Genomic DNA, 132,620 nt, shown 5'->3' on the forward strand with positions numbered 1-132,620 from the left:
AATCATGTTGCATTCATTTCCCTTAAGAGCCTTATGCACAGGTGCACCATTTCTCTCCACTAATACTAGCAGCAAATATTTTAGCAGCTGATTGCCACATAGTCTTGGACTAACTTGTTTGGTGTGCACAACAGGCAATATTTCGCTTTTGGAGAACAAGAAAAATAGGTTTATTTGCATTACGCTTATTAATCTGTGCAGTTATTCAGTGTCTGGTAAGTTAATGTTCAAGAAAAAAATATTTTTATTAAAATGTTCTATTATTTTATGTTAATGATTACTCATTTATTTCAGCCCTTTGTATTCAGCATGTCTCTTTCGAAATAAACCTATGTTTCTATGAAAATTGAAGCTTTTGCTTTTTTGCAGCCCACATAAACTTAAACCTTGTTTATTTGGCCTGTGTTAGCCTTTGAGTTTGACATGCTTGCTCTAAAACTTCACAGGGGCTCTGATTGACACCCAAGATTGAGAACTACTGCTCTGAGCCAGCATATTTCAACAAGATGACTGTGTGCTTAAGAAAAGGAATACCTCCCTCCACCCCCAGTTCCAAAATTTTCTAATTGCTTTTATTTTAAAATTATTTCTTATAATGATGATGAATTCCAGTTCTTTAAATTATCTAGTTGGAGGTATTAGTATGTCCATTTCATGAAAGAATATGACTCTAATTCATCACAAATTTGACAGGAGGCCCTGGATGGGTAGTTTAGTTGGTTAGAGCATCATCTCAATATGCTAAGGTTGTAAGGTCAATCCCTGGTCAGGATACATACAAGAATTAACCAATAAGGCCCTGGCCAGGTAGCTCATGTTGCAGTCGCCAACCTTTCGGACCTCACGGACCACCAATGATCCACGGACCACCAGTTGGCAACCACTGGTAGAGCATCATCCTGATAGCGGAGGTTGTAGGTTCGATTCCCAGTCAGGGCACATATAAGGAGAAACCAATGAATGCATAAATAAAGTGGAACAACAAATCAATGTTTCTCTCTCTCAAAAAAAAATCCATTAAAACTTTAAAAGAAAACAAATATTATACACCATTGCCAGAATACTTCACTTGTGATAAAAAGAAAAAAAAAAAGGTTGAATCGGCCCCGGTGAGGTCAAGACGGCCCCGGTGAGGTTGAAACAGCCCTTGTGAAGTTGAGGCGGCCCCTGTGAGGCTGAGACAGGCCCTGTGAGGCTGAGATGGCCCCTGTGAGACTGAGACGGCCCTTGGGAAGCTGAGAAAAATACCACATGAACTCACTCATTTATGGATAATAAGGACCATTATAGACTGATGAACAAAAATGGATACAGAGGCAGAGCAGCATTGAGCAGACTGTCAAACTAGTGTGGGAACCCTGGGGAGGGTTGGGGGGGCGGGTAGGAGATCAACCAAAGGACTTATATGCAGGCATATGAGAATAACTAATGGACACAAGACACTGGGGGGTGGGGGAAGCCGGGGAATGTCAAGGGGCGGGGGGGGGAGGAGACATGTGTAATACTCTTGGTAATACTTTAAGAAATTAAAAAAAAGAAATAAAAAAAATCTCACTAATGCCAGCATCTTCTAACTTATCTAGCATTGATGAAATAAAAAACTATCCTCAGCTAAGCTTCCACTGCTCCCACCCCAGGCCTGACAAACTCCCTTGGACCACCAGCAATTCTACCCCAAATGCTGTCATTATCTATACTAATAATAGCCTAGGTGGTGTCACGCCCACATGTCATCACAAGAGGGCTGTCACAAGATGGCTGTGCGCACAGTGGAGGTGAGGCCCAGCGGCTGCTCCACGTGTTGAGGCCTGGGGGGTCCTGCTGCTCTGTGTGGCATGGAGGAGGCCGGTCCCAGTGTCTCTGCCACCTCACGCAGAGGAGGCAGGTCACAGCAGGGGAGGGCAGTTATGGGTGATCAGGCCAGCAGGGAGGGCAGTTGTGGGCAATCAGGCCGACAAGGGAATAGTTAGGCCTAAATCCGGCCAGCAGGGGAGCAGTTAGAGGGCGATCAGCCTGGCAGGCAGGCAAGCGGTTAGGAGCCAGCAGTCCCGGATTGTGAGAGGTATGTCCGACTGCCCATCTAGGCCCGATACCGGCAGTCGGACACCCCCGAGGGGTCCCAGATTGGAGAGGGTGCAGGCCGTGCTGAGGGACACTGCCCCCTCCCTGCACAAATTTCATGCACCAGGCCTCTAGCTTGTGTATATCAGAACTTTGCCTCTAAAGACAATGTAAGGGTTTGGAGTCATCTCTGCTACTAGGAATATCAATGCATTTTTTAATTAAGAGCCTGTCTGAATATGGAGCAATTACATGCTATAGCAATAAAATTAAACATTGTCACTGTCTATTCTCTAATAAGTTACAAGCATTTATATTCAGAGTCTCCAATCTAGAATGCTAAGAAATATCCCTTTAGTCTTTGTGAAATAATCTCTACACAATTTTTCTCACTGTCTTCACTTAATAGACTATTTATAATGTGCTTAAAGTGTTAAACTAAAAATGGACATAAACATTAAAAAAGTGCAAGCCAAAAGGTTAGTCTGTATCACACACTGTTGAATAAAGTTGTCTTCCCAACAACTTAGAAGAGATGAAGCCTACAGGAATTTATCAAGGGGGTTCATGGAAGGTCTCATGGGGAAAAGTGTTCATTCCAGGAAGAGGGTACATTTTAAGATGTGGATTATCAGATACAATAGAGGAAATAAATAGAGGAGACATAATAAACAGATGGAGGCATCTCCCTTATGTGCCAAATACCCCAGTCTCAAATGATTAACACTGAAGTGTAAAGTGTGGCCCCCAGACCAGGAGCACATCACCTGGAGACATGTTAGAAATGCCTCCCTCCAGATCTATTCAATCAGAAACTCTGGGGTGCGGCCCAGCTTAACAAGCCCTCCCAGTGGATCTGGAGCACCCAAGTGTAAGAACCACCCTACTACAAGAAATTGGAATGTGGCCAGATATTTTCCCCTCAGGCTATAAGAATCAAAACTTCTCTTCCTATCCCACCCAGTATAGTCTCTTCTGGCTACCTCTCATTGTCCTCTTAACAGTCTTCTCCTCTTCCTTTCCCTCCCATCCACCTCTCACACAGGTACACACACACACACACACACACACACACACACACACTTGCAACCAATGAAAACCTATATAGCATTAAAAAAAAACGGGAAACCAGCCCTTATTTTTCCTTTTCTTGGAGAATTTATTTCATGAAGCGTGCACAGTGCTGAGGCAAGAGGTAGAATTTAACTAATCCCTAATTAAGGAGGGCAGCACCACCTATTTATCACATTATACTGTTGTGTATTTACCCCTTACCGCTTTTGATACATTTGCATATAATCTTTCATAATTCAATCCATTTGTTTAAATCATTTCTTTTATTTTCACTTATATATTCAGAAGGAAAAGTTTATTTTACAGATCACAGGGGCCCCCCAGTGGCAATAATGGGTAATTTCAGACTCAGATTTTATTCCAGGAGCTTTGGGGGAAGGGTATATCCAAATCCTCAGCTTTTCTCACCTAGATGGTAGAAGCATATGACAGAATCAAAGCAAGCTTTTTATCTGAGGTAGATTATATCGGCAACCAAGCTGAATTTTCCTCAGATGTTGGCTTCCACTTCGGCCCTTATCACACTCCATATTCAGTCACTTGCTTAGCAGAGATATCAGGCAGCAGGCTTCACATACTGCTAGTGAATGTAACATCGACCAGTAATATATACAATAAAAAGACTATTAGAGAAACTTATCTTGTGATTTCTCTTTCTCAATAACCTTGTGGTTTTCTCCCTAGAATTTCCATTCCTACCCTCCTGCCTTTGAACTTGTGACTGCCCAGGGTAGCCGTGTCCCACCGGTAATTTTAGATACATCATTTTTCCCCTTCTCTCGATTCTGGAACATTCCGTGGCTACTCTTGGCTCACATCGCTCTTCAGAGGCAAATGGCATAGTCAGTCCTCTGAGCTTGGCCCTCACATGACAGCTCTGACAGCCTGTCCTCCTCTGACATCATGGAAGCAGGCTGAGCCGCCCACACTGGCATTGGCTTACATCCTGTCACCTGTCCAGGCCTCCGGCCAAGGTTTGAGGGCTTAATCAGCAATATCAACCTCCCAGAATCGAGGTGTCAGTCATCTGAAGAACCTCAGGCTAACAGAGGCTGAAGGCCATTTGCACTTCGCCAAGCACTTTGCTGCAGACATGCTAGTGTTCCTCCAATCTCCTGGTCGGAGAGCCATGGCGCTCCTCTTTGGCTTCGGAAGGCTGCGCTGCCTGAGTCAACACTGCCCTCTCCTTGAAAGGTTGCTGAAAGGTGGTTTCCGGGAACTGGTGTGCTCACATCACCCCAGGGCTTACCTTTGTGCTGATGCAGTGAGCTTGCCACCTAGTAACAAGCTTATAAACACTAGCATCATTGACTGATCGGATGATGTTTTAAAGTTCAACCCCACCCCTTGGCCTTTTTTGCTGAAAAGTCACCTGAGGACATCCTACACTTCCTTTGCTTCATTCTGCCTGAGCCATCTTGCAAGAAAAAGATCAACTTTTCCTTCCACCTCAGTACCCTTTGCACAAGAAAACCTTTTTTTACCCCCACACTGGCTATTTTAAGATCACTACATATCTTTAAACTAATTAACCTAATAATTACCCAATATTTCTTGCAAAGAAAAATGTATTTAAGTATTTGCTGGATATATACATACATTCATAAAATCATACTCTTCATGATATATTGTGAAAAGGAGTTCATGCAGGTTCATCTCGACAGTATCCCACTTACACAAGTTTGTGCTCAGGAGGCAAATAAAGACAATATTCACTAAATTGGATTGCTCCAAATTAGCTAGAACAAATATAACATTTAGGATTTTTTGCAGGGCTCAGAGAGGAAAATGGACACAAGGCAGTACCCTGAAAAGAGCACAATTTTCATACCTTAGAGACTGAGGTTCCCATCTCACTCTACACGCCATGTACGTAAACTTGTGAAATCACTTACTCCTACTGAGCCTCAGTTACTTCATATGTAAGTTATGCTAATACCTCTAGGATGGCCAACAGAATTCAGAGCTACTATATGTGAAATGTCTAAAACAGTGCTGAGAGCAGTGAGTATTCCATAATGGAGTTATTATTTCAGCAAGGGTTAATAAAAGCTATGTGAGTAGTTTATAAAACGTCACTCTTGGCCGTCTCTAAAGTGTCTTACACGTTGTCCCTTCTGCCCAGAATATGTTCCTGTCTCTCCCCTCTTTATCTCTTTCACCCAGTTACAGGTTACTTCTCCAGGAAGCTCTCACTGAATCCCTGGTTGTAGTTTAGGTTCCTTCCTATCATTCACCCAACACACAGTAAAAGTATCCATGCATTGACTTCCCTGCATCTGACCATTTGCACTAAGCTTTGTCTCCAGGAGGACTGGCCCATCTACTTTATTCACTGTGTGTCTGTAGCCCCTGTTGGGCATATTGTGGATTTTCAATAAATGTTGGATGGATGGATGGATGGATGGATGGGTGGATGACAACCATGAAATGGTTTCCTGAAGAAGAAAACTATAATCCAAGGAAAGTAAAAGGTAGTTAAATTAGTTCTTTTGCATTTTAATAATTGCCTTTAAGCCTCTCTGAATTGCCTTCATATGACACCCGCACCCGACAGCTCTCGTACTTTGGGGGCTCCCTCACCCCAAGACTGCTACACATTCTTATGATCTGCCATATTTATTATAAGAATTATAGCATAAATTATAATCTTATAGTTATTCCTCAATTCCTGTTTTTAATATATGATTATAAAATGTTTATCATGTTTGACACCCTTCTAATTCTTAAATTGACTACCTACTAGTCACAGAGATCCTAAGGAAGGAGGAAATCCTTGGTAGAAAAGTGTTAATAATTTACTAGTTGCAATCTGCACTTTTACCTCTGAACACCAGGTAAGTAAAAAACATTACTCATAGTTTTTAATCTAAGAATTTCTTACATTTTTATGGCTTGTTCTTTGGGCTTATTTATGATGGTTTGTGACAAAGAGACAACCTTTGCCATTATGATTTATACTGTTCCAACAAAGGAAATACAGAAAGCGATAAGAAACCCAAATTAAATCATGGCACTAGATAAGAAAACCCAAATTAAATCACGACACAAAAAATAAATTTTAAAAGCCAGTAAAGGTAAGAGGCTGACTCATAATTTTAAATTAAAACAAAGAAGTGTATAAATATATGGACTGTAGACAATGAAAATACAAAATTTTTCAAAACCTAAACTACAAAATCTAGCATTTACCAAGTAAGTAATTTTCAGAAGCCTTATGCCCTGAATTTATGGCATTATTAAATAATGCCTGGCTACTATAATATATTTTAAATGCCTTGTTTAAATCATACTTAGTTTGTACTTTTGTTTGGAAAACCAAATGATATTTTTTGGTATGGTAAAGTGTTAGCAGTTAGCAGCAGATATCCAATATTTTTCTATTTTTTTATTAATTCCATTTATAACAAATTAACCTGGACATCTGTTTTCATTTTTAGTGATACTTTTAAATTCCTTGATGGTTGAGTGCCAACTAAAACTTGAACAGATTTCAAGGAAAGACAATTGCCTTAGAAACAAAGAAATTAAGAGAAAAAAAACTCAAGCCTTTGAGCTTTGCCAATAAAAGCACTGTTCATGATAGAGGCCAAAGGTTAACTCAGTAGAATAGGCAGTCAATGGTGTGTGCTCAGAAATCTAAATACTACATAGCTATCCACAATCTGAGTAAACACGAATGTCCAGCTCAGGAACTCTTAATAAAAGGAGTTAATATGACTACAGAATTAATTGATGCTAACTAAGCCACCAAAAACATAACTGTCCCATTAATATGACCACATAATTATGCAGAACACTGTCATTGATCTTGTGTGGATCTTGTGTGGAAGCAGAGCAAATGTTGAAATTGAGCTTGCAAGTCAATATTCTAGACTTAATTTCACATGAGAAACTCAAAAACACCAAAACCTGGATGGGGAAATCATTTGTGAACTATTTCCTGGCTTCACAAAGAAGATATAAAGAATGAGTTCCAGAAGGGGCCAATGGGGGGGGGGGGGGGGGCGGGGAGGACATATGTAATATTTTCAATAATAAGGATTTTTTTTAAATGAGTTCCACACACACTCACAAATGCCTATGGTTTTTAAATTTTTGCTTTGCCATATCCCCCTACATTTTGTAAAAGTATTTTCCTGCTCCATTCTCAATTTTGTTTCTTATTATCATTACTAGAGGCCTGGTGCATGAAATTCGTGCATTTGAGGGGGGGTCCCTCACCCCAGCCTGCGCCCTCTTGCAGTCCCAGAGTCCCCAGGGGATGTCCGACTGACGGCTCATGGGGAGCAGGCCTAAGCCATCAGTCAGACATCCTTAGTACTGCTGTGGAGTACTGCATTGAGCGTCTGCCCCCTGGTGGTCAGTATGCACATAGTGACCAGTTGTTCCACTGTTTGGTTGATTTGCATATTAGCCTTTTATAATATAGGATAATAATACGGTGTGGAAAATGCAATATTTGACAATTTTTACTTTCTCCACATGCAGATTTCCATGAAAACTAAGCTAAAACAGTTGAATGAAGAGGTACAGAATATTAATTTTCTCCTAAGCTTATCAATTTTATTGCCTAGCTGATCTACTTGTGGTTGACTTTGTCTTTTATTTCTAGAACCCAGGGTTCCAGCTTGTTTTTAAAATTAGTACATCAAAATCCTATCCAGGGGACATGTTCTATTTCCAAAAGTATTCAGAAATCATGTATCAGCTCACATGCCAATGGCACTGCTTAAAACAAATTGGGCATATCCTCTGTCTATAAAGACCAGGCATTCACAGAAAGAACCAAGCTCCTGGAATGTAAGGATTTAAAGGGAGGTGGAGGAGATTCCATTCTATTGTTTTTCCTCATTTTTTTCTTTCAAAATAGTGAGTGTACACAGTTGGCTCAAAATCTGTTAGGAAGTCACCCAATGCCACAATTCTTTATCCAAAAAGAGAACTGAATACAAATAAAGAATAGAAACCAATTTTTTTAAATTATAGTAGATAAAATATTGGTACAAATAAAATAGGATATGTCAGAAAATTCTAAGACAGAAGAATTTCATTCTAAGATAGCACTTAGTTTCCTAAAGTCAGTTGATGCACTCTGGAGCACAACACTGGGTATTACATGTACATAACATGTAAATTTTAAACAATAACTATACCATGATAACCTCTATTTAAACCTTGATAATTGGTATATTTATTTTTTTAGAAACCCAGAAAGTTACTGTGAAAATTGAATGAGGTTTTCAGTAATATAGTTTAATTTCTCAAAAGAAGTCAGGTAAAGACAAAGTTCACAGCATAATTCTCTTGGGTTAAAGTTGACAAATTTAATTCCTAGCTATAAAAGAAAAACTATGCGTTAGAAAAAAATCCATTCAAATTATATTTTTAAAATTAAATTATTATAAAATTGAATATAGAAAAGTGTGGAGAAACTACAGCAAAAAGGTAAAAGTAGACAAGCACACAGAATGAAGTGGAACAGGAGGGGCACAATGTGTGTGGGTGGGCGTTAAACTTTGCAAATGAAGGCTATAAACAGAATAGAACAATGGATATTGAACACCATGTCTGACAGATTGACACTTAGAGAAAAAGGAGCTGTTATGAACCATATGGCCCTAACACAGTCTTTGAAGTAAGGACACTTTATCCTACCTAAAAATAGCTTAGTAGAGATATTCAAGCATTTTTAGGAAAGGAGCCATTTTTTCTCTTGTTATCCCTAGATTCCTGCTGCTGCACTTAAAATACTCCTAGAGACACTTGAGGCAACTTTGAGGGATCTTGGACCTCTAGGAACCAGTTCAAAATCACCATGGTAGAAAATACATATCTCAGAGTTAACAGATACTAATGTAACTTTTTTGGGGTCCGGGCAAAATCTTGAAAAAAAAATCTTGAATACAGTTATGTCTAATTTTTTAATGTTGCTCAATCTCAGGAATCAGTCCTTGCTTTCTTCACTCTTGCTCCCTGAATGGGCTTTACACACCATTTCTAAGTTGATGCCTCCAATTTCATGCCCAGTAGCTTGGACCAAACACTTCAGATTCATCCTTGATTCCTCTCTCTTCTCACACACATATTCAATATGATGGGAAGTTCGATTGGCTCTAGCTTCCAAACACATCTAAACCTGACCATTTTCAGCTCTAACTGGTTTGGCTCAGTAGATAGAGCGTCGGCCTTCGGACTAAAGGATCCCAGGTTCGATTCCGGTCAAGGGCATGTACCTTGGTTGTGGGCACATCCCCAGTTGGCAGTGTGCAGGAGGCAGCTGATCGATGTTTCTAACTCTCTATCCCTATCCCTTCCTCTCTGTAAAAAATCAATAAAATATATTTTTTTTAAATAGATAAAAATAAAATAATAAACCTGACCATTTTCACCGCTTCCATGGCACATTCCCTGCTGCAGACTGCCATCCCCTCTTGCCTGGATGGCTGCCACAGCCTCCTAACAGGTCTCTTTGCCCCTTCCTAAATGTTCTTGAAATGTTCTTGAAATGGTCCTTACATACAATGATATGCTTTCACTCCTCTACTCCAAAGCATTCAGTGTTCCTTTGGCACCAGAAGAAAAGCCAAAGTTCTTTCAATGACCTTAAAGGCTGTGGTGAACACTGTGATGTACTGCCCAGATACCCTGCAGAATGACTTATCACCTTGCTGCTGGAAGTGCTGATGGCAGATGGTCTGCAGCTGTCAAGGTCTGCTGAAGAGAGTCACCTTACCCAAGTTCACAGAGCCTTCTCAGGGCAGCAGTGACTGAATGACAAGGGGCTATCAAGGCCCAGCCATTTCAACCCAATCTGGAGCACCTCTGAAAGGCCACTCTAGGTCCAGCATTCCATGTGGGGGTCAGCTGTGGCTATAGTTGGGCCAGCAGCGTAGCTTGACCTCTGCTTTTGTCCTACATGCTTCTGCTCCTTTCCACAGGTCTTGATCCCAAAGGCAGTCTCTAATAAATGACCTGCACATCAAATTCTACCTCTGGGTCTTCGTCCAGAGAACCCAGACTGCAGCAGAGATCTGACACAATCCAGCCCCCTCTACACACTTCTACAGATATCTACACTGCTACTTTTCCCACCAATTTCCAGCTTTGCTTAAGTGTCACCTTCCAAACGGAACTACCCTGGCCATCCACTTAAAGCAAGAAAAGAGATAAAGATTTAAGGAGGAACAGTTCTCGTCCTCCTTAATGTATTTGCTTACCTTTCTGGGTATTTCATTTTGAAGAAATTACTCATTTAAAAAAAGAGTAAAAATTACTGGTTTTTATACACAAAGGCAGTAAGTAAGAACACAGGCTCTGTGCTCAAACAGGCCAGGGCGTGAGAGCCCCATCACTGCCACTGCCACTGCAGCTGCATAGCCTGGGGCAAGTGGCTTCACAGCTCTCAGCCTCAGTTTCTTTATCTGTGAAGTGGGGATAATGACATTACTTACACTTCTTAGAATGGTTGTGAGGATTAAAGGATTATGTATGCAACAGGCTGTGAAAACTATGTAAATATTGGGAGTTACTGAGAAAGGACCCTATGAACTGCACATATCAAAGAATCCACTGGCAACATACTTGCACCTGGCTTACAGATCAGGGTCCTAGGAAATAACCCTTTTAGCTCTACTCACCCTGAGTGAACTGAGAACTTCCAGCAAAGCAAAAAGAGCTGGGTTGAGGAGAGCAAGTATCACCCAAGGGCACTGTGGTAGCCTAGCAAACGTTCCTGGGGACACTGAAGAGTAGTTACCAACCAATGCACTCTTGTCACATGGAACAAAATTCTAATTTTTTGCTCTCCTTTCACTAACTTTAATTACCTCAGACTTCTAATCTCTTAAGGCCCATGTGAAAAAAAAAAAAATCACATAGGATTTCAAATATGTAGATCTATATGTTCACCAGAAGAGCTTTAAACTTTAAACAGCCACTTGTCTGGTTATTTGAGATTGGAGCCTATATCTTTTTATGTGTATTTTCAATCCAAAGTTTTTATATTTATTTCTGTTTTTGTGATAAAAGAAAAATAACTGTACTTGGCTTAAAAATAAAGCAATAACTCCTCCAAAATCCCAACTGTTTTATGTTTGCTTCCATTCATTTTTCATTTACCAGAGTGAAATGTCCTTGCCTATAACCTCAAATCCACAAGCTTGATTGATTTCAGAGGTTGTGCTGAAGGCCCACCCTGCCAACCAGAGATGATAGACTGCCTATAGGCTGGCACTAACGAAAACCACAATAATCTAACATTTACCATTATATTATGGTAATGGTATATTTATTACCATTCAGATTTATTTGCATATCCCACTATAGTTTATTTCTTTACTTCTAACGAGAGAATAATGTAAGTTTTTTTGAGATATCATTATTGAAAACCACCATTCTACAGTTATCCATTAAAAATAATAATAATTGCCCTTAGCCTGTTTGGCTCAGTGGATAGAGTGTTGGTCTGGGGACTGAAGAGCCCCGGGTTCGATTCCGGTCAAGGGCATGTACCTTGGTTGCAGGCACATCCCCAGTAGGGGGTGTGCAGGAGGCAGCTGATTGATGATTCTCATCAATGTTTCTAACTCTCTATCCCGCTCACTTCCTCTCTGTAAAAAATCAATAAAATATATTTCAACAAAATAATTGCACTATTTATTACAATGATCATAATAATAAGGGTTCTATGGAAATAAGAATTTAAAAAAGCAGACACTGTCCTAACCAATGTCCTAACCACATAGTATAGCTTTGCCATCCTCCAAACCCATGTGCTATAAATTGGAAAATTGCTATCTTGGATATAGCAAGTGTGTAAGTGTGTGTGTGTCTGTGCGCGTGTGTGTGTGCATGCGCCCATGTGTTCCCCCTTGAGAAAGTCAGTGCTGCATCATCTTATCCAGGGTCTTCTTTAAAGTCATCATCTACTAGAAATGGCCTTTGCTTTCCAAGTCCTCCTTTGAGGATATCATGCACTCCTTCGATTTTTCTTCATAGCTTTATACAGCTTAATATTCAAGCTAGGGAAACTAGAAATCTCCTCTAGGTCAAACAACTCCTTAAATCTATCTACAAATTTATTTTCTTTCTCTAACCTAAATTTCATGACCCAGAGAATGATGGTAGCTTCTTTGCACAGATGGTCAAAGGTAATGAGGAGTTCTTCCAGGAAAGGATGAGCATAGACAACATCAGCCGCCAGGATATAATCAAAATTGTTGGAAGACCTGGGGAAGTTCTTGTCTAAAGCTATGCCCCAGGAGAGTTCTTTAACCTGAGGCAAATGCTTACATTTCATTTTGGTGTTTCGGGATATATTATATTGCAGGTTTCCAAGTAATTCAGGTAAATCTGTGGCAGTCACATGTGCACCTGTGAAGCAAAGGGCAGTAGAAAAGTAACCCTCATGGGATAAAGTAAACAATCCAGCTTCAAGCCTACATGCATATTGCAATTCTGCACAACTGCTAGACCCAAGGAAAAAAACTGGTCAGTACACACAGCAGAGAAATCCCTTTCAAAATGATGATAGGGCAGTTTTATTCCTCCCCTTAAAAAAATTCGATTCCCAGGGTACTTTTGTACTCCATTTTTCTGTTCCAATGTTTTTTTCTTTGTTTTGTTGTTGCTGTTGTTATTTTTTATTTATCTACTAAATACTAGGAAAAACTAATCAAGAGAAAAGGAAATTAAAAAGATTTGGTATCCTTGCTGGAACAATCAAAAGTCATTGTTAAAAGATGACCAGTTTCTTCCCTAAAAGAATTCCGAGCCCCAGTCCTGTGAGACTGAACAAGTATACACAACATTGGGCATCCTATCATTGAACAGCAAGTACTAAAATATGAGAAATGGGGGGAGGAAAGACTTTTCAATGGCATTACATTGACAGTATCATGACATCCATGTTTATGCACAAATTTTCTGCTTGACCTAATTTTAAGTCAAGCTGCATATAGTGTTCTTGCAGCCAAAGATCACAGATGCAGAACAGAATGCTCAGATGAAGAAAACATAAACCATTTCCTTGTTAAAAGTGAATACTGGTGGTCATTTTCAGGAGGAAATTGGAAGGTCCAATAATCAATAAAATTTGGCCCTTAAAGTAAACCTAGAGCAGCAGCAGAGCCTGAAAATAATGTGTAAATAAATCTAGGATTGGTCAATTCCACATCATCAGACAAGAACAGACTCAGTAAACAATGGGAAAGCAGAACTGGAAGAGAAGTCTAGTTCAGCCCAGACCAGTTTAGAATCCATTCTTTAGTCCCAATGGCAAGTTCCTCTGGTCATTAATTGTATTTTGTAGAAAATATTAAAATGGGAGGGAAATATGCACATCATTGATAGAATCACAGAAATATAAATCTTCAGCTCTAATGTGGGTGCTCTGTCATTTTCTACAAATATTTTTTAAACCCCAAGAAAAGGAATTCACCCTTACTTACAGTGAGTGTAAAATATCTAACTATTAATATCATTATGTCTAGAGAAGTGAACACCACCATTTTTTGAATACTGACTAAAGAAAGCTTCAAATCTTTTGATACTTTTGTCTAGATAAACAAGCATACTGAAAGGATAATTCTTTTTAATGAAACAAATGACTTCCCAAACACAAATTCTGCTCCTAGATAGGGAAGCCTTCAATAGTGCCTTAGACTCTACCCATACAAAATGGAATGATGACTCTATCAGGACAGAGAAATTATATATATTTGAGGAGGACTTCAAGGGTCCTATATTTTCCCAGTTTTTAGAAAGTTACACATTGCTAAATCTTGAATTCTTCTCAAGATTTTAGAGTGGCGGGTGTGCACTTCTCCTGGAAGATCAAGGAAATCAAGATTTGGGTAGCACATATCAGAAAAGGCAGCTAAATCAAAACAATCAATCTGTAACAACAACAACAAAAAGATTTAACTAGAACAGGCTGAAGCATGCATAGAGACCATCACACATTTAACTGGAAAATAAGATTCTGGTGAGAGAACAAGAGGTTGCAAAAGAAGAATGAAACTGACTGCGAAAATAAAGCCAAGGGCAAATACATAAAATTAAAAGCAGACATGATTTCTAATATTCCTTCTCTATTCTAACAGGGGCTTTTTCATAAAAGCAGAGGACTTCAAAACCCAAAAGAAATATATGGCTACATGGAAATTTTAAAATGGGCTAAAATTTAGATAAAGAATATGAGAGTCAGCAGGAGTCGAATTTGCCTATACTTAGTATTTCACCCATCTCCTCTAGCAGCCAGCCAGGATGCTTAAGTGCACCTCAAAATTAGAATACATTTGTGACTTAGCATTCCCTGAGAAGAATTAATACAACTTCACAGAAAATTCTAAAAGAAACTAGTAAGGTGACTTTAAAATTTATAGTGTCTTGATGAAGCTCATTCAAACAATTAAGGAATTAAAAATAGGCCAAGGTTATAGTACATTCGCTAGTTAAAGCAGATAATGATATTTGATCATTAAATTCTTTAAACACTATTCAACCAAAAATACCTAGGCAGTGCCCTCAGCAGTCCCGGATCTGTCTCTTGCTTCAATGGTTTTCTGACAGAACAGAACCAGGGATGCCCCTTCTCCAGCCTCCGGCCACTCTCCTGCATCTTATCCAGTCACCACCCTCAGAACCACCTCCGGGACCAGCCAACACACCAGTTCTTTTTTCTGTGTGTTTTTCTACCTTAACTCCTTATTGCTGAACAACTGTGAGCTGCCAAATTTGTTAGAATTATTCCACCGAGGTGGAGGCTGCAGTCAACCGCCTGGCCAACCTGTATCTGCGGGCCTCCTACACCTACCTCTCTCTGGGCTTCTATTTCAACCTGGAAGAGGTGGCTCTTGAGGCAGAGGGCACAAGTTGGCAGAGAAGAAGTGCCAGGGCGCTGAGCATCTCTTAAAGTTGCAAAACAAGCATGGCGGCCGCATTCTCTTCCAGGATGTGCTAAAGCTTTCTCAAGATGAGTGGGCAAAACTCAGGATGCCATGGAAGCTGCCCTGACCTTGGAGAGGAACCTGAACCAGGCCCTTTTAGAGCTGCATGCCTTGGGTTCTACCCATGCAGACCCTCAGCTCTGTGACTTCCTGGAGAACCACTTCCTGGATGAGAAGGTGAAACTCATCAAGAAGATGGGCGACACATGACTAACAGCCGGCCCAAAGACTGGGCTGGGCGTGTATCCCTTAGAAAGGCTCACTCTCAAGCACAACTAGGAGCCTTTGGAGCCCAGAGGTCTTTGAGGGGCTGCCGGAGGCCAGTCCATCCTTGCTGCTTGACGCAGTCGCTGCAGGAAAGAGGCATCTGCACAGCATGTGTTTCAGTGGACCTGGCGTATGTAGCATACTGTTTTTAATATGTTTGCTCCCTTTAGCGCCATGTGTTTTAACCAAGGTCACCTCTCCGAGAAAGGTTGTTTCCCCAGGTGGGGATCTTTCCCTGAGGTTAGGGAGGGGATACAACCCCTTAATTAAGTGCCAGGCGGGTAATTAAGCTACATGGTCTTTACTCCCTGGAATGGAAATGAGAAACACCTTAACCCTTGTAATAGAAATTGACGGGATTGGAATCGGCTGGTATAAATACGGATGTAATAAGACAATAAACGTCAGATTCTCATCAGTTCCTGACCAGAACTCCGACCAGAACTTTGGCTGGAGATCCTGGCTATAGATCCTGACTAGGCTGCTGACCAACTGAAGGCTGTCTTCGTGTCATTCCTTCTTCGCCGACTCCGTCCACACCTTTGGGGACCCCTGGACCCGCTGGGATTGGACCCCAGCAAGGGGCCCCTCTGCATTCCCCTGGTGTCTGGCTTTTACCTGAGCCTCTCCGTGAAATTACTATCCATTCTTTTGACCACCCTGAAGCCCTCTCCCATGCATCGGACCAAATGAAACAATAAAGCTTTTTGCAGCAAAATAAATAAATAAATAATAAAAAATACCTACTCACCTAGTAAACTTGCCACAATGGAAATAAGTCCTGTTCCAGCTCCAATTTCAATCACATTTTTGTCAACCATATTATACTGCTTTACATTCGTCTCCAGAAAATAGCATAGAACAAGGGCCTATGAAAGTTAAAAAGAAAAAAATACATAGTACTTGGCCAGTGATAACTGATGTATAATTAAACCCTATTAAATTAATATCCCACTAATGCTTTGATATGTATGTGTGTGTATCTACATAGATAGAACTACAGAAAATTATCAACAGAAGTACATCCTTCAAAGACTCAACATTTAGGCTAGAAAGAGTCTTTGGGGATTGTTGAAGAGAAAAGAGACAACTAAAAATATGGAGTTCAGTTTCTTAGGTTGATTATCTTTAAAGCAAGCAATTACTACTAATAATCATTTCAAAGAATGTGTGAGATTGGAGCAAATAGCAGCGAGGGGTCTGAACCCTTCATGGGACAATTAGTAAAGGAGAATATTTTAGACTATTCTCCATGTTGACATTGATAAACATTTCATTATAATTGGTTAACTCAAATGCGCCATTTAAATGAGAAATAAAATGTTCACAATTCTAAACCCTTAGGGTCACAAAACTCTCAAGATGCAAACAACATTTTATTAATCCTACATGTCAGAAGTAGAATTAATTGGTGGAAGCATTTTCCCAATTTCATGATTTCTAAATTTTACTGTTGTTTGAGGTCAAAAAATAGAACTATGAAACCTATTTTCTTTTTCCAAATAGTACATAATAATGAACAAAACTGACTGAAAATAATTGAAATGTAAGAAATTTTGTATGAAATTATACCGATGGCCAAACAACAGCACCATAACAATCCATGGCTTCGGTAATTCGAATCTCATGACCAACAAAATGAAATCCTTCCCAGGGGACAGTTGTTACTAGAGCTGGAAAAAAACACCTTGCCATGATCTCTGCAACCACTTCCTTGTCATCATTGTCTTCTCTGTCTCCTGAAAGGAAAAGAAAAAGGCAATTGTTCCAGTTGTGTTAGTAAGATAATGAAAAAGGAAAGCCTGATGGAAATGCAATGTTTCTACTTATTCTAAGTTACTTTTGAATATTCACTGACTTTAGGTGCAATGTACTAGCAAGGTAAATAAACTATTTGAAAATAACTCATGATGTAAGCTAACATTCCATACATCAGGATGACAACATCTTTCTGATTTCACTGAAGTTGAAATCACCACTGTCCATTTCTGCAATGCTATGTGAAACAAATGTTAATATAGTTTTTGAAAGCAATATATTTTAAGGCGACTCAATGTGTTCAACTAGGACAAAAGAAATACTGGTGATGGGATATAAGAACCCACCTATTCACATTGGCTATATAATGCATTTTCAGTTATTTCAGTAATGCATATCCTTTATGACTTGCCTTTATTTAGATAAAAAATATTTAACACCATCCAACAATATACTCTTGTACTATTTTATTATTACTTATGTTTATGTTATTTTGGGGGGGCATAACTCATGGTACTATAACATCAACAACATTACACAAAGTTAATTAGCAACATTAACTACCAATTACTGAGCACTTTTTTCACATGTCAGCCCATGTTAAATACATTGTATATTATATTTCATGTAATTTTTGCAACAAACCTTATAAGATATGCATTATTCTTTGCACTTTTACAGATAAAAAACTAGGACTCAGAGAGTCATACAACCTGTAAATAAAGGAGCCAAAAAGGAGCTCCTTTTTTGGTTGTTCCAAACTAAACTACTAAAAAGATGTAATTTAAAAAGAACTTAATAGTCCCAAAGAATTTACAAACTATTTATGGACCAAGATATACACCTCTCTCTAAGCCTCCAATTTCTTATTTGTAAAATGGGAAATATAGAAAAACATACATCAAAAAGTGTTGGGAGATTGGAAATAAGATGATGCATGCAAAGCACTTAGCACCTTGTCTACAATTGCATGTGGCTCAACATATTATTGTTATTATTGTTGTTGTTATAGCTTTTATGATATTTTGGTTATAAAACTAAATGATAAAATAAGATCAGCATGTAATAAAAAATAATTGATTGCGCGATATTGAAGTGTACAACTGAAAATTCCATAGTCACTCATAGAAGCAGAGAGTAGAATGGGAGGGACTGGGAGGTGGGAAAAATGAGGAGATGCTGATCAAAGGGTACAAAATTTTGGTTACACAAGATGAATAAGTTCTGGATATCTAATGTATAGCATGGTAACTATAGTTAATAATAAGGTATTAAATACTTAAAATTTACTGAGAGTAGACCTTTAGTATTCTCACCACACACACACACACACACACACACACACACACACACAAGAAAATGTTAACTGTGAGGTGATGGATATGCTAGTTTGATTATGGTATTCATTTCACAATGTGCAAAACAAGTTGTACCTCTTAAATATATACAATTATACTGCAATAATGCTTGGGGGGGTGGATTCTACAGTTAAATAAAAAAGGGGAAATCACTGTGGTGGAGGTTACTCAGGGATGGCTTCATAAAGAAAGTGTGTCTTAGGTTTAACCTATCTAACATAAGATTTGAATTAATAGAGAAACTATTTCTTTCTTACACCAATCCCTGGTCCTTCAAGTCTTGTCTTTGTTCTTTGCCACTTCCCTGACCTCAATACTAATGAATCCAGGCTTAATTCTCCTCAGAAGAGAAGGTGGCAAATAAAGACTAAGGAAACCAAGGAAAGGAACAAGTTTGTAATTCTTTAAAAGAGAAAGAGATAGGCAGAAAAGATTCATTTTAAAAACTTAAGCCACAACAAACAAACAAACAAACAAAACCTTAAGCCAGAACATTTGTTCCTCGGTTGTTCCATTTACTCTTTCAACAAAACCATATGTATTAAAGGCCTGCTATGTGCCAGGCACTGAGCTAGATGATGGAAGACAGCTGTTAGCCAGACAGACTTGGTTCTGCCCTCGGGAAAAAGTACAGATTCATAGACACAACTGTCTGAACTTCAGTAATACATGAGGTACCTCATGCCAACCCCATGAAGAATTGGATGTAAGTTCGTTTTTCCACAATACCCCCTTACGTACTTGGCTTTGGCTCCCACCTTTTTAATAAATGGGTGTTTGCAGCTTTGCTCTGATTAACATTTTTGTTACTGGTTTGACTGATGATAACAGTGTGATCAAATATTCAAATGATATGTGTAATGGGGAATTATAGTAGAAAACTGAATGTGAAACAAAATCTTGATGGGCTATAGCAGTGGATTGGACTTCATATGAAATTTGATAAAGACAAATATAAAGTCCACATTCAGGATGACTTATTTGTGGAGGGGAAAAGATATATACATTTAACTGACCACAAGCTCAATATGAGACAAAAATAAAAATACAACTATCAACAAAGCTAAATAACCAGACCTTATTAACAACATAATTTTAAAACAAGGGATGTATAGAACTCTGTTCTATTTGAAAGTGCTCGGGTCATATTTGTAGCCCCATATTCAGTTTGGAAAGCCCCAGTTTAGTAGGCCTCTGAAAACTGCAGCAACTGGGAGGTGAGGACTGTTGACCCTCAGCCCTCTGAAGGCAGTTTTGGAAGATCAGCATTTTCATCAGAAAGAAGAAACAATCGAGGGAACACAAGAGTTATCACAAATTTGAGGCGCAGTAAATAGAAGAGATTGGAGTGTGTGTGTGTGTGTGTGTGTGTGTGTGTGTGTTTGATGTTCTGAGAGAGCAGAATATGAACCCAAGGGAAATAATTACAATAAAGCAGATTTTTAACATTTTTCTAACAATCACACCTTTTCTAAAATAAAAGGGCTCGTCTCAAAAGGTAGTAAGTAATTAGTCCCCAGAAGCTATCGAACAGAAACCAGAAGACTGTTCTTTCTAGATATTAGGGATACACCAGGTTGATGTTTGGTCTAGCTGGACTAGGCCACTGTACAACTAAATTTCTCTGACTCCATAAAAGAACTACATGACATCATGTGGAGAAGTGCTATCATAGAGATACAAGGTGCTATGGCAGTGGTCGGCAAACTGCAGCTCGCAAGCCACATGCGGCTCTTTGGCCCCTTGAGTGTGGCTCTTCCACAAAATACCACATGCAGGCGCGCATGTACAGTGTGATTGAAACTTCGTGGCCCATGCGCAGAAGTCGGTATTTTGTGGAAGAGCCACACTCAAGGGGCCAAAGAGCCACATGTGGCTCGCGAGCCGCAGTTTGCCAACCACTGTGCTAAGGAAATGTAGGAGAGAAAGTAAATAAAAGTAGACAAAAGGAAGCCAGTAGTGGAGAGAGAGAAATATCAGACTTTGGAAGGGAAGGGAAGGAATGGGGAGTAAGATTCCTCAGTAGGCTGGAGAGAAGTGTTTCAAATGACAAGCTAAGATATGCATTCATTTATTCATTCAACAAGTATTCACTTCGTACTTACTAATTCCTACACACTATCTAGTGACTGAAAATGAAAAAATTCAAGGATACAGTCCGTGTGCTGGTGAACCTGACAGATGTGCAGAGAGAGACAGACAAATGGACAATGCAATGTTATATGGCAACTGTTAAAATGGAGGTAAAAGGAAAGCACAATGAAACACAAAAGAAGGAACACCATGTCAACCTGTGAAAGACATAGATGATTTCCTGCCCTAAGTTATGTAAGCCCTTAATAGAGTCCTGCTTAGGATCCATACAAAATCAAATATTCCCCAAAAGAATTCCAACTTCACTACATGCCACAGGAAGGGCCCAATCTACCATCCCACTCCACCAGGACCACAAACGTCGATGGACTCTTGGCAGAGAGCAGAGAAAACAAAGAGATGAAAAATTGATATTCTTCAGCAAGAGCCCCTCTTCTAATATATTTCGCATTCACATTCACATTCAGGAAGAGCTATAAGAACCAAATAATATTAGTAATATGTTTTATTTAACTTTAACTTTCATTTCACTGTATTCACTTGCCTTGCTAAGATGAGGTGGGGGGTGGGTGCAATGTTTGCTGTGGAAGTTCTTTAGGGAAAAGCAGAGAACATTAATTGCTTCCTTGACCTTTAGCTGAATATACCCTCTTGGGCCTCCTTGCAAACTCCTTGTAAATGCAGCACTTCTTTGACAAGTCACCTAAGGTATCAGGGTTTAATAGATTTTTGAGTACACTAAATCCCAGGAGCATCTCCTAAAGTTCCAATCTTTGATATAAAAACTTTGCCAGTGAATATTTACTGCAACGAAGTGACATCTCTGACTTTGCACTTTCTTTTAAAGGTTGGTTCACCAGATTAGTGTTTTTGTTCTAAAAAGTACAGTGTGTCAACAAATAATTCCTATTTTTTTACTGTCTTCCTAAAATAGTTATTTCTTTTTAAGAATGACCACATCTTTATCTTTATAAGGAAGTGAGACTTGAAATATATATGTGAGTATATTATAAACGAAAATTACTTATACCCCAAAATAAAGGTTCTTCAAAGAGATTTCATTAAACAACAATAACCACTAATAATTGCATATCCATTCTAAAAGATCACAATTCTACCTACTAGAAATGGTAATTCAAAATTAGTTACATGCCTATAATGACCACATATAATATATAAAACATTATCATGTTGAATAAAATTAAATTGACAATGTTTTATATCAATATTCTCTTTTGTACTTAAATGCTATTTGAATACTACAGTCATTCCACAAGAAGTAACAGGTAAAAATTAGCATAATTTATACAAAGAAACCAAAATATACTAAACTTGGCTACTTAACATAATTTGTCTAGATATTTGAGATTTTAAAAGAAAATATAGACACACATACAATTATTTCCACCTTAAAACTTTGACTGCTGTTTTTAAGCATTAACTTCTATTTAAAGATTTTGAGGTCAAAATTTTAATATTAGTTATTTATTTAAACCAAAAGACACGCTTGATATTAAATTTTAACAATATCATCACCCATTTAAGGCTGAGGATAAGAACCTATGAACTGGAATCTAATAAAAAGAGCTGCACGTTATGACGATATCCCTAAAGTAGCCTTGTTGTAGTAAAAGGGAGAAATCTATGCTCCCAATATAATACACAAAAATCATGTCTCTCAAAGTGCATATGTAGTTATTTGTTGAATATGGGATTGGATCTTGAGATAATTAATAAATGAGTAGATTTGAAGAGGAATTGTCTCAAAAAAAGTAATAGCATTATCATGCAATGAAATTTAATTTACAATTCTGAATAATAATTTTTACATACATATTCTCTCCTTGTTACCTAGCACTCAGGCCCCAGGACAAATAACTAAAACTGGATAATATTACACAAAATGATGAATCTTGGCTTTCTTCTGTGAAAAGCAGAAAACTCTTCATATTTGTACCTCTAGATAAACACTATCTACTATAATCTTAGTGTATTATTTTATTAATGAATTTAATATTGAAACATAAATATTAAAACAGATTGTAAATAAAACATAATCAAGATAGTATTACTATGTTGCTATCTTGAGCTTATCTATTTTAATGCTTTTTGATATAAAAAAAATCTTATCACCATTTCCTGCAACAAAATCTTTGCTGATAGTGAATAAAATCTACCAGGTGCTCTTGTTCTCCTGAGAATTAATTATGAAGTGAAAATTAGCAAGATTTTGCCACATTATGATGATGATTTTCTTAAGAGGAACATCCTACAGAGATTTGACTTCCAAGGCTGAATTGCAGCAAGCCTTCAAAAATAAAGGCTCATCTATATTCTTTTTTATACTTTTAAGGTTAGTATCAACAATAGTAAATGGAAGGGTCAGATCACAGAAATACACACACACACACACACACACACACACACACACATACACACACACGTCCTTAACAGCTATGACAAGTGAATTTAAGCTGCCATTAGAGGGCTGTCATGAAAACCTGTCAGAAATTTTAAAGTAAAAAACCCTCAACTAAATGAAAGAGACTGTCATTCAGTTGAATCTTCTATTCAAACTTGAATGTCATTCTTCTTAAGAAATATCTAGAGATCAAAAAGAAGAAAGATGTTAAAGATATTTTCAGATTAGTAAATGGTCACAAGCTAGCCTGAAAGATAGAAAGTTCTGAATGCCTAGGTAATGTCAAGATCTTGGGTCCTTATGTTGAAACTAACTCCTGAGATTTCACAAACATATTTTTTGTCTACATGTCTACTTAATTTCAAGAATTTACAGAGGCTGTAACTTTAATCAAGTGGATTAAGTGATACTACATTTAAGAAGAAAAAAGTTCATCTTTTACTGAGACTCCTCAGGATGCATTGGGGGGAAAAATAGTTGGACTCAAAGTCTGCTGCTGGGATCACAGTGGGAAGAGACAAATAAACAAATGCCAGTGAAGTATAATAAGTGCAATAAAAGAAACATTTTCAAATTGCTATGGTAAACATCACTGGTTGGTCAGATTAGAGAAGCATTCTCAAGGAGACACTTGAGCTAAGTTGGAGGGATGGGGAAGGCTGCCAGGCAGAAAAGGAAGGAAGTAAAGTCAAGGAAGATGAGACATCCACCAAGGCTGGAAACAGGCTTGGAGAGTCATCATATATCTGGGGAGCGGATGCATGTTGGGGTGTTATAGAAAATAAGCCTGAAAAAGCAGGTGAGATCAGATCTGTGGGCAATGCTGACCTTTGTTCTATATGGTGAGGTGGAGTCAATAAAGATCATTAGAACAAAAAATAACATGATCAAATTTGATATTTAAAAACTTACCTCTGATCCCACTTATATGTGGAATCTAATGAACAAATGAAATAAACAAACAAAATAGATCCAGAGACATGGAAGCATGTAACAGACTGAGGATTCTCAGAGGAAAGGGGTGGGAAAGATTAACCAAAGAACTTATCCTATATAATAAAAGCCTAATATGCTAAGTGTCTGGTCAGGTGTTCAACCAATCAAAGTGTAATATGCTAATGATATGCTAAAGCCACTCAATCACTCACTATGACGTGCACTGACCACCAGGGGGCAGACAGTCGACTGGTCAACCAGTCACTATGACGTGCACTAACCAGCAGACGCAATCGGTAGGTTAGCTTGCTGCTGGGCTCCAGACAATCAGGACTGAGCAAGACGAGCTGGACATGCCCTAGAGCCCTCCTGCAGTCCCTCCCCAGCTGGCCAACCTCCTGCATCCCTCCCTGGCCCCGATTGTGCACCAGTGGGGTCCCTCAACCTGGCCTGCACCCTCTCACAATCCGGGACCCCTTGGGGGATGTCAGAGAGCCAGTTTTGGCCTGAACCCACAGGCCAGGCCGAGGGACCCTCACTGTGCACAAATTCATGCACCAGGCCTCTACAATGTATATATGCATAACCCATGGACATAGACAATGGTGCTGTGAAGGCCTGGGGAGGTTGAGGAAGTAGGGAGGAGGGAGTCAAAGGGGGAACATCTGTAATACTTTCAACAATAAAGATAAATTTTTTAAAAAGAAATAAAGGGCGGATTTTTTAAATAAGAAAAAACAAAACAAAACAAAAAAAAACAGTTACCTCTGGCAGCAGCAACTGAAGGCTAAATTAGAAGTTCATTAGAAGACATACAATAATCTAGACAAAAGATGGGAAAGAGTCTGAACTAAGGAGCAGCATTGGGTCTAGGAGTCAAGTATGAATTTGTGAGCTTTTGAAGTAGTAGTAGACCATCCCTAAGGGCAACAATTGACATTCAAACTTGACATTTAAACCTTACCTTGGAAGATATCGGATACAGATTATTATATTTAAGTTATTTTTATTCAATATGTGGGAAATTTATTACTTATTTAGCATATATTTATTCAGTTTACTTCATGTAAAATGTGTTGATGAATGAATCTTTAGTAATTATATGTGTGATGGTACTCTAACTGGTATATTGAACATATTGCTTCCAACTATAGTTTGATATGTTTCTTAAATAGCAATATAATTGCCCTGCTGGTGTGGCTCAGTGATTGAGCACTGACCCATGAACCAGGAGGCCATAGTAAGTCGTGATAGTAACATGAAATAAAACACTTTATGTCATGCTAAGTCTTGATTTTACTCTATAAAAATTAAAGAGGCAGTGAATAATTTTAAAATAAGGCAAATGTGGCAAGATTTGAATTTTTTTTATTATTCATGTTGTAAAATATTTTAATACTAGTTCTGTCTCAACCTTACCTTGAACTTCTTTCGTTTCCTTCATAATGTGCCAAATTATGGAACACACAGGTGATACCAAGCATTGTTGATAATGATGTAATTGTATTCATAAACTGCACAGAAATTTCTTCTTCATTCAAATCACCTAAATGGCTGGATTCTCTAAGTGATTACAACTTTACATGTTTAGATTTACAAAAACCACTACAGGAAAACCATTAGTGTGTAAGCCACATAGGCTGCCAACACTGGGCATACACCCTCCTCTTGTGGCCTAGAAATATGCTCACCGAGGTAGAGGCCACCTGGTATGCCTAAAAAAAGGAAAAAAATAGGACTATAGTTCTTAGAAAACATCCACAGTGTATAGATAAAGGAGATAGAGAAAGAAGCCAAAATAATAAAATGTATACTACAAAAACATGGTAATAATTCTTCTAGTCTATGGCAAGAGTGTATGTTTGCACTTTTTATCTCAAAATAATGGAGATAATTATATGACATAATCCAGCAAAGCCACCCTATTTAAGATGATGTAAAAATGGTGGGTCCATTTCAAATAACTACACTGGTAGTAGAATTCAAATTTAAATTTTCCTTTCACCAAGAGGTCAATTACATTCTGTATGTATTTGCCTTTAACTAATACATCAGAGGGACCATAAACAAAGGTGAGAAATGTTTTCATAGTATAAAATCATCTTTCATCCAAGCATGAGTAAAAACATGTAGTTTTACATAAGACTTCTTATCTCCCTTACAATCTTCTTATCTGAAATAAAGTAACTCAGAGATCACAATCACATGTATAGCACTTGGGAAAAGAATTATTCCATTTTTGCATATTAAAAAAAATAGATATTTAGCAAGACTATATATTTAATTTATTGTCTTCAAAATTACCTTTAACATATCATCAGGACTGTAGGGATATCAGTAAACACTGAACACTATTAGAGATATTTACAGGTTAGCAAACACAAGCCAAGATATAATATGTAATTGATAAAAGTCCTAGCTCTATTTAAGACACTAATGAACACTGAAAAGGTAAGGTTTTGTGTTCTGTTAGTTGTTTATTATCTTCCAATTAGTCAAATTACATAAAGAAACATAAAATAATTTACCTTTTTGAGCTTCTGGATCCATTAAGCAATGAACTAATGGATGACCATATATTGATGTTTTCCTGATCACTGCTTGAAAACTAAGCAAATAATACATTAAAATGTCAAATAGTAGCAATTAATTCAAAATGTGTTGAATGCTTTTATATTTACATAATAAAGCTTAACTTCAAATATAGCAGAAACATATTAAAATCACATATATTAATAAATCATGCTTTAAGGAATACCATGGAAACACAATCTATCTAGTACAAATAAAAAAATTCAAACAAAGGCTTCAGAGTCAGAAATTTTAGAAGCAACTGGAGAAATAAAACATTCCTCACCAGAGACTAACTCAGCTATCACAAGAAAGACATCATCTTTATCTTTAATTTCTTTATTGGTTAAGGTATTACAAATGTGTCTTCATCCCCCCATTAACCCCCAACCTCTCCCACCACCTCATGCTCTCATCCCCCTGTTGTCTGTGTCCATTGGTTTGGCTTATATGTATGCATACAAGTCCTTTGGTTAAGACATCATCTTTATATTGACTAGTTACATAGCAATCTTAAAAGAGGTAATTAAAGCATTGGGAGAAAATTGGTTTCATTCAGTGTAGTAAAAACCATAGTATTCATCTAAAATAAAGCTTCCTACATAGTAATAAATTCAAAGTTCACATGGTTCCCATCAATGTGTCATTAGCACATACCCAATGTCAAATAGCCCTCCTGACAAATGGTCTTCTGAGTAGCTTCTAATTTAAAGAATCCATACCATCTCAGCAAACATATTTAAAACTGAAGAGATTAAAGTATTTTATGCCTCTCAAATAGAGCATATCATGTGAATTAGCTTAAATGAACTGTTATTCCAACTTTGGAAAGCAATTATTTGATCTTGTATCTCAGTTTTAAGTCATAATAATCACTATACTATCATTAATTTTATAGCACTCCTTTCTTCCAAGGATCCCAAAACATTTTCCATAGCCATCACATTTTCTTTACAGTAAGTTAGAAGACAAATTATTTCCCCTACAGTTTACAAATAAGGAAAAACCAAAGGTTAAATTACATGCCTGAGGTTACATGGCTAAACTATAGCAAGAGTGGTCACACATCTTGTTCCCACTTTAGTTTCTCTTCCATTAAAGAGAGCATTCTTTATTATACGTGTCTGCCTGAAGGGCAACATTTACTAAATGTTAAGTCTGGACATACCTAAACGAGTTAGCTGAATTTCTGGAAGCTTAAAAAGAATCATCCACAACTTTTGTTTTGCTGATGAGACCTCTGATGGTGCCTGAAAGGCGAGCACGCAGTTTGCTACTGTACACACTGGCAGCAATTCCTGAGTCCTTGCAGAAGGGATTAGGATCCTGACAGCTGCAGCTCAGAGCCTCTGGTTATATAGCAATGAGGTCGGAACGCCCATGAATAAGGGGCCTGAAGAACAGTAGAAATATTCCATGTGAGTGTCTCATGAATACAGCTAAGGTTAAATAGGTGAATATAAATCACTCTTGCAAGTGACTGAAGATTATTTGGGTGAAGCGATCCATCTTTTAATTTGATGCCAGGAGTTATTTAAGACTCTTCAGTTACGACATTCTGAGAAACCGAGGCTACGTATTTTTCATGTCACCTGTCTGGGTGCAAGCATCGTTCTTAGCATCAGAATGTTTTTGAATGTGTGCTGTTGTGCTCTGGACACAGGAATCAAATTACCAGGATTCCTTCCTACTCAGAATAGGAAGGCTAAGGTTTATGTCCACCCGTTCACCTGCACATTTGCATGCAGAATAGCATTTAAGAGTACATATAAACATCCCTGTTCACTGAAAACATATTTCTAAAATTAAATTGGGATAACTGGTTAATAATTTTCAGGTGTAAATTATAATTGAACATCTGTGCACTCTATTGCATGCTCACCACCTGAACTTGTTTCCTTCTGTTACCAAATATTTGACCCCTTTACTCACTTCGCTCTGCCCACCCAACCCCCTTCTCTCTCTGGTAACCACCATTCTGTTGTCTCTACGAGTTTGTTAGTTCATTTGTTACTGGTTTTTTTTTTAATATATTTTATTGATTTTTTACAGAGAGAAAGGTAGAGGGATAGAGAATTAGAAACATCGATGAGAGAGAAACATTGATCAGCTGCCTCCTGCACACTCCCTACTGGGTATGTGCCCGCAACCAAGTACATGCCCTTGACTGGAATCAAATCTGGAACCCTTGAGTCCGCAGGCCGACGCTCTATCCACTGAGCCAAACCGGTTAGGGCTCATTTGTTACTTTTTGTTTTATATTTCACATAGGTGAAATACATTTTTGTCCTCTTCCATCTGATTTATTTCATCATATGGCAGTTTTCAACATAGGGTTTTCATCATTATATTCTATTCTTAATGAAAATATCCTTAATAGTAAGTTATTATGGGTAAGAAAACCAATGTTGTAAAGTTCAATAAACTCAGGAGTGTGAATGCAGGTCCTAAGAAACACAGTGGGACCTTGACTTACGAGTTTAATTCGTTCCGAGACTGAGCTCGTTAAGGAGCTCGTTAACTCAAATTACTCTATCAACTCAATGCAAAAAAATCGGCCGAGAGACAGCTGGTATCTCAATAACTTGTTAGTCGGGACACTCGTAAGTCAAGGCCCCACTGTGCTTTACTTACCATAATGTATACAAAGTTGAATTGAGGTCAAGTTAATATATAGGACAGGACTAGTGGTCTGGGAGCCCAATTTTAGTTATTCCTGTCAATAATCAGCTTGTGATTTTTAGGCATTATTGTAATGTGTTTCTTGGCCTCCTCATCTATAAAACAGGATTATAAATAACACACAATATATTTATTGGATGAGTGTAATAGCTGAAAAACATTCTGGAAACTGCAAATTCCTAAACAATTTAAACTTATTCATAGGCAGTTAATTCTAGGCAGAGGGCATCCTCTCTTTATGGCCCTTTTAAAAACAAGAATAAAGACTCATTTAGTGAATAAAAATCACCTTTTTCAAGGATCTATTTTAAAGGTTATGAAACCTCATTGATGGATTTCCTAAGAGGCAGAATTCTTAAATCATCTAAAGCAGTGCTTTTCATTTTTCATCTTATGGCACACATAAACTAATTACTAAAATTCTGCAACACACCAAAAATATATATATATTTTTTTTTGCTGGTCTGACAAAATATAGGTATAATTTTTTTAATATTTTTTTTTATTGATTTCAGAGAGGGCAAGATAGAAACATCAATGATGAGAGAGAATCATTGATTGGCTGCCTTTTGCATGGCCCCTACTGGAGATCGAGCCCACAACCTGGGCATGTGCCCTGACCAGGAATCAAACCATGACCTCCTAGTTCATAGGTTGACACTCAACCACTGACCCACACCGGCTGGGCAAAATAGGTATAATTTTAATTCATTCACACTGGATGGTTACTGTGTTGCCTATTGTCTTTTTTTTTTTTTTTTTTTAACAATCTACGAAGAGAGAGGTCAGGTATCAATGCTTTAAAAATTCTTGCAGCACACCAGTTGAAAATCTGTGATCTAAATTGATATGATGACAATGATTATCTTAATTGTATTGCACTGTTTAAAAAAGACAGAGACTTCTGCCTCCAGCTTTATGTAGCTTATGGCTCTGCTTATATTGAGAATTAGAAAAGCAGATTTTAAACTCTCCCTATCTCTCTCAAACACACACACACACACACACTAGAAGGCATCAGAGAGCTGCTAAGACAGATAAGAATTCCATACCTTTGCTGATTATTGGTGCAAAGAGGCTGAGAAGTCAAAGAGAGGACAAGGAAGGGAAGGATGTCAGAAGAGTTTAAGGCAATCACACAAAACTGGGAAGACAAAAGAATAGTGTTTGAGCTGGCAAGGCAGCCAGGAATTGAGAGTCCAAGACCCCAGAAAGAGAAAGAGAAGAAAGCCTGACATGACACTCAAGATACTTTGCTCAGTAAGATGCTTAGAGCAAGAGGCTAATATTCTAGGTATAAAGTAGGTAAAAGCAAAGCAAAGCTCAAAAGAGAAACACCTGGCTGTCAGTGGTACCTTTCAAAAATTACTCTTTAGGAAATGGGGAATAGAGGAGAGGACTAGAAGATGAAGTCTTACAAAGAATATGAATTCACTCAGTTCATATTCAAATGAGGTGACCTTACCCTCTGCTGCCTGCCAGAATACCTTCTGGAATCCTCTCTAGAGGAAGATCTAGGCCATCTACAAGTTTTGTTTTACTTAATATATTTTATTGATTTTTTACAAAGAGGAAGGGAGAGGGATAGAGAGTTAGAAACATTGATGAGAGAGAAACACCGATCAGCTGCCTCCTGTACACCCCCTACTGGGGATGTGCCCGCAACCAAGGTACATGCCCTTGACCGGAATCGAACCTGGGACCTTTCAGTCCACAGGCCGACGCTCTATCCACTGAGCCAAACCGGTTTCGGCCCATCTACAAGTTTTAATGAACAATGTCCAGCATTCAGACAAAATTTATTAGCCATACCAAGAGGCAATAGAAACCCAGAGGTAACCCAGATACTGTAGCTGTTTTATAAAGACTTCAACGTAATGGTGATTAAAATGTTCAAAAATTGATGACAAGAATTACACCAGAGAACTGGAATCTATAAAAATGAGCCAAATAGAACTGAAAATATAAGAAATATAATGCTCAATAGATGCAAATGCAGAGAAAGCTAATGAAAATATTAATGAGCTGAAAGATAATTTTGAAAAAACTGTATACAATGGTAATCATCCTAAATAAGTTATAGGTATACCAACTTGCTTTGAATAATGACAAATCTGCTTTGCTGATGTTTGTTTTAAAGAGACTATTTTATAAGTAAAACAGCACCTTGAATTTCAAATTAGATTTTAGTTCAGGCTACATTTTCATACTAGATGGGTGAATTTGGTAAAGCTGGTTAACATCTCTACGAGGTTCTTCCACTCGGCTGGCATGGCTCAGTGGTTGAGCATCGACCTAGGAACCAGGAGGTCACGGTTCGATTCCCAGTCAGGGCACATGTCCAGGTTGTGGGCTCAATCCCCCGTAGGGGGTGAGGGGTGGGGGGTGGGGTGCAGGAGGCAGCCGATCAATGATTCTCTCTCATCATTGATGTTCCTAGCTCTCTCTTCCTTCTCCCTTCCTCCCTGAAATCAAAACATATTAAAAAAATAGGTGCTTCCCTTATAAAAGGATATACCTTGGTCCCAAGTTTTGAGGAAAAAAGGATATAGTATCAAACTGTCCTAGAAATACTATACCTATGGCATAAGCTACTAATAGTCCTGAATATCGCTTTTCCCCCCCTTTCTGAGTACATGACATTTTTGAGTATTTCTAGTAGATTCTGACTATGATGCTCAATTCAGGTCAACAGAATGGAAGTGAAAGTGATTTTTCTAGTCACCTTTAACATAAGACATTCTGCTTGCCCTGGACTTTGGTTCTTTCCTCTTCCAGCAAGTAGAAATGCAGATGTAGTGTGACCCAGTTGACCACTCAAGTAAGACTAGGTAATGGCTGAACCTGAGACCTAAATGACTCATGGCACACAACTGCACAACCAGTTCAGATGGGCCAGACCACTGAGTAAGAGGTAATGTTCCAGCTTGTTCAGGCCTCTGTATATGAACATCTGTTACAGCAGCTTAGCCTTCATGCCAGCTATTACAGGGCAAAACAAATGTAAATTAATCAAAGGCAACAAAATTAATTTCTTTAGCAGGATGATTATTATCCTACCTACAAACACATATGTGGAAAACTCCCCATTATAAGTAGTTTTGAGAAATGAGAAAAACATAGTCAATTTACCCCACTCCCAAAACTGTTCTGCTTCAAATACCCCCACAGAAAAGAAGCATTAAGACAAGTTTATTTGTATGGAAGTTATTTTTGACTTTAGAAGGAGGCTGCCAGAGAAGACTGACAGAAGCAGAAGACATATTTCAAATTAGAAAGGGATAAATAGTGAGCAAAGAAGAACAGCAGCTGTAGTCCAAATATTTGGGGAGTTGGGCTGAAAAGCAAATATAGAGGAGAGCCTATAAAAAGCACCCAGGGGTCATTCAAAGATTGTTGAAAGGTATTCATTTGTATTTAGCTTCCATTATTGAAGATTTTCAACTATTTAAAGACTTAGGGAAGGAAATAAAGATGGAAATACCAAAATGCCAGAAAAGGCACAATAAGCACAAACTTACCTTGGCTGGACCACTTGGTTAACAATAATCAACCTCTAGAAGCCACTCATAAAGTTAACCCACCTACACCTGTTCAACTACAGCCCTGAACCCCAACCCCCGCCCCGGCCACCTTTACACAGAAGGTAGCTTGGAACAACTGAAGAACTTTAAAAGGGGAACATCACAGTACAGAGGTTACCATACAGGTAATGCTCACAGGTGGAATCATGCACCCCATTAACATTTCCTAATCACAGCAGAAACACTCTTCAAGTATGCTGCAGCAGTGAGGTTCTGTCTTGCTATCCTTTTAAGTGGACCCTGAAGGAAATGGGAAGCAGTGGGTGACAAGATTGTGTAGTTAAATGTAAGTGCCACTGCTGTGAAATGAGAAATAAGGATATTTTTCTCCTCATCTAAGTTGGAAAGTCAGAGGGTTGTGTATTAAGAGTGAATATTGATCAATATAAATCCTTTTTCCTTTTTTCTAATGTTGTCAGAAAGCATCAGGCATTGTACGATAACAAAAATGTGAACAAAGCCTGTGAGTACAAGGAAATATTCAATGAGGTTAAAAAAAAAAAAAAAAAAAAAAAACACTAGAAAAATGTAACACATTGAAAAATAAATACGTGCCAAGTTAATTTTTATTTATTTTTTATTTATTTTTTATTTTTAGAGGTAGTGGAAGGAAGGGAAAGAGACTGAGAGAAACATTGCTGTCACAGCAATTGGTTGCCTCCCCCACACACCCCCACCTGGGGCCAGGGATTGAGCCTACAACCAAGGTATATGCCCTTGACTGAAGTTGAACCCGGTACCCTTCAATCCCCGGGCGGATGCTCTATCCATTGAGCTAAACCATCTAGGGCAAGCATCCATATTTTTAAAATACAAAGACTGTGCAGATACATTTAATTTTATTATTCCCTCACAATGAATGTTAAGTTGTATCCAATTACAGATAATACACGTTTAAACTAGGTTTTTCTTTCTCCTTCTTGTGCTTCCCAGTTTCCTCTTTTTCTTCCCAAACACAGATCTGGCAGTCACCAGGACTGGTTTTGTTTTCTCTCCATCATCTTCACTAGAGCTGCTTGTAGTGGCACCTTCATCCCTTACAGGATCAGGTTTCACTGTGTTCTGCAAATCTGAAGAGCTGATTTTTGCCTCTCCAGCTGCTTTTCCCTGCTGCATGTTCATTGACGATAAACACTCTGCATCCTCATTTGAGGATGCATCAGATGATTGAGAGATGTAGTCTTCCCCCAAAAACCCACCACATTTACTCTCTTGTTTAGCATCCGAAAGCCTTGTTCTTTTCAGACTTGACGACTCTTTCCATTTATTTGCTATGCTTCTCTTCTGGGTCTTACCTTTTGCCTTATCAGGGAACTCAAATTCTTTCTCCATGGCAACAGAAACTGCTTCTTCTCTTTCTTTTCTCAGCATACACGTCACAGCTCTGTTAAGTCTCTGGCTCTTAATACCCTTAGCATCTTGTTTCTCTTGTTGAGCTACTCTAAAGAAAGAATCAATTCGGAGCTGGGTCTAAAAAATAAAAAATAAAAATAAATCAGACAAATAAGTAAAGTTTCTAATGCATATCTGAGAGTTCTACCTTGATCACTAGCATTAAATTCCCTTCAGAGAATATTAATTCATTATCTCTCAAAAGCCAATTTTCTCCCAAATGAATCACTAATAGTAAATTTTACTTTTTAGATCATATTTAATGCAGTATGTGCATCACCTCTATCAACTAATTCCTCTGTCCACATGTCAAATAAGAAATCCCTTCCTAGCACTCAAAGAAAGTTAAATATTTTACAATAGCCAAATATATCCTCTTCTTATGCAAAAACAAAATTTCACGGGATCTAAATTCTGCTATCTCCTTCTTTTAAAAATATTATCATCACACAAAACTTTTAGGAGGCAAATTCACAGTATTATATATTAAAAGGCATAAAAATATTCATGCCTTTTGATCAGCATGATCAAAATGTCAACGTGATCAGAATGTCACTTTTAGGAAGACTTTCTTTAAAAATAGTTACATTTGGGAAAGTTATGCCTAATGTGTGCATCACATCATTCTAAAAACTTGACAATTAAAGGTCCACTAAGTGAACTGAACCAATAAAGTTAAATCTCTGATAAAATGTAATCTGGTCATTTAAAATTATAAAAATTGTGCAAGACATAAAGAAAAGTACATTAATAGGAGGCGGGTTAGATATATGATTAATAAATATATGTAGGAAAAAGGAAATGTAAAAAAAAACTAAATGCTAACATCTCTATTAGAAAATGTATATAACAAGTAATTTTAATTCCTTACTTTTTAAATTTGGAGCTATAAACTTATATTAACTTCTATAGTGAAAAGAGAAAAACATTACAAGAAAAGTTATCTTAAATTAGGGAGTAGTAATCAGTCACTAAGCCAACTAGCCTTTTTGTCTCCTGGTGAACAACGAAGCTGTACAGAAAGTAATCAAACAACAGGAATTGGTTTTTGGAAATGTTGTCTAAGTTTTATGTTTTTTTCAAAATTAACTGATCCTAATGGAAAAGGATTTAACTTAAACATATATCTTACAGGATATGGCTCATTTCTACCTGCATGGTTTACTTGTATGTATGTTTTGTGGGTTTTCTCTGGGGTGGGAGAAGGTTTCTGTTTGGGTATGAACATACTCATGTATAAATGAGATGCAGTTACCTACATAGGGAAACTGAGGACCATACAAAGGCCTCTTTTCTCCTCAAAAATCTTTCCTGCTGATATATAATAATGACTGAACTTCTACCTTTTATGATTCCTCCATAGAATTAAAGAGCGTTAAGATATTAATGGTCAGAATTGCTTTGGACTGGCCCTGACAGGTTTGGCTCAGTGGATAGAGCGTTGGCCTGCGGACTGAAAGGTCCCAGGTTCGATTCCGGTCAAGGGCATGTACCTTGGTTGCAGGCACATCCTCAGTAGGAGGTGTGCTGGAGGCAGCTGATCGATGTTTCTAACTCTCTATCCCTCTCCCTTCTCTGTAAAAAATCAATAAAATATATTTTTTTAAAAAAGAATTATTTTGGACTGGACACTTACTAGACCTGTTAAAAATAAAAATAGCTCTAAAAGTATAAAATATTTTATTATAAACACCTCAGTATACAATCCATTAAAGTCAGAATGAATCCAAAGCACAAAGTCCAGCCCTAACGGTGACACTAGAAAATGAAGACAAAGTCCAATTTTTCTTTTGTTTTCTTCTGTTCTCATTTAATCATTTAAAAAATGTATGTTACAGCCCTAAAATAAAAGAATACTCTTTATCCTGAACTTGGGAAAAGAGCCACCATGATTACCTGCTGGGCACTCAGTTGTTTTAATACCGGAAACAAAGACTCATCTGTCTTCGTCCTGTTCCAGCCAAAATACCGCTGACAAAATATGCAGGCAGTTAAGACTTATACACATTTCTAAAGATACTTAAATAAGTAATAAATAAAAAGGTCCAAAAACCCATCCTTGATTTTACTTTCCATATCTCCAAAGATTTTCACATTTATAAGATTAAAAGTAGAAAAAGGAGTAACAAACCAAATTACTCCATAATCATTTGGCACTATTGTCTTTCAATCTCCTCTAAGATAAAACATACCAATTCTCATTTTAGGACATCAAACACTCGTGACTATGAAAAAAGGTGAACACAGAATAAAAACAAGTTGCTGCCCGGCCAGTGTGGCTCAATGGTTGAGCATCAACCAGGAGGTCATGGTTCGATTCTGCCAGAGCACATGCCCGGATTGCGGGCTCAATCCCCAGTAAGGAGCATGCAGGAGGCACCCGATCAATGATTCTCTCTCATCATTGATGCTTCTATTTCTCTCTCTCCCTCTCCCTTCCTCTCTGAAATCAATAAGAATATATTTTAAAAAACAAAAACAAGTTGCAGATATACGTATTTCTTTGAAAGAAAAAAACTGTAGCTAGATTAATTCTATTGCAAACTTTAAAACATCTAATCAAATGATTATCCAAAATGCAGAAAGGAACATCAGTAATAAAAATAAAAAAACTAAATCTCTTCCCATTCTTTCAGCATACTTAAGTATGTTGTTAAATCTGTGAATTCTATCACTACTTATTTCAAATAAAATCCTCTTTAACACTAAGGATATTTTCACAATAGCTAAAATGTGGAAGCTACCCATGTGTCCAAATGTGGTATATCCATACAATATAATTAAAAGAAAGGAGATTCTGATACATGCTACAACATGGGTAAATCTTGAGGACATTGTGCTCAGTGAAATAAGCCAGTCACAAAAGACAAATCCTGTATGATTCCACCTATATGCAGTACTTGAAACAGTCAAAATCATAGACAGAATGTAGAATGGTAATGGTTAAGGACAGGCCTGAGGGAGTGGGGAATTACTGTTTAATGGGTATAGAGCTTCAGTTGTAAAAGATGAAAAGAGTTGAGATGGATGGCTCTGATGGCTGTACAACAATGTGAATGTTTTAATACCACTGAACTGTACACCTAAAATGGTAATATAAATTTTATATGCATTTTACCATGAAAAAAAGAGAAAAAGGATCTAAAACGAGTGTCTTAGAAAAAAGAAATATTTAGAAATCCAAGGTCATGTTCCATAAGTTTTAAACCAAAGAACAAGTTTGGCTCAATGTTCCTTTATGTTTTAAGTAAAAGGATATTCTCTAATTTTCTCAAGATCAGGTTTCCCCCACAGAAATGATCCCTTGGAGTCATCCACCACAGGTTTGAGGTAAGCATCTGCAACAGCTGGGTTAGGAAAGCCAGGTGTGAGTTGCAACTTCCGTAACTTTTTTTTCACTTTGGTGTCGTAAGGGTTAGGTCTTATCTTCTTATTTTTTTGAGCTTCATGCCACCATTCTCTGTAAGGCAAAGGAACAAGTCTTTATAAAGCAGTAAGACATTATAGTAGATGCACTAGAGATGAAGAGCTCAACTTAAAGTTAGAAAACAAAAACTCAATTCTGAACTTCAAAACAAATCCTATGGCCTACAGAATACAAGTGTTATTCTTTTTAGTGCTATTAACCACAATATATAATGATGGCAAACACTGATTAAAGATTACTCTGTTTGGCACTGTGTTAACTGTTCTACACGCCCAACTATCACATAAGCACAGACCTATTATTGTCCTCACCTCACAGACAAGGAAAGTGAACTCAAAGAGAAGTCACTTACTCAAGATTTCACAGGTGGGGTTGATACAATCAGACCCTGACAATCTCCCTCCAGAGCCCAAACTCATAAAAAAGTCAACTTTTTTGGGTCTCAGGTCGAATGGAAGTAATATACCTACCTGTATTTTTTACCTTGCATTAACTACAATAATAGACCTAAGAGTATTTCATAAAATGTAAAAAATGCCAAGAACATGTGACATTTTAAAAATGCAGGACATAATTCTACATATATTATAATCCCAATTTTGAAAAAAAATGTATAAAGTGGAGAAAGAGAGAAAAGGTAAACAGAACTATTTAGGCAACATTATTTCACTACATGCTAGGCAATGCTAGGCAATGCTATAAGCAAGAATACAGCAGTCCATTTTCTTCTTTATACTTTTTCAATTTTTCCATTTTGAACATCAATTATTATGGCAAGTTAACAATAGCCACATCTTCTTTGACTCCTCTCCCTTCAAGAGGTGGAATCCACATCCCCTCCCCTTGAGCCAGGTGGGCTCTGTGACTAAAGTAGTCCCAAGCTCTCAGCGACTACTTTCCACATCCTGTCTCTTGGGTAATTTGCCTTGGAAGCAGCTAACAAGCTCAAAGGAAGGCCCAGCTTATAAAGAGATCCAGATAGAGAGGGTCCACGGCCCGGTTATGCCCGAGCTCCTAGGTGACAGCACCACTGCCACCCATGTAGGTGAGTCATCTCAAGTGAATGCTCTAGTCCCCTAACATGGAACAGAAATGACACACACAGACATAGCCTGACCAGTGAGGATTCATGACCAAAACTAATGACAATTGCTGTTTGAAGGTGGTTTATAATGCAGCAACAGATAACCAGAAGAATTTATACAGTTTTTTAAAATGGTACAAAAGTTAAAACATAAATATAACCTTCACCAGTCTATACATTCAATAGAACTAAAAAAAACCTCTACATCTCACGTTCCACTGCTTCACATATGTATTCCTATTAGCAACTCAGATTTATTGGCTCAGCCAGTTTCACTTCGCTGATGCAGGAGTGCCATCTAGCGCTAAAAAGGGTAACTACAGACTTTTATTGTAGGATCAAAATGGCAAAAGGAAAAAAATCTTTCTTCATCAGTTTTACAATATTGTTTGCAAGAGTGCACTGAGAAATAAGATACCTATATATCTCCCTACTCTGTTTGAATTTTGTCTCTGAAACAGTCTTCATAATCGTTAGCTAGAAGAATCAGCACAACATGGGGTGAGCCCCTTAAACCAAAAGGATCACCCCTCTTTCAAGCAAGAGAGCCAAGCATTTAACAAAAGATGCAAGATGGCATCTGCCAATCAGCTTAGGTGTGGGGAAACACAATAGGGAGTGGTAGCAACGGTGATAAAATTGAAATATTTGTGCCTTGTCCAAGTCAGTGTGGAACAGCTATTCTCCACCCAGCTGTTTGGGGGCTCATTTGGGATTTGGGGCCAGTATTTTCAGATCTCCTTTTCCTCCTAAAAAAGTTACAATTTTCTGTGAAATCTCCCCAAACTTAAATGTTGATAGCCAATTCAAAATTAAAGAAGAGCACACAGTATAGGCCAAATCAAGAACACCTGGACTGAATTCAGCCTGCAGGCCCAGAGAAGCACTATTGTAATGGGGGAGTCTGGTTGGGAGAAGGAGAAAGCAGAGAAGAAATCAAAGCAGCATTCTCAGTTCTACTGCTCTTCCACCTCTTCTCTTGCTCTTTCCCACTTCATTCGTCCTAACCCTCCTGACCCATGCACTGCATAGGCTGCCCTTATTTGTCAATGATGAGCTGGAAGACCAAAGGCATAAACTGCTAAAGCTAACTGAAAATGTAGACCATTCAACTGGCAACAAACGAGCAAAAACTGTTGAAAGAAAAGAAAAATGGCACAAATAGGCTAGACCAGCCGTGGGCAAACTACGGCCAGCGGGCCAGATCCGGCCCGTTTGAAATGAATAAAACTAAAAAAAAAAAAAAGACCGTACCCTTTTATGTAAAGATGTTTACTTTGAATTTATATTAGTTCACACAAACACTCCATCCATGCTTTTGTTCCGGCCCTCCAGTTTAAGAACCCATTGTGGCACTCGAGTCAAAAAGTTTGCCCACCCCTGGGCTAGAACACTAAATCAGAGATGCAAATTGTCAATATACATGAAAAAAAATCACTCTCACTCATAATTAGGACACCAAAATGAAAAGTTGCATATCATTTTCACTTACCTAAAATACTAATCAGATAACCCAAAGATAAGAACACTCAAATCAGTATTTGTGTATACGTCAAAAAATAACAATAGGCATTTGAATAAATAAATCATTATACCTCAAAAGACTATCATGGGGTCATTAAAAACAAAGACAGAAATCTATACACTGATGTATGCCTTGTTTTATCACCAAATGAGTTATGGGTAACATAAAAAGTATATAAGATTCTTGTAAAAAAAAAAAAATAACACACTTAAGTGAATATATATGTGTTTACAGTTTTGAGTATACAGTTGACCATTGACTCCCCAAAAATTAAACATAGTCGTCACTCAATATACAAGAGGGACTGGTTCCAGGATCCTCTGTGGATATCAAAATCTGTGGATGCCCTAGACCCAATGCATACCGTTGGCCCTCTGCATTTACCAATTCCCAAACACAGATTGAAAATGCTATTTTCAATCTATGGTTGGTTGAATCCAGATACAAAACCTGGAATACTGTATAGTTATTGAAAAAGTCTACTTATAAGTAGACTCATGCTGTCAAATCTGTGTTGTTCAAGTGTCAAATGTATATATATTAAATGTGTAAGTATACTGTGTAAAGTCTGAAATGACATAAACCAAAATGTTAACTGTAATCTTTTTAATACATGTTTTATAGTTTTTCTATTATGTATTATTTGTATAAAAAAGTGATTTGTAGTTTTTCAAGTTATTAAAATACCATGACCTATAAGCCACCTAATAACTTACCTCCACTATATATTTCCTCAACAATAATAAAATATGAAAAGAGATAAAAAGCATAAAGAAAAATACATTCGTGTGTGTGCTAAAACTGGAGGACAGCAGTCATTAAAACAATTTTGTATTTAAGTTTTAATTTTCATCAGTGATTCTTCAGACCAGAATAACCCAGAATTTCTCAAACACAGGAGATACAACTGGAGAAAATTCTAAAAAAAAAAATCATTAAATCGTCTGCTGCCAAATAGTATTTCATGACCAACTAATGGTTAGAATATGCCATCACAATCTCATGAATATTCTAAAAGTCACTGAATTGTACACTTTAAAAAAATGAAATTTATGGTATGTGAATTATAGTTCAGTTTTTTTAAAGATGTCATCAAGGGATAACCTTATCAAAGAACTACTTTCACAGACATACTCATAACTACTACCATCTCAGAATCTCCAAAATTGAGTGTGCCTCAAGTATAGGACAACTTTAGGTTCTATGTGGAATGCACCTCACCACTAAATACATCACAGTATACATGCAGTGAGAAAAAGGACAACAGTGCCTAATATAAAGTTCCTGGCATTATATTTCCATTCCCCTCTCTGGTCGACCTCTTTCAGAACACTCAACAAACAGCAGTACAAGTATGGTTTGTTTCTCTGTCACCCCCAAGAGCTACCTCCTATTTTCTTAATGAACAATGATTTATAACCATTCACGGTGTAAATAATAGTTCTGTTTGTTAATCTGGGTATTTACATGAACATCTGGATTAAAGAAATTAAGAAAGAACTTACGAAAACTTTAGGAGAGGTTCCAAGCCATGTCCAGGGAATTCATTGAGAATTTCCATAGCTGTAACACAACCTACAGTTGCTATTCCTTCTGTGTAATCACTTCCAAGCAAATAGGCCAAATTTATTAATTTGTTCCGGTCCAATCCTGTAAGAGTAAAAATTATTATATATTTTTATGTTTTTAATTTTATTTTATAAACATTACACATAACATTTATAGACATTTTATTATATGAACAACAGCCAAAGATATTTCTTATTTACTATTGGAAAATAGATTATTTTTTAATGGCCATCTATTAAGAATTTTAAAGTTTCATCCATCCTCAGCTTTTAATACCATCTATTAAACACCACCTATACTCTGACCCACAAATTTAGCTATCCAGCCTGGATTTCTCCCGTGACCCAGTCACACATATTTAACTATCACCTTAACATCTCCATTTGGGTATGTAATGGGCATCTCAGATATGACAGATCCAAACCTGGATCTTCCTCTCTCTCTTGCTCCAACTGCTCCTTCCCCAGTTTTCGTCGCATTAGTTGCAAGTCCATTCTACCAACTGCTCAGGATGGGAAGCCATCCTTGACTATTCTCCTTCTCTCAAATTTCACACCCAATCCACTCACAAATCCTTTCTATAGCATGGCAGACCATACTTAATTTTTAATCTCCTCCTTCCTCTCTGATATTAACTCTTGCCATTCTCCTCCTCATTCACTCACACAGGCCTCTCTTTCTTAGTTTGCTCAGGCTGTAACAACAAGTGACTAGACAGAGTGGCTTAACAACAGGAATTTATTTCCTCAGTTTTGGAGGTTAGAAGTCTTAAATCAAGGTGTTGGCAGGATTAGTTTCTCCTGAAGGCCTCTCTCCTTAACTTACAGATAGATGGCTGTCTTCTCCATATGTCTTCACATGGTCTTCCCTCTTTCCTCTATATTCCAACCTCCTTTCCATAGAAGGACACAAGTCAGATTGGAGTAGGCCCACACTAATGACCTCATTTAATAATTACCTCTTTAAACACTATCTCCAAATACAGCCACATTCTAAGGTGCTGGGGGTTAAGCCTACAACATATGAATTTTGAGGGAACATAATTCAATACATAACAACCTCTTGATTCTACAGAACACACCAACCAAACTTGAGTCTTGTGCCTGAGGGCCTTTGCACATGCTAGTCCCCTTGTCTGACATGCTCATCTCCAAGATATCTAAAATACTAGTTTTTGCTTTCCTTTAGGCCCCAATCCAAAAGTTACCTATTAGTAAAGCCTTTCCCAACCACAGCTCTACATAAAACAGTACATGCACTTCCTGTGACTCTCTCCTCTTTTTCACTTCTTTATTTTTCTATATGGCACATACCACTAACTGTGCAATTATGATTTGCTTTTTATCATGTTTCTATTAGACGGGTTTTTAAAAATATATATTTTATTGATTTTTTTACAGAGGAAGGGAGAGGGATAGAGAGTTAGAAACACTGATCAGCTGCCTCCTGCACACCCCCTACTGGGGATGTGCCCACAACCAAGGTAAATGCCCTTGACCAGAACCGAACCTGGGACCCTTCAGTCCGCAGGCCGACACTCTATCCACTGAGCCAAACCGGTTAGGGCAAGACGGTTTTATTCTTGCTGTTTCCTCATTGCCAAAAACAACTGGCACATACAAATCACTAAATATAAAATATATACTTGTTGGATAAATGGGAGAAAGACTTCCAGAAACACCAGTACAGGGCCATGAGGTTCATGAATCCAGCAGGAGAGACTCCCACCTGCCTTCTCTCACTACCACCTTTGGTTCACTCTCAAGATCTCGGGTAACCAAAGTTTAAACAGGTCAGATGATTACATTGCAAAAACACTGACTCATACTAGGATTTTAATTTCTTAAACCTAATTTAAAAATCCTATTCCTCTAATCAGCAAAAGATCACTTATATGAAAATTGTACAGACCTATCATTTCTATTAATGCATCAAATTAGTTCCTTAGAAAGTCCATTCTACCAACTGCTGTACAATACAAATTCTAAAGGTAAATTTCAGAAAAGTAATCATACTCTGAAGTCTTACCTAACTGATTGTGAAAGTCCACATATTGGTAATATTCTACAAACTTATTTTTATTAAAAAAGTTTTTATACACATGCCGTGCTCCAAACAGCCAAATATCACTATCATCAGTGATTGTTCCGGAAGTTTGATCAGTCAGGTCCAGAATGGCACACTGAGCCTCTGCTTCCATGGGAGCCTCAATGTATGGAATTCCAAACAGGCGAAGAAGTTCCTGAAGAGTTACAGATAAACAATGACACTACAGAAATGCAGTACCTTCCTTGACCCAGAAATGGAAGGAGTGCTTACACATTTTATTTAATGCCTTCCCTCAGGGAATCTGAATGAGTAAAAATATCAATAGATATTATTAAAAGAGGCCCAAGTTGGAGCCCAGTCAGCATGGCTCAGTGGTTGAGCATCAACCTAGGAACCAGGAGGTCATGGTTCGATTCCCGGTCAGGGCACATGCCCAGTTTGCAGGCTCGATCCTCAGTGTGGGGTATGCAGGAGGTAGCCAATCAATGATTCTCTCTCATCATTGGTCTTTCTCTCTCTCTCTTTCTCTCTCTCTCTCTCTCCCCCTTCCTCTCTGAAAGCAAGAAAAATATTTTTTTTTTTAAAAGAGGGCCAAGTTGGTAAACCTACCTGGCTTTCCAAAAACATCTGTCCTGTAACAGTAGCAGCGATCCGTTCTTGCTGTTGTTTTTGAGCTTTCAAAGAATTCTGTTGTGTTAAAAGGTTGTTCTCCAGAGTTTCCAGCTCCTCCTACAAAATAATTTCATTTGTACATAATCATTCATTTGTTACAAAAACCTGCACTTAATCTGATTGAAATTACAAGTAAGTCCTCTCCTTATGAAGATTAGTTGGATTTCTGAACAAGTCTCTAATATCGTTAGTTCTCTTACTAAGTCACAGCGAAAGTGGAGACTTTCCCAGACAATCACCTACATATAAAAGGAACCACCAGCAAGAACAAAAAAATGCAAGCAAATAGCTAATAAATATTCATCTAGTAACTCCTTAAAACTCAAAAGCTACTTAACATGTCTTCCTTAACAATAAGTTAAAGCGTGACATAACATTATTACCAAATTAATATCTTGCCATTCACTGAGCGAATCATCCGCATCATTTTCAGTTTCTTCATGTGGCTCAATACCCAAGGGCTCACTTTCAGAGTTGTCTCTTAGGAGGCCCTCAGAGTCACCAGTGGCTTCTTCTTTCTTAGTTCCTATCAGTTCCTCTTCACCTTGTCCAGAGGAAGGTTTGGAAGCTTCTGCTAACTCAGTTTGAGGTTCATCATCACTAATTATACTCTGTACTTCAATGAAACTTCCTGTATCAAAATAATAAGGTCACTTTATCTACAACTGAAACATTAAAATTATCCTGAAATCATCAATGGCTTTCCAAAATATTCTGAAAAATTGTTTACCCTAAAAAGAAAAGACCCAAATTTAATAGAAAACAGGTGTAGTAAAATAGCATATTACTATTAAATAAATTTAATGAGAGGGGCCTATAACTTCAAAATAAGCCTTTTCAATGAAATAAACAGCCACTATCTTTAATTAGAAACCAAGCTTTCAAATATTTGCATATTAACTTTATACAAATATGTTCTTTAAATTAACTATTGCTTTAAAATTCAAAAAGAAGGAGAAACCAAGATGGCGGCATAGGTAAACACCAAAGATTGCTGCCTCGTACAACCACTTCAAAAATACAACTAAAAGACGGAACAGATATCACCCAGAACCACAGGAAGGCTGGCTGAGTGGAAATTCCACAACTAGAAGGAAAGAGAAAAGCATACCGAGACTCAGAGGAGGCGCAGTGCGGAAGTGAAATACTAAGGTGCGGAGGTACGCGCGGATGGGGCTGGCGGCTGAGGGCGTGGTTGTCTGTTTCAATCGGGAGGGAGTCTCAGGCTCTGAGCTCCAGTTCCGGGCAAGGCTCTAGAGACCCAGACTCAAACGGGAGAAGCGGGACTGTCTGGCATCGGTCGGATCTTGAGGGCAGCTTTCTCTCCAAGGTCTGCAGCGGTTGCTGGGACACTGAGAGGCAGAGCCTCTGGGGACGGGACTGAGAGCAGCCATAACTGCTCGCTCCTCCCGCCCTGTTGATCCCCTGGGACCCGCCCCGCCCAAGCCCTGCACAGAGGCATTTGCCGGATAGCCTCAGGCAAAGGCTAGATTAGCACCTCCCTAGAGGACAGAAGTTCTCCCACTGCAGACACAGCTCATTCTCACAGCCAGTTGGCCTGAAGGTCAAATCCCTCCCAGTGATACCTACAACAATCAAGGCTTAGCTACAACAAGACTGCGCACAAAGACCACAAGGGGGTGCACCAAGAGTGTCTACCTCAGGTAATTGGGACACTTAGCACAGAAAGCCACTCTATCGACACAGCGAAGCATAAAAAAATGCTGAGACAAAGAAACAGGACACAAATGACAGAACTGGAGGAAAGCAGGCTGCTGGATTATAGAATTCAAAACCACACTTTTGAGGTCTTACAAGAGTCTTCTAGAGTCTGCCGATAAACTTAATGAGATGTACAAGAAATCTAATGAGACCCTCGAGGTTGTGATAAAGGACCAACTAGAAATTAAGCATACAATGACTGAAATAAAGAATATTATACAGACTCCCAACAGCAGACCAGAGGATCACAAGGATCAAGTCAAAGATTTGAAAGGCGAAGAAGCAAAAAACACCCAACCGGAAAAGCAAAATGAAAAAAGAATCCGAAAATACGAAGATAGTGTAAGAAGCCTCTGGGATAGCTTCAAGCGTACCAACATCAGAATTATAGGGGTGCCAGAAGATGAGAGAGAGCAAGATATTGAAAACCTATTTGAAGAAATAATAACAGAAAACTTCCCCTCCCTGGTGAAAGAAATAGACTTACAAGTCCAGGAAGCGCAGAGAACCCCAAACAAAAGGAATCCAAAGAGGACCACACCAAGACACATCATCATTAAAATGCCAAGAGCAAAAGACAAAGAGAGAATCTTAAAAGCAGCAAGAGAAAGAAACTCAGTTACCTACAAGGGAATACCCATATGACTGTCAGCTGATTTCTCAACAGAAACTTTGCAGGCCAGAAGGGAGTGGCAAGAAATATTCAAAGTGATGAATACCAAGAACCTACAACCAAGATTACTTTATCCAGCAAAGCTATCATTCAGAATTGAAGGTCAGATAAAGAGCTTCACAGATAAGGAAAAGCTAAAGAAGTTCATCACCACCAAACCAGTATTATATGAAATGCTGAAAGGTATCCTTTAAGAAGAGGAAGAAGAAGAAAAAGGTAAAGATACAAATTATGAACAACAAATACGCATCTATCAACAAGTGAATCTAAGAATCAAGTGAATAAATCTGATGAACAGAATGAACTGGTGATTATAATAGAATCAGGGACATAGAAAGGGAATGGACTGACTATTCTTCGGGGGGGGGGGGGAAGGGGTGTGGGAGATGCGGGAAGAGACTGGACAAAAATCGTACACCTATGGATGAGGACAGTGGGTGGGGAGTGAGGGCAGAGGGTGGGGTGGGAACTGGGAGGAGGGGAGTTATGGGGGGAAAAAGGAGGAACAAATGTAATAATCAGAACAATAAAGATTTAATTAAAAATTAAAAAAAATTCAAAAAGAAGAATTACTGGATATATAAACAATCACAGAGGTTGTTAAAGTTTTATGCAATTGCACTATGAACACAGTGAAAGGAGTTTTAGGGATAAAATAGGCAGGTTTAGGGAATTTTAGGAATAAAGAAGATCCATGGGGGAGGAAGGCATAGGTGGGAGCTTGGAGCTGCCAGAAGGCATACATTCACAGAGAAGAGAAAAAAAGAGGTGCCACAGGATAAGGGGAGAGAGGAAGACATCCATTCACAGAAGATAGGGAAAAGCCACAGGGTATGGGGAGAAAGAGGAAACAAACTTTCAGAGGATAGAGAAATGCCGACATATGGGAGAAAGAGGAAAACAGATTTTCACAAGAGATAGAGAATTCTACCACTGAAGAGGGAGAGAAGGAGGGAGACACTACGTGGGGTTTGGGCTTTAAAGTGGATATTCTGTAAGAGTGACCATTTAGAAGGGAGTATGAAGAGACAAAGAACTGCACCTTTATAAACCTTAGCAAAAACGAGCTTGGTGGGTTACCCCCTTGGGACCCCCTTCCTATGTGGCAGTCTATACTTGCTTCCAGTAAATTTCCACCCTTTGATCTACCACCTTTTGTCCGTGGCTTCATTCTTCGAATCCATCTGGACAAGAACCCAGGAAAGAAATCACCCTTGCATCCTGCTCAGGAAAACAACCCAACTCAATAGCAGAGAATAAGGCTATGACATAGTGGGGAAAAAAATCCTGGATAAGTACTCAAGAGAAACAGCTCTTCCTCTCCCACTTTCTTTTCCTCCTCTCAGGTCTTTCCTTTAAAAAGTACGGCGATTCCCTTCCATCCCTCAGGCACAGTGGGCTGGGGTATGAAGGCACAATCAGGATGGGGGGGGCAGGGCTCTCAGGGCCCGAGGCCTGGGGTGAGGAAACAGCCTAAGCCAAGGAAGAGGCCACTGGGATCAGGAGATGGTTATAAAGACAATAAGCAAATAAGTACCCATGTTGAAGATAATGGGAGCAAGGTTCCTCACTGTTAGGGAAATTTCAAAGAAGGTAAAGACTAGAATGAAATCTGTGATATTGGACTGGAAGTGCCGATATCAGTGTGAATTTATGGATTTTAATATATAGATAGGGATAAATTAGATGTGTGCGTGCACGTGTGTATGTATAAATATATGTCCTGGCTTTGCTACTAAGAGGGCCTGAAGCAATGATATTCCAATAACTGATCTTGGTTTCTAAACATCATGCCATTACAAGGAACCAGGACTCTTTGGCAAAATGGCTGGTTTCAGGGAAGGGCAGGGAAAGTACAAGATAAACCTGGAATATCTTAGCCAGGAAGTAAAGAAATGCTCAAAATATAATGGGTAATTGTCAAAAGTCACAGGAGCCAGCTTGAAGGGACAAACTAGCTACTGGCCAAAGCTGAGACAATTCAAACAACAAAGTAAAGTATGGTAGTACCATAACTTCTAGATAAAATAGGAATCCATGAGTTTAGACCAGCCGTGGGCAAACTACGGCCCGCGGGCCAGATCCGGCCCGTTTGAAATGAATAAAACTAAAAAAAAAAAGACCGTACCCTTTTATGTAATGATGTTTACTTTGAATTTATATTAGTTCACACAAACACTCCATCCATGCTTTTGTTCCGGCCCTCCGGTCCAGTTTAAGAACCCATTGTGGCCCTCGAGTCAAAAAGTTTGCCCACCCCTGGTTTAGACTGATACAAAAAATAAATGGGAGAAGGGAATGATCTTCCTTATAGTTGGATGCCAACAATATATAAGAAACAGAGTTTAAAAACCCCCATTTGGCAACCATAATAGCATAATTTATTCAGGTAAAAATCTTCAATGGATGCTAAAAAGAGTGGGTGAAGGTTTGTTTAATAACAGCATATTTATGTAGCCCCCAATACTCCTTTCCATAAAATACTTCCTCATTACAAAGGGGAAATACCAACTTTCAAATGGAGTAACCTGGCAGACACTAGGAAAATAAATTACCAGGTGTATGTGTAGGAGAGGCAGGGGGAGTTGAGGGAGCTGCATAGTCATTTCTTCTTATTTGCAGCATTTATGTTCTGTAAATAAAGTCACTGAGAACACTAAATACATGAATACTGAAACTTTGTACCTCGAGGAAATATATTTATAATTCTAAATCCTAAAAGCAACCCACCTTGTTAAATTCTGTTTTCTTTATTTTACAAACCAGAAAACAAAGTTTAGGGGTGTTAAAAGACTTGCCTGAGGCCACCCTAATAACTGGTGCCTGAGCTGAGAATCAAACCTGTCCAACTGACCCTAGAGCCAAAGCTTCTTGATCTACACTGCATTGCTCTCCCATCTCCACCCTCTGGTCTGTGTAGAAGAGTTGAAACAAAAAGGCAGAGTGTCACCTTGCTCAACCTCAGCTGGGAACAGTGTGGCAACTCAAATTTTTAGCTGCTCTATGCATGTCCACCAATGACCACAAACAGTGTGGGGAGTATTGATTCTGGGGTTACAAATAAATTCTACAAATACGGAATCTATAAATAATGGTGTTTGGCTGTATAAAAATGTATACAGAAATAGATATAGATATATAATATACATAGAGAGATATGATAAAGCCAATGTGGTAAATGCTAGCCACTGAGGTACTGGATAAGGAATCAGAATGTTCTATAATATTCTTTTAAGTTTGTAATTAATTCAAAATAAAGTTAAAAGAACTGAAAGGAAACTTTTTTTATCTTCTCCAATTTGGGTACTCCCTCCATTTAAAAATAAATACAAAAAGAATAACAAACGGGAAAGGTCAAGATTCCATCACTAGCTGTGTGCCCTTGGGAAAGTCATTTCACCTTTCCGGGTCTCTAGGTAATCAACTGAACAGAGTGGCAACTGGACCACAATAAAGGATCTCTCAGTTCCCACAAAGGTAAAGTACCACCATTCTTATCTCTAAAAGAGAACAGAGTAAGCACCTACCATCAGATTCACTTTCCTCAGAGTTGATTTCCATTGGTTCCATAGACTTTGGAGCTGAAATTAAATCCTGGCCTGAAGATTCCATTGTCTCACATTCTTGGATGGTTTTCAGGAAATTCTCATGCTCTTTAGCATTTTCTAAGTTACTTATTGCCTCTGATGGGATACTTAGTGTGTTACGTGTTCCTTGTAAACTGACAGTAGCAATAACTTTAGAAGCAGGATTTTTTTCACATTCATCATTACTTGAAATAACAGAAGAATCATATTTAACCTCAGATGGACAAAGATCTTGTTGTATCTCAAGCACTTTGGTGTATGTTTCATTCTCTGATACAGAACTTGGATTTACAGGAGGTGCTGATGTCAGTTCTCCTCCACTTGGGAGCCCAGGTGCATTCACGTGAATAACCACTGTGTTTTCTAAAGGAACTGAATCTTTCCTATCATTAACCGTAGGCTCATCACTTGTCTGAAAGGCTTTGTTAACCCTGTGACTAAATGACATTTGTTCTTTTGGAATGTTAGCTTCACTGCCTTCACAAAAGACAGTACTTGACAAAGGAGGTGAGTCGGCTACCTCTTTTTCATTATTAGTGCAGGTTACACGCTCCTCTACAAAGTTCACACTGGTTGAATGAGGCACTGTTGTCAACAGCATTCCTTTTCTATCTCTTGTTTGAAGTCCTTCATCAGTTTCCTCATCAGAACTGCTCATAACCAGTTTTTTGGCTTCTGACCCTCCAGTCTGCACATCATTCCCAGCATGCACTTTCACGTCTTCATCATCATCCAGAGCTTTCTGAATAGCCAGGAGAGTCAGTGGTGATACGGAGCCCCCATCTCCAGCAGTAAACGCATCCCTCTTATTGTGCTGCCTTTGATTCTCACTCTCCAGCTCCTCTTCGGAGCTACTGCCCAACATGGCAGCTTGCATGGCCAGTACAGTTCTTGGAGAAGGAGGGGTGGCATCAGGCTCTTTCTCTGGCTTCAGTTTTTCACATGGAGATGACTTTATGTCAAAGGACGTGTTGTGCATTTTGCTGGAAGATGGAAAAGACTCTGAATCCACATCTGCAACTTTCTTAGCTTGTATACCTTAAGAAAAAGTAAAACTATGTAGATTTACAGTATAATACTTCTAGTAACATGAACAAGAGTATACTGATTCTCATATATGGAGTTACACATTTTCATTTAATCAGCAATTAAAAAGTTAACTCATTAGTTAATATTAAAGTGGGTTTGTACAACCCATTAAAATAGGTAATCCATTAATAACTTACACAATTATTCTTACATAAGTAGGTTTCATTAATATTATCCAGGGGTGCTAGTTTATAGAGTTCAGAGACACAACACATTTTTGGTTTTTAACTATCAAATAAATGATGGTGCCCAATACCTTTTATCAAGATGTAATGTGAAGTGTCTTCAGAGACCACTCTTCTTGACTCCACCTCTTTCAAAAAGCCCCCTTCATCTTCATATTGCCTTTGGATTTGTCCTGAATGTTGTTGATTCATTTCCTTTTGGACATTTTCTATGTGTTGGTTGAGATAGTTTTTTTTAAGTAAGCCTTTGAGCTGGTATTGTGAAAAGTCATTGGACTCCTAAAGCAAACAAGCAAAATGAATTTATATTAAATACAGATATTACCACATATCCATCTCTTTCCCAAAAGGTTAACAAAGAGCAATTAATTTTTTTTCATTGGTGGTATTTTCATATTATAAAAGTAAAATTTGAATACTTAGAACAAAACAATAACATAAACTTTAAAACAAAAGGAATTGAGCAAAACAAAAGAAACCATGGCTACTGTTTATGATTTAATCACTCATTAAAAATACATGGCTTGAGCATGTGATGCATGCCAGGCACTGTGACATTTTTATTATGGCTTAACAGATGGGACAACTTTCTAGAATGTCAGCAAATAGGCAAGTAAAGTGCCCAGCATAGTCCCTGGCCCACAAAAGATAAACAATAAATCACAGCAACCAGTTATTAATAGTAAACATTTGCAAAGCATTTCCTGTGTAAGGCATTCTTCTAAGTACTTTTATATATATTATCCCATTTTATTCTCAACCACCGATGAGACAAATATCATTATGTCCAATCTATCTAAAAGTGAAAAAACTAAGACTTAAATAGGTTAAGTACCCTTCCTAGAAGCACATAGCTAGTAAGTGAGAGATCTGGGATCAAAAGCAGATCTTTTGATTAACCCTTATACTATACTAGAGGCCCGGTGCACGAACTGTATTTGCCCACTGTAGAGATGACACAACGACCCAACCTGGATCACTTACAACTTCCCTTAGCTGTGAGAATTACACATTCAATGAGCTGCTGCGCTGTATTACCCTAGTCTACAGATCCCAGAGGCTGTGTGGTGGCAAAGAAAAGCAAGTGGAGCAAGTCATTAGGGACTGTCTCTATCTCCCTTTCCCATTGTTGTTTACATAATCCAAATTCTATTTCCTCAAAGACCAGCCAAAGATCCTTTCACACTCAGGAAACAAAATGCTTTATTGGTAGATTGAGCCTGGATTTTTCCCCTGAAATAAAAATAAATTTACTTCTGTGCTTTGCATACCACTTCTGTATACCTTATCTATTGCCTGTGTTCACATTCTTCATGGAAAAAAAGAAAGGAGTGAGGGAAAAGAAGTCTCTCCTGCCTTTTTCATATTTTATTATCAATTTTAAAAATGGTAAAAGTCTGCAGAAAAAAGAATACCAAATCCATTCATTAGGAATAATAGTGCTGCAAAAATTTACATTCTGACCTACAGTGAATTAAAGGAGAACAATGTTAGAAATAATAGGTGGTGACAGTAGAAAGGAAAAGAAAACTCACCAACTAAAGATAGTAAGAATTAACGTTGTAGCATTATCAGGAGATATGCTCAATAAAACCCAACTCCATACACGACCCTGCTGGGGGTTTCTGTGGCTATGGGGCCACTATCAAATGCTTTAATTCAAAGAATTTACCACTAAATTCCCTATTACCAATGTCCAGAAAGCAGAAGAGGGAACATGGAGATACAACTGCATTCCCAGCCTTGTAACAGAGGAAGAAGTACGTGTAATTTCCAGTTAGAACAAACTTTTCCAATGTGATTAGGTTCTATATTACTATTCGTATTCTACAATGAATATTATGGGTTAAAATAACTTTTATGAACTAACCTAAGAATTGAACCACTAGGCATATAATGGGCTTTGACTATGTGAAAGATACTAAGCTAGGTGTTGAAAATACAGAAGTGAGCAAGATAGGTATATCTGGGTGCTAAAAAATATGAAAGAGAAATTATAGGGTACTATGAAAATACAAACAGGAGACAAGATCTGATCTTGGGTAGAAAATCAAGAAACCTTTCTTTGAGTAAGTATTTGCAAGTTCAAACTTATAAATACAGGGTGTCAAAGTTAAAAAAAAATGAGCAAGTTAAAGAGTAGGATCTTATCATCAACCTCTCCTCTCAAAAAACATCTTTCTCTAAAAATTTTTTGGTAGTGACTTTATTCCATCAAGAGCAGCTGTTTCGTTTCACAGGAAATTTAAACAAAGCATTACCATGATGGAAGCTGATGTGTTGAATCAGGTATACAAAAAAAAAATGAAGTTGGCCTGTTCAAGACATTACTGTCTTCTATTTAAATATCCACTGGAAAGGTCCTTACTGTGCAAACTAAACATGCAAAATAACTTTTGGACTTGTATTTAGGAAGTGAGTTGGACTTCATTACTTTTTGAGAAAACATGGATATGCAAGCAGCTTGTTAGTGTATGTGTGTGTTTTCCCAGTAGGATCTCTCATAGTCATTTTTTCTCACAACTACATTGTAGCTTATTCTGCGCTCACAAGAAAGACTGGTCCTTCTGAAAGAGCCAGGCCCTTGGAAATTGTGTGTAAGAGATTGTGTGTAAGATTTAGCACTTCATGGATAGAGAAATCCCATGCCATTTTAACCTATACCATAAGGGATTGTGCAACTGTGCGAGCAGGTACCGGGATCACTTAGATTTAGTGTCTAAATAAAGATATTGGAGTTTGTAACTGCAGCCATTGAGTTAACATGGCAGTTATTTTAAATAAATGACTCATGTAGGTGAGATTTCAAAGTCACTGGAAACCTTTTCCTGATTTCTATATCCAGCTGCTCACTGGTGGGACTTTCTCACAAAGCAGGAGTTCTTGGTGGTACGGTCCAAGCCCTGCTCGCGCGCGCACTCTCTCTCTCTCTCTCTCTTGCATGTGTGTATCTGTGTGTGTGTGTGTGTGTGTGTGTGTGTGTGTGAGAGAGAGAGAGAGAGAAATAGAAGAATTCTATGCTCAGGTGTGTTGTTTATAGAAAAGGCAGTGGAGGCTAGAGAGGTAGGCTTCTGCTTATGAGCATTTGTTTACGTATTTATCCCATGTTTGCTGAAGTTCTGAAAATGCCCTATATCTTGACCTGGGTGGAGTATTTATACATAAAAAACAAAATGTACATCTAATATGTATGTGGATTACATATATATAATACCTATGAAATAAAAAATTTGAGAATTAAAATAAAATGTATACACACTTTGAATAATTATTAATTCCATTGGGTTAAATCTGAAAAGAAAGAAACATCAATTGAGCTATTAACTGTTAAAGTGCATACATTTCTGGGGGACACCCTGTATATGATGCTTCACAGATGCTGTTTACTGGAAACATTGTATAAACAGTGCTTGTCGATTTTTTTTCCTAATGCAAAATGTTTCTGCAGTTCTCAATTCTATGCATTAATGTGCTATTACATATATATTACCTCTGGCATTGCTTCAAATAATGTCCTTCTTCTCTTGGTAAATTCTTTCATATCAGTCAAGATTTCATGCTTTATTTCAGGGGGCAGGCTGCTGAAGTCTTCAGACTCAATATCTACTGCATGAGGATTCTGAAAGAACTCTTCCTGTAAGGAAAAAAACATAACACTATAAAATTAACATTTCATACACTTTTTTTTTTTTTAATATATTTTTATTGATTTTTTACAGAGAGGAAGGGAGAGAGATAGATAGTTAGAAACATCGATGGGAGAGAAACATCGACCAGCTGCCTCCTGCACATCTCCCACGGGGGATGTGCCCGCAACCCAGGTACATGCCCTTGACCGGAATCGAACCCGGGACCTCTCAGTCCGCAGGCCGACGCTCTATCCACTGAGCCAAACCGGTTTTGGCAACATTTCATACACTTAATGCTATTCACCATGACAGAGTTATCTTGTGCTTATATCATAAACAGAGTTCTACATAATCTACAATAGGCTAAAAAAAGTTGTACATAATCTGCAATAGGCTTAAAAGTGAATGGCACATTAGGGAATATATTCATTCACTCATTCATTCATTCAAAAGAAAAATTACTTACCAGGCACCTCTAATGTGACAAGCACTGTTCCAGGAGCTAGAGTACTATGGAGATCATGCCAGATAAGGTCCGTACTCTTAGGAGTGAAGGAAGATATATAATAAACAAATACATAAACAAGATATAATGAGAAAATAAAGCAGGCTATTCTACTAAGGGAGTTGATTAGAAGAATAGAAAGAGAGCAACCTGGCTCAGTTAGTTGGAGTGTTGTACCATATACCAGAGGTAGTAGGGTTCGATTCCCGATCAGCACACATATTTAGGTTGCGGGTTTGATTCAGAGACAACCAATCAATGTTTCACTCTCCCTTCCTCTCTCTAAAATCAATAAAAACATATCCTCAGGTGAAGATTTAAAAAAAGTAGAAAGAGAAAAATAGAGAAGAGCCCACTAAAAAAATGACCTTGAACAGGGATCTGAAAAATAACAAAAAGCCTGCTTAAGGACGGAGCATTTCAGCCAGAGAGAATAACAAGTGCAAAGGCCCTAAGGCAGGGATGAACCTTATGAATTTAAGCGTGCAAGGCCTTTGAGGAAACTCCAGCCCCAGCTACGATCTGACTGCACTGAAAGGGAACTGCCTCACTTTCATCAACCCCCTGAACAGTGAAAGATGATAATAAATGATTATTTTCACGCCACTAAGTTACACAGCAATAGATAACTGGAGCATATAATACGAAGACATACATTTCCATATATATGCATACATATAATAAATACACACATACTCAACCATACGAGGGACAGGGAATGGACTAGTATATGCCAAAGTATTACTAGAAGTTATTTTTGGATGGTATGTGGCTGTATTTTACATGAGCATATATAACTATTTCTATTTATTTATTGGTTGGTAGGTTGTAAAAGAAAAACAGCTTATTTTGGATATCTAGTTATGCATAATTCCATATATATGTGTACGCATGTATTTTATATATACACTAGGGGCCCGGTGCACAAAAATTTGTGCACTGGGGAGGGGGTTTCCTCAGCCCAGCTTGCCCCCTATCACATACTGGGAGCCCTAGGGGATGTCCTACTACCTGCTCCCTGCTCCCCTTGGGGAGCGGGCCTAAGCCACAGTCTGGCCTCCCTTTGTGGAAGGCGACCGGGCTGATCAGGGGAAGGCAACAGGCCCATCACCCTGCTGCTGCAGCCACTGCCAGTCACCGCAGCCACCAAGGTGTTTTCATCAACACGGACTCCAGTCCCTTTACCATGAAAAAATGACAACTTTCTTTAGGCATTTTCAAGAAGTGTCTTTCATAGGATATGACATTTCTTTCTTTCTTTATCCTCACCTGGGGATATGTTTCCATTGATTTTTAGAGAATGTGGAAAAGAAAGGGAAAGACAGAGAGAAACATCAAAGTGAGAGGAACACTTTGATTGGTTGCCTCCTGCATGAGCCCTGACCTGGGCCGGAGCCAGGGAGGAACGTGCAACCTAGGTACATGCCCTTGGTCAGAATTGAACCCAGAATCTGCGTTGGGCAGGCCAAGGCATTATCCACTGAGCCAAACTGGCTAGGACAGGATATGACATTTCTTAACCCTCCAGCAGCAGACCTTCATTTTTTTCTCCAGGAGTGTGGTAAAAAAAACCCTAGATCACTTTTTGGACTCTTATTACCCAAGTTACTAAGAATATTACCAGTGGCATACAGGGAGCTTAACCAATCAGAGGTCAGAAAAGGTGTTTCCTCTGTAGTTCACACCAATTGCTGGTTTGGCCCCTGTCCAGGCCTGATGCCTCTGGCGAATCATTAGCCCTGGGCCAGGGCACCCTCAGCTCCAAGCCACCGTGGCCATCAAGGATCGCTGGCTGGCTGCGCCCGGGTTCGGGCCGCCACCACCATCAAGGATCACTGGCTGGCTCCTCCCCGGCCCAGGCCTAAAGCCTCTGGCCCAGGCATTAGGCCTGGGCCGGGGCACCCCCAGGTCCCCGCCACCGCAGCCATCAACGATCCCTGGCTGGCTCCTCCCTGACACAGGCCTAAAGCCTCAGGCCGAGGTTTTAGGCCTGGGCATCTCGCCGCCGCCGAAGATCGCTGCTGGCTGGCTCCTCCCCGGCCCAAGCCTAAAGCCTCTGCTCGAGGCTTTAGGCCTGGGCCGAGGCACCCCCAACTCCCGCCGCAGCCGATCGCTGGCTGGCTGCTCCCTGACCCAGGCCTAAAGCCTCAGGCCGAGGTTTTAGGTCTGGGCCAGGGCACCCCCAGCTCCCGTCGCAGCCGATGGCTGGCTGGCTCCTCACCGCCCCAAGCCTAAAGCCGCCACCGCCGCCGACGCCCCCGCCACGGAAGATCGCTGGCTGGCTCCTCACCGCCCCAAGCCTAAAGCCGGCCGCCATCTTGGCTGACAGTTAATTTGCATAAGGATATGCTGATTAGCCAATGGGAAGGGTAGCGGTCGTACGCCAATTACCATGTTTCTCTTTTATTAGTGTAGATATATACACATGCATACACATACACACACAATAAAAAGGCACTTACCTTCATTATTTTTAAGACACTTCTCAAAATTCATACTACCTCATTAAAATTATTCATTTTAATGCCATTCATTTCAAATAACAGCATAAATTCTGAATTCGAAAATTATGTAAATACCTGTAATGCTTGTTTTTGATTCATTCTTTCTTGCCATTCTTTTTCATCTTCCTCTTCTGAGCTGAAAGTCAAACATACATTTACAATATGTGCGATGTAATGATTTAATGAATATTTAATGTGTGATTAAATATTTCTTGAGCTCAAGGTACTGCTACCTGTAGGGGCTACAATGGTGAATAAGATGGCAGGATATGTCCCGTCACTGTTTCACAGTCTGGTGGGGGCAATCACAATATGGCCTAAGAACTTCCATCACAAGGGAAGAGCAAGTTGGCCAGAATATGATAAAAGTCACCTCACCCGAATTTGGGATGTCATGAAAGCTTTCTGGAATCTCCTGCAATTATACTGTTTAGAAAAGCATGTGGTTAAAGGGTTGAAGTTTTATCCTTAAAAAACAAAATTAGAAGCTAGGAAGTATTTTAAGCAAGGAAATGACAATATCAGATTTGGGATTTAATAGATTCTATTCTACACTACAAAGCAGAGACTGGGCTTCGCAGGGAGGGGTTGTTACAAAGGAGTAAGACTAGAGACAGAAAGAGATTTGGAAGCCAGTATAGTAAAGTAACCTAGAGACAAGATTACAGTGGCAGTGATGAAGATAAAGAGAACTGGGCTGATTCAGAAGTTACCTGGCCTCTCAGGCGCCCCATAGAAAGAAATGAGGACGGGTGGAGGACATAGTCAAACTGGTCCACTACCTGCACTTCAACCACAGAAGCCGCTGACAATTCATAGCCAGCAGAAAGAATCCACAAAAAAGCCTGAGAAAGAGTGGCCAGAGAGGTTCTCAGCAGGCACCATGTTACACTGAGACCTGCAAAGCATCTACTGGACTTAGCAAGGACATTGTTGTATGTGGTCTTTTGCATGGTGATGTGAGAGAGAAGACATGAGGCTGAGAAACCTGGAGAGACAGCAAGTATAATCAAAATGTAAGAAAAACTAAAATCCATGTTTTGTGAATTATAAAACAACAGTCATAGTACAGGCTCTACAGAAAGAAAAAGAAACCATCACAAACCACCAAAACACAAAGACTAGTTGCCAATAAAAAATTTACTTTTGAAAAATATTCTAAACCGTGTCAAGAATGCATATTTTAGATGCATTAATTTCCTCATGCCTTAACATGTAGATTAAACATAAAGGGTTAAGTCTGTCTGAATACAGTGATAATAAATATTTTAAAATAAACATTTACCTATTTTTTTCTTCCTCTTGTAAAGGTGGCAAAGCATAGATGTCATCTTCTCTTTTAACTTGAGTAAGACTGGGTAGTGCTTCATCTCTGCAAAGTACACACAGGCTTAAACAGAGATGACAGGAAATAGCACTTTGAGTCAATAGTACTCGCCCATTGATTACAAAAACCATGCTGAGGAGCTGCAAAAGGGGAAACACAGGGGCAATGGCTGCCCGGGCCACTGCTGTGAAAAATAAGCACAGCCTAGAGAAAGAGGAAACTTACTGCCGTGCCTCAGAGCTGGGTCACAGCACGAAGCGCAGACACAAAAAAACACCTCATAAAGGTAAAACGTGCATGCAGGGCAACACTACAGCTTTTCTTTCTCATCAAAGCTAATTCACACGAACAGAGAATTTCCAAAACTTCAAATTATTAGGTCAAAGGGACATCCCACTTATTCCTCTCATTTTACTCTCTCTCCTGCTGTGAGTTAAAATTAGGAAAAGGCAGACACAGAAATCCAATGCAAAAATTTTAAAGGCTTAAATTAATCTTTGAAATTAATGTAATTTCCCTCTGACCTTTTGCTTCTTAAGGCAGTTTTGATAGCTTGTCTTTTCAAAAATGTTTTCAAAAGCTTCTCTGTAGTTTTTTTAGAGTCACTGGTTGCCAAGTCTTTTTTATGCCTCCTCTTAGCCTGTGAAAAGAATGCACACAAGATTTCACCTCAGAGTATCAGTATGTTAACAACATTTCTGTGATTTTTTTCCCCATAGAATTTGGTTTTCTGAGCTTTTAGACCAGTGGTTCTCAACCTTCCTAATGCTGCGACCCTTTAATACAGTTCCTCATGTTGTGGTGACGCCCAATTTCATTGTTACAAATTGAACATAATTAAAGCATAGTGATTAATCACAAAAACAATATGTAATTATATATGTGTTTTCCGATGGTCTTAGGCGACCCTTGTGAAAGGGTCGTTCGACCCCCAAAGGCGTCGAGACCCACAGGTTGAGAACCGCTGTTTTAGACAATAGTGATTTTATTATGTCCTATAATTGCCATATCAGTGGCTATCTTCAGGTTTCTCACATGTAAAGGCAGCCTAGTCTCCATTTAGCTACTACTTAATAGACTGGATATTATATATTTTAATTCACTTTCAGTTTCTTTTAACAGTCCTCAAGAAGCCTAAAATTTAATGACATATAATTAAGTAAATGCTTCCCAAAAAGGGATTATATTAACTTCTTCTTTGAAATGCCACCGCTATGCCAAAACCAATTTCTGACATTGGTTTTTATAAAAAATACATTACTTATATGTAACTCTGTCCTTTAATACTCATGATTATATCATAAGAAATCCTAAAATGTATTAGAATACCTTGTAAGAAATGTCCAAGTAGGGAAAAATGAAAGTCTCCATGCTTATGGTTGAATATAAGGCAGAAATACCAAAACATCCTTTTCCTTTTTTGAAATCGAGATTTGACATATAACATAGTTGAAGGTGTACAATGTGCTGGTTTGATACATTCATATATTGCAATATGATTGCTAAGGTAGAGCTAACTACTCTATCAGGAGGGGGAAATTGGAGATTCGTTGTGTATGGGTCCATACAAACTTAGAACCAGTAGGTAAATAAGTTCTGGAGTTCTCTCTTTCTTTCTAATCCTTCCAAAGACTACCTAATATAGAGTATAATTAATAATTGCAACATTCAAGGCTAAGTCCTTTACTGAGGCAACAAATGCCCCCAAGCATTTACAGATCCTTACTTTTACCCTATGCCCTCATTCAGTATCTGTCCAGTTCGATTACAAGGTCATGAGCTGACATTTTCAACATATAAAAGTCATATATCCAATTACTTCAAAGTTCACAACATTGTTCAAACACTTTTTAAACTAATTTCAGAATAAAGTAACTTATTCTCATTCTTTTATATCCATTTAGTCAAACTTGGCAACACATAACATTGCTCACTCCTAAAATTCAATTCACCTTTAAAAGAAAGCTCACCATCATGGATTACCCTCAATCTCAGATTCAGGGAGCCATTTCCCCTATAGATTTTTCTATAATGCTCTGAGCAGTAGCAACATAACCGGAACAAATGCAGAACACTTAAGAAAACACTCTAGCCCTAGCCTGCTTGGCTCAGTGGATAGAGCGTCAGCCTGCGGACTGAATGATCCCAGGTTCGATTTCAGCCAAGGGCACATGCCTGGGTTGCGGGCTCCATCCCCAGTAGGGGGCGTGCAGGAGGCAGCCGATCAATGATTCTCTCTCATCACTGATGTTTCTATCTCTCTCTCTCCCTCTTCCTTCCTCTCTGAAATCAATAAAGAAATATATTTTTTAAAAATTAAAAAAAAGAGAAAACACTCTAAAGGATAAGGTCTCAATTGTAACAATTTGTCTTTTTATTAAAAGTTAAATTTTATCATTGCAACCACGATATAGTCACATATATGCACCTTTTTTTTCCAAAGAAAAAGTGTTTATTTGTTCAAGAAAATTTAAATTAAATTGTACATATGTCAAAATAAGTCTTGGTTTCCAAAATTCTAAAGCAAAAGTTAAAATTTTATCTGAACTTTTCTTTCTAAGAATGTGGAAAGAAAAAAAAAATCGATGATTCTTACCAAAGTCTGTTTCTTCAGTAGTGGAGCATCCCCATCAAATACAAAAATAGGACGAATTCGAAAAAATAAGAGTTTGCAGAGTCGATGAAACAAAGTGAGAAGATGAGCATTTTCTATTGCATTCCCATGGCGATCTCGGACTCCTTTAAGTGCTTGGTTTAACCAAATGCTAATATCTAGAAGAACTGTTAATGAAAACATTTTGGAATTTTTTTCCTCAATCTCCCAAGTTCAAATTCCTAATAACTGATACCATCCAAAAGATGAAACTAAGGACTCATCACAATTCATTCAAAATTGAAAATGTTTAGCCGTGAAGAAATCTACTTAAAATCAATTAACTTTATGTCTACTATTCACACATTAAATTCTAAAATCTTACATAGACATATGTATCCTTTTAAGAAGTCTAATTTCAAAAAAAAATGCTACCTCAAAAAATCGAATAATCTCTATGGAATTGTAATAAATTAGCACAACTCTTTTGGAGAACAACTTGTGACATTCCTTTTAAATGATTCATTCTTTCAAAAAAAAGCTCCAAAACCCCATGAAAATCATTTCATATCCTAAAAGAGCTAAAACTTCTGAGAACAGATCATCTAAATTAAATGCTTTGCCTTTCCTTACATTGGACAACTTCCTAAAAAATTGGAATGTTGAGCTTCATGTGTCATCGCAATGAATTTACAAATAATGAAATCTTCATATGGGCTGTAATGTAAAATGGCCTAAATCTTTACTGCAGTATTAAGGGCTCCAGCGACAAAACTGCTTTCATTCTCATGTAGTTCCATGAAGAAAATCTTTAGGAAGCAGTGATTTGAGAAACCATTAGAGGGCAGCAGTAAGACCTATGCTTACACACATACCACCCACAACTTTCCCTTTCCCCCAAGGTGCTCTGCATAACAACGTGTAAGCGCAAATCCATTACAGATGTATTCCGAGATTCACACTGCAAAAAAGTAGTATAATAATAATTATATTACTACTACTTACAGGTTCCCATTGAGGGAACTGGTGTAAATTACCACGAGCTTCTAGAACATAAAAGACTCTAAAAAAAAAAAAAAGAATGCTTAGCAAGTAAAAAAAAAAAAAATGGCAATTTCGGAAAGAGCAGCTCACATGTTTTGGTAATGAAGAAAAACATTTCATTCCAAAGACACACACACACACAACATAATTCACCGTATATCTTTTTTATTTTTTCGTGCAGTGTGGTACCATATAAATTTCCTATTCTTAAAAAAAAAAATTAAAACGTCAAACACTTGATCACACTATCCTTCCTCTAAGTCTAACATAAACAGGACTCAAAACAGCAGGCAAAACTACGGGTAGGAAGCCCACCGCATGCTCTCCATGCCGACCTCCCCGTCGGGCGGGGGAGCACCGTGCGGTGTTAACAGGTCCAGACACGAAGCTGAGCCCCTCATTCAAATCCCCCCTTTACTCCTCATCCCACCCTCTGTGTGCGGACACCATCCCCTCCGGCTTCCTGGTGAGAGAACGAAAGCACTGGGAAGCGGAAAGCACCGCGCCTCTGTGATGAACCCCGAAGTCCAATCAGAGGGGGTGCCATCCCAAAGCTGGGGGGCTGGGGGGGACGTCCCAGAGGGAGCAGCACCCCGACGCCAATCCGCACCCGGCCCCGGCGCCCCGTTAAGGATACCCACGGCCAGGATCTTCCCTTCCAGCGTCTCGGGGCTGACCTGCCGGCCCGAGCACTCCAGCAGCTTCCAGAGGCCCTGGACTCCCATGAGGCCGGCACGTCTCGGGGCGCAGCGCGGCGGTGGGGTCGCGGGAGACCTTTTATTCTAAGTCGCCTACCGCCGGTGGCCTCACCGCCCAGAACACGGGAAGAGCGGCCCTGCTGCAACTCAGGAAAGATGGGAAATAAGCCGCGGTTCGCAGCGACTGACTCCGCCGCCCTGAAGAGAGGAGGACCCAGAGGACGGCCGACGCAAGGTCCCCAGAGTCTGGTCGCCGATGTTTGCGCTCTCAACGCCCGGCCGGGGGAGGGGGCTGCGCCAGCAAGACAATCAGCCTGAAGGCGCCCCTCCGACCTCACCGATCTCCCCGAGTTGGTGCGGAAACCCCTGCGAAATGGGGCTTCTGGGATTCCATAGGATGTGCTGCGCGCGCAGAACCGGAAGTTGCGCTCCACCGCGCTTACGCTATATCGACGCGCCCCGCGCCCCGGAAGTGAGGGCTCCGTTCACGCCTGGTTGGTCCAGTCATTGCCGTGCATCCTTCTCGCTAGCGTTCTGTCATAGTGAAACCTTAAGTGGTTCTCAACCTTCCTGATGCCGCGACCCTTCAATACAGTTCCTTATGTTGTGGTGACCCCCAACCATAAAATTATTTTCGTTGCTACTTCATACCTGTCATTTTGCTACTGTTAATGAATCGTAATGTAAATATCTGATATGCAGGATGTATTTTCAGGGGTTGCGACCCACAGGGTAACTTAAGAGGATGCACCAAGTGTCTACTTGCTGAGGTGACCACGGCTTTCTACGTGCTTTCTCGGCATCAGTTCTCTGCCACTTTGGAAAACTCTTCTAAAATTGACTTTAGAGAGAGAGAGAGACAGAGGAACGTGGATTTGTTGCTCCGCTGGTTGGTGCGTTCCTTGGTTGCTGCTTGTCTGCCCTGACGGTGATGCAGCCCACAACCTTGGAGTATAGGCAGGACGCCCCTGCCCACTGAACCACCCGGCCAGGGACTTGTGAACATGCTTAATGCTGCGTATGTTTCACTCGAAGCAACAACAGAAAGGTGGATGCTTTGCTGGTGTTTTTAAGTTAACATTTGTTGGATAACCTTGTAGTAGCTAGATAACTGGTAATAAGATTGAAAGCCTTAACCCTTGAAATATAGTTTATTTTTCTCTGGCATTTAAGATTTAGTATCCCGCCGCTTGTAAGTCAGAAATGAATTGCCAGGTGAGTTCCCGGGAAGTCAGTGCCTCTGGAGACCTCAGGCCAGGATTCAGAGCCGACCACACCCCATTATAGTCCCGGGAACAGTTGTTCAGAAATTCTGTTTCCTAACCTATAGCTGGGATAACGCCAGGCATGCAGGCGATTTTAGCTGGGACCAGAGCTGACTGTATGCCAAGTGCTTACATTAGTAGATACTCAATAAACGATCGCTTGCCCTGACCGGTTTGGCTCAGTGGATAGAGCATTGGCCTGCGGACTCAAGGGTCCCAGGTTCGATTCCGGTCAAGGGCATGTACCTGGGTTGCGAGCACATCCCCAGTGGGGGGGTGTGCAGGAGGCAGCTGATCGATGTTTCTCTCTCATCGATGTTCCTAACTCTCTATCCCTCTCCCTTCTTCTCTGTAAAAAGTCAATAAAATATATTAAAAAAATAAACTATAGCTTATCCCTACTGGTTCAGAATTGAACTGTTGAAACCGGATTCAGAATCAAAAGGTAGATAATCCCTAGAAATCAGCCTTCGTTGTATTTTACAGAGATTAATATAATTGCCTATTCGATTTTTGTCTCCCTCCACAGTAGACTGTTATGTCCCCCACTCCTGACACTTAGCAGGGATTCCATCTTATTTTCTAAAAAAACAAAAAACAAAAAAAAAAAAACCTCTTCATCTTCCCCTGAAGCTCTGCAGCACCCCTTGCACCCAGCGGGATGAATTTCCTCCCAACGCAGGAAGACACCGGTCCTGATCCCACCCGAGCTACATTACAGCCGCCCTGCGTTAATGGGCTGAACTGTGTTCCCCTCCAAAGTTATGGTGAAGTCCTAACCCGCAGTAACTCAGAATGTGACTGGATTTGGAGACAGAGACGTTCAAACGTGGATGAAGTTAAAGTAAGGCCCGTTGGGTGAGACTGATCCAATCTGACCAGGGTCGGAGGCAGAGAGACTCCAGGGGAACGTCCACAGAGAAAACGCCACGTGAGGACACGCGAGGAGGCAGCCATCTGCGTGCCAAGGAGAAAGGCTCAGGAGGAAGCAAACCTGTCAACACCTTCATCTTGTGCTTCTAGCTTCCAGGACTGTGAGAAAACCAATCTCTGCTGTTTAAGCCACCCGGGGTTGTGGTGTTTTGTTGTGGCAGCCCATGCAAACTGAGAGCCCCGACTACCGTGGTCAGCAAACCATGCCCGCGAGTCACATGCAGCTCTTTGGCCCCTTGAGTGTGGCTCTTCCACAAAATACCACGTGCGGGCACGCATATGTACAGTGTGATTGAAACTTTGTGGCCCATGCACAGAAGTTGGTATTTTGTGGAAGAGCCGCACTCAAGGGGCCAAAGAGCTGCATGTGGCTCGAGAGCCATGGTTTGCCGACCACTGCTATAATCTTAGGCAAGTTTCTTCACCAGTGAGAGTCTGTGAATAAAATGGAGATGCCACCATCCTCTTGGGGTTGTTCCGAGGTCAGCGATTTAACATGAAACAACCAGTGGATACTAGGGCCCAGTTTGTTAAGTGAATGACTAAGGGAGACAATGCTCTGGGTAATTGAGATAGGGAATGTCATCACATCCTAGAGCACCTTGCCCGAGCCCTGCCAGCGTCCAGAAGGCAAGTTGGAAAGTGTTATAGCTACTGCACCAGCTTGGTCTAAGGATGGGGACTAGTACTGGGAAAAGAAAGTTTCAGGATTTTATGTAAATGAACATGTTTTTTTTTACTGAGAGCTGGGGAGGAGGGGATAAGCTATTGTGGGCATGTGAATACTATAACTGTTTTTAAAACCAGAGCACATTTCTTAAAATACAAAATATTATTTTGAAGGATTAGCAACTAAGGGGTGTCTATCTGTTTTATAAGCCATTAGCTCCTTGAGATGCTGTTTAATGGGCTCTCAAGTTTCAGAACAGTAAAATACACATCTTCTGGAGTAATAGCAAGCATTTAAATAGCAATTCCTACCTATAAAGCACTGTTCTGAACACTTTATATGTACTAACTTAATTATTCAAAACAATTTATAAAATAGATACTATTATCCCAATTTTACCAATGAGGAAACAAGCACAAAAAAAAATCTTAATTTTCCCAAGATGATACAGGTAGTAAATGCAGAGCCAGTATTTGAACCCTTAATGCTTCTATGGACACTCCTAAGAGGACTTGACCAAAAAAATAAATATGACAGGAATGTTACTAATACTGAAAGAGAAGTGTGGAGTAACGTGCAGATTGTTTCTAGAAATGTCTCTGTAAACTTCAGTGTGCTCTTGATAACTCAAACTTATTAGTGTCACTGTATTCATTATTTTATGTTGCATTTGTCTCATTTCCTCTTGGCTCTTTCTCATCTCTGAAATACTCAAACTAAATTAAATTGCTGATATTCAACCACGTTTGACCTACAAAATTGACAACTTCATTTGTTTCAAGCTAATAAGAATTAAGTTTCTAATTTCTTATCATAAAGTCTTATAGAAATCTAAAATTATAGTCAATGCATATTATTCCATTAATTAAAAAGTCAGATACGAGATGGTTTCTTTTAACACACTACTTAGACAGAATTGACAAATTATGTACTTCAAACAAAATTAGAAAATTCCCTAAAACAAAGGTTAAAACATTCACATGAATAAAAGTAGAAAACAAAACTTTATTTGATGAAAACTTCGTAAAAGTTCCAGTATGAAGTAACAAAATCAACAACCTACAAATCTCTTTCAGTCCACTGCGTTTCAAGCAAAATATTCCCTTCAGAAAAAATGACCATTTCATAATATATATCCTCTTTTGTAGGCTTACACATATCTGAGTGGACAAATGGATATAAAATTCAAAAGAGAAAATAAAAATATTTAAAAAATAAAAATCTGAGCCTTCTCCTTGAGGTGTATTGCAATATGGTTACCAACATATTCAGCATCTTGTAATAATCAAGTTACTGATTTGAGTTCTGGAACAGCCTCTGAAATGAAAGAACAAGAGATCCTAATCCTTTGAGAGTCACGGGTTGACTACACAAGAAAAATTGACAGTAAGTACAAAGGAGATCAAATATATGAAATCCACACTTTCTGAGCTATTTAACACTCGCTTCAAACAGCTAATTAATGTTTTAAAAAAGAAAACAGTTCAGAGTGTGGAATATGGATAGTTGCCCTCTGAATGCATTTTTAATGCTGTTATCAATATATGACTCCATATTGAAGGACTAACCAAATATCAGATCTCATTTCACAGATTGCCATGGATACAGAAACTATGGATGCCACTTGTTCTTTTACTCAGTGCCTAAAACAGATTGTATACCTACAGAAGTCTTTCAAGACCTAAAGTTCTTGTCAATATTTGATAGTAACATACCAAGTCAAGAAAGCCAAGAATATCCTGAAACAATGTATTCGGTCACCCATTTGCACCAATAGAAAGGATTAGTTTCTTGAGTCTTTTTCTCTTTCGCCTCTTTATTGAAAATCCTGAGAAAGTTAACCAGGAAACAAATGAGGCAGGCAAGATACTGCTATAAGGGAAAGAATTACTGGATTCACTGAGTAATTTCAAATGAGCTTTAACCATGACAGAAAACTAGAAATCAATAGCCCCATTTTTTTAAGGGCAGATGGTACCTTAGGAATAAAACTATTTGCAACAAAAGTCTTGGGATCAAGTCATAATAAATCCTGTCAAGCTTAACTATTTCAAATTGTGATGTTATTAAGTAAATTTGTATTTGTTTATACGTAATTGTATTGGAGTTTGTTAAATTGTCCAGCATGTTTATATACCCTTAAAATGTAAAAAGTCAATAGTCTGTGCTTATCTGCTTATATATCTGAAATCACCCATTAGAATCATATACAAGCTTATTTACTGGAGAACTACAAGGTTATGTTTTGTACCACCAGATCTGTTCCTATTTTAAGTTGACTTAATAAAATCTTCTACTGTCTTAATACAGTCCTGTACAGACCATTGTGTAACATGAGGAGTTTTTCAGTACCCAAGCATAGTCAATCATTCCCACCATAATCACTGTAACCCTGGTAGCCACTGTTCCTTCTCTCATGGATACTGGACATCTTTTTCCATGCTGAGTCCTGATGGAAACTAGCACTGAAAGACCGGCCCAGGCGCCCATGATGCTTCTTGGAGATATTGTCTTCACTCTCAGATTTGGCAATTCCCTGGCCATGTGTTAGAGGTTGTGACTCTTGTCTAATGGTTCCAAATGGAAAGTTCCAAAGGCCAAACCTTTGCCAGCTAAGTCTCTGGAATGCTATAATACAATGCAAATTTCCCCCAACCTGAGAAGGAAAAAAAGTTGGGTGAAGAAAATGATGGGAAATGAATTTCCTATGAATTCCCTTATATGTTCCCCCTTCATCTGCCTCAGAACAGTACATATTCTTTCAGACATTATCAGATCACATTATCCTGCATTTTCCCTGACCAGCTGTCATTACAAAACTATAACAAATGCCCACACCCTTGTCAGTATTTGATAGTAACATACTAAGTCAAGAAAGTCAAGAATATCCTGAATCAATGCATTAAGTCACCCATTTGCACCAACAGAAAAGATTAGTTTCTTGAGTCTTTTCTCTTTGCCTCTTTATTGAGAATCTTTGGATAGTTAATCAGGAAACAAAGGAGCCAAAACACCTTGCCCTCATATGCCACTCACATACACTATAGCCTCCCCTTCTGCCTAATCTAAACACCATCATTCCTCTTCCTCTTACACACTCTTCCTTTGTTAGTAGGATTATATCAATGGGCTGTAATCCATAGAATCTACCTTTCTCTGAGAAATACCCCCAGCAGTCTTGTTTATATACATGGCTCTGCCCCAAGGCCACAATTAATAGGGCTCAGGAGTGAACACCTCAGATTTAGCAATTCCCTGGCCATGTGTAGGGCCACGCTGCGCCAAGACTATGGAACTAGGTCTGAGGCAGGCCAATCTCAGTATAGACTGCACATCTCAAAGAGAGACATAAAGATGATGATCATCATCACGAAGTAAGTAATCAGACAACAAGCCAACAACATATAACTTCCAAAATAATTACAGACTATCTACTCGGTCTCTGTTGACATTCTTTTACCTGGTACCAGGCCCTTATGAATCCAGGCTACACTCCTTGCCCTTTCGTTTTTAACATACCCATGTGTTCTTAAAATAATTTTCACTTTTCTGTCGAAAATGTTCTAAACTGGGTTTCTATTATTTATAATCTAGAGTAACATATTGCATTTTGGCCAGTTGGGAAATGCCTTCACATACAATGGTGTTCTTACCTTCTTGGTTTTTCGATACTGCAGTCCCCTCTCCAAGTGCCGGATATCTAGAAATTCTGGATTTTGAGTATTCAGATCAGTAACAATATCTGCCCACCTATAGTTAAGAAGGAAGAATATAAAGCACAATTTTCTTTTTAGTAACAAAATACCACTGTAATGAAACTTTTCACATGAGCAATATTCTACAATATTACTGTGGCAATAAGTTGTTTATCTCAGGATTGTTCAAGTTCTAATAAACTCTTGTTTTTATGACAATTCTGTATATGCAACTATTGCCAAGGTTCTCAGTTTAAAAATGGTTAGTCTCCCTATGAAATAAATATATATCAACCTATTAGCCAATATCCTGCAGGCTAAAGTAGAAACAGTCTACATTTCCTTCTTAATTAGAGTCAAATGCATTTCCAAAACACTTAAAATTGACATGCCTTTATTTACAAACAATATGACTATGGAAAATCCAAAGTAATTACAAACTGCTTTGTATTGCAAAACTATTAATAGAACTAATAAGTGAATTTGGCAAAGAGGCAAGATTTAAGGCCTATATAGAAAAACCAATTATATTTCTGTACACAGTCAGAAAATAATAGAAAGGGGGGGAATCAATTTACAATAGCATCAGAAAATACACTTAGGAGAAAATTTTAACAAAATATACATAAAATCTATATTGAAAAATACAAAATATTGCAGGAGAGAAGTTAAAGCTCTAATTGCATGGAAGTATAGTCTATATCAGTGATGGCGAACCTATGACACGCGTGTCAGAGGTGACACGCAAACTCATTTTTTGGTTGATTTTTCTTTGTTAAATGGCATTTAAATATATAAAATAAATATAAAAAATATAAATCTTTGTTTTACTATGGTTGCAAATATCAAAAAATTTCTATATGTGGCACGGCACCAGAGTTAAGTTAGGGTTTTTCAAAATGCTGACACGCCGAGCTCAAAAGGTTCGCCATTACTGGTCTATATTAACAAATTAGAAGACTCCATATTGTTATGATGTAATTTTATGAAAACTAAACTATGGATTCTATGGATTGTATTCCAATCAAAATTCCAACAGGCTTTTCAGCAGAAATTGAAAAAAAAGAAGTTAACATACTTTTTACAGTGAATAGCAGGATGTTTTCTACTTGATTCTCCAATTAAGATCCAATATTCTACTTCTTGTGGTGAGAGGGGACCCCTGCTAGATTTAAAATACATTCACAGTATGTTTAATAAAGGTCATTTACTCACTTGAAAATAATGCTTCAATTATATATTAATAAAATACATATTAAAGTTTATAGATATTGGAATTTGGGCTTGAGCAAATGTCTGAACACAAAGAGAAAGCATAAATTAAATGTTGGTCTTGACTTCTATAAAATCTAGGGCTAAAAAAGTTGACATATACTACCTCTCAGGATCTAAACGGGGGGGGGGGGGGGGAAGGGGGGGGGAATCCTAGCATGCTCTGAGAATTCTTCAGCTACTCTCTTTTACTAGGCATTTAAAAAGTCTCAAAAGGCATCCTAAAAATAAAACCCTAAAGCAGCGATTCGCCTGTGGAACTTTTAAACATAGTGATGCCCTAATCCTGCCCTGGGAAACTCTAATTCAGATGGGTCAAGAGTGGAGCACAGCCCTAGCTGGTTTGGCTCGGTGGATAGAGCGTCAGCCTGTGGACTGAAGCATCCCGGGTTCAATTCCGGTCAAGGGCACATGCCCAGGTTGGGGGCTCGATCACCAGTAGGGGGCGTGCAGGAGGCAGCCGATCAATGAACCTCTCTCATCATTGATGTTTCTATCTCTCTCTCCCTCTCCCTTCCTCTCTGAAATCAATAAAAATATATTTAAAAAATTAAAAAAGAGTGGAGCACAGGCAAGGATTTTCACAATTTGAAGAGCATCTCAGGTGATCCCTAGATTCAGGCAGAGGTGGAAAATGCTCCTCCATAGGGTACAAAGTAGAAGTACCTAGTTTTTCATGTTTTGCATGTGATAGATGTCTGGAATAAGGTGACACTGCAGGGTGAAACCACATAAGAAACAACATACCTCACCTCCAGAGAGATGAATAAAACATTTCGGGATTTGGAGAAACCAAGTAGTTTTCCTCTTACCCAACATTCACAAAATTCTATGTCCAACATCCTGCTTCTCCCAGCTCGATCCTGCCTGTCTCGGGATCCCCCCACAACCCTCCACTCTTGCCCAACTCCAAATGCCTTGAGTGGGATACAAAGTTCACACGGTGTCCAGTCTCAAAGAATCCATCCTATCCCCCTGATGGCCAAGCCATATTCTCCCAGCCTGAGTTTCAGTCCTCCCTGAGAGGAGAGTGCTACCTCTTCTTCCTCCTCAAGTATGAAAAAAATAAACAGAACAAAAACAGAACCTTAGCTGGGTGAAGAAAACCACGCCTAGCAATACTTTTACTAAAAGTATTCATGGCCTCTGTTTTCACCATTCTCAAATAGGACTCTTCTTCCTTTGCTTTTAACTATCCTGGCATTATATCAACCCAGCATGAAGAAAACTTGCTAAGGAGGGGAAAGAGTACTAAAATTCAGTCGGCTTAATAAATTCATTTTTTAAATAAATAATTTTGTCAAAGAAATAAGCAGAATTCAATCAAATGCAATTCTGCAAAAGAATAAGCTCAGGTGAAACCGGTTTGGCTCAGTGGATAGAGCGTTGGCCTGCGGACTGAAAGGTCCCAGGTTCGATTCCGGTCAAGGGCATGTACCTTGGTTGCAGGCACATCCCCAGTAGGAGATGTGCAGGAGGCAGCTGATCGATGCTTCTCTCTCGTCGATGTTTCTAACTCTCTATCTCTCTCCCTTCCTCTCTGTAAAAAATCAATGAAATATATAAAAAACAAAAACAAAAAAACAAAAAAAAAGAATAAGCTCAAATGTTTACAGAATAATATTATTTCATATAAGGAAAGCAAGTCACTAAGTCTTCCGATTTCTAAGCACTAAATATTTCTTAAATGCTTTCTACAACACATATTATGGTCAGGTATCCACGTAACATACAGAAATGCTTACCTGAATGCTTTATTGGCTTTAACAGGGGTTGCTTCAAAGCCAATCGGACAAAAGTAATGATTCTGGCAATGATAAATATAAGCCATGGATTCATCTTTTAATCCTCGAGTTAACTTCGACAAGGCCCCTGAAGCTACAACAAAAACAAAGACAGAAGGACCATGAAGCACTATCCATGCTTTATCCAAAGGACGAGTTAACAACTGAAAGACAGCGAAGACATTACTGGGAACACACTGACATGGATGGGGGGAAATGAGAAGCTACTGATGATGCCAAAAAATATGAATGGATTTATTTTCAGCTTCACCCTTCATACTGATATACAGGAAAACAGAATAGCAAACTAAAGAACTGAAATATACCTTGCTTACCAAAACCTTCTAATAACACACATACTTGTCTATGAAATTTAATTATCGTATATACCTAGTGCATATAGTAATGGTCTCAACTTTTCTGGTTGAGTACATCTGTCACTAGACATTTCTGAATAAACACGCCCATTACAAGCATTTTTGTTTATAAACTCTGTGCATATACTACTGTACTATTACGTGTTTTTTTAAAGATATACAAAAAGTATGAATTTTAAATTAGATTAAAATATAGACATTCTAGTATGCTCTTTCCTTACCACAATGGTCAGCTCTACAGTGTGTACATCCCAGTTTGATGACCACTGAGATATATGAATATAGATTCCAGATGATAAAGTTCCAAATATGGAAACTTCCTCTCACTAACATACAGTTTACTCTTTCTCCAAAAGTTATGCGGACTGGAGGAGCAGCTTTCACAAGGTAAGAATATCAGGAGAGGCAGACAGGTAGTAAGTACCAGGGTGTCCTCTTATAATTGTTCCTCCTTGTATGTTTCCCATGGCTATATTACTTGTGAGCTAATTTCAAAAGAATTACCATAAGCAACAACTTTTTACCAGCACTTAACACTTAAAGCCATTAACTGAGATTTCAGTATCCTGCATCTCTTAGAAGAAACTAAATTATTCATTAACAAATAGCCTATTGAAACTGGAAATCCTAAAAATAGTTGAAGTAGATGAAAGCTTGCAAATCATGGTTTCTCTGATTGACTTTCTAGCCACTAAAGTAGCTGAAGAACTCTAAGAACTGCAGGTCACTGGCTGTAGCAGAGCCAAGGAGGTGAGCCCCACCCCCACCCCTGCAGATGCACACAAGTTATGAGTTCCACAGACACAATAACATTTCTGTCTTAAACTCTTCTCTAAGGTTTCATCCATCTTTCCCATAGATTTTTGCCTCATGGCCTACCATCAGAACATACATGCATGGCAAGGTGGTCTTTTCTGCTTAAAATCTCTATTTTATAATGATAAACACATCTTTCTTTTTGGGTTCTCCTGACAATTTAAAACTCGACACCCAAGGGAAGCTCTAAATGAAAAATAATAACTAAAATTCAGAAGATACTCAATATTTCATTCCCATAGCTGAACTTGATTTGCAGATAGGTTCTAGGATAGTGAACAAATTTAAGTACATAGATTTAGACTATTCATAAATTCAATAAATCCAAAAAATGTTTATGCACATACCAGTTTAGGAAAAAACTCGAGATATTTTTTTTATTATTATTTTTTTTTATTAGTGGGTGAACAATCCAATGCTTGGTGAATTCTGCTTCACAATGATAGGAAGAGTAGATATTTTAAAAATTGTGGAAATGCCAAATAAAAAAAATTTCCCAAATGACTAAAATTGTAATGAAAGAACTTGTATATAACTTTTCAATGGAAATCTGTGTTTCACACCTTCCTTAAGTCAGATGTAATACAAAACAGCTCACTTCCGTATTGTGAGTATGGTTAGCAATTATTTTTTTAACACATATTTATTGAATCCTCCCATGTGTGAGGCACTGGTAAGACAGGAGGGAACAGGCTGGGTTCCTGGCCTCATGGAGCTGACTGTCCAGTGGAGGACACCAACAATAAAACAATTATGGATGGTAGTTTGTGCTTTAAGTGAAATAAATAGGGTGCTGGCTTAAAGGAAGGCTCAGGCACCAGGCTTTAATATTCAGTGATGGCTCCTTGGAGGTGATGGCATTTAAGCTCAAACATGAAAGATGAGAAAGATATGGGGGAAGTGAAATCTAGGGGACAGAAAAATCCAGAAGTAAACAACAACCATATTGTATCTTTCAGACACTGTCTCATTCTGAAGTCCCTCATAGTCTTGTGAAGTAGGTACTTGCAATAGGCACTGGATTAGCGATTAGTTTAATGTCTTGGAATGTATTCCAGATTTCTAAGGTCTTGATAAAGAGGTTAGATAACACCTTTTTAGAAAGACTACAGCAGTTTTCAAATTTGGGCTTGCAAGGCTTGTTAAACAATAGATCAATCGTGCTTGACCTAGTCAGTCTGCGATGGGGACCAAGAATTTACATGTCTAGTAAGGTACCAGGTGATGCTGATGTTGGTCTAGGGACCATATTTTGAGAGCCACCCGTCTAGAGTAAGAGGAAATCTTATTTAACTTAATTCAGTACGCAATTTATGAGCGCCTACTAACTATATCAGGAACTTCAGGAAACAAAAAACAAATAATAACACAATATGTGAAGCTGTCCTCATAGAAGGATAAAACAAGTAACTTTAATATAGGGCAGAATAAGACAGTGCCACAATAAAGGTTTGCAATTCAAAGAAGAAAGTGCACATCAGGTCTATGGAATCAAGAAGGGGAGGCATCCAAGATGGAATGATTGAAGTGGAAGGATTTCGACAATTTAGGCAGAAGGAAGAGCATGAGGAGAAAACCAAAATCACGGGAGGGGAGGGATATAACCAGAGAACATCAAGTAGTGTAGTTTAAAATACAGGGTATGACAGTATAGAGAGGCACCCCCAGAATTTCAGGGCAAAGTCATAAAAAGATCATCCTTTGAAGTAAAAGATAGTAAATACAGTATTTAATGCATTCAAATGGTCATCCAATAAAATAATTCCATTTAGGACAAGACATATAAATGTGTTACATATGTAAACTAAATTCAGAAAGATGTTCACTCCAGACCAGAGTATATCTAAAAAATCTGAAATTTAAGCAACAAAGCAGCCACTACAAAATGTACAGCCCCAATCATTACTATTGGAATTAAGAGGGATAGGCTTCTAAAGTGGCAGGGAAAGCTTCAGAGATAAAGCAGGGCTTGCACAAGACCAACGATTATTGAAGAGGAAGATAAGAACATTCCCAGAGGGGGGAGGGAGATCAATCATCCTTCAGAAAATAGACATAGAGAAAGAAACAGTGAGGAGTCAAATATTGCAATAGGAAAATGAAGACAGGAATAAAACTGGGAAAATACAGCATTAAAAGTTATTGCTGGGCACTTAAGCTGGTTCCAAATCCTAGCTATTGTAATTTGTATGGTATAAAGAAAGGAGAAAAACACTACTAGAGTTAGCTGGCCTGCAGTATATGTCCTAATCAGCCAACAAGAGAATTCTGGTATCTCTGATATTACGTTTATCACTCTAAGTTAATATACCAACATTCTGATATTCACTGAGTTTAGTATGAGTTTCTTCTGTAGAGCTTGATCATCTATAGAAGGACTATAAAGAACTCTAGAGCAACTTATTAGAATGTATTTTTACACCTTGAAAGACAAGAACCAGATTTTATAATCCACCAACATAATATCCTGCAAGGCTCTTATTCCCTTGAAAATATTTTAAATACAACTGGGAAATGTAGGACAGCAGTGGAAGGCCAATCTATATTGGCTTTGAATGATGCTAAAGTATTGATGCTTTAAGCAAGCACTGGAGAGCTCTTTAAAAAGAAAGAGATCTATTAGTACTATACATTAAAAAGATTTATCTGGCCTTGTGTCTATTATGAATTGGAGAAAACCAGTGGATGAGGAATATGAAAACTTAATGCCAAGTCCACCTGAGATGCGCTAATGCACTGCAGTAAGCTGGCAGCAGTGGCCCCAGTGAGAATATACATTAATTATTTGGGTTTTGGGCAGAGGTAGCTATTCTCTGTGAAGCAAAAACAATGAGTTACAATACCTACTGGAAGAATAAAAATGCACAAACATTAGTATAATTTTCAAGCTAGCTGATTAAAAAATGAATCTAGACTTCTCTGGCACAAATGTTGGTAGCTAAGAAGCAACACTTTGAAGCTGCCTGAATAAAAATAAGTGATTAATAATAATAATAATAGTAATAAGTAAAAAATAAGAAGGGAGCCGAAACCGGTTTGGCTCAGTGGATAGAGCGTCGGCCTGCGGACTGAGAGGTCCCGGGTTCGATTCCGGTCAAGGGCATGTACCTGGGTTGCGGGCACATCCCCGGTGGGGGATGTGCAAGAGGCAGCTGATTGATGTTTCTCTCTCATCGATGTTTCTAACTCTCTCTATCTCTCTCCCTTCCTCTCTGTGAAAAATCAATAAAATATATTTTAAAAAAAAAAAAGAAGGGAGCCAATAGTTTGAAACTAATGTTGACAACTTCTAACACAAACTGTTATTGTAAGTAATTGCATCTCTGAAAAACATACTTGAGTGCATATTAACAGCAAGATCTGTTAATTTTGTCAAAATCCCTGGATTTTATTTTTATTCCATGAGTGAGCTGAGAAAATGAACATGTCAGCAAGAATGGGGGTGTTATAAAATCAAAGAAACATAGTCCCCAAGAAAACATAAAGTCTATTGTGGAAAACAGGCCTAACGATCCTTAAAAAATAACTCAAACAAAAAGAGATACATTTCAAAGTACTTTTTAAATGAGCAACAACTGACAATGGTTTTCACTACTGCATATCCCAGAGACAAATAAGAAAAGCCTAATTCTGCAACTCTTTCTTCCACAATGAGAGAGAACAGAAAAGACTTTTGCTTGACACATGCACCACACCTCCTCTGAATACAATCAGAAGTTCTAGGGCAGTGATTCTCAACTTTCTGGCCCTTTAAATACAGTTCCTCATGTTGTGACCCAACCATAAAATTATTTTCGTTGCTACTTCATAACTGTAATGTTGCTACTGTTGTGAATTATAATGTAAACATCTGATATGCAGGATGGTCTTAGGCGATCCCTGTGAAAGGGTCGTTCGACAGCCAAAGGGGTCGCGACCCACAGGTTGAGAACCGCTGTTCTAGGGTAACGTGTGAGGACACAGGGCAACATAAGGAATCATAGGGTTACTAGGGGCAGTCCCTGTGATCTAGGAGCTGGGCAGACTCATTAAAAAGATGCAACATGATAGAAGGGCTAATGTGCCAAATGCCACAAGACAGACGCAAACAATCATTACTATTGGAATTAAGAGGGATCGGCTTCTAAAGTGGCAGGGAAAGCTTCAGAGATAAAGCAGGGCTTGCACAAGACCAACGATTATTGAAGAGGAAGATAAGAACATTCCCAGAGGGGGGAGGGAGATCAATCATCCTTCAGAAAATAGACATAGAGAAAGAAACAGTGAGGAGTCAAATATTGCAATAGGAAAATGAAGACAGGAATAAAACTGGGAAAATACAGCATTAAAAGTTATTGCTGGGCACTTAAGCTGGTTCCAAATCCTAGCTATTGTAAATTGTTCGGCTACGAACAGTGGGGTGCATATATCCTTTCTGATTGGTGTTTCTGGTTTTTGGGGATATATTACTAGAAGTGGGATCACTGGGTCAAATGGGAGTTCCATTTTTAGTTTTTTGAGGAAACTCCATACTATTCTCCACAGTGGCTGACCCAGTCTGCAGTCCCACCAGCAGTGCACGAGGGTTCCTTTTTCTCCGAATCCTCGTCAGCACCTGTCATTTGTTGATTTGTTGATGATAGCCATTCTGACAGGTGTGAGATGGTAAAATAATGCAAATTTAATTAGCACCTAAAACAATCCTTAAAATCAACTCCATTACTCTGTTATGTACAAGACAATTCCATAATAGAACTTTGTCACTTTCACAGTCCATTTTCCTGTTGTTATGCAGGTCTAACATCAAATACTCTAAAATCTTTGCATTCCTTTTTAGGAAAAAGAACTGCAAATTCTGTGCTGCTTTCTGAGTTTTACCAAGACATATGTGTGCGCAAATACACACACACATACATTCACTCACACACCCCATGGACCCAAACAATATAATGTATTAAAGCAATACTTATGACATACTTTACAAGTCTAAAAGCTCTACATATAAAGATGAGAAGAGCTAAAAATATTAAACTGTAGCCCTGGCCGTATGGCCAGTTGGTTGAGTGTTGTCCCGTGCACCAAAAAATTGGCTGTCGGACTCCTAGTCAGGGCACATGCCCTGGTTGCGGGCTCAATCCCTGGTAGGGGATGTGCAGGAGGCAGCCAATTGATATCTCACACTCACATCAATGTTTCTCTCTCTTTCTCCCTCTCCCCTCCTCTCTCCTTAAAAATTAATAAAAATTAATATAAAGAAAAATATTAAACTGTATATTGAAAAGGGCCCTACACGTTACTATTATAATTTCTCCCTCAGATAAAAAGACATAAAAGTAACAGACTGTGTTTAGTGTTTACATAGTCAAAACAGCTAATCTTTGAGGTGGTTTAAAACATGTATGAATACACATGCATGTACATGTGTATTAATCTTCTATATGTTTACCTACCAGTTTCTCCAGCTGTTTTATTCTTCCCATGAGGCTTATATAGAACATACGAGCATCCTTTTACATGGAAGTGGTCATTAATTTGTCTAAACCATCTGAAAATAACGAGAAGATTTGCTCATAGAAACAGTTCCATAATAAAGATGGCACTATTCCAATTCTAGAGAAATTCAGGCAGAGCCCAAGTTTGGTATATCTACTACAGGTTGGGGCCTGGCAGCTGCACACATGGTTTACTATCAACACGCATCTACAGCATTATTATTTTATAGAACTAGAAATAAAATATGTCTCTAAGCAAGGGCTTCATACCTCATGAGTGTTGTATTTCCAGTGAAAGGGCCAAACCTAATATCTTCAAATGGGGGTTGAAAGCCCAAAATATGTAATGCTTCTTCTTGAGTAATCGGTGGAAGACTACAAAAGAAACATTGCCTTTCATTTTACAATTACAACCATATGCAAACATAACCTGTCTCAATGCTAATATTAATATGTCTGTCTGATTTGCAAAGAATTTGGGTAATATTTTTAATTTTTATTTTATCAAAAATAATGCATACATATATCTTAGCTAAAAGACTTAAAACAAAATGAAGTAGTTTTTCCTCAATTTATGAAAAACCTATCCTTAAAAACCTTCCATTATAGAAAAAGCCCTGGGAAACGGGGTGTGGCTGGAAAAGGGGCCGCCCCTTGCCCTTCACGCAACGCACGTTAGTGGGGAACCTGGTGCTAAACCATTCGTAGACGACCGGCTTCTGGGTCGGGGTTTCGTACGCAGCAGAGCAGCTCCCTCGCTGCGGTCTATTGAAAGTCAGCCCTCGACAAAAGGGTTTGAAGAAAGATCAAGAAAAAACAACAAAGAAAAAAAAAAAGAAAAAGCAACACCAAATAGCATGGGAGTTTAGATACCAATAAATTAACATACTCACTTTCCAGCTCCCACTGTGCTATATAAGAAATTCCAACAAGAAACTAACGAAGAGATACCACAAGAAGTCTTATATTGTGGTCGGCTTATGCAGTACCTGGGAAAACAAAAGATTTTTCTTTACTTGAATGAATACAAAATAGGCATATAAATATGCAACTCTCATGGCAACTAAAAGTGTTTTAACATAATGAAAATTTCGATCACTTAAACCAATATAAAATCTTTATTCACTTAAAATATTTTTATATTTATTAAACGTATCATAAATGCATAAACAATAAATCATTCATTTTAATAAAGAGAGCTAAGTATGACTACTACTAAGTTAGAGTAGATGTTATCTAAACCAATGGGGGGAAAATAATGGTATTCAAATGTAGACACCAACTACAAAAATTTCAGTGCAAATTCCCAGTTGAGCTGTAGATCAGATATATGATCTACAAATATTTGCTCCCACTCTGTATGTTGCCTTTTCACTTTGTTGATTGTTTTCTTTGACCCGGAGAAGTTTTTAAGTTTGATGTAGTCCCCTTCTGTCTATTTTTGCTTTTGTGACCTGTGGTTTTAGGGTCATATCCCAGAAATCACTTCTAAATCCAAGGTCATAAAACTTGTCCCCTATGTTTTCTTCTATGAGTTTTATCATTTTAGGTCATACGTTTATGGCTTTAATCCATTTTGGGTTAATTTTTGTGTATGCTGTGAAATAAGGGTCCAACTTCATTCTTTTTTATGTGGACATCCACTTTTCCCAGCACCATTTTCTGAAGAGACTATCCTTTCTCTATTCCATGGTCATGGCACCCTTGCCAAAGATATTTTATTCATTTACATGAAGGTTTATTTCTGGAATCTCTATTCTATTCCATTGGTCTATATGTCTGTCTTTGCTCCAGTACCACACTGTTTTAATTATTGTATATTTGTTGTATGTTCTGAAATCAGGAAGTATGTGGCCTGCATTCAACTCTTGCAATCACCACCTCCCCAGCAATTATCCAGAGGCAGTGTCTTCAGCTGGAAGTTGGGGAGTAAGATAATCAAGTGGCGATCAGCATGATGTCTCCTTCTGCGACCCTCCCTGCAATGCTGTTGCCTTGACCTAGATTTCCACAAAGAACTCCAATGCTTCAGCACTGATGCGACTTCTCAGACACCTAGATCTAACCAAAGGGTCACTGGATGGTTTCAAGACCATCACGTGAACTTTAGGGAAATCTGCATTGTTTTATGCCAGCAGTTAATACACAGAATTGGACAAGTATGGTGTGGAGACTTTGATATTTCCTTGTTTCAACACAGACAATTTTCCATCTTGTTGTTATTGATTTCATGGGTTTGAGGAAAGTAGTGAAGTAAAAAAACTAAAACAAAACACATATTCTATCATATTTAAATCTCTCCCTTCTACTTTAAACAATTCTTCACAAAGCCTTAGGATTAGCCTAGGCATCCTTAAGATTTTTTTTGTATTTCATCAATTCCAACTTGTTTACTGGTCTTGTTCATGATCAGCTTAACACTTTTCCTTCTATCTTCTAAGGGTCTTTCTATTACAACCCTAATTCTGTGTAATATTCTTAGTGGGAAATAAGGTTGTTGTCCTGGTAATTTTTCCCTTCAGGTTATTTCTCCCATCTGTCCTATCCCATCCAAGTCTTTATGGCCTCACATGCTATACTATTAAATTATTCATATTCATATGACTATTCATATTTGTTGTTAAAACAAATCTTAAGTCTAAGGAATTAGAAGCAAAAATGGGTACAGATTTGCTCCAAAGAAACTAACAGTAATGTTTTTTATTCTAGTGTTTCTTTCCCAGTACACTTTTCATACTAACTACTACCAATTTATCTTTGTAAATATCCTTATATTAAGAAATCACCAATGGCTTATTTATGCCCCAGAAAAAAAAATCTAAATCCTTAGCCCAATATCCGAGAAATAGATCATCAAAGGTGTTATAAAATATCAGAGTTGCCCTAACCGGTTAGGCTCAGTGGATAGAGCATCGGCCTGCGGACTAGAGGGTCCCAGATTCGATTCCAGTCAAGGGCATGTACCTTGGTTGTGGGCACATTCCCAATAGGGGGTGTGCAGGAGGCAGCTGATGCATGTTTCTCTCTCATCGATGTTTCTAACTCTCTATTCCCTCTCCCTTCTCTGTAAAAAATCAATAAAATATATATATATTTAAAAATCACAGAGTTTTCCTGGCTGGTGTTTCTCAGTGGTTAGAGTGTCACCTGGGCACGGAAGGGTCAAGGGTTCAATTCCAGTCAAGGGTATATACCTGGGTTGCAGGTTCAATCCCTGACCCCAGTCCGGGTGTGTGTGGGGGGCAACCAATCGATGTGTCTCTCTCACATCAATGTTTCTCTCTCTTTCTCTCTCTCTCTCTCTCTCTCTCTCTCTCTCTCTCCTCCCTTCTATTCTCTCTAAAAAAAATCAATGGAAAAAATATCCTCGGATTAGGAATAACAAAAAATAAATAAAACAGAATTTGGAGTCTGGCTTTTTTCAGTTCCAATATATGATCTACTTACTCACCACATGATGTTGGGGAATTTTTTTGTTTGTTAATCCTCATCCGAGGATATGTTTTTTTCCATTGATTTTTAGAATGGAAGAGAGGGGGAAAGACAGAGAAAGAGAAACATTGGTGTGAGAGAGACATACCAATTGGTTCACACACACAAACACACACACACACACACACACACACACACACACACCCGGGCAGGTAATCAAGTACCTGCCCTTGAGCAGAATTGAAACAGCAACCTTCAGTCCACAGGCTGATGCTCTAACCACTACGCAACTGGCCGAGGTTGGGCAATTTTCTTAGCTTCTCTGAGTCTCACTCCAGATAAGCTGGTTTACCCTTCATTACCAACATGCCAGACACTTTCTTACCATCCATTCAAAGACCTAAAACCCTCCATCCCTTCAGATTTCCTCTCTTTAGACCCAACTCTTCAGGGAAGCCTTCTGATGTTCATTTCTTCCTCTCATATTTTTTCTTTATTCATACCCATCATCTGATAAACTGCTTGAAATATTTTACATTTCCTGCTTAGTCCTCTCTTCTCAACTAGATTTCAAACCTTAAAAGAACAAAGACTATGTTTTATGTATCTTTGTAGTCTCAGCCATACCCAATATTTATTAAATAAGTGAAAATATTTAATATTTCTAAAACCTCAAACAATAGAATTTTTAAAACCTCAAATCAGAGATCAGCAATTTTATAGCTATCACAAATTAAACCTTTTTTTCTTGAGAAAAGGAACTTTATTTTAAGGTGACCAGATATCCCTAGTTGATAAAGGAAAGCTCTTCTTATTAGAAGAATGCCAGCTAATAAAGGCAGAAAGAAAGATAGAATTTTGAGATATCACCATTTCACAACAAGGATTCAGGCAAGGATCGTCAATAGATTTGGCTAAGACCATTAGATGAAAAGTTGGTAGGAACAGGCTCTTAGCCTAATGCCATTGTCACCCCTCTGATTACTTCATGGCTGCAGAAGGGGGAAAATAACTGGACAATGTAGGCTAAGGTTGTCACCTCCTAAATCCTATAATCACTTTTAGAATCTCTAATATTAGATCACCAAGTTCTATGAACCTCCTGATGTAATATAATACAAAGGACACAGGATCATTTAGGCAGTATTCTTGTGTAAAATGTTCAAGCAGGACCTCATTAAAGTCTTTATATCTAACATCTAATTTTCAAAAATATTGAGGATATATAAATAATTTAGAAAAATTAATATGAAAAAAATCAGACAAATCCAAAAGGTAGCACAATCTACAAGATATCTGGCCAAGTCTCTTCAATAAGTCAATCAACCTAGAATTAAAATGAGGTAGAGACTATTCTGGTTTAATAGAGACATATGAGCTACCACAAGCTATCAGAAAGTATGGTTCATAGTTGGGTCCCACATTGAACAACCAGGTGTGAAGGCATTTTCAGAGCAATCTGAGAAATCTAAATTTAGCCTAGGAATTAGATACTAAGGAAATATTGCTAACTTTAATAGGTATAACACTGGTACTATGGTTAAGGAAGAAAAAAATCAATTTTTAGAGCTTACCATCGTCTGAGGTCTAATACTTTCCGCTGCTTAATATCTTCAAGAGGAGAATGCTGAGGCCACTCCCTTTGATGTCTTCCTTTTTTATCTGAAGTTTTTTTCTTGGAAATTTGTTTCTTTACATTGACTAAAATATAAGAGTATAAAATAAGCAAAATGCTTGATATGAAGTAAACTGCCAGGACAATGATACTAATTGTTGAACAAAATTAAAAAGTAGCTGCCACTAGTTCTAAAAATGATATTTGTAAACATATTGAATAAATAAATGTATCCTCATAAATTCTCTCCTACCTTACAGAGAGAAAATAAAAACAGATTTAAACAACCATGAATGTTATTTCCTATCAGATTTATACTAGTATATTCCAATTCCTAAGCGGGTCACTTAGCTAGTACATGAATCATTCACAAAATCTTTTAATTTAGAAAATAAAATTATCAACTATAAAATATTTAACTAGAGCACTTTCCAGAAAATGAATCCTTTCTATAAAACAATAAAACCACATTAATGTAATTCTGTTAAAAAGTAAAAACATTAGATCCACTAATGCAATGATGTGATATTTAAAAATATCTCCAGGCCTACAGAGCCCACAAAATGGATTAAAAATGATGCACCCGTGTGTGTTATTAAAATGCAACTTTAGCACCAGGAACTAGAGTGGAAAACAGTCTCTTTTCTGTGTGTGTGTGTGTGTGTGTGTGTGTATGCGTGTGTCTCTCTCTCTCCAAAAGACACATAAGATAAGTAATAGTGGTTACCTATGAGGGGAGGGAATTGGGAGCTAGACAAAAGTAAGACAAAAATAAGAGTTAGACTTTAAGTGTTTAATTTTTATGCTTTTCATTTCTGAGCCATGCTAATGTATTATTCAGTAAAAAATGACATCAATTAAAATATTAATAACATCTGAGCCTCATTTCACTAAAATGCCATTAACATTTCAGATAGCTATGCTGAAATACTTTAATAATGTCACACATATTATATTTTAAATGAAATAAGTCTGTTATAAAAATTAAATAAAAGCTAGTATTTTATTTTTATAGTTATTCATCAGTTATGATATGTACATTATATAAACATATGCCTAGAAAACAAACATGGAAAAGCGTCCATTTTATTCATTTAAGATGCTGTACAATGAAATCACCATTGGAACTCAAAACCAGTCGGAACTTAGAAACTATTGGTATACAGGAAATTTCTCTAATTTTTCTAAAATGTCATAATAACAAACGCAATAATATCTTCATAAAATTCCTGTGTTACTGTGAGTTCAAAAAGAAAGAGGTGAAAGCATTAGTATCTGCCAGAGGTCCACCACAATGCAATTGTGAAGGTTATGCACTGCACCCTAGGTGAACTCCCTAGGTCAGTGGTCGTCAAACCACGGCTCACGAGCCACATGCGGCTCTTTGGCCCCTTGAGTGTGGCTCTTCCACAAAATACCACATGCGGGAGCGCACGTACAGTGCGAAGTTGACTTAAAACTTTAAGTAAAGTTTATTAAGTTAAATTTAGGGAATGTTGTGGAGTGAAAGAAGATGTAGTGTCAAGGATTGAGAAAGGTATGTTGAGATGGTTTGGACATATAGAGAGGATGAACGAAAGGAGATAGACGAAACAAGTATACAAGACGAGTGTGGATGGGAGAGTTGGAAGGGGTCGACCTCAGCGAACGTACCACAATCAGATTGAGGACGTTTTTAGCAAAGGCCAGCTTAGGAGCACCCTAATTAAGTTAATAACAATGTACCCACCTATATAGTTTAAGTTTAAAAAATTTGGCTCTCAAAAGAAATTTCAATTGTTGTACTGTTGATATTTGGCTCTGTTGACTAATGAGTTTGCCGACCACTGCCCTAGGTAAAGAGCACCCAAACTGGACAGTGCACAACCTACTAAAGGGTACCTGGAGACCTTGTGGGGTACTCAACAAATTGTAACAAAAAAGTCTCAATGTTATATGACAAAAAATAAAACTAGATATTTAATTGGGAAAGATGAATTCGTTTCCCTGCAAAACTACAAAATAGTTGTCTGTTATTTTAACCACCTTATTAACTACTTCTGGGTCACCATGTACTTATCTGTAATACCTGTATTCTAGAGCATCCTAGATTTTTCAGAGCTCTAAAAATGCAAGGGTAATGTTTGAAGTTTCCAATGGCAACATATTAATTAAACAAAAGTCCCATGGCCAAAGTCATCTTTTAACTACAATGATAGATAAGATGATAGCAATGTTCCCTATTCAGTATTTTTTTTAAAAAAGGAAAACCATGTTTAATGGCAAGATTAAACAAGATAGTGTCTTCTTATTATTTTCACATGTGAACTTCATGTCTCCTTCCTTACCTGATTTGTGTTTCAAATTTGTGGTCACCCCATCAAATTCAGATTTATCAATTTCCCATGCGAGAGGTAGCTTGCCCAGGCTATTGGATAAGTTTTCCAAGCTATTTTCATCATTGTAGATGATTTCTGATGTACTAGTTGGGATGCCAATGTATCTTGATGAATTATTTCCAGCAGATAAAGAGGTACTATCAGGGAGGCAAGAAGTGCGGGATGGATTTGGAGTTTTATAGATTGAGGTTGCCTGGTTGAGAAAGGCGTAGTCCGAACAGATGGCATAAATTTTCTCCCGAGTATGGGTCACTGGACAGCTCCACGGATAATGGCCATCTCCTTTGGCAGCCAAGGGTGCTCCCGAGGCACGTGTGCAGAAGGATTGTACAGCATCTTGTAGGTTCTCTTCAGGAGACTTCCTCTCAGATTTGTGCTCATGATTTCCAGAATCATTTGCCCTTTCTGCTTCTGCATCGTTAGGCATTGAATGCAACTGTAAAAGTTCTATTAGGAGGAGGAAGTTGCAACTCTTTTTGTTTCTTGAAAAACTGTGACAACTGTTTACAGCATTCTACAAAAACTGGAGAGCTGCAAAATGGGCTCCTAAGAAAAGAGAGAGGAGAAAGAGAGATCAACAATCCACCAGACACTACAAAGAGCCCTAAAAAATGTACCAAGTGTCATATGCCTTAAGTCAATAGTATTTATTTTGCAACTACTATATGCCTATGATCAGTAACCATCTGTCCTATTAAAATCATTTTAAAATAATGCATTAGAATAAAAACAACAAACAGGGCAACATATATGAATCATTTCTCCAAAGATGAAATAGAAATGGCCAATAAACACATGAAAATTAAGAACAATCATTAAGCACAGAAATGCAAATCAAAACCATAATGCGGTACCACCTGACACCCACCAGTATGACGATAATAAAACAGTTAATAATAAGGATTGTCAAGGATGTGGAGAAATTGGAACCCTCATACACTGCTAATGGAAGTGCAAAATGGTCCAGTCACTTTGGAAAACAGTTCCTGAAACATTTACATAGAGTTACCATGTGATCCAGCAATTTCACTCCTATATATCCAAGAAAAGTGAAAACATGTCTACACAAATGTTCACAGCAGCATTATTCATAATAGACAAAAAATGGAAATAATTCAAACATCCATCAATTAATGAATGAATAAAAAATGTGCTATCACCCATACTATGGAATATTATTAAGCAATAAAACTAAATAAAGTGCTGAACCATGCTAAAACATGAACCTTGAAAGCATTATGCTAAGTAAATAAAGCCAGTCACAAAGAATCAGATAGTGTATGATTCTTGATAGGAATTGCTTTGATTCTATAGATTGCTTTGGGTAGTTTGGACATTTTAATAATGTAATTCTTCCTATCCATGAACATGGTATACCAGGTATACTTCCACTTATTTCTATCTTCTTCAGTTTCTTTCTCTAGTGTCTTATAATTTTTATGCAATTGTAAGTGGGATTGTTTTCTTTGTTTCCCTTTCTCATAGTTCACTATTGGTGTATAAAAATGCAACTGATTTCTAGATAATTATGTTATATCCTGCCGCTTTACTAAATTCATTTATCAGTTTTAGTAGTTTTTTGGTGGAATTTTTAGGGTGCTCTATACACAGTATCATGTCATCTACAAAGGAGTTTTACTTTTTCCTTTCAAATTTGAATACCTTTCATATCTTCTTTTTGTCCGATTGCTCTGGCTATGACTTCCAGTACCATGTTGAAGAAGAGTGGTGAAAGTGGACAACCCTGTCTTGTTCCTGATCTTAAGGAAAACACTTGTAGTTTTTTTTCATTGACTATGATGTTGGCTGTGGGTTTGCCATATATGGCCTTTATTACATTCAGATATATTCCTTCTGTTTCCACTTTGCTGAGAGTTTTTATCATAAACTAGAGGCGCAGTGCACAAATTCGTGCATGGGTGTGGTCCGGCCGGCCCACCCTGATGGGGGCCCATCGAGTGGGATCTAATTCTGGAAGATATAGCTTTCTCCCAGCTGGATCTAATTATACTTTCAGGATGGCAAAAAGAAAACCCACAACAGAACTGTTTTGCATTTCACGTACCATGAGATGAAGTTATTTATATGTTGTTTGCAAACATATATCAAAATGAATGATGGCCCTTTAATGATTTTTGCATTCTTCCTGGGGCTCTGCCCTCAGTTTCCCATGATCTTCATGTCTGTTTCTTTAAAAGTTTTTGTTTTTTAATGTGTCTACCCTTTGTTGTTGCTCCTGGAAGCCTGTGGGTCCTCTTCGCCGCCCCTTTCAAAGAGAAATTGAAAGCTCACCTAATCTGTGAGGCACTGCAATTTCACAAAATCCCCACCCAGCCTCTCTACATTCCTCATGAAAGGGCTGCAGGCCGTGGAGGGAGAATTCCACACCTTGGCTGCAGTATTAGCAGAGCCCTCTGGAGACTCTGGTCTGGGACAGGAGGGACTGATAATTATTTTCTTGTGCGTTCAATAAATGTACAGGCACCAGGGAGCCAGGCAGTGATTTAGGGGTGTTGGGAGCTGATGTGGGGGGGGGGGGGGGGGACCAGGGGTAGGAGCCACAGGCAGTTAGCCAGCCAGCCCCGCCCCTGATTGGGGTGTTGGGGGTTGATTGGGGCCGGGCAGGCCGGGGGTGTGTGGTGGGGGGGGGGGGGGGGGGAATCAGGCTGGTTGGCTGCCACAGTGCACGTCATAGCCACCAGTTGTTCTGGTCGTTCTGGTCATTCCGCCAGAACGGTAGCTGGGCTTTTATATATATAGACTAGAAGCCCAGTGCACAAAAATTTGCACACTCGGGGGTTGGGAAGGGGGGGCCCTCAGCCCGGCCTGTGCCCTCTCGCAGTCTGGGACCCCTTGGGAGATAACGACCTGCTGGCTTAGGCCTGCTCCCAGGTGGCAGAGGGCAGGCCCAATCCCTAGGTGCAGCTCCTGGTCAGGCTCAGAGCAGGGCCGATTGGGGAGTTAGGGCGCCACCCCGTCATGCACAGAGCAGGGCCGACTGGGGAGTTGGGGCGCCGCTCCCTGGCATGCACAGAGCAGGGCGGATCGGGAGGTTGCGATGCCACCCTCAGTCACGCTCAGGGTAGGGCTGATTGGGGGGTTGGGGCACTGCTCCCTGTCACACTCAAGGCAGGGTCAATGGGGAGGTTGCGGTGCCACCCCGTCACGCACAGAGCAGGGCCAATCAGGGGGTTGGGGCGCTGCACCCTGTCACGCACAGAGCAGGGCCCATCAGGGGGGTTGGGGCTCCATACCCTGTCACTCACAGAGCAGGGCCAATCAGGGGGTTGGGCGCTGCCCACTGTCATGCACAGAGCAGGGCCGATCAGGGGGTTGAGGAGCTCCCCCCGTCACACACAGAGCAGGGCCCGTGGAGGGGGTGGGGGGGGTTGGGGCGCCGCACCCTGTCACACACAGAGCAGGGCTGATCAAGGGGTTGGGCGCTGCCCCCTGTCATGCACAGAGCAGGGCTGATCAGGGGGTTGAGGAGCTCCCCCCGTCACACACAGAGCAGGGCCCGTGGGGGGGGTGGGGGGGGTTGGGGTGCCGCACCCTGTCACACACAGAGCAGGGCTGATCAGGGAATTGGGGCGCCTTCCCCTGTCACAAACAGAGCACGGCGGATAGGGAGGTTATGGCCCCGCCCCCTGTCACACACAGAGCTGCAGGGCGATCAGGGGGTTTGGGCACTGCCCCCTGTCACGCTGATCCGGTGCCAGGAGGCCTCGCTGCTCCGCTGATCCCGGTGCTGGGAGGCATATTACCCTTTTACTATATAGGATAGAGGCCTGGGGGCCGGCTGGTTTGCCCTGAAGGGTGTCCTGGATCAGGCTGGGGGTCCCCACTGGGGTGCCAGGTCAGTCTGGGTGAGGGGCTGAGGGCTGCTTTCAGGCTGGCGGTTGTTGATTGAAGCTCCCAACCGCTCCTTTTTTTTATTTTATTCTGGGCCAGCTTTAGCTCTGGCTCTAGCTCTGAGAGCAGGTATCTGGTTTGTTTCGGTTCTATAATCGAAACAATGTATAACTCCAGCTCTGAGATCCCGGCCTATATTTGTTAGAATGTTTCAAACTGCCAGCTCAGAGGCCAGCAGCGCAGGCGGGGAAGTTGGAGTCTGCAGTCACTGCAGCAAGCAAGCCTCATGTTCGCTTCCAGCTGCCTGGCTGCCGGCCGCCATCTTGGCTGACAGTTAATTTGCATAAGGATATGCTGATTAGCCAATGGGAAGGGTAGCGGTCGTACACTAATTACCATGTTTCTCTTTTATTAAGGTAGATGGGTGACAGATTTTATCAAATTCTTTTTCTGCATCTATTGATATGATCATGTAATTTTTATCCTTCATTTTGTTTGTGTGGTACATCACATTTATGATTTATGGATAGTGTACCAAATTTGCATCCCCAGAATAAATTCCACTTGATCATGGTGCATGATCTTTTTTAATGTATTGCTGGATCTGGTTTGCTAATGTTTTGTTGAAGATTTTAGCATCTATGCTCATCAGAGATATTGGCCTATAATATTCTTTCTTGTGATGTCTTTATATGGCTTTAGAATTAGGATAATGCTGGCCTCGTAAATAGCGTGGGAGTCTTCCCTCCTCTTAAATTATTTGGAATAGTCTGAGAAGGATAGGTGTTAGTTCATCTTTGAAGGTTTGGTAAAATTTACCTGTGAAGCAATCTGGTACAGGACTTTGGTTTGTTGGTAGTTTTTACCTTACTGCTTTTATTTCATTAGTTGTAAATTGTCTATTCAGATTTTCTGATTCTTCCTGATTCAGTTTTGGAAGATTCTATGTTTCTAAGAATTTATTCATTTTGTCCAGATTGATCCAGTTTGTTCAGATACAGTTACTCATTATATTTTCTTACAATCCTTTGTATTTCTGTGGTATCAGTTGTTCCTTTTCCTCTTTCTGATTTTATTTGGATCCTTTCTCACTTTTTCATGATGAGTCTGGTTAAAGGTTTGTCAATCTTGTTTATCTTTTCAAAAAAGTCAACTCTAGGCTTCATTGATTTTTTTTGGTAGTTTTTTTAGACTCTATTTTGTTTATTTCTGCTGATTTTTATTATGTCCTTTCTTCTACTTGCTTTAGATTTTGTTTGTTGTTCTTTTTACAGCTCCTTTAAGTGTAATGTTAGATTGATTACTTGAGATTTTTCTTGTTTTTTGATGTAGGTCTCTAATGCTAGGAATTTCCCTTAGGACTGCTTTTGCTGCGTCCCATATAATTTGGATCGTCGTGCTGTCATTTTCATTTGTTTCAAGGTATATTTTGATTTCCTCCTTGATCTCATTGGTAACCCATTCATTGTTTACTAACATGCTATTTAGCTTCCAGGTCTTTGTGTGTTTTTCAGTTGTTTTTCTTGTGATTGACTTCTAGCATCATTGTGTTTGGAGAATATGTTTGATATGATTTAAATCTTCTTTAATTTATTGAGACTTGTTTTGTGGCCTAATATGGCCTATCCTAGAAAATGTTTCATGTGCACATGAAAATAATGTGTATTTTGTTGCTTTCGGATATCTAAAGATTAAATCTAGCTGATCTACTGTGTCATTTAAGGCTGATGTTTCCTTGTTGATTTTCTGTCTGGAAGATTTATCCATTGATGTCAATAGAGTGTTAATACTATGACTGTACTACTCTCCCTCCGTCCATCAAGATTTGCTTTATATATTTAGGTGCTCCTATGCTGGGTCTATAATGTTTACAAAGTTATACCCTCCTGTAGCATTGCTCCCTTTAGTATCTTTATGTAGTGTCCTTCTTTGTCTTCTACTATAGCCTCTGGTTTAAAGTTTATTTTGTCTGATATAAGTATTGCTAACCCAGCTTTTTTCCCCCCTTTCCATTTTCATGAAATATCTTTGCCCATCCCTTTCCTTTAGTCTGTCTGTATTTTTCATTCTGAGGTGGGTCTCTTGTAGAAAGCATATATATGGGTCTTGTTTTCTTATCCATTCAGCTACCTTGTGTTTTTTTATTGGAGCATTTAAGCCATTTACATTTAAACTGATTATTGATAGGAAATGCTATTTTATTCTATGCTATTTTATTAATGCTATTTTATTCTATGTTCCTCTGTTTCTCCTCCTTCTCCTCCTCCTCCTTCTTCAAATAGGAAGACCTGGGTGAATAAAACCATTACAGGTGGTGTAGGAGGCAATAAGATGCAGGTGCCAGCGCAGAGCACTTTGCAGGGCTTTAGTGATGGAGCAGCATTTGAAATTCAACCCACCCTGGGTGGCCATTTTGACATTTACCTGTTAATATCTCTGCCCATTTGCTTACTTAAAAAATTAGAAATGAGAATAACTTTCACCAATTACAGGAAAATGATTATATAAAATCCATCATCAAAATACTGAATGACAAAACCTATAACTAGCACGATAAGAAATAACAGATGATTCCCCTGAGTCTGTGAGGAGAAATTACTGAAGGTACTGAATGTCCTTCATGCAATTTAAGGAAACAGACTTCCATACCAGGAGGACTCCACATATCCTAGAAAATATTCCATTTTCTTTATTTTTAAGGAATGTTTAAATGCCCTCTATTCAAACCTTCATGTGATTTGTCCAGAGTTTATAGTTATTTTGCAGGAGGTTCTGTTTGGCAGGAGCTTCAACAACAAAGATGGAATCTCTGATGGTTTTGAAACATTCTTTGTTTGTTTGTTTGTTTGTTTTTATAGCCAAGAAATCCTAGGAGTAGGTATAGTGGATCCCTAGATAGGAATCTGTTATGCTTTCTCCTTCTTCCTCATCTCCTGGCATGACGGTGACAGTGGAGGAAGATGAAAGAGAAGCTGAGTACCTGAGTGTGTGCAGACCAAACTCTGCTTTTCTGATTTTTAGCAGATGTCTTAGAGGAACATTTTTCTACTTTTTATCTGTTATCCTCTCACCTTTCTCTAAAACCCATAGTATGGATAGAGGTAATTATTTGTAGCATTGGGGTTGTTTGGGTGGGTTGTAGTAGAATGAGGCATGAATATGGTCATGGTTAAGGGCAATTAGCAAAGGATACAGAAGTTACTCTGGTGGGGAAGACAGAAATATTCCTGGTGCTGCCTTTGTTATCTCTTCATTTCAAGCTTAGCTTCCACTTTGCCAGAGCTTTCTTTCTCAGACTGAGTGGAATTTTACCTGTGGGACCAGTTGCCTGTGTAGCAGTGTGGGGATTTTATGAAAGATGCTGATTTAGAACCATATATAGGAGAATGTTCTGATCAAAAACATATGCAAAGGGAAATTACTGCATTTGCACAGTAAAGGGGCTGAGCTTCTGGAAGCTAAAGATAAGAAAGAACATAACAATTGATTAATAAAGCATTTAACAGTCTGAATCCATTGTTATGGGTTTGTGTTTTGGATTTGATTGTTTTTAAATAGTGGTCAGTGATCAAAATGATGCCTTTGGTTATACTTTTACCAAAATAAAATAAAATAAAAAGATTATCACCATAAAAGCATATTTTATATTGTCAAAAAAGGCCAAGAGTAAATGTAAAGCAGTTTGCAGACTTTCTTATTAAACCACTGTTTATGGAAATTTGTCTTTTAAAACCTGTAATATTTATAAATTTTACCACATAAGTAAAACAAATTACAGAAAAATATTACAAAATACCAAAAGATACTACAGAGAAAGTAAAAATTATCCAAATCCCACAACCCAAACACTGCTATAATATTACTTTCTTTCCTTATCTGTCTGCTCCTGCCTTTTCTCTTCACTTCAGTGAGATCTCCAAGAGACCAAGCGTGCTAGTATTATTGTGTCCTCAGGCTTTCTTACAAGTGAACTAAGCACAAATTATTACTGGTAACAGAGACATTATAGAGGCAAATTATTGTATTCTACTGTAATTATAGCCTCACTGTAGTGAGGTACAGATAGGTAGCTTGTCCCTCCACTCCATGGCCCACAGCTCTCAGTTTTCTCAGACCTTGTATCAGCATTTGTAGACCATTCCTAATTCCATTCCCACTCCTAGCCCCTCTACTCCCCCTGAGTTGACATTTCAAACCTGACCTGTGCATAGATATTAGAAAGAAAAGCGTGCATCATAGAATCCTCTGCCTAAAACCCTCTGCTGTTAGAAACAAAAGCCCACTCCTAACCTAGACCCTCCTCATCCTCCCTCGTCCCCTTCCTCTCTCTGCATTCCCTCCACAATGACCATATTTCCAGTCTCCAAATGCTGTTTACTCCCACTCACCCTCTTTATATAATTAATTTCCATTTATCCTTCAGATATCCTTCAAATGTCACTTTCAGGGGCAGGGTAGATGCTTTCATTGCTCATCAAAATAGTCCCCGTCACCCTGTATATGCTATATGCTCAGGCACCTTTCTTTCACAGGTTTTAACCAGGTGCGACATTACTTTTATACATGTGTGTGCTTATATGATGAATGTTTGCCTCTTGTAAGTCTAGTTTTCCTGACTATTGAATTCCCAAGTCCAGCATTTATATAAGTATCTTCTACAAATACTTATTCTTAAATGCCTACCTCATGTCAGGCATTATCGCAAACCCAGGCTTAAGAGCCCAGATTCCAGGAGGGCTAGCCAGGAGTGGCCTTAGTAATTAAGAACTGGAGTTTTAGCTAACGGGCCTCCTCTTCTTCTCCCTACTTCTCACATGTGAAATTGAAGTTCCCTGATCTAAGCGAGACGATGCTATATTAAGATTTACTAATGATTGCAGCATGTAATGATCAAGTTATGGTTTATTCATAAGATCATGGCACAAGCAACAAAAGTTATTGTTTAACTGTATGCAAACAAAATGTTATCATAAAATGGCCAGCTCTAAATGCACCGCTAAAATAACGATTTGAAATGTTTTTGAAAACTAAACGTTCCATTTCTAAGAATACTCACTGCCTAGGTTGCATTCTTTTCCAGTTATATTTTAAATCAGTATTTTAAGGATCAAGTTTGCTTAGAGAACTTAACATCTTAAGTCTTCAGAAAAGCTTCCCACACATGACAACCATAATGATCTATATTCTCTAAGGAAGGCCACTGAGACACAGGCATAGGTAAATGCCTTACAAAGGGTGGAATGCTGGAGGGCCAGACCAGACCCAGACACACACACACACACACACACACACACACACACACACACACGCTAAGCCCGCGTGCTTCTGGTCTCCTTCCCCCACCCCGATACCGCCCCCTCCCCACTCGCATCCTTCCCCACGACCCTAGGCCCCTCTTCCTTTATCAGACCTGAACCACTCGCCTGACCGAGGGCCGACCTATGACGGATACCGGGGGTCCTCCCGCGTGCTGGCCAGGGTCGAGTTCAGGCTCCCAGGGAGGCGAGCGGTGTTCCGACCGCCCTCCTCTGCAAAGCTAGCAGCGCAGTGGGGCTTGGAGGCCTCCGGGTCAGAGAAGACATTCGCGCAGCCCGATGCCCGCAGCGCTGAGCGGGTCTGGGCGGACACGGCGCCGGCCAAGAGGAAAAAGCCTGGCTGCGCCCCCTGTCCGCGCCCCTCCGTCTGTCTCCCCGGCCCGCGCGCTCTCGGCCAGGCCTCCGGGGCCCTCCTCCCGCCTGCTACCTCGGCCGGAAGCCGGAGTTCACCGCCAGGGGGAGTGGGCAGAGGCCGGCGGGTGACCTCCTCCTGCCCGCCCCAGGACGCTCCGGGTGCTCTAGGCGCTTGGGCTGGTGGAACATGAGCAGTTGTATCCGGGCGGAAAGATCCCCGGACTCGAGCTTTTGGAATGCACGAGTTTAGATCATTACTAATGACAAACACCAAAACGAAAGCAGAAAAGGAACCCCCCACCCAGGCCCACTTGGTCGGAGCCGCCGCCCGCGTGGGTTATCGGGGCAGCTGGCAAGGTCAAGAGCGGGAGGGAGGACGAGGAGGAGGCTCCTGGAGACCACCTCGGCCCCGCGGTGGGCGCACAGGGGCGCAGGGATGGCCACCGCGCGCTCCGGACCCTGCCCTACAGAGCGTGGCTGGGAGACAGACGGGCTCCTGGCATTAGCCACCGGTATACCCGGGGGCCACTCCAAATCAGGCTTTGTTCCCGAGAGCACTCGTGGCGCTTCCCTCCATCCTGCGGCCCCGCTCGTCACTCCACTTTTTCCCAGGAGAACGAGTACCGACGCAGTGACCTCCACTGGGACCGCTCCCGGGGTCCGGAGAGCCCACGGCCCTTGGCCGCCCGGCGGCGTTGGCGGCACCTAGAACAGGCGGACCGCGCCAGGCCTGGCCCGCGGCGCCCGGGTTCCTGGCACAAGACCCCCGCGCGCAGGGCGCACCGCCGCGGACAGCCACTTTGGTTCTGCCCATAGCCCCGGGTACCTTCAGCCTGGCCGGTGGGGTTGGGTCGCTGCGGCCGCGGCGAAATCCTGCTACGGAGCCCAATCACCGATTCCCGCGCGCGGCCTGCGACGCTCCTCGGGTTACCCTGGGGCTGGCGTCTCTCGTCCCATCTGGCAGCCGCGGGACAGCGCCCTGGATGGCTGCGCCCGGAGACCACTATCAGATATCAATGATATCCTGAGATATCACTGACAAACCTTCTTTCATCGTGTTTTACACCTGACCTCTGCAGGTGCGGAGGATATGGTGGCAATTCAAAGAAGAAAAAAATCTTAGTTGTGCCTCCTGGCCCGCGTGCCCTTCTATCGGAGATGTAGTATTTATCTGTTCCCTGGAAGCCCTGACCGCAAAACAAATAAATGAGTGAGAGATGGGAAAACCTGGCAGGATTTCCGCTGATCCCATCGCGAACTACACGTCCCAGGAAGCCACGGCGCCGGGACGCGTGTCCATCCACCATCCACTTAGAGAAAGCCTTACTCAGCCGGCCCGACGCGCGCGGCCAATCCCCTCGCCGGGCACCTTGGACTGGAACCTGAGACGGATTCGCCCCCAATGATGCTCCAGTTGCAGGAGCAACGCAAGTTTAGCATTGTCCCCAGAAAGAGGAGCAGTGCGGTTCTTGCCCGTTTCAGCAGAACGACTGTCCTTCAGCTGCACAAGCCCGCGCTCCGGTTGTGATTTTCCTGGGGGACGTGGAGACCCGCGCGCCTTGCCCCGCACAGCAAGCGACACCTCTTGGAGCCGTTTTTTGCTGCTGCGATCGGCCAACGTGCCCTTACCCAAACCACAGCTCGTTCTGTCCATCTTTGATACCTCATTTATTCGTGGATTATTTGATAGTCCGTCTCGTAAATGTTTAGAATTTTGCTGCTTTACTACTTCTTTCTGGGGACAGTTCCAGCGTTTGCTGAAACCGGCGGAGAGAGGCGACTGAGCCCAGAGAAGAGTGAAGTATGGGGACCAGGGCTGAAAGCCGCTGTTGTCCTTCCTGCGCGCTACTTCTATATTCAGGCGGTGGATACATCCGGAAATAAGTAAGTTGAGAAACAGCTACCTAACTATTTTTGGAATGCAGTTAAAGCTTACTGCTACTTCTTTCCAGTTTTATCCGCCCAAGAACTCCTTTCTCCACAGCAGTTTAAAGTTCAGGATATTTGGGTGCTCTCCACATCTGGTTGTAACTGTCTTTCTTCGTCCCAACCAATCTTTCTCAGAGCTTTCGGAATAATTCCGAATGAGCTCTTCTCCTAGCTATTTTCATAGGGATTCCCACGTAACTAGAGAGACAACCACTTTTGCATAACCTGTAATAAGGAATTTAGATCCAGTTGTTAGAAACTTGGTTTCATTTTTCCTTGGTGCTGCCCTCCGTTTCCAGGTGCACATCTGCAGGTAAACGTGCTTTGGAACTCAAAAAGAATAATCAAGCACTATTTGAGACCTTAGAGTTTAGAGGGAAAGTATATGTGTTTGCAACAAACGTTTGTTTCACTCCATTGAACTCAACAATTGAAATTTTACTCAAGACTTATGTCTAGAATTCACATACTTCTGAAATGATTCTTTTTTTAATTGCTCACCATGTATATTTTGTAGGAAAGAAAAAAACCTTGGGAATACGTTTTCCAAAGCAAATAAAAGATATTAAATAGTATAATTGGAGAAACTAAATATAATCTTAAGAGCAAGAGCACTCACTCAAAAAAACCTTTCATGCGGTGTCACTTAGATGGTACACTACCTACTGGCTTTTGCCCATGCTGGGCATGATTTATAATTTTTGTTGTTAATCCTCACTTGAGGATATTTTTCCATTGATTTTTTTTTGAGAGAATAAAAGGGAGGGAGGGGGAGAGAGATGTAAGGGAGCCTCCTGAATGCTGGGATCTGCAACCCAGGTAAGTTCCCTTGACTGGGAATTGAACCTGCAACCTTTCTCTTCATGACAAACCACTGACCACTGACAAACACTGACCTGGGCTATAATACTAATTTTTAAAAGAATCATTGAGAGAGATTTTTCAAAATATTTTTAGAGGCACTATTTGATCAAAAATTTCCGTATGTGATGGACATATAATAAATAGTAGGTTGATAAGAATATTTTTATATATGAAATGCATACATACATTCTGTGTTTACATAGATTAGTTTTAGTAACATATTCCCTTGCAATTTTCTAATGAAACTGTTTTATGTTATCTTGGCTATTGGCATCCTCTTCTTTTTAAAATCTCTGATCCATGAGATTCATTCTGATACTCAAAGTATAACAGAGAAGACAGTGTATGTTAGCGGGAGAACGTGAAGGAGAAGAGTAAGATTCACAGACTGGACAGCATAATCTTTGTGCATTTGTTCCTTAAAATAATCTTTCTATATTATTCTTCTACCCATCACAGGTTCACATCTTCTCCAGGTGAAAAGATATTCCAGATTAAAATCTCAGCACCCGATGAGCAATTCACTAGAGTTGGCGTCCAGGTTTTAGACCGCAAGGATGGGTCCTTCATAGTCAGATACAGAATGTATGCAAGCTACAAGAATCTGAAGGTTGAAGTTAAATTCCAAGGTCAACATGTGGCCAAATCCCCATATATTTTAAAAGGTAATTTGGAACATAACTTTAAAACAACAATTTGAATACAATGATGCCTGTACTTTAATTTTAAAAAAAAATTAGCATGATATTTTTTCACTGAAAGAAAAAAATAGACATTTTCTCCTTGAAAGCTAAATTGAAAGTCCTGAGGAAATGCAAGATTTGAATGGAAATTATAATTCACTAAAAAGGGAAGAACATACTAATAGAGAATTTGTTCCCTGAAGACACACATTAACAAGAATAATCAAGCTATATACAATATGGTCATAGATTACACTTATTTAATTGGAGGTATGTGACAGTAACTGATAAGCACTATTGAAATTTGACCACTTCAGGAAGAGAAAGGGCTTGAAGCAAAGGGGAGAAGTTAACTGTTGTTGTTTTTTCTTTGTTCCAATAGTATTTTTCTGGAGAAATTCTGAATAAATATATATATATTGCAGCTGCATTACCTAGAGCCATATCTTTCCATATCAATGGAGATAGTACCCTAATACAGTGGAAAAGCAGTGTATATACAGAGACACAAATTTTTCTTGTTCCCCACCTCCAATAAAGGCAAATTAAAAATATTTCCCACATTCCACCAGGACCACATGGTACAATATAAACCTTAAAAAATATTCCATTATTGACTACTGCCTGGGTCAGGTGGGAATCTGAAAATTATAGAAAGGAATGACAGTAAAATCTCCATTCAGATTCTGCTATATTTTGTTAGTATTATTTCTATAAACATATAATTAATTACAATATGAATGAACTTTTTTTTTTCATAAAGGAGAGAGAGAATCATTGATCTGCTGCCTCCAGCACGTCCCCTACTGGGCACTGAGCCTGCAACTGAGCCTGAATGGAAATCAAACTATGACCTCCTGGTTCATAGATGCTCAACCACTTAACCACACCAGCTGGGCTGAATGAACTGTTTTGAAGATTGCTCTTGTTTTTGTATAATTCTTAAAACAAACAAACATAGTAATGGTTCTTTGTTTACTTATATTGTTATTGATGATGATTTACTCATTGAGGAAAATACCTTAGACACTTTAAGAAACTGTTTTTATAAGAGATCATTGAAATATTAATTTTATATCACTTTTGTCTTTCATCAAAAAAGACATACTCCTTTGATATATTTTTATAAATGTTTGCTTATTTTTAAGTACACAGAACATAAAAAATAATGGACTGTAATAGCCACTGTGAGCAAAAATTAGTTACTATTGGCTTTCTTTAGAACTCGTGTGAAGCAGGCCTGAATGTGAAAATATCACTACCTTACTGTGAAGAGCTGTCAGAACAGAAGACAAAATACCCTTCCTAATAACCTCGGCAAAATCTGTGAAGTCATGTAATGGATATTTGTTACGTGTTCCAAATGCTGAGTGAGATTATAACTGTATAATTTGTTGCTTGTGTGTAATTAGGGCCGGTTTACCACGAGAATTGTGACTGTCCTTTGGAAGATAGTGCAGCCTGGCTACAGGAGATGAACTGCCCGGAAACCATCGCTCAGATTCAGAGAGATCTGGTGCATTTCCCTACTGTTGATCCAGAAAAGATTGCAGAAGAAATCCCAAAGAGATTTGGACAAAGGCAGAGCTTGTGTCACTATACCGTGAAGGATAACAAGGTACAATTTGTGCTTGAGGTTTGCTTGTCTGTCTTAGTGATTTTTTATTTTGACCATTTGGCTACAACTAGCTTTACTAAAAATCATTCTGAGGATCATTCTGATAACCTTTATCTCAGTGAAGCCTGCCAACACTTTTAGACTAATGTAATAAACATTCAATTACCTTTCAGGTTTATATCAAGACTCATGGTGAACATGTAGGTTTTAGAATTTTCATGGATGCCATACTACTTTCTTTGACTAGAAAAGTAAGTATTTCTTTTATATAAAATAAAATTTTTTTCTCAATATACAGTCAGCCCTCTAATTAAGCCCAGGTTTTAAAATACAATTTTTCAAACTAAAAATAATAATCATATCAGAGGTGTCCTATATGGGCCTTATTATAATACTATTCTGAAGTTTTTTTGTTTTTTGTTTTTTTTTTAATATATTTTATTGATTTTTTACAGAGAGAAAGGGAGAGAGAGAGAGAGTTAGAAACATCGATGAGAGAGAAACATCGATCAGCTGCCTCCTGCACATCTCCTACTGGGGATGTGCCCGCAACCCAGGTACATGCCCTTGACCGGAATCGAACCTGGGACCTTTCAGTCCGCAGGCCGACACTCTATCCATTGAGCCAAACCGGTTTCGGTGTATTCTGAAGTTTTATGTCTTGTGGGGTGCCTGTGTTAATTTCCTACGGCTGCTGTAATAAACTACTCCAAACTGGGTGGCTTTAAACAACAGAAATTTATTATTTCACAGTTCTGTAGACTAGACGTCCAAAATCAAGGTGCCAGCAGGGCTGTGATTCCTCTGAAACCCACAGAGGAGAAGCCTTCTCAGCTCTTCCTGACTTCTGGCGGTGCCCGGCAATGCTTGGCATTCCTTGGTTTGCAGCTGCATCGCTCTAGTCCAGGGGACCTCAAACTACGGCCCACGGGCCACATGCAAATACAAATATTGTATTTGTTCCCATTTTGTTTTTTTACTTCAAAATAAGATATGTGCAGTGTGCATAGGAATTTGTTCATAGTTTTTTTTTTAACTATAGTCCGGCCCTCCAACGGTCTGAGGGACAGTGAACTGGCCCCCTGTTTAAAAAGTTTGAGGACCCCTGCCTAGTCTCTGTCCTCACAAGCCATTGTCCCTGTATGTCCTCACCTCTTTTTACAAGGACACACATTGATCAATAGAAGGCATTATACAGTGCCAGACGTGTTAATAAGCTCTTTTCTTTGTCCTAGGTGAGGATGCCTGATGTGGAGTTTTTTGTTAATTTGGGAGATTGGCCTTTGGAGAAAAAGAAATCCAGTCCACACATTCATCCGATCTTTTCCTGGTGTGGCTCCACAGATTCCAAGGATATCGTGATGCCCACCTACGACCTGACGGACTCTGTTCTAGAAACCATGGGCCGGTGAGAGACGGGTCACACATGACCCAGAGCCTTGGTTTTTTCCCCCTTGGTGAGTTCTTTCCCAACAACCTTTGTGATGTGATGGTTTGGAGGGCAAATGTGTTGTACTTTCTGTCTTCCAGAGTAAGTCTGGATATGATGTCTGTGCAAGCTAACACGGGTCCTCCCTGGGAAAGCAAAAACTCCACAGCTGTCTGGAGAGGCCGAGACAGCCGAAAAGAGAGACTTGAGCTGGTTAAACTCAGCAGAAAACACCCAGAGCTCATAGATGCTGCCTTCACCAACTTTTTCTTCTTTAAACACGATGAAAGCCTCTATGGTCCCATTGTGAAACACATTTCATTTTTTGATTTCTTCAAGGTATGGCCTCATCTGTGACCAATCCTTTTTTGTTTTTCCAAATACAGTTGACCCTTGAACGACATGGGATTGAACGGCACAGACCCATTTACAGGCTGGTTTTTCTCAATAAACAGTCAGCCCTCTATTTCTCTAGCTTTTGAGTCCATGGATTCAGTCAACTGCAGATCAAAAACAGTATTTTTATGTGAGGGTGGGAATCCGCAGATGCGGATGGCCGGCTATGTGCATTGATCTTTGCCATTTTATATAAGGAACTTGATCACCTGTGGATTTTGGTATCTCTGGGGGTCCTGGAACCAAACCTCCATGGATACAAAGGGACAACTGTTTGGGGGGAATCAAAAGTTAGAAAGAAAAAAAGAAGAAGGAGGGAAAAGAAGTTATATGCATGATTTTGACAGTGCTGGAGATGGGGGAGGAGTCCGTGTCCCTAAACCCCATGTTGTTCAAGGGAATACTGTATCTTCATTTTGGGGAGAGAAATTGAGGCCTATAGCTTACAGGGACGGGAGAGATGAGCATTAAACTCAGTGACTCTCAGGGCAGGAGACCCCAGGGACTGGTTTGATAGCCTGGGTCTGTACTCAGTACCCAACCCTGACATTAAATATATATCAGGGAGCTTGGGGCCGGGGGAGAGCTATAATTTTTCCCCCCAGTTGACCCCCAAGATAATACATTTCAGCTCAAAAATCTTTTTTATTAACAGATACATGTAAGTGGTTTTACAAATACTTCTTCCCAAAGCCACAGCTTGACAACAGACTAAAGAAGATGTAAACCAGGTGTCTCTTAATAGGACTCTGGTGGGGAAATGACTTGAAATCCATCCAAATGGTCTGCGTGGGAATTCTTTCTGTAGCTAGAAGGTGTACTGCTCATGTTTCCCAGGGAGTGATCCTTTTTCCAGCAACTCCACTTTTCACGCAGTAGGACACTGCCCTGTTCTCTAGACCAATGAGTTGTTTTTGAAGTCCCATGTGGTGGTGAGAAAGGTGGGTAAGGCAAGTGATTAGTGAGCTCTGTCTCTGCTGTATATGGCCAAGTTTGTTTTTTGTTGTTGATGGGTCACATGGCAGCAGGTAGACCTAAAGAATACCCTAAGTTGAGTTGTCATTGTTTCCATACGCATATCATAGAGATTTTTGAAATATGGTTAAAACCAAAGAGAGCTAATACCAGCCATCCATCCTCAGGGTATTCTGTCATGCCTTTGCTTTATTCCTATCTATTGAATTTGCTAGAGCTAAAGACTATTGATTAACACAATGCTATGAGTATTTTTATTCAGAGATGTACTTGCCTCAGAGCTTGTTAATTTCCTTAAGACTTGTGTGTGGCCACCTAATGTTTAAAAGGTATGGTTAACATGGTATAGAATGTGCCATCAGCAGGTGCTCACATGTGAATAATTAAGTAATAGGAAAATTACAGTCACCATAAATCGATCTTTCTTTAGGTTGTAGCCTGAGGACAATTATTTATTATTTTATTGGCTGCTTCAACATTAGACTTGTGGTCTGTGAAACTTAGGAGAGCATCAAAATAAGCCTTCAACTCTAGATCAGCACGTTATATAATAGCAGTTATACATGGCGAAAGCAGTGGGCAAAATCTGGCCAGTTTATATCTGAAGACAGTGAGGCTCTGTGTGAAAGGGGAGGAGAATAATGAGAATAGAAAAAAAGGAATGTAATAGAGGTTCTTACATTTTACTGCTGTTTCACAGCACAAGTATCAAATAAACGTTGATGGCACTGTCGCAGCATATCGCCTGCCATATCTTCTAGTCGGCGACAGTGTGGTGCTGAAGCAGGACTCCATCTACTATGAACACTTTTACAATGAGCTGCAGCCCTGGAAACATTACATTCCTGTTAAAAGCAACCTGAGCGATCTTTTAGAAAAACTTAACTGGGCAAAAGATCACGATGAAGAGGTAAGGTCAGTCTCCTTGTACCCCAATATCATAGCCTCCTTTATTTATTTTTAAAATATATTTTTATTGATTACAGAGAGGGAGAGAGAGATAGAAACATCAGTGATGAGAGAGAATCATTGATTAGCTGCCTCCTGCAAGCCCCACAATGGGGATCGAGCCCGCAACCCGGGCATATGCCCTGACTGGAAATCGAACTGTGACCTCCTGGTTCATAGGTCAATGCTCAACCACTGAGCCATGCTGGCCGGGCTCATGGCTTCATTTTAAATGTCTGCTCAGTTGGCTCAGAATAGACCTTTACCTATAAATAGGAAGCCCCATAGGTAACCCAGTTCCATTCAGGATGAACACAGGTATTGTGGCTTGGTTTAACTGTCTATTCTGCACATGAAACAAAAAGCTAAACCTTGGCTTTGACTATGCTTTCTCTTTTAGTCAAGTTGATCTGAGCCTCAAGCACTTCCTCACTTCTGCTAGGAACATAAGAAAGCTAGCCTGATAGAGGGAAAACTAACTGTGCTATGGATTAAAATGAGGGATTGGAGGATGTGGAGAAAAAGGAACCCTAGTACACTGCTGGTGGGAATGCAGACTGGTACAGCCATTATGGAAAACAGTATGGAGTTTCCTCAAAAAATTAAATATGGAACTGCCATTTGACCCAGTGAAACTACTTCTAAAAATATATCCTAAGAAACCCGAAACACCAAATCATAAAGAATGTATGCACCCCTATGTTGATAGCAACACAATTTACAATAGCTAAGATCTGGAAACAGCCCAAGTGCCCATTAGTAGATGAATGGATAAAAATGCTGTGGTACATTTACACCATGGAATACTATGCACAGGTAAAAAAGCAGAATCTCTTACCCTTTGAGACAGCATGGAGAGTATCATGCTAACTGAAATAAGTTAGTCAGAGAAAGACAAGTATCACACGATTTCACTCATATATGGAATCTAATTAACAAAATAAACTGATGAATGGAGTGGATCCAGAGACATGAAAGCATAGAACAGAGTGTGGAATCTCAGAGGGAAGGAAGGGGAGTGTGGGTGGGTGGAAGGTAATCAACCAAAGACCTTGTATGCATAACCCATGGATGCAGTTAGTGGGGTGGGAAGGCCTGGGGCAGGAAGGGGGGGTTGGGTGTGGGCCTGAGGGGGTCAATGGGAGGAAAAAGAGGACATATGTAATACTTTCAACAATAAAGATTTTTTTAAATAAAATCAAGCTTAAAAAATTAGGGATTGCAGGAAATACACTTTGAAATCATTTCTGAAAAATTATAAGGCAGTGCATTAAGCTTAATCCTGCATTTACTTTACAAAGTCATTATTACTTCATTTAATGTATACCCTTTCTCTCCAAGAGAGACTTAATTCTAGAAGGTTTAATATGACTTCTCAAACGCTCAAGTCTTAAAAACCTCCTTTTAATTAAAACAAACATACTCTGTTAACTGTTCCCTGTACCAGGAAAGACTAACCCCAAAGATATTTTTCTCACTTAAATGTACTCTGAAGATCAGTTTTCCTACGTCTACATGGGGAAAAAATGTTTCATGAAAGGATTTTTTTGTTGTTGGTCCCGTAGGCAAAGAAGATAGCAAAAACAGGACAAGAATTTGCAAGAAATAATCTCATGGGTGATGACATATTCTGTTATTACTTTAAACTTTTCCAGGTCAGTATTTTCTAAGAAAATGACATCTAACTTGTAATTGATCATATTAGTAGTTAAGTGAAATAATATTATGTGTATTACTTATATAATATATGTATATATATATTTTTAATATTTATATAAATAATATTTATAATATCTTTTCACTTAACAATGTCTGAAAATATATTATATAAGGAGATAAATGTACCTCTGTGGGTGAAAATCAAGGACAAACATTAAATAATATTGAAAAAGGAAGAAAACCAAAGATTAGCTATTGGATAATGCTACAACATTAAAGGAAAGGTAATAATGTTAGAACTATGTGGTATTTGGTTAGGAAATTGGCATCTGATTCTGCAAAATTACTATGCATGGATTCATATTTTCTCGTTGTCCAATATTACTGCTTGCTGCCTTACCATTTCTTTGTCTACATAGTGCAAGGTATGTTTAGAACTGTTGTGCTGACTCCATGGGAGCCATGATTTCTCTTAGAAATCATTTTCATGGACCTTAGCATTTAGGTATCATAATTAAAGCATATCTGAATTTGAAAGGTTCTTTAAAAAGAAAAAAAGCAGTAGTAAGCAAGTAATTTGCTAACAATTATACTAGATATAAATTAAGCTTTTTTTAAAATCACAGAATTGCAGATATTGAGCCCCATATCTTAGGCTCTGCTATAAGACAAAGTCAGACTCTTTTCTGGTCTGCACTGGCCTTTCCCCCCTTATTACATCTAGAGTGTGGTGAAGGGATGGAGAGGGTGAAGGTGTAAACTGAAGGAGTAGGTGATTTACTATCTCAGTTCCTGAAGATCTACAGGGTAGTAGTGTTCATTCACTCAACTCACATATACTAGTGCATGAGCACCTAGTCCAGAGCCTGTCACAGAAGGAGCACATAATGAATGAAGATGGTAACTGATTCTGTATAAGCCATGGTAGGTAAGACAAAAATAGCCTCTGTCCTCAAATTCTCAGTCTAAGGAAGATTGTGTGCACAGTTTTTTTCCCACTGCAATGCGAAGGCAGTACAAAATAAGTTAAAAATCAAGTCCTATAAATAAAAGATGAATAAGGAGAGATCCCCTAGAAATAGGCAGCCAGTGTCCAAAGGACAGCTGCCTCAAAAACTCTGTTGTGGAATGTTTAAGGGGAATATGGTGGACCCTGCATATTGTCACTTGACAAGTGTGAGTTAAATGGAACCATATTCTAGCAAATTTTAGCATATCTAATTTGGTAAATATACTTTAAGCATCATGTAAGGAATGCTTTTGCATTGTTGCTTATACAGGAATATGCCGATTTACAAGTGAGTGAGCCCCAAATCCGAGAGGGCATGAAGAGGGTAGAACCACAGACCGAGGATGACCTCTTTCCTTGCACGTGCCACAGGAGAAAGGTAACCAGAACTAGCCAATGTCAAAGTAACAACTAACTTTGATCCAAGTCTTTATTCAGTCAGGCAATAATAATTTGCGTTTCTCCTGCAGCCTCCAAGCAATTTATTTTACCAGAGAGATAGATATAATAGATACTAACAAGGCAAAAGAAAGGGTGCTGAGATACAGTTGAGTGAGAAGATGTAGGAGCTCCCAGCAAAGTAGACGGAGGTCTTTTTTTAATGTGAGAATTCACATTGTGTGGCATTTGAATTTAGAGATAAAAAAATATATAACCATGATTATTCATTTTAGCAAATTATTCATGAAAAGCAATCACTGTTGGTACCACCACATACTGATTTTGTTTATAAAAGGCAGATTTAGCCCTAGCTGGTTTGGCTCAGTGGATGGAGCGTCAGCCTGAGAACTGAAAGGTCCCAAGTTCAAGGGCAGATGCGAGGGTTGCGGGCTCGATCCCTAGTAGGGGGCGGCATGCAGGAGGCAGCCAATCAATGATTCTCTCTCATCATTGATGATTCTATCTCTCTCTCCCTCTCCCTTTCTCTCTGAAATCAATAAAAAAATATTTTTTAAAAAAGGCAGATTCACATAGGGACTTGTCAGGCTAAAAAGGACCTCAGAGGTCATCCAGTAAATGCTTTCATTTAGTGATTAACCAAACTGATCCCAAAGAAGAAATTAGTTCAGAATCAGCTAGCTGCATTACAGGAAAGCAAGGACCAAAAAACTTGTCTCTCATTTTCAAATTGTGTGCCTGGTTGTGTATAAAGACAGTGTGGTAGGGGAGGGTTGTTTTAATTATAGTTTTTTGTTTGTTTGAAGGAATGTATATTGTATAAAATTCTGATTTATAGCTATAATCCTATATAACAAAAGGTTAATATGCAAATCGACCAAACAGCAGAATGACTGGTCGTTATGACGCTCACTGACCACTAGGGGGCAGACGCTCAATGCAGGAGCTGCCCTCTGGTGGTCAGTGCCCTCCCACAGGGGGAGCGCCGCTCAGCCAGAATCCAGGCTCAAGGCTGGCAAGCACAGCGGCGGTGGTGGGAGCCTCTCCCACCTCCAGCAGTGCTAAGGAGCAGTGAGCGGAGCAGTAAAGAGCAACAAGCAGGAAGGCGGTAAGGAGCGAGGGGTCCCAGACTACCAGAGGGTGCAGGCTGGGCTGAGGGAACCCGCCCCCACGCCCAAGTGCACAAATTTTGTGCACCAGACCTCTAGTCTACACTAATAAAAGAGAAACATGGTAATTAGCGTACGACCGCTACCCTTTTCATTGGCTAATCAGTGAGTATATGCAAATTAACTGTCAGCCAAGATGGCAGCCGGCAGCCAGGCACTGAAGCGAGCATGAAGCTTGCTTGCTGCGGACTCCAACGTTTCCCGCCTCACTTGCTGGCCTCTCAGCTGCAACTCTAAGCAACTATGTACTATGTTGCAAATAAGAAGCTAAACAAAACCCCAGACACCAGCTTCCATTCAACCGGGCTCGGACCGCAACATTGTATCGATGTTTTCAGCAGTGAGGCCTCAGAGCTAAAGCTGGCCCAGAATAAAAAAAAAAAAAAGAAAAGAAAACAAGGAGCGGTTGGAAGCTTCAGTCACTCGCTTCCGGAAAACAGCCCTCAGCCCCTCACCCAGACTGGCCAGGCACCCCAGTGGGGACCCCCACCCTGATCCAGGACACCCTTCAGGACAAACCAGCCAGCCCCCACCCATGCACCAGGCCTCTATCCTATATAGTAAAAGGATAATATGCCTCCCGGCACCGGGATCAGTGGAGCAGCGAGGCTCCCAGCACCGGGATCAGTGTGACAGGGGGCAGTGGCCAAACCCCCTGATCACCCTGCAGCTCTGTGTGTGACAGGGGGCGGGGTCACAACCCCCCTATCCGCCCTTCTCTATTCGTGACAGGGGAAGGCGCCCCAAACCCCTGATCAGCCCTGTTCTGTGCCTGATAGGGGGGAGCTCCCCAATCTCCTGATTGCCCTGCGGCTCTGTGTTTGACAGGGGGGAGCTCCCCAACCCCCTGATCGGCCCTGCTCTGTGGGTGATAGAGGGTGGCGACCCCACGGGCCTTGCTCTGTGTGTGACAGGGTAGAGCCATAACCTCCCCATTGGCCCTGCCCTGAGTGTGACAGGGTGCAGCGCCCCAACCCCCTGATGGGCCCTGCTCTGTGTGTGACAGGGGGCAGTGCCCCAACTCCCCTACCGGCCCTACTCTGTGAGTGACAGGGGGGAGCTCCTCAACCCCCTGATTGGCCCTGCTCTGTGCATGACAGGGGGCAGCACCCCAACCCCCTGATCGGCTCTGCTCTGTGAGTGACAGGGGCAGTGCCCAACCCCCTGATCGGCCCTGCTCTGTGCAGGACAGGGGTTGGCGCCGCAACCTCCCCATCGACTCTGCCTTGAGTGTGATGGGGGCGGTGCCCCAACCCCCCAATCGGCCCTACCCTGAGCGTGACTGAGGGTGGCATCGAAACCTCCCGATCCACCCTTCTCTGTGCATGACGGGGGGCGGCGCCCCAACCCCCCAATCAGCCCTGCTCTGAGCCTGACCAGGGGCTGCACTTAGGGATTGGGCCTGCCCTCTGCCACCCAGGAGCAGGCCTAAGCCAGCAGGTCATTATCTCCCGAGGGGTCCCAGACTGCGAGAGGGCACAGGCCGGGCTGGGGGGCCCCCCTTCCCCCGCCCCCCAAGTGCACAAATTTTTGTGCACCGGGCCTCTAGTATAATATATATTGACATTTTTAAGCAACATCATAATAATAGAGTTTTTGTTGTATTGGTTTTGTTTTGAGAACTTATTTGCTACCAAATAGCCCTTGAAAGTGGTATATCATCAACCAATGTTAACTCTTGTCAGTGCTGAAAAACCATAAAATTAGTTAAAGCCAGAGACAAAACCAATTGCCAGAATTGAAAGGTACCCTCTCACAAAGTTAGTGAGATTTGGTGTCAGAACACTTTGTGGACTCCAAATGAAACTGGGCAGCTTCTTCTCTCGCTCCCTTTTTTTATTTTTTTATATTTGTCTAAGTGTATTAAGGGCTGTCAAATGATTCTACTTATTTGTAGAAGTTAGGGGGCCTGGAATGACAGCTTTGTTTATTTCTTCTTCATTGTGTACCATACCCTGTCACTGGCCATTCATAACGCAAGGCCCTTTACAGTTATACACACCCTTAGATGTTTGGGTGCTGCATCAGTAGTCCTATGAAACTCTACCCGTGGGTGATTCCAAAAACAGTTCTAGACTCTCTAAGTCTATAGCAGTAACTTGGCTTTTTTTTTTTTGCCTTCTTTCATCTTTAAGGGAAAACAATTGATAGACTAATATAAGTCTTCCAAACTCATGTATGACTTCTTGATGACTCTAAATATTTTGCTTCTTCATTTCAGACCAAAGATGAACTCTGATATGCAGAATACCTTCCCTTCAAATAATGGTGCTCTGAAGACTCTTCTTAATCTGAAAAGAAGAATGTTTTTTTAAAATATTAATTCTATGGACAATATAAAATCTGCTATGTGATTGTCTGGGTCATGAAGATGTATTTCTTCTTATTATGCAGTATTCCCATGACTGTCTTTTAAAGCACATTTTTAGAATTTTATAATAAAACCACTTTTATTTTAAAGGCCTGTGATATGCTAGTTATTAACTGTGTTTGGATCAGTAAAAAGAGGGGGAGTCTGGGTCCTGGACTCAGTGTGGAACATCACAGCAGCCACCAGCAACCCAGAAATGTGGTTTGCATGACAAAGCAATAAACCTCTGTCTTGTTTACACTATTATTTTGGATTTAAGTTACTCACAGCCAAACCTAACAAATACATCTTACAAGGCTTTTCATAATCTGGTCTCTGCCTGCATCTTTAATCAAATCCCTCATGACTTCCTAAGGGTGTACTCTGTAACCCAGCAAAATAAATCCCTTACCTTCTTTCAATGGCTTCTTACCTTGCTTGTGTATGCTTTCCCCTTGGTCTGCAATGCCATGACCCTCTCTTCTTCTTCTGGCTTAGATAGCCTTCAATGCTCATTTCAGGAATCACTCTTCTGAATCTTCCACCTGCATTTACCATGCTATGTGGTAGTGATCTAGTTGGTTGTCTCTTTCCTTTACCAAATTTTAAGCAGCTTGACCACAGGGACCACGCTCTTCTTCTATTTAATAAAGTACCTCCAACTAGAAAGGCTCAATAAATATTAAATAAATGACGACTGACCGAATGAAAATCACTTTGAAATGTGATTAAGAGAATTAAAAAGGAACTTGAAATCTAACACTGAACCATAATATAATATTTTACAGATTCCTTTAATAGTTTCCCTTCCATCCACCTTACAGTTAAATGGTCTGTGAGAAATTGTGTTGTATCTTAAATATGTAAACATAACATGTGTCTGCAGCTTAAAAATAATTATAAGAAGCCCGGCTGGCGTGGCTCAGTGGTTAAAAATCGACTTATAAGCCAGAAGGTCATGGTCAGGGCACTTGCCTGGGTTGCAGGCTTGATTCCCAGTGTGGGGCTTGCAGGAGTCAGCCAATCAATGATTCTCTCTCATCACTGATGTTTCTATCTCTCTCACCCTCTCCTCTCCTCTCTGAAACAAATATATTTTTTAAAATAATAATTATAAGAAAACACCCATGTAACTACTAAAAATATTCTTTTCTTGAGAAACTAGTCAGACTCCTGAACCTTCTAGGTGCATAAGTGCACTTCCTTATAAAATCCAGTTTCAGCAAGAACCCTGCTTAGTCCTTTTAGCAAGAATCTTCCATCCTCTAGTGCAGTGGTTGGCAAACTGTGGCTCGGCAAACCGTGGCTAGCGAGCCACATGGGGCTCTTTAGCCCCTTGAGTGTGGCTGGTCCACAAAATACCGACTTCTGCGCATGGGCCACGAAGTTTTCATCGCACTGTACGTTCGCGCCCGCATGTGGTATTTTGTGGAAGAGCCACACTCAAGGGGCCAAAGAGCTGCATGTGGCTCACGAGCCACTGTTTGCCGACCACAGCTCTAGTGCATTTGGTCTTAAATTTACTGAAAATCATTGAATTGAACTCGTAGAGTGGATTTTATGGCATGTAAGTAAAGTTGTTTTTACAAGCATAGCTAGAAAATTAGGAGTCAAGAAATGTTGATTAAGATTTGTAATTCAGATCCTTTTTTACAGCTGCATAGCATTCCACTGTGTAAAAGTACCACAGTTGTTTAATCCACTCGTCTACTGATGAGCCCTTGGGCTGTTTCCAGAACTTAGCTATTGTAAATAACGCAGGATCTCTTACCCTCTGAGACAGCATGGAGGGACCTGGAGAGTATTATGCTAAGCCAAATAAGCCAGTCAGAGAAAGACAAGTATCACATGATCTCACTTACATGTGGAATCTAATGAACAAAATAAACAGATGAACAATAAAGCTCCAGAAACATTGAAGCATGCAATAGACTATTTCAGAGGGAAGTTGGGGGTGGGGGAGTGTGAGCAGGAAGAGATTAACCAATGAACTTATATGCACAGTCGTGAGCACACAATAGTGCAGGAAAGGTCCGGGTTAATAGCGGGGGGGGGGGGGGGGGGGGGGGGGGGGGCCGGCATCTGTAATACTTTCAACAATAAAGATAACTTAAAAAAAAGATTTTTAATTGCAGAAAATGCTTGAGATGACAGGTGGTTTTCTGGATTTTATTTCCTTACATGTTCTCCGGCAGAAAAGAGGACAGTTACCAACCACACTGGGCTTGGGGAAGATTCATTCATTCAAGAAGTATTGATTTGCCAGGCACTAGTCTATGTACAGGAGATTCAGGATAAAACAAGAACAAAACTCCCTGCCTTCGGGGAGAGTTTGCAGTCCAGTAAGAAGACAGATACTTCATAGTATGTTAGGTGGCCAGGGTAGGAGGATAGAAACTGGGTGATTAGGGAAGGCCCGAGGGGAAATGATACCTGAAGACAGCGCAGGATCTCTTAGTACAGCCTGTGGGGACACTGAGAGGAGGGACCAGCCGGTGGAAAGCCCTGTAGGGGGCACGGATGGTGGGTTTAGAGGAGCCTAAGGATGGCAAAGAGGCCCCCCATGCCTAAAAGATTAGTAGGAAGGGGCCCTAACCGGTTTGCTCAGTGGATAGAGCGTCGGCCTGCGGACTGAAGGGTCCCAGGTTCGATTCCGGTCAATGGCATGTACCTTGGTTGCGGGCACATCCCCAGTGGGGAGTGTGCAGGAGGCAGCTGTTCAATGTTTCTAACTCTCTATCCCTCTCCCTCTCTGTAAAAAATCAATAAAATATATATTTTTTAAAAAGATTAGTAGGAAGCAGAAGAATAAGAGGTGAGGCCGCCTTGGCGCTCACTGTGACGCCTTTGGCCTTTGTTGACGGGCCAGGTAAGAAGCCTGCGGAAGGTTTTGAACGCAGGCGCTGACATTTCCACGGGGTCTGGTTGGCCTCTGAGCCATAACCTGGGGAGCGTGGCGCCAAGCGGTCGCCCGGCTGTTTCAATAACCAGGCTAAAACGATGGTTGGAGCTCGGACCCGTCAGGTACGAAGTGTGAGAAGGGGTTGGATTCTGTCTATATTGGCAAATAGAGCCAACTGGACCCACGAATGGTGGGGAGTGAGAAAATCAGAGGTGCCACCGCGCTGTTTTGATTGATTTGATTGATTTGCGTAACTCCTAATGGCGTAGCGGGGCTGGGGAAGGGTGCAGGGTGGGACAAGGTGGCGGTGGGCAGTGGCCCGAGGTTGCCCGTCAGCCACCTACGGGTTCGCGTGCACACGTGGCTCGGTCCGGCGGGCCGCTGCGGCGGCGGCGGCGGCGGGAAAAACTCCCGCTCCCAGCGTGCCCCGCGCTCCCTCCCGCGCGCCCAGGGGCGGGGCCTGCGCGCGCATGCGCCGCGACGGAACGCGCTGGCGGGTAGCAGCGAGCCGGTCCCTGCGGGCGTGAGAGTTTGCTCTCGGAGGCGGGTAAGGGCGGGTAGGTGCTCCCGGCCACTCTCCCGGCCCCGGTAAGTGCGGCGGCGGCGGCGGGCGCTCCTCGGCGGGGACGGCCTCTCCCGGGAGAGCTAGAGTGCCTGGCGCCTCGCCTGAAGCGCTTCGGCTCGCGGCTGTAGCCTCGGGGGCTATTTGTCGGCTCCGTGAGGCGGTCGGTTTAAGTTCGGCGCCCGCGGGCACCGGCCGCCCGGGCTGCATCCGCCTGGCGGGTGAGGAGGCCGGAGTGTGGGGACGGTGCGGGCGGGCAAAGCCAGGCGGAGGCAGCGCGGTCCCCGGCCAAGAACTTGAAGCTGCCCCCGGGGCTTTGGGGTCGCCCGGGTCCTCGTCGCGGCCGCCGCACAGCCCGGCGCCCGCGCGGCGGTTGGGAGGAGAAGCGGTTGCTCAGGCGCCTTTGACCCCTGAGCTCCCGAGACCCCGCGTCCAGTGCCGCCTCCGGCGTCGCGGGCTTCGCCGCAGACCCGGCCGACTCTCGGCCCCCGCCCCGCCCCCACTCCGCCCCGACGACTGAACTCCCGGCATTGCCCTTAACCATGACTTCCAGCGCACTGCCGTTGACTTAATAGCACACATTTTTCTTTTCTTTTCTTTTTTTTACGTGTTTTATTTTTACTGATTTCAGAGAGGAAGGGAGAGGGAGAGAGAGAGAAACATGGATGAGAGAGACATCAGCTGCGGGCTGCCTCCTGCCCGCCCCCCGCAGGGAGTCGGCCTGCAGCCCGGCTCTGGGCTCCCGGCTCCACGTTCAACCACTGAGCTGCACCTGCCGGCCGGCCGGCGCCCGCGGGGCCCGTTTCCCGACGGGAAGGGACAGTGGTCGGGGCGTGTTCGATGCTGTAGCCTGAGCTGTGACCCCTTCCTGCGCCCTGCGCGCCAGTCAGAAAAGTCTCCCGTGAACGCCGGCGCCGCGGGGACGCTGCATGCGGTGCGTGCGGGGATGGTCCCCTCGCCCGCGCGGCGGTTCGGGGAGGTCGACGGTGTTTGCTCCGCTGGCGGCCCAAGATGCCGAAACTGAGCGAGGTTTTCCACCCGCCCCGTGGGGACCCAGAGCCGGAGACCGTCACCCAGCCTGTCTAGACCGGGGTGTGGGGGGCTGTCCTGGGACCGTGCAGTGTTTCCCGTGGGCTCCGGGACATGTGCTCCAGTTCTGGACAACAGACCGACCGTCCGTCTACAGGAAGGGAGTAGAGTTTTCCTGAAAGCCAAAGCCCAAGTTGTGGAGGAATGGTGGAGCGTTCTGGGTTAGCACAGTGGGTTGAGTACACGTATCTGACTCTACTCCCTCCTGAAATCTCACTAGAGTTACAGTAAAGGGATTTTTAAAAAAAAGACAAATCCAGCCTAACCGGTTTGGCCCAGTGGATAGAGCATCAGCCTGCGGCCTGAGGGGTCCCGGCTTCGATTCTGGTCAAGGGCATGTACCTTGGTTTCGGGCACGTCCCCGGTGGGGGATGTGGGGGAGGCGGCTGATGGATGTTCTCATTGATGTTTCTGACTCTATTCCTCTCCCTTCCTCTCTGTAAAAATTCAATAAAATATATTTTTTAAAGAAAAGACGAATCCACAAGGATGGTGAGAAGGGGAAAGGAAACAAAGCAATCAAATGCTGGGCACTAGAAAGGAAATGTCTTAGCACATCTGAGCTTAGTTCTGAACCAGCAGCGGGGAATACTGTGGAGCAGTCTTCTATAATAATAAAAGCGTAACCTGCTAATTAGACCGGGCAGCCAGACGAACTTCCAGACAAAGCCGGGGCTGCCAGGGCCGAGCCCCTTGCATTGGGCCTCTAGTTGTATATAAACCACAAACATCTTAAGACTGCACAGAAACTGGCCGGGAAAGTCATGGTGCTGAGGATGGATGTAGAGGGCTTAGGTAAAGACTTGGGTAACATCTATTTGAAAACGAATTAGATCTGGATTTCTTTTCCCATTCACACCTTTCTCCCATTATCTTGAGAATTAAACAGAGGACTTCTGGCACAGTTAATTATGGGGTTACATTTATGAAAACGGACACTGCTTCACCCTTTTCCCACTCAAATCCCAGAACTTTTGCAGTCAGACTAATACCCTTCAGGCTCAAATAAGAAAATTTTTCTACACACGCCTACACATATAAGGGAAAATAATAAGTTGAACACAGTGGTTGCTTATGGGAAGAGAAAAGAACGTGGTGGCTGGTGGGAAAGTGTGAGGAAACAACTATATACATAATTGTTCTTTTAAAAGTGTGTACATGTGCATATATTACCCATTCAAAAATAAAATGCATTCTTTACAAAATTAGTCACAAATGAATATACCCTTTGACACTGCAGTTCCTCTGTCATAATTTATATTATAGATATATTTACACACGTGAAAATAAAAGTACAATGCTACTCATTGCAATACCATTTTAGCAAGAGATTAGAAACAGTCAAAATTCATTAACAGATGGTGAAATAAATTATGTTTAACCCTTCCTTGGAATATTCTGCAGCCATAACACAACGAAAGATGCTTATTATATAAAGAAAAGAATAATCAAGTTATAAAGTGTGTGTAGTGGGGGTCAAAGAAAGATATCACCAGTTTATAAAAAGAAAAAGGAGGGGTATGTGTACATATAAAGTATCTAGAAAAATATGTAAGAAATGGATAATATTGTGGTGCCTTTGGAGAAGAGATCTTGGTGGCAAGACAACAGTAGAATGAGGGAAACCACTGTATATTTTTGGTATCTTTTGAACATATCCAGTGAATTAAAAAATGTTAATGGAAAGAAAAGATGAATAATGGAGTTCCTGATGTTGATAATATCCTGAACAATAAAAGGTTTTTTACAGTAGTAAGGAGTGCTGGGTAACAACCCTAAACTCTCAGTGGCTTCCAACATGTCATGGTTATTCAGTGGTTTAGATCTGATTAGGCTGCACTCCAGGCTTTAGTATTGGGTTCAGATCTGCTCCATGTGTCTTCATTCTGGGGCCCAGGCTTAAAAAATAAAAATACCTGGAGCATGCTTTACTCATGGCTGAGGGTGAGAGTTTCTGGAAATTTGCTCTTCTCCTGCTCATAAAAGGCACATTGAACCCTTTACATATATTCTGTTAAAGCAAGTTCCATAGCCAAACCCAAAGTCAATAGGGTTGATATACACTCTTCCTATTGGGAAGTTCTGCAAAGTCACATAACACATGGTGTGGGTATATACTTTTGCATGGTGAGAGGGAGCGGTGAGAACAATGGTGAAGGAAATGGGTTAATAGAAATATGCTGTGAAATTAAGTTAAAGATAGTTGAGAATAAATATGCTTAGAATATATCTATATCAACATACAGCATCCTCTTTTGATAAGAATTTTCTCAGAGCTTCCATGTTAAGGTAACACATTGGCTTTGTATTATATGACATCTGTCAGCCCCACACCTGGCCCTATAACCTATTCTGAGTGCCCATAGGAACTTAATTATTGAAAATAATTAATGCATATGTAAAGATACCAGTTCTTAGAGAAGTAGTTCTAAATGTGTTTATTTCAGCTGCTGAATGTGTTCATTTATAGTTCTTGTATCATATCCATGTTTGCCAACCCACCTTTCACAATAGGATCTTCTTTTCAGGGAGATGTCCTTTGCTCCTCAGATGTAATGCACTTTAAATTTGTTATTCAACAGTGAAAATGAGTCATACAGAGGTAATACATACTTTCATATGTTCTGCATCTTCAAGATTCTTTGATGTTGTTTGGTAGTCATATGGTTCCAGAGTAATTTTCTTATTTTCAGCTTGTATTGTGAGCAGCAGTATAGCACTAATGGTTAAAAGTAAGGACTTTAGAGCAATCCAACTAGTGTCTATATATAATCTTGGGCATGTTACTTAACCTACTGTGCCTCAGTTTCCGCATCTGTAAAATTGAGATAATAATAGTATTTGCCTCATAGTATTATTAGGAAGGTTAAATGTGTTAATAACTATAAAAAACTTAGAATAGTACCTGACACACAATAAGTATTTAACTATTAGCTATTATTAATAGCATTGCTTTTAAATCAGAGACTGTTACATGAATCATGGATCTTGAAGAACATTTAGTTATTCAGTTGTCTGAATAGGCAAGGAAGTAATTTCTGATCTCTTTATTCTTTTGAATTCCAGGTTAAATTGAAAATACCTTTTGGGAATAAATTACTAGATGCTGTTTGTTTGGTACCTAACAAGAGCTTAACATATGGAATAATTCTTACACATGGAGCTTCAGGAGATATGAATCTTCCTCATTTGATGTCACTGGCATCCCATCTTGCATCTCATGGTTTTTTTTGCCTGAGGTTTACCTGTAAAGGCCTTAATATTGTACATAGAATTAAGGCATATAAATCAGTTTTGGTAAGAAATTTTCTTTGTATTTACTTATAACAAAATTCTGTTAAAATTCTTAACAAATTTAAGACAAATTTCGTTAGCAGTCATTTGATTTAATTTAAATATCTTTAAATGAGTTTTCTTAGAAACTCAGCAGTGTCTGAAGTTTCCATGGAGATTAGTGCTCACATCACTCCATGATACTGCCAGTGAAGCTACTTGTGATGTAATTTTCTTACTGGAATTATATAACTTTAGAATACAGTTATATTTTGCCTGTTATAATATGAATGTACACATTTAGCATGGTTTTCTATATATGTTATTTGGAAACTATAAAATCCCTGTATAACGTAAATCTGAAATTTCTTTTATTTTTTATTGATTTTGACAGATATGTGTTCCACTTATTTATGTATTCATTGGTTGATTCTCATATGTCTCCTACCAGGGATCAAACCCGCAGTCTTGGTGTATGGGGACGATGCTCTAACCAACTGTGCTACTTGGCCAGGGCTGAAATTTCTTTTAATCCAAATTACTCTAAGCTTGCTATGTTTTTCAGAGCTTTAAATTAAGATGTTAGTATTACTATCAAATTTTGTATTAGTTGGAAGCTTTTACTGGCACATCTGTCTATATCTTTCCGTCTATATCTTGTTCTGTAAAGGTATTTTAATGTTGGACTTCTTTAGACTGGTGAAATGGTTTTTTTTGCTTTACATATTTGCCTGTATTACCCAACATGATTTGACAGTGAAGGCATCACCAGAAGAGAAAAGAATTAGTTACCTCTTTCAAGAAGAATCTCTTAAGAATTTGTGGTTGTCTTTGCAAAGATTTTCATACATTTCAGTAATGATGAGAAATATATGTTGATTTTCCCAATGGAATGTTTTATAGAAGAATTGATAATTTTTTGTTGAATTTTTTTTTTTTAGAGTTACCTCAAGACCTCAGAATACAAACTTGCAGGTGTTTTCCTTGGAGGTAAGTTACAATACTTGTTTTTAAATATAGGACTAGGTCATTGAAAATTAAAATAGATTACAGGAAGCTAATTTAAGGATTTTTTTGTTTTGTTCTGGAAAGTCACTTACTTGTTTGACATCAAAGTACTTTATATATTTATAGCAAATTTAAACCTCATATATATGTATTATAGCCCAAAGATTTCTCCTTTTATTTATACATCTGGTTCACCTCTCATATGATTCCTTCATGAGGATTTTCACAATCCTTCAGAAAAATAATTCCTTTCTTTTAAATTGATTTAGGATTAATTTTTACCTCTTCACAGCTTATAAGTTTCCATTATGACTTGCTATTTGCCACCTTTAGAGTTAATTTGTTGATAGACAAATACGATGGATAAACTAAATGAAATTTAATTTGCCACATTATCCCCACTACTTTGTGAATGTTTATACTTCAAACAACTTAATTTTAATTGTTTTTTAGGTCGTTCAATGGGCTCAAGAGCAGCTGCTTCTGTAATGTGTCATATTGAGCCAGCTGATGCTAATGATTTTGTTCGAGGTCTCGTTTGTATTTCTTATCCACTGCACCATCCTAAACAGCAGCATAAACTTAGAGATGAAGATCTCTTTCGTATAAAAGATCCTGTGCTATTTGTGTCAGGCTCAGCAGATGAAATGTGTGAAAAGGTGAATTACAACTTGATATTTTTGTGCATGAGAGAGCAAGAAAGACAGATATGTTGGGAACAATATATTACCTGCAGCAGCCAGTCTTTTTTACTGGTAAAGAGATGCTGATTTGACTAATTCGAGTTGTGCATTAGTTGCCCTGTTGCTTTGGAGAACCTAAAATAAGCATAATGACAAAATTAATCTCCCTGTAAGAATTGGTAAATGGATTAACTTTTTACTTGGGAAATGATTAATCTGAATCTTATGAGTTGGGGATTACTAGACTACATTTGGTTTATCATTTCAACTTTCAAGTGGATTCTCCAATTTTTTATAAAATTGACTCTTGAGGAAAAAAATAGTAACTTGTACATATTAGTAAATATAAGTGTATTTCCTAGCCTAGAGCATATAATTTCTTTGGGGAAAATATTTTTAGTAGATTTTTTTGGCTCTATAATTTAATTTTTATTATCAACATTAAATGCTTGATCTGTTCTGTAGTATTGCTGTTTCTGAGAGATGGGGGGACTTCCGGCCACTTCAGTAGACATTTCCTTGCACATTCCTTTGCCTTAAACATTGTTCGTAGAGTAGGTATTTAATGAATATTTAGTGAATGGATGCTAGTATAGGTGGGGCAGAAGAGAGAATTTTTATTAGACACAAATAGATCATTAGTCTAGTATCCTCTTCTTTTTTCCTTTAGAACTTGTTGGAGAAAGTCGCACAGAAAATGCAAGCTCCTAATAAAATCCACTGGATTGAGAAGGCAAATCATTCCATGGCAGTGAAAGGACGGTCAACGAATGATGTTTTCAAAGAAATAAATACACAAATTTTGTTTTGGATTCAGGAAATCACTGAAAGGGACAAGAAATAATTGTCTTTAATTAAAAGCCATGTTATTTTGAATACAAATACAGTTAATTTGATAAAGAACAGCATAACTCTCAGCATTATGAGGTATATTTTCAACTAACTTAATGTTCTTTAATGTTCCCCCATTTATAAAACATGTTTTAATTGTGAAATTGATGTATTTTACAAAATGTGTTTTGAAAGCATAGTTCTATAAAGATGATGCACAAATGTTGAAGACAGTCTAAATATAATTTATTTTTATTAATATAGTTAAGTTTGAAAAAATTAAACATTTGAATTTTGTTACAGTGAAACTTTTGTCATTTCTTTGCAGTTGAGAAAGTAATTTTGCAGAGGAGTGTCATCTTTAAAAAAGGAAAGCAACACTCATTTTACTATGGTAAATTTAGTCACTAATTCAGGCCCTCAACAATCTCATCTGTATAATTGCAGAAACCTAATTGATTTTCCTATTTCATTGTCTCCTTGCTTCAGTAAGCCACTTGATACCTCCAACTCAAAAACTTGGGAGATGTTCAAAGGTGATTATTAAGGTTAAAGTCCTTAATTTAAGGCCCTGCAAAATAGGCCCTATCAACATTTTAGCCTTATTTTCCCCATTCTCTAAACCTATACACCTTGTTTATAAATAAATGAGGCGTGCGGCCTGTCAGCCGTGAGTTTGACATACTTGCTGTACACAGTACTCTAGGTAACATGGACTACACAAATATCTCTCCTTGGAACCCACATAATATCTTGCTCTTTGATGTTAATCACACTTTGTCTTCTCAGTAGGTTATTAACATATCTAATCCATACCACTTAAATTACATACGCCTTTAAGTCAGGGAATAGTTTTTACTCACCTTTGTATCTATAAAGCAGTTTTTAGTTACTTATTGAATGACTTATGCTTTCATTATTCAATAAATATTTGTTGTAGTGACCTATATGATATTCACAGAATTTCTAACCGTTATGAGCAATCCTGATTTTATATTGTTATTCACATGCCTATAATTGGGACTTTTTTCCTGGTACATAAAGAATAAAAACCTAGTTCACAATGTTTAAATAGCTCAAAGAATGTGACATTAATCAATATAGATTTTTTAAAACTTCAGTTTTTTTCCTGAGTGTTTTACTGTAGTGTCTATTACTGTTAGTAATGTGATTTCTCTGGTGTTCATTATTTTTTATTGTCTATGATTTTTTAAAATAAATTTAGCTTAACATTTATTTTTTAATAACCTAAATTTACTTTATTATTGATTTTAGAGAGAGGATGAGAGAGAAACATTGATCAGTTGACTCCTGCTCATACTCCAACCAGGGATTGAACCCACAATCTGGGTATGTGCCCTGACTTGGAATTGAATTCACCATCTTTTGGTGTACAGGATAATACTCCAACTGAACCACACCAGCCAGGGTTAGCATTTACTTTTAATTCTTCTCACTTGAGACTGACATGAGAGGTCCCCAGTGCAAAGGACAGAAGTGTTTCGTTTGTGCTGAAAACTAGGTAATTGTACTTTTATTAGTAGGCAAGGAAATTAAGTAACAAATATGAATGAGAGAGCCCTGGAGGGGGATACCCTTTACCTCTGCAAACTTAAGCATCAGCATGAGAGTTACACAGAAGTTCCTTTTCAGTTTTTATAAGAGCTATTCAGTGGTATACTAATAAAGGTTAAGTGCCATAAGCTCTGAAAAATCTAAGGAACTAGAGAGTAAAGTGTTAAAACATTGAATCCCCTTTAAGGTAGTTACATTAAATGAATTAGAGAATGCCTGCCATAGGCAAGAGATTGTTTTGCCAGTTGCATTATTATTTCATAGGAAAAAATTTTAAAAAATCACCCTATGTAGGTGAAGAGTCAGGAGGGTGTACTTTACCCTGAAATCCAGAGGAATTGCTGAAGTTTTTTCGAGAAGTAATGAATGCCTACCATGCATTCTACAAAGATATTCTTTGCAAAGATAACCCCAAGATAACAGTTAAACCTAAATTAAGCATGTAACTACCTGGAGGCTATGGCCCAGTAGACTGAAAGACTGTAAACTCTGACATTTAAAATGTGCCTTTGATCTTACTGTCTTTCATACTCTGGGACAGTAAGAGCCCCAAATATCTTCCTTGCACTCAAACTTATGTGACCAAAGAGGCCTGAACACTATTTATAAAGAGTAATATTTCTTTCCTCAACTCACCTTGAATAAGTGAAGACTAAGAATTATTTCCCTTCAAAGGGAAAGTACTCTAAATCCAAGGTAGTGTTAACATTTTCATTAATAGTCCATACTGTCACTACTTTGAGACTGAAATTTGAGGAAAAAAAAGTGAGCAGGACTTACTCTGCCCCACCCTATTTCTGACAACAGGACGCATCACAAGTAGTCGCTACTTGGAATCACCGGCCAGAGTGAAAAGGAAATTTGCCTGGAGACCATGGTAAAATCTAACTTTGGTTTTCAGCATAATGGTAGATTGTTGAAGAGGAACAACAGACCCATCCAGTAAAAGGAAATATAAAAGTAGGTGCTTTAAAGTTAAAAAATAATCTGCAGACCCATTAGAGACAAGCTCTCATGTCCTACATAACAACGAGGTATACTAATAATAATAAATTATTTGGCATTTATCTTAAATTTAAACTAGGTCATCTAGCTTTGTTTTTTTCTAAATCTGGCAACCTTACATTTTTATTTTCCTGATTAGAAAAAAAGCATAAAATGTACTATTCCTGGTGGTAATAGGAAACGTTATGTCCAGTCAATTTTGTTCTACATTTGAATTATGGGGCAGTGATAACTCACATATACTACCCTTAGAATTGTGTTTCTTTTTGTGAAACTAATAGAGGATTATTTAAAAATTTTTAGCCCTAGCTGGTTTTGCTCAGTGGATAGAGCGTTGGCCTGCCAACCAAAAGGTCCCAGGTTCGATTGCAGGCAAGCCCATGTACCTTGGTTGTAGGCTCCTCCCCAGCCCTGCCCTGGTGAGGGCATGTGCCAGAGGCAATCGTTTCTGTCTTTCCCTCTCTCTTCCACTATCTCTAAAAAATCAATGGAAAAATATCCCCGAGAGAGGATTAACAACAACAACAAAAATTTTTTAAGTAAAAATTCTATAGCACCACACATCTCATTATTGCTAAAGTAAATTGCTATGAACACAGTTAAACACCCACTCTGACACCTAACTTTATTTAATCACTGCTGCCCTTGGTAAGATACTGAGAAGCCCTAGAAATTGTTTTTCTGGCAGAGTGCTGCATGTGGTTATGAGATGAGGAGGACTTCAGAATGATAATTTATTTCACATATTTAAAAATGTCAGCAATTTTTTTAATTTTAAAAGCTGTGATGCCGTAACCAGTTTGGCTCAGTGGATAGAGCGTCGGCCTGCGGACTGAAAGGTCCCAGGTTCGATTCCGGTCAAGGACATGTACCTTGGTTGTGGGCAATTCCCAGTAGGAGGTGTGCAGGAGGCAGCTGATTAATGTTTCTAGCTCTCTATCTCTCTCCCTTCCTTCCTCTCTGTAAAAAATCAATAAAATATATTTTAAAAAAAAAGAAGGGAGAGGGATAGAGAGCTAGAAACATCGATGAGAGAGAAACATCAATCAGCTGCCTCCTGCACGCCCCCCAGTGGGGATGCGCCCGCAACCAAGGTACATGCCCTTGACCGGAATCGAACCTGGGACCCTTGAGTCCGCAGGCCGACGCTCTATCCACTGAGCCAAACCGGTTCGGCCAATAAAATATATTAAAAAAAAAAAAAAAGCTGTGATGAGTGGATTGGAAGATAATACATTTTGAACTTATAGGACCTTCTAGACCTGGACTTCTCAAAATGACTGGATGCCAATTTTCTTTATTTTAATTTTCCTAGGAGTTATTTTTGAGATCGTGCTCATAAAGATTTGGCTTGGTTTCAGAAAAAGTTTGCACTTCCAGAAAAGGGTAGTTCAGATGCCCAGAAGGTAAGAAAAAAAAAAAATGGTTGATTTCTTTCTCTCCTATTTTTCAGTGTCACATACAGATAATATAAAATTATGGAACTTGGATATTGGGATTATTCTAACATTTTATTATCTCCATTTTTAACAATATGTTTTTATTGATTTTTAGAGAGAGGAAAAGAGAAAGGAGAGAGAAACATCAATGTGAGAGGGAAACATTGATCAGTTGCCTCCTGCAAGCCTCCCACTGGGTATTAAGCCCACAACCTGGGTATGTGCCCTGACTTGGAATTGAACCAGCAACCTTTCAGTGCACAGGATGACGTTCAACTAACTGAGCCACACCAGCCAGGGCAAAATTATAAAACTCAACACCAAAAACAACACTTCAATTAAAAAAATGGGCAAAGAACCTGAAAGACACTTCTCCAAAGAGGACATACAAATGGCCAATAGACAAATGAAGAGAGACTCAATTTCACTGATCATCTGAGAAATGCAAATTAAAACCACAATGAAATATCACCTCACACCTGTCAGAATGGCTATCAATAAATAACAATTATTGGGGAGGATGTGGAGAAAAAGAACCCTTGTGCAGATTGGTACAGCCACTGTGGAAATCAATATGGAGACACTTCAAAAAATTAAAATTAGAACTGCCTTTTGATCCAGCGATTCCAATTCTGGAAATTTATCCAAAAAAACTGAAAAACTAATTCAAAAGAATATAGTCACCCTTATGTTCATTGCAGTATTATTTACAATAGCCAAGATTTGGAAACAGCCAAGTGTCCATCAGTAGAGGAGTGGACAAAAAAGCTGTGGTGCATTATCATAATAGAATACTACTCAGAGGTAAAAAGGAAATCTTACCCTTTGTGAGAGTATGGATGGACCTGGAGAGTATTATGCTAAGTGAAATAAGTCAGAGAAAGAGAAGTACCATATGATTTCACTTATCTGTTATCTAATAAACAAAATCTATAATAATAAAAGCATAATATGATAATTAGACTGGATGACCCTCCAGGCGAAGCAAGGGCTGTGAGGAAAGCCGGGCCAGGGGAAGAAAGGCCTACTCTTGAATGAATTTCGTGCATCGGGCCTCTAGTAAACAAAATAGAAACAAATTTATATAGAGAACAGACTGACAGCTGTCAGAGAGGAGAGTGTTTTGGGGGAGCTTGGCTGAAAAAGTGAAGGGATTAAACAAAAAAAAAGGAAGATATAGACACAGGCAACAGTGTCAAGATTACCAGAGGGAAAGGGGGATGAGGTGAGGTAGATGAGGGTTAAGGGGGATAAATGATGGAAGAACTGACTTGGGGTGGTGAACACACAATATACAAATGATATATTGTGGAATTATCTAAAACCTATAGAATTTTATTAATGTCATCCCAATAAATCCAATAAAATATTCAAATTTGCTTTCAAATCTCCTCTTAAAGCCCACAATATAGAGAAATGTAAGAAAATTACTAGTATAGTAATGGGACCTGCCCCATAAGTCTCAAACTTTCAAATAGTTATCTTTCACATTCCCAGGACAAAGGTATATGATGATCATCTTTATTTTCTTATTTTCTAAAGGGATAGAAGTCTATCCTTTTAGTAGAGAGAGATTGATTAGTTATATAGAATTTGTCTTTAAACTTTTATTATAGGAAAATATCCTATATAATAAAAGCCCAGTGACTGAAACGACAGAACGACCAGAACGACCAGAGACGAGAATGACCACGGCTGGCCCCACCCTGATCTGGGGCTCCCATCAGGGCAAGCCGGCCTGCCCCCACTCATGCACCGGGCCTCTATCCTATATAATAAAAGGGTAATATGCAAATTGACCCTAATGGCAGAACAACCAGAATGACTGCTGGACCAGTCACTATGAGGCGCACTGACCACCTCTTGGTCCCTTTCTCTGGCCAGTAGGCTCCAATCACCCAATGGCAAATGGGGAACTGGGGTGAGTGGTGGCAGGGGACGGGGCCAGGGAGCAGGCAGAACGGCCGACCTCTTGGTCCCTCTCCCCCGGCCATCAGGCTCCGATCACCTGATGGCGAATGGGGAACCTGGGATGGGTGGTGGCAGGGGGCAGGGCCGGCTGCAGGCAGCTGGGGAAGATGGCCCTGATTGCAGGCCAGGACTAGGGACCATACCTGCACACGAATTTCGTGTGCCAGGCCTCTAGTGAATATACACTGAGTGGCCAGATTATTATGACCACCCCATCAGTACTTCATTGGGCCACCTTTTGCCTTCAATACTATGGCGATTCTTCTTGGCATTGGCTCCACGAGATGTTGAAAGGTAATGCGAGGAATCTGACACCATGCCTGATGAATAGCACTGTCCAGTTCTGTGAGATTTGATGGTTGTGGAACCAGCTGCCTGATGGCTCTTTTAACTTCGTCCCACAAATGCTCAATTGGATTGAGATCTGGTGATTTTGGGGCCACCTAAGCAAGGTAAAGTCTCCCTCATGTTCTTGAAACCACTCCTTCACAATACGAGCACCATGGCATGGCGCATTGTCTTGTTGGAAGAAGCCATCTCCATTGGGATATGCCATCAACATAATAGGATGAACTTGATCAGCAACGATACTTAGGTATGTTGTGCTATTCAGACGTTGTTCCACACGAATTAAAGGGCCCAAATCATGCCAGGAAAACATGCCCCCAAACATGACACTGCCCCCACCAGCTTGAAGGGTTGTACTCATGCATATGGGGTGCATGCTTTCACGCTGTTTCCGCCAAATTCTCACTCTGCCATCAGCATGATGCAACTGGAAATGTGATTATTGGACCACATGACTTTTTTCCAATGCTCGACTGTCCAATCCTTATGTTCCTGTGTGAATTGGAGACGTTTTGTCTTGGTAACTGCAGACAGCAAAGGTGTTCGAACAGGCCTTTGGCTTCCATATCCCATATGATGCAGTGTATGGCTAATTTGCCTACAAACATCAGGTGGTCATAATAATCTGGCCATTCAGTGTATAAAACAGATAAGTTGTATACTTTAAGTATGTAGTTTATTATATGGCAACTATAACTCAATAATGCTGTTTAAATAAGTAGACAAAAGTATTATGAAAACTCATCCCCGTAAATTTTTATTCAACTCATGGCAAATCTTATTTCATCTAAATCTCCACCCACTTCTTTGCTCCTATATAAATTTGAAGACATATCCATTCTTCTGTATATTCTGTTCATATCTATATGACACATAACCATATCACATTTAAAAAACATTTTATATACAATTTTTGTATTAATACTATTAATATATTAAAAATCAGTTCCCACTTCCAATTTTCTCATGACATTTTGAGTTTGTTTGAATAAGGACCCAAATAAGGTCCACATCTTTGATTAATTGCTTGATTGGCATGTCCCTTTTTTTTAGATTTTTAAAAATTAAATTTATTGGGTTACATTGGCTAATAAAATTATATAAAGTGTACACTTCTGCCGAAACCGGTTTGGCTCAGTGGATAGAGTGTCGGCCTGCGGACTGAAGGGTCCCGGGTTCGATTCCGGTCAAGGGCATGTACCTGGGTTACGGGCACATCCCCAGTAGATGTGCAGGAGGCGGCTGATCGATGTTTCTCTCTCATCGATGTTTCTGACTCTCTCCCTTCCTCTCTGTAAAAAATCAATAAAATATATTTTTAAAAAAAAATAAAGTGTACACTTCTGTAATACATAATCTGTATACTCATCACCCCAAATCAAATCTTCAGATTCTCCATCTTGCCTTTCTTTTTGCAGTTGGGTAGTCTGTCCTATAGCATTTTTACTTGCTGCATTATGCCCACTGCATTACCAAGGTATCTTTTAATAGTCCCTCTATCTTCTCTTCTTCCTGTAAATTATACATTTTAATAACAGGCTTGGAACCATATAAGCTAAGTCCAGTTTAAACTCCAGCCAAGTTACACTCATGAGGAAAAGTAATGATTATTAAAACCAATGAGTTTTGAGGTACCTTGGTACACAGAATCATTGAGACATGTTAATAACTTTTAAAATCCTACATAAAATGAAAATGATATATTTCCAGTTTATATGCATTCTATTCACATTTTGGATATGAACTGGCATATCAGATTCTAGAAATGCAGTCCTATCTTAAAAGTCACTAGATGTCACCTAGTGAAAACAGTGACATCTGGCCTTGATATTGGAATTGTTTTTCACATCTGAACCTTGAGAGGACAGAGCTTAAACACATGCTTCTTTGAAATCCTCTCCCCAAAGCAGGAGCAATATGATACAAAAACAATACATTGCCCTAGAAGGGAACAGCCAACTCCCTGCTGTGCAGTAGTCAAGACTGTTTTGCATCATAGATGTTCAGGCTGCACTGACCAGCCTGTCAGGAGGGCCCAGCCACTAATTGCACCTGCAGAACCATACCTTTCTTAAAGCGTATATCCAAAACTCTTCCACGTTAAAAACAAAACAAAACAAAAATCAAAACCTGAAGGATAAAGTCAATATTTGGGAGCCCTGGAATGATGATGATTTTGTGCAAAAATAAGTCTTATTTGAAGGATCCTAGAATGTATTGTATCTTGATGTCACTCATAAAGTAGTACTTCAAAATAAATATATAATCAGGAAGTTTCTAATTTTAAAATTCCATTAAAATTGGTTACTAAATTCTTGTGCTAAAAAGAAAAATACGTCACTGCAATGTGGACCATTTCATCAATGCAGAAGCACCTCTGAAAATTCTCTCCATTAAGCCATGGGGAAACAAGCAAAAATTATCAAAAGCAACTTTTTCAGAATTCCTAAAATTAACCAAAGGCATGTAGCAATCTGAGGCATGTTTGTGCAATTAAAATGGCTGAATCTCAGAGCAGTGTGTGTATTTCATGATGTTTTAATTCGCCCATTCCCCATTCCATCTCCAGCTCCATGGTAGTCCTGAAAAGCAGCCTGGCAGTCATTGGAGGGAGCCACATAGGGTTGGGAGCTCCTCCAAACTTCTATTTCCAGAGAATTGTCATTATTTAACTTATCTGGTTGTTTTCTAGAATACCCCCAAGTGCAAATCAGTCTTTATTAGACAGGTTTAGTCAGATTCTAGAAAGAATTTGGTTTACACGACTGGAAATGCAGTCCTATCTGAAAAGTCAGATCTCTCTTAGGCCGAGGCCTTTTCCAGTGGCTGTCCAGATAATTATAGGCAATTGTGTAATTTTGTGGCTGCCTGAAATGGTGGATAACTGTTGGGCTAATCAAAAAGCTTAAAAGGAAATATGTTCATAAGGGCTTTGAAAGCTCTGACAAACTCCTGAGCACCTAGAAGGGCACGCACACAGTACACATCCTTAGGAAAGACTTGAGAAGGACCCAAGCTCTCACCTCTAGCTGACCCAGAAGCTCTGTGCAAGCAGATGGTACTTACCAAATATGGCAAAACCTAGATTATAAAACAGGTTTTGTAATTAATAATCAGCAGCATAACCTTAGGAAGTAACCTATCTTTTCTGAGCTTCTCAATTTTTTCTTATTGGACTGAACCTGTGTTTATCGGGAAACCTGTATGTATGTAGGTGAAAGTGTTTGTGAGGGAACAGGCATGTA

The 132,620-nt window shown here is 39.6% G+C and overlaps 5 protein-coding genes across 15 annotated transcripts; 2 read left to right on the forward strand and 3 right to left on the reverse strand.

Annotated features, from left to right (window-relative positions):
* Positions 1-10,607: 10,607 nt before the first annotated feature.
* Positions 10,608-27,891, reverse strand: METTL21C (methyltransferase 21C, AARS1 lysine). Of its 2 annotated transcripts, XM_070407427.1 has the most exons (5): positions 27,661-27,891; positions 26,450-26,529; positions 16,926-17,092; positions 16,105-16,222; positions 10,608-12,510 (listed from the first exon to the last, which is right to left on the reverse strand). In XM_070407427.1, the coding sequence occupies exons 2-5, from the start codon at positions 26,469-26,471 to the stop codon at positions 12,107-12,109; spliced, it is 711 nt and encodes a 236-aa protein (XP_070263528.1). In that variant the 5' UTR covers positions 26,472-26,529; positions 27,661-27,891; the 3' UTR covers positions 10,608-12,106. The 2 variants fall into 2 exon arrangements, with proteins under 2 accessions (XP_070263528.1, XP_070263527.1); XM_070407426.1 differs by lacking the exon at positions 27,661-27,891 and having other exon boundaries at positions 26,450-26,546.
* Positions 27,892-33,316: 5,425 nt separating this feature from the next.
* On the reverse strand, positions 33,317-64,392 carry ERCC5 (ERCC excision repair 5, endonuclease). 2 transcript variants are annotated; one of them, XM_070408617.1, is made up of 15 exons: positions 63,972-64,392; positions 62,294-62,469; positions 60,222-60,337; positions 59,656-59,742; positions 58,446-58,506; positions 55,223-55,366; positions 51,804-52,011; positions 50,399-51,496; positions 44,860-45,107; positions 44,414-44,533; positions 43,784-43,997; positions 41,692-41,836; positions 37,408-37,610; positions 36,047-36,129; positions 33,317-34,228 (listed from the first exon to the last, which is right to left on the reverse strand). In XM_070408617.1, exons 1-15 carry the CDS (start codon positions 64,057-64,059, stop codon positions 33,653-33,655), a joined length of 3,567 nt encoding a protein of 1,188 aa, XP_070264718.1. In that variant the 5' UTR covers positions 64,060-64,392; the 3' UTR covers positions 33,317-33,652. The 2 variants fall into 2 exon arrangements, with proteins under 2 accessions (XP_070264718.1, XP_070264719.1); XM_070408618.1 differs by lacking the exons at positions 43,784-43,997; positions 44,860-45,107.
* Positions 64,393-67,885: 3,493 nt separating this feature from the next.
* BIVM (basic, immunoglobulin-like variable motif containing) lies at positions 67,886-98,503 on the reverse strand. 8 transcript variants are annotated; one of them, XM_070408621.1, is made up of 11 exons: positions 98,306-98,503; positions 87,690-88,286; positions 85,322-85,448; positions 81,209-81,304; positions 80,586-80,690; positions 80,274-80,368; positions 73,613-73,745; positions 71,674-71,760; positions 70,554-70,650; positions 69,277-69,556; positions 67,886-68,217 (listed from the first exon to the last, which is right to left on the reverse strand). In XM_070408621.1, the coding sequence occupies exons 2-11, from the start codon at positions 88,165-88,167 to the stop codon at positions 68,186-68,188; spliced, it is 1,530 nt and encodes a 509-aa protein (XP_070264722.1). In that variant the 5' UTR covers positions 88,168-88,286; positions 98,306-98,503; the 3' UTR covers positions 67,886-68,185. The 8 variants fall into 8 exon arrangements, with proteins under 8 accessions (XP_070264722.1, XP_070264724.1, XP_070264720.1 ...); XM_070408623.1 differs by having other exon boundaries at positions 71,674-71,757; positions 98,088-98,503; XM_070408619.1 differs by having other exon boundaries at positions 98,088-98,503.
* POGLUT2 (protein O-glucosyltransferase 2) lies at positions 98,341-112,866 on the forward strand. 2 transcript variants are annotated; one of them, XM_070408628.1, is made up of 10 exons: positions 98,347-99,145; positions 100,514-100,719; positions 102,150-102,355; positions 102,529-102,606; positions 103,591-103,763; positions 103,886-104,123; positions 105,856-106,065; positions 107,669-107,758; positions 109,043-109,150; positions 112,561-112,866. In XM_070408628.1, the coding sequence occupies exons 1-10, from the start codon at positions 98,964-98,966 to the stop codon at positions 112,576-112,578; spliced, it is 1,509 nt and encodes a 502-aa protein (XP_070264729.1). In that variant the 5' UTR covers positions 98,347-98,963; the 3' UTR covers positions 112,579-112,866. The 2 variants fall into 2 exon arrangements, with proteins under 2 accessions (XP_070264728.1, XP_070264729.1); XM_070408627.1 differs by lacking the exon at positions 112,561-112,866 and having other exon boundaries at positions 98,341-99,145; positions 109,043-109,626.
* Positions 112,867-116,079: 3,213 nt separating this feature from the next.
* TEX30 (testis expressed 30) lies at positions 116,080-124,119 on the forward strand. Its single transcript, XM_070408629.1, has 6 exons — positions 116,080-116,179; positions 119,771-119,844; positions 120,309-120,539; positions 121,457-121,505; positions 121,977-122,182; positions 122,877-124,119. Exons 2-6 carry the CDS (start codon positions 119,830-119,832, stop codon positions 123,048-123,050), a joined length of 675 nt encoding a protein of 224 aa, XP_070264730.1. The 5' UTR covers positions 116,080-116,179; positions 119,771-119,829; the 3' UTR covers positions 123,051-124,119.
* Positions 124,120-132,620: the final 8,501 nt, after the last annotated feature.

The sequence above is a fragment of the Myotis yumanensis genome, unplaced genomic scaffold (genome assembly GCF_028538775.1).
Source record: "Myotis yumanensis isolate MYYU_CA2020_CCGP unplaced genomic scaffold, mMyoYum1.0.hap1 SCAF_3, whole genome shotgun sequence".
Classification (NCBI taxonomy): domain Eukaryota; kingdom Metazoa; phylum Chordata; class Mammalia; order Chiroptera; family Vespertilionidae; genus Myotis; species Myotis yumanensis.

Coding starts and splice junctions, on each gene's coding strand:
- ERCC5 (XM_070408617.1), bottom strand. CDS start 64,059: ATGGGAGTCCAGGGCCTCTGGAAGCTGCTGGAGTGCTCGGGCCGGCAG. Junction 58,507..59,655: donor CAAGAGGAAGAAAAAAATAG/GTAAATGTTTAT, acceptor TTTGACTTTCAG/CTCAGAAGAGGAAGATGAAA. Junction 41,837..43,783: donor GGACTTTCACAATCAGTTAG/GTAAGACTTCAG, acceptor TTACTCTTACAG/GATTGGACCGGAACAAATTA.
- POGLUT2 (XM_070408627.1), top strand. CDS start 98,964: ATGTTTAGAATTTTGCTGCTTTACTACTTCTTTCTGGGGACAGTTCCA. Junction 100,720..102,149: donor ATCCCCATATATTTTAAAAG/GTAATTTGGAAC, acceptor GTGTGTAATTAG/GGCCGGTTTACCACGAGAAT. Junction 103,764..103,885: donor GTTCTAGAAACCATGGGCCG/GTGAGAGACGGG, acceptor TCTGTCTTCCAG/AGTAAGTCTGGATATGATGT.
- TEX30 (XM_070408629.1), top strand. Junction 120,540..121,456: donor AGGCATATAAATCAGTTTTG/GTAAGAAATTTT, acceptor TTTTTTTTTTAG/AGTTACCTCAAGACCTCAGA. Junction 122,183..122,876: donor CAGATGAAATGTGTGAAAAG/GTGAATTACAAC, acceptor TTTTTCCTTTAG/AACTTGTTGGAGAAAGTCGC.
- METTL21C (XM_070407426.1), bottom strand. CDS start 26,546: ATGTATTATTTGCTTAGTTTTCAAGCAGTGATCAGGAAAACATCAATA. Junction 16,223..16,925: donor GTGCTGTTGTTTGGCCATCG/GTATAATTTCAT, acceptor TAACTTTCATAG/GCCCTTGTTCTATGCTATTT. Junction 12,511..16,104: donor CATTGTGGCAAGTTTACTAG/GTGAGTAGGTAT, acceptor TTTGCTTCACAG/GTGCACATGTGACTGCCACA.
- BIVM (XM_070408621.1), bottom strand. CDS start 88,167: ATGCCTAACGATGCAGAAGCAGAAAGGGCAAATGATTCTGGAAATCAT. Junction 69,557..70,553: donor AGTATCGAAAAACCAAGAAG/GTAAGAACACCA, acceptor TTTCCTTCTCAG/GTTGGGGGAAATTTGCATTG. Junction 68,218..69,276: donor CCAGGGTTACAGTGATTATG/GTGGGAATGATT, acceptor CTTTCATTTCAG/AGGCTGTTCCAGAACTCAAA.